This window comes from Danio rerio, chromosome 12 (genome assembly GCF_052040795.2).
Source record: "Danio rerio strain M-AB ecotype USA chromosome 12, GRCz13ab, whole genome shotgun sequence".
Taxonomy (NCBI): Eukaryota; Metazoa; Chordata; class Actinopteri; order Cypriniformes; family Danionidae; genus Danio; species Danio rerio.
Window position 1 is genome coordinate 26325215 of NC_141032.1, and position 144179 is coordinate 26469393.

At 36.0% G+C, this 144179-nt stretch overlaps 4 protein-coding genes and 1 long non-coding RNA gene across 11 annotated transcripts in view; 3 read left to right on the forward strand and 2 right to left on the reverse strand.

Moving 5' to 3' along the window:
• The window catches only part of LOC147841400 (uncharacterized), a 9226-nt gene extending 3083 nt beyond the window's left edge, over positions 1–6143 (reverse strand). For 2 of the 6 annotated variants that reach the window (XM_087276326.1, XM_087276328.1), the window contains exons 1-4: positions 5427–6101; positions 2973–3110; positions 2235–2683; positions 1785–2175 (exon numbers count right to left, since the gene is read on the reverse strand). In XM_087276326.1, the coding sequence (XP_087132452.1) occupies positions 5461–5988 (528 nt within the window). In that variant the 5' untranslated portion in view covers positions 5989–6101 and the 3' untranslated portion in view covers positions 1785–2175; positions 2235–2683; positions 2973–3110; positions 5427–5460. Of the gene's footprint in view, positions 1–1784; positions 2689–2972; positions 3111–5426 lie in introns of all 6 variants that reach the window. The other 4 variants (XM_087276330.1, XM_087276331.1, XM_087276329.1 and 1 more) reach the window with 4 other exon arrangements.
• A 5061-nt stretch (positions 6144–11204) lies between these two features.
• psme4b (proteasome activator subunit 4b) lies at positions 11205–73018 on the forward strand. 2 transcript variants are annotated; one of them, XM_087275100.1, is made up of 47 exons: positions 11205–11717; positions 15576–15716; positions 16516–16632; positions 20432–20485; positions 24638–24682; positions 25123–25272; positions 25685–25748; positions 25838–25912; positions 27370–27492; positions 27591–27683; positions 30698–30963; positions 34865–35051; positions 35196–35285; positions 37910–37974; positions 38131–38281; positions 40440–40538; positions 40618–40687; positions 40784–40851; positions 42668–42883; positions 43491–43648; positions 43735–43830; positions 44475–44530; positions 44685–44741; positions 44831–44886; positions 46414–46512; positions 46591–46653; positions 46864–46959; positions 47048–47179; positions 47271–47480; positions 50274–50410; positions 50494–50547; positions 50632–50761; positions 53653–53734; positions 53864–54017; positions 54110–54176; positions 54672–54797; positions 56506–56658; positions 56734–56838; positions 58242–58333; positions 58422–58553; positions 61098–61392; positions 61482–61610; positions 63561–63716; positions 63803–63965; positions 65813–65946; positions 66063–66201; positions 71532–72833. In XM_087275100.1, exons 1-46 carry the CDS (start codon positions 11521–11523, stop codon positions 66195–66197), a joined length of 5538 nt encoding a protein of 1845 aa, XP_087131226.1. In that variant the 5' UTR covers positions 11205–11520; the 3' UTR covers positions 66198–66201; positions 71532–72833.
• A 2921-nt stretch (positions 73019–75939) lies between these two features.
• chac2 (ChaC, cation transport regulator homolog 2 (E. coli)) lies at positions 75940–80296 on the reverse strand. Its single transcript, NM_001029957.1, is given in 3 exon segments — positions 75940–77346; positions 79611–79646; positions 79778–80296. Coding segments are annotated over 3 exon segments (549 nt in total). The 5' UTR covers positions 79913–80296; the 3' UTR covers positions 75940–76968.
• A 623-nt stretch (positions 80297–80919) lies between these two features.
• Positions 80920–97079, forward strand: asb3 (ankyrin repeat and SOCS box containing 3). The gene is given in 9 exon segments (NM_199874.1): positions 80920–81281; positions 83684–83842; positions 83929–84041; positions 87480–87612; positions 90453–90630; positions 90777–90992; positions 92761–93030; positions 93159–93292; positions 96843–97079. Coding segments are annotated over 9 exon segments (1560 nt in total). The 5' UTR covers positions 80920–81082; the 3' UTR covers positions 97001–97079.
• A 3079-nt stretch (positions 97080–100158) lies between these two features.
• Positions 100159–113818, forward strand: LOC141376803 (uncharacterized). Its single transcript, XR_015504147.1, has 3 exons — positions 100159–100342; positions 105626–106314; positions 111513–113818. It is a non-coding gene; the product is annotated as an uncharacterized LOC141376803 (long non-coding RNA).
• Positions 113819–144179: the final 30361 nt, after the last annotated feature.

Below are 144179 nucleotides of genomic sequence, written 5' to 3' on the forward strand. Positions count from 1 at the left end.
CTGTGAACTGTTTGCTTGTGAAATGCTCAGTTTTTTCACTTCCACTTACTTTACGTCCTGTAAATAGCAAATGCGCTTATGGCGTGACGTAGCTGGCTCTTAAAGGGAATGGGAGATGAGACGCTGATTGGTTTATTCTCAAAACACACCTATAACTCATTAAGAAATAAAATTAACCCTTTTGGACCTTGCGCCACGGCACAAAGCAGATTTTCCCGTCCTTAACTAGCAAATATGGATTCTGATACGTCCTGAAAGCGTTTGCGCCCTGCGCTTTCCGTTTTGCACATGTACCGCAAAATAGAGCCCTATTTATTTATTTTCCTCTCTGATTCCGGCTCTTCTTCATCTGACAGACTGGTCATTCTTTGGGTTAAAACTGTAAATAATCCCCACAGACCTTAGTGCTGTATTCGACACAATCAAGTAAAACTAGTAATGAGGTGCAGCTTCTGTCAGCAGCCAAAAGTTAATCGTTGGTTATTTACAGTAACGCAGTTTCTGTAGTATGATGAGGCCTGAACCCTGACTGAAACACTACAAAATCAAATTTTTTAGACATAAATGGAAGATTTGAAATGGGCCTATAGTTAGCTAAAATGCTGGCATCCAGTTGTGGTTTCTTAATAATAGGCTTAATAACAGCTATAGCTTGAAAGGGTTTGGAATATGGGCTAAAGTTAAAGAAGAGTTGAGACGTTATGAAGAGGTTCTCCTACTACAGGTAGCAACTCTCTTAGTGAGTTTGTTGGAATTGGCTCTAACATACATGTAGCTGGTTTAGACATATTTATAATTTATCAAGCTCTTCCTGTCCTATGATTTTGAAGCACTGTAGATTATTTTGATCTAGTGGAATGTTTAATTGGCAGTTTATTCTGCTGTGGTGACCCCTGATATATAAGTGACTAAGCCGAAGGTGAAATGAATGAATGAATGAATGTTTAATGAATCTGAACTATAAGATGGTGCAGAAAGTTTAACATCTTCTATTTTCTGTCTGAATCCTTCTTTTTTTAAGTCATCACTACTAATTTGTGGTGGGAAATTTGTTCTGACAAAGACCGATTATTTGTCAGTTTAGCAAAGCTGTTAAATAAAAATCTAGGATTGTTATGGTTATTCTCTATTAGTTTGTGAAGGTGCTCAGCCCTGGCGGATTTTAGAGCCTTCCTATAGCTGGACATACTTTGTACGCAATTCTAAAGACCTCTAATAGTTTGTTTTTTCCAGTTATGTTCAAGGGTACGAGTTGCTGTTTTGAGAGTGCGAGTATGACGGTTATACCATGATGTAGTTTTATTCTCTCTAGCCTTTTTTTAATTTGATAAGTGCCACAGTATTTAGTGTGTTAATGAAGATAGCATCCATGCTGCTAGTTACTACATCAAGGTCACTTGTGTTTGCGGGTGCACTTAGAAATAGAGAAAGATCAGGAAAGTTATTCAAAAATTTGTCTTTAGTGGACGGAACGATAGTTCTACCAGGGCGATATATCTGTGCAGATTTGCTCATTTCAGGTAAACACAGCTTATATATTAAGAGGTAGTGATCTGTTACATCATTACTTTGTGGTGTAATGTTTACATCAATGACCTCAATTCCATGAGACAAAATTAGATCTAGTGTATTCTTATTAGATGTTTTCTTGAATACATAGTAAATTTACTTCTTAATCTAAAAGTATGAGGAACAGACACAGTTTCTATAGGGTGAGACACATTTCTGGGATTTTAGTGGGACAAGCAAAAGTCTATATGGCTGAAATGTGAATTTTCACTCACAAGTCAAACAGAACGAAGCATCCTGGAGATGTTGTCAGACAGGAGTTCAGCTCCAGCTCTGCGAGAGTGCAGACCATCTGCACGGAAAAGCCGAGGACGCTCCCAGAAAACATTCCAAATATTAGCAAAGAGCAGCTTCTGTTCATCACACCATGTTAACAGCCATTCATTCAGAGCAAAAGGTCTACTGAACCTTACATTTTCTCAGCGGTGAGTAGGAAGAGTTGCAGAAATGATGATCTGTGTAGCTGGTTGAAGTGCATCAGACCATCTCGGTCAGGCTCCAAAAGTCCCTCTTCAGGATCTTCGTCTGCTGCAGCCTGGTGTCGTTCATCCCCACGTGCAGGACGACAGTTTCAATGTTCTCGCCAGCACTCAGGATATCGGATACCTTAGCAGAAACATCCTTAGCACAAGCAATAGAAAAGCAGTGATTGCGTACATTATTACCCTTAGTGGATGCAGCACAGAGATGTCGCAACGATTGAATGACAGAGGATTGCGACGTCGTGTCCTGTCTCACAGACATGGGGGGAAACGGTTCTCTGTGAGAATCTCAAACACTGGAGGTGGCGGTGGAGGAGAGACCCTGCCCTGAGTCCTGGCTCGTGTCTACCACTGCTGCACCCAGGGGCTGCGGTGGCCTGGTACTGAAGTGAACAACACCTGGGCGTGCCGTGTCCCTGATAAACTGGGCCTGGACAGAGAAACACACGGGGCTGAGGTGGAAGAAGTGTTGAGATTGTATCGCACACTTACGTCAGATGAGCGAGCAGCAGCCTGAGAGACGTCAAGCAAGGTTCGTTGTTCTCGAAGCTGTACTAGTTTCATCTCGAGGTCACAGATCTGTGCTTCCACTGCCTCCAGCTCCAGCTCCAACCCCTCCACCGATGCTTCTCCTGCACTTAAAGAAAAACACACAAGTGACATTGTACAGGGTGAAGAGCCAAGACAGTAAGTGAAAGAAGCTAATAACTTTAGTTGGCTAGTGATGCTATCAGGCTAAAGCAAGAATCTCTGGAATCTCATTTGTTTGTAATATAAATTAAATTAAACAAGGAAAATAGTAATGAATATGGATTTATTTTATGATAAAAATGGAAATTAATAACCTACACGACAGAGCTAAAAACACTGGCAATGAGGCACTGTAACAACAAGAATCAGTGACAGTGAATGAGGAGCCACCTGGTGCTGCATCAGTGTTGAGTTGAGTGCAGGTGAGTAGAGATCCAGTATCTGGACTGCAGGTGCTCCACAAACTCAGCAGCAGCAGCAGGGCTTCCAAAAGTACTGCTCTCCACTTCCTGTCTGAGGAACTTCTTCCTGCGCACAAGAGCATTTGTGTTGCTGTAGAATTCAGCAGAACTATTTTGGGAGTATCATAACTAAAACCTTAATATGTGTAATAAAAAATAATATCTTTTTAACTTTTATTTAATGTTTAAAATGCAAATCCAATTACATTCACTTTATTTGGTAAACAAAGCAAGTCTCTCATATATTATATCTACTAAAAGACAAAAAATATTACTTTACAAAGTGCACTGTACATAGTTCAGATGAATATTTTTAAATTAGTCAATAATATTACTGTAATTATTTTAAAAACTGAATAAATACAGATTTACACACTTTTACTCGAGTAAATAAACAGAATTAATGATGGGCTAAAAGTCTGCGGAAATCTGCAGAAAATCTGAGGAAAAAAATCTGCGAAATTCTGCGACCGCAGATTCCGTGTGGGCCTAGTAAAAACTAATAGTAGCAGTAATATAGTAATAATAATATCAAGGTCAATAATAATTCTTAAATGAAAACTCTGAACTCAGATCTTCTGCTCATGGCCACTCAGAGATTTGAGAATGTTGTAAATTAGGTCAAAATTTCCTTTTGTATTTAAAAATGAAAAAAGTACTGAGAATTGTGTAAAACATTACCTTAAAGGCCACATGAGATCTTGTGTGTTTCTACTTTCTGAATGACTCTGAATGTTTTAAACAGTCCAGACAGCGCTTTACTTCATTGTTGAATGATTCAGTTGTTTGACCAAATCGTCTCACTCAATAGACATTATGACCACCTACTGGAAGATTTACATTCTGATTTTCAGGATTATTTTCATTTTAAAAATCTGAATTTCATATTAAAATGCAAAAAAGTGCAATAAACTTTTGTTTAATAAAGGGATAATTCACACACACAAAATCATTTTGTCATCATTTACACACTTTTGTGCCGTTTAAATCTGTATGAATTTCTTTGTATTGTAGATTATTTTTGTAAATGTTTACTTGCTTCTTTTCACATTTATTACAATAATGAACTGAAGTCTTCTTTCGGTGGTCATTTCTGAGTCAATTTTATATCATTAAACATGGAATTTTCTCAATAATTTGCATCAATTCAATTCAGGATGACCAATAATAACTGTTCAGTGGTCACTAATTTTTATTTTACCACAGGGCCATGAGTGTTACATGTTTGATGATATAATCCATTAATTTCATTCATGTGTTTTAGTAAAAGTAGACTTGCCTATTTCAAAACATTGAAAAAGTATATTTTTTCCAAAAATTTAAAATATTCTTTAAATTAAGGTAAATAATTTTTTACCAGTAGTTATTTAATTAGTAAGATTTTTTTTCTTATTTATTGTCTGTGTGTGTGTGTGTGTGTGTGTGTGTGTGTGTGTGTGTGTGTGTGTGTGTGTGTGTGTGTGTGTGTGTGTGTGTCTGTGTGTGTGTGTGTGTATGTGTGTGTGTGTATGTGTATACGTGTATATGTGTGTGTGTGTGTGTGTGTGTATGTTTATGTGTGTGTGTGTGTGTGTGTGTGTGTGTGTGTGTGTGTGTGTGTGTGTGTGTGTGTGTGTGTGTGTGTGTGTGTCTGTGTGTGTGTGTGTGTATGTGTGTGTGTGTGTGTGTGTGTATGTTTATGTGTGTGTGTGTGTGTGTGTGTGTGTGTGTGTGTGTGTGTGTCTGTGTGTGTGTGTGTGTATGTGTGTGTGTGTATGTGTATGTGTGTATATGTGTGTGTGTGTGTGTGTGTGTGTGTGTATGTTTATGTGTGTGTGTGTGTGTGTGTGTGTGTGTGTGTGTGTGTGTGTGTGTGAGTATGAGAGAGAGAGAGTGTGAGAGAGAGAGAGAGTGTGAGAGAGATTTTGAAGTTGACATCTTCTGTCTGGAGCATCAGGCCATCTTCTGCTGTCCAGAATCAGGTGGTTTGTCTTGGTCGGGCATCTCAGCTGAGACCTGTCCACTATGGGTGACCCTACCGGTAGCTGTGAAGTACCAGTGGCGTAGCTCTCAGCATCACTGATGCACACAAGCCCTCACAGCACGTCAAGCTGCAAACCGTGTGAGGGACCCTAACCTACCCTAACCCAACAGCCAACACTAACAACCCTAACAACCACTAATGATCCAAAAACCACTCAGAGGAGACCAGCAACACGCAAGAAAACGCCAAGAAAACCTTGCTAAACGCATGTCAACGTCCAAAAGAACCCAAGAGCCGAATCAACAGCACCGACAATCACCAAAACATCCAGCAATGTGATGAAAGCATGAATGAAAAGTCCTTTTGAATGCATTGCAAACTTATTCTATAACTATATACAATATATACATATGTACATACGTGCCCTTGATCCTCCATCTGGCACTAGGGTGGCTCAGTGCCTGGCCTTCTTTCTTCTGGGCTCCTTTGGCAGCGGCTCTTTACTGATGTCTACCTTGATATGGGGAGCGAGGCTGGACCCAGACCTGATCTCTGTGATGACCACACGTCCGTCAGGCATCTCTGTCTCCAGCAGTGCAGGCCGGTCCAGCTTCTCCCACAGCCGCTGCTTGATCTCCAAGCCTTGCTGTAGGCTGTATCTGCTACGGCGCCGCTTCTTCATGGTGGAGTCCATCACGCAGCGGTAGATGTGCTGGTACTCCTGCACACTCCGGCCGTGGATGGACAGCGGCTCCTCCTGCCGACACTCACCCACTGTGGAGACTGAGGCTGCGGGGCGCAGGACAGGAAGGACAGCCGCGTTCCTCAGGTGTTTGTCCTCCAGAGAAGTGTCCGACACGCAGCTGGAGGTGTCCGGCCTGGCCGCCGCTGCTGGCTCCTCACGGGAAGAGACGCGCTCCAGCAGGAAGCCCTTCAGGTGAGCAGGGACAGCTCTTCTTCTTGAGCGCCTCAGCGTCATCATGAACAGCTTCAAAACAATTTCCAAAAGTAGACAAACTGATGAAATTCGCCAAAAGGAGATTTGATAAGAGTTTTGAAGCGCGATCGAGACAGTTGTGTGGATGTTTAAGCCAACTCAAGTTGCCGTGGTGACAGAATGACGAGCGTCTTTTAAATGTACACAATAAGTGAAATCCGCATTAAGTCAATTAGAGCAGCACGAGCTGTATGTTTGTACAGTGCACTTAATTCAGTAATTAATTTGGTATTAAATACAGAAAAGATGATTATTTATAATAATAGAGGGCCTATATCTAAATAAATAAATATTATCCCCGTTTTTGTTTATTATGATGTTTTTACTTTTGAACTTTGAACTTGATAATCGTCATATGTTTCATACATTTACACAAAAAAGTTTTATTAAACAGATATTCCCGAAAATAACAGTTTGGTCACCAAACATGTTTAGGAATGATAATACATTTAAATTATTATTTTTATTATTTTTATTTAATTAATTTTTTATTGAGTAAAAACAAAATAAATGCTTTATATGATAGACATAGTAAAAGACCTCCCGCTATTTTCTTTAAACTTTTGTAACATGAAAAAAAATTACAAAATTATGAGTAATAAAATAATGATAGATAGCATGACTTAATAATAATAATAATAATAATAATAGGCCTAATAATAATAATATAAGATATTCCCAATATTAAGAGTTTGATCACCGAACATATTTAGGAATGATAATATATTTAAATGATTATTTAAATGATTTTTATTATTTTCATTTTATTTATTCTATTTATTTTTACTGCGTGTTTGTACAGTGCTGTTTTTTATTTGGCAATAAATACAGAAAATATCTTAAGAATGATTAGGTATAATAATAGAAGGCCTATTTACCTAAATAAATATTGTCTTCGTTTTTCTTATATTTTTAAACTTGAAAATTGTCATATTACGTTTCATAACATTTATTAAACAGAGGAATGATAATATATATAAAAAAAACTAATTTAAAAAATGTTTAAAAATGTTTGTTTAAAAAGTTCCAGTTTTGGCTTTGATAGTGACTTATCTAATGAATATCTACACATATTATAAAGCATCCCCTAACAAATATTAATTTAAAAGAGAGATCTGTGAGGGGTGTATGCTCAGCACGTCGCCTATATTATCGTAACACACAACAATGTTAAATGTTATAAATCCATTTATGAACCAGCAGAGGACGCTAGCTTTCCACAAGTAGGCCTTATGTGTGTGATCAGTATTGCATCATAGCCCCTCTGTCACACTGAATCACGCTGAAAATAAAACACCATATCTTCCTATGATAATCATTTTATTCTTCAACAAACATTTCTATATACAACCTTGCTTTACATCAAACATATTTACAATGATGCTTGAATACAATTGCATTTTAATTTCACCTAAAAACCTTGATGGCAAATTAGTCTTTCCTGTATTTGACACTGTTATTACTATATGAAGAATGCTCATCATCAATAATTGTTTTTTAAAGACCACCGCCTTAAGTCCACTACTGGGACAGCAGGAATGGTCGCAGTGAAGGATCAAAAGAGATTTACAAGTCACATGATCTAATCAAAGGCAAGGCTAAAAATGTTGTATGGCCAAGGAGCCGCTTCCTGTCTGTCAAAGTGAGGATTGAGGGCATATTTACATCTAAGAAAACAACTGTGATCCAAGCCCACAAGTATTGTATGCTAGCATTAGCCATAGCTGCATCCATTTTTAAGGGATAGTTGCTTGCTTTTTCTCCAGTAAGACATTAAAATGATTTTTGTAGACAAAGCCATGATGTAAAAGTTATGGTCAATTATTACTGAGAGTTTGAAAGTCAAAAAATAAATAAATTAAAATCAGCCAAAAATGCATATAGCTCTTGATAGCTAATAGGCCTACACTCACTTCTGTTTGTTCCAACTAGCTACCAATTTAAAATGAGCTGAACAACACAATATTGACTTTTTGGGGGGGACAAACAAATTGTTTTATGTTCAGTCTTAAACTTATAAAATTTCTTCATAAGTCTTCATAAGACTGTAGTTTATAATCAGCATATTTGTTTAATAAAAAAAATGCCCTTATGAATCACCTATGACCACGATTTCAGCTAAAAATCTTCTTTAAAGTTCCACTGAACAATAATAAAAAAGTGACCTGCGTATCAAATCTAGTTTTGTAACACATTTCATCATGTTTCATAGGAAGAACAGCACAAAAATCAAATAATTATTCTTATATGTGTTGAACTAGTAATTTTAGGTGCTTTATTCTCCATTACCACTAACACACCACCATTTATTTCAGAGACTGACACAGGGTCTGGTTAATCCTGGATCTCATTAACAAGACCCATGATCAGAGCAGACAAATCTGCTTTACCCGGAATGCAAAAACCCTCCTGTCAAAAGACCTGATTGGCTGAATGCTGAAAGGTCACCACATCTGATTGGCTGGATGTCCTGTAGTGCGTTTCCTATTGGTTAGAAAATATCTGGGTAGGCAATAAATGACCTTGAGGAATCTGTTGTACAAGAGTCCATGAAAAATAGTCATGCTTTTATTTTCTCTCCTCATTTGTAGGGTTTACCTGCAGGTTTCCCTCAGTATTAAATGTGTTTGAGTAACTAGAAATTGCTTAGAGCTGAACACGAAACGCAACCTGAGTATAACTGAATTAGCTGGAGGCCTGTTGAGGTAAAGAAAGCATAGATCTTTGCACAACTGAAGGCTCATTCAGAGGCTGGAGTAAAACGAGAAGGGTTGACTGCACACATTGCTCCGCTCTTTTTCTGTCGTGACACTGGGTCAAGTGGATAGTGGTGCACTGGGTCAGTACACAAGGAAAGAAGCAAAGCGGATTGAAGTTATCTCGTTAGTATCATTGCCTTGGGTAAACCGTTTAAACAAAGTGAAGGGCCCAATATACAAACAAAGCTTGTGACTTGTGGATGTTCTTCTCAGCATTGGTTTGGTTAAAGAACATGTTCAGTTTAACAGCAAGAAAAGGAAGTTTTTTTTTTTTTTATCAAATAAGCTGTGATGCATTTAAAACTCACATATATAATATCCTCTCACTGTGCTCAGCAAATATGAGTACACCCCATTTTGAAAATTTATTTTTTCTAATTCTCATTGAATATTGTTATTATATTTTGTCGCATTTGAACAAAACAGGTTTATTAAACAGATATATTAATTAAAATAACATTTTTGTCTACTAACATCTTTTGAAGCGGAAATATAATACTTAAAATTATTACAAAAATCAAACATGGAGAGTCTAAACATCCGTTTGTATGAGGAATTACATTCTTCTGTCATTCATTCACATCTGCAGCTGAAGTCAGCACAGTAGAAACCGTTGCTTAAAAACATAATGTCACTTTAGAGATAGTATTTGAATGATTCTCTTGCGTAAAGCCTAAAGTAATGAGGACCAACAGCCTCTGGTCTGAGAACCAGAGAGAACTGTTGGATAAACTCTAATATAAATGGTGGATAATGAGATTCCTCCCAATGTTTAAAAGCACTTTGAGTGTCCAGAAAGGGGCTATATAAATGTAACGACTTATTGATTATTATTCTAAAATTGTATAGCATGCTATAGAAAATATTAAATAAAATAATTTGATCTGTGAGTACTCATATATGCTGAGCACTGTATACCATGGGCTTCAAACATAAATGCAGCTATATGTTTTGTTACAATAAATAAAAAGAAATTAAATTGTAAAACAAATTATAAATTATAAAAGAAAGAAATAATCTGTGAAACATAAATAAATAAGAAGTGGGTGTTTATGAAATTACATTGACAGGAAATTGCACATACAAATATAAAAATGCAAAAAAAGTGGTAAATAAAATGTATTACATCTAAAAAACAGTTTAAAAAGGAAAATATAAAGCAGGTGTGCAATTCTAAATTCACAGATTAGGAAGAAACTATATTTAATTTACATTACATTCATCAAAGTAAAGAAAACAAAATAATAATAATAAAATAAGCAAAATTTCACATTGTGTTTTTTACTTGGAGCTACTTCCTAAAGTTGCAGCTATTTATTTATTTTAAAAAATATTGACATAGTTATTGGCGACACGGTGGTGCAGTAGGTAGTGCTGTCGCCTCACAGCTAAAAGGTTGCTGGTTCAAGCCTCGGCTGGGTCAGTTGAAGTTTCTTTGTGGAGTTTGCATGTTCTCCCTGCATTCACATGGGTTTCCTCTGGGTGCTCCGGTTTCACCCACAGTCCAAAGACATGCGCTATAGGTGAATTGGATAGGCTAAATTGTCTTTAGTGTATGTGTGTGAATGAGAGTGTATGGATGTTTCCTAGAGATGGGTTGCAGCTGGAACGGCATCCACTGCATATAACATGTGCTGGATAAGTTGGCGGTTCATTCTGCTGTGGCGGCCCTGGATTAATAAAGAGACTAAACCGAAAAGAAAATGAATGAATGAATAACATAATATTATTACCTGCAGAATGAATCGCCCACTGAAGCTAAGCAGTGCTGCACCTGGTCAGTACCTGGAAGGGAGACCAAATTGGAAAGCTAGGTTGCTGCTGGAAGTGGTGTTACTGAAGCCAGCAGGGGTTGCTCAACCTGGGGTCTGTGTAGGTCCTAACTCCTCAGTATAGTGAAGGGGACTCTATATTGCTCAGTGTGTGCCGTCTTTTCGGATGAGATGTTTAACTGAGGTCCCAACTCTCTGTGGTTGTTAAAAATTCCAGGGTGTCATTTGAAAATATTTGCGGTTTAACCACGTCATCCTGGCCAAATTTGCCCACTGGCCTCTGTCCATCTTGGCCTCCCAACCCTACCGATATCATAACTGGCTTAATCACACTGTGTGTGGAGCAATATGGCTGCCCTCACGTCCTTCAGGTGGATGCTGCACACTGGTGGTAAATGAGGAGATTCCTTTGCAAAATGTGTGAATCACTTTGTGTCCAGAAAAGCGCTAAATAAATTTAAGGATATATTATTATTATATTGACATTATTAAGTGTATTTGTTTTCTATGTATTTTCTTTATATAAAAAGATACGATTATTTTAAAAAAGAAAAACTTTATACTTCCATTTTATTTCATTTCAATTTCATTTTTGTGCTCTGTGTTCAGATGACCGCCAGTAGGGGGCGCGCCGCTCAAGGCTCATTGTTGCGCTCGCCGGTGTGTGAGCATACTGAGCTTGTGCGTATGTGAGTGTGTCTGTCCGTGTGACTCGTAATATGTGTCAAGAGAGTGAGAGGAGACTTCTCTATGTAGGTGACTGAAGCTAATGTGTTTAACACCAGAGGTCAGAAAGACCGAGATCTGTCGAAGTAACAAGTTTTATCCTGAATCCCGCTCCACAATAACGGCACTTATGCGAAAGTAACGGATTTGTGAATAAAGAAAACAAAGATTTTTGTCAAGGGAACTTCTTGTCAAGAGAGGGGAAGGAAATAAGCCGGACACGTCAGAAGAGGATATTTATTGTTTTGGGAAACCGTAATATGAAAAAGGAGCAGGCCGAGATATTAGGTTTTGTCCCCCAGAAAGAGATCGTCTACAACAAACTTCTCCCGTACGCAGATCAACTAGACCGCGAATCCAATGACATTTTGGCCCAGATTAAAGGCAACTTGGGTCGGGCTGTCCAGCTCCGTGAGTTATGGCCCGGAGTTTTATTTTGGACACGGAAACTCTCCACGTAAGTACATGCATAACTATAAAATGTATTTTTTGAGGAGTCTGTTTTATTAATGAACAACAGAGACCGCTCGGGTAGCCTGTAGCCGCTAGCTCGCGAGCTAAATGCTAAGCGCTACCTGAGTCACTCAGCTGTCCTTGCTCATATGTAAACACCCCATGTCTGTCTGTCAGTACTCCATAATGGCCTTTTATAATATTAAAACGAAATATCACTATGCTTGTGTTAACCAGTGTTCCTTCAGTGACTAGAATATAATAAATGTGGGGCTGCTGTAAGATAATTTCCAAGCTAATCTGCTAACGTAGGCTAACATTAGTGCTGGATAAGCAGCTGCCACATGCATCACTGCAACTAGTGGTTAGACATGGAGTCCTTAAAAAGACAGTTTATATGGAGAAGACTGCTTAAATATAGTAAAACATATAGTACAATATTTTACGTCATTAAGATTAAGTAATTCATTTTGATGGTACTAGTCAGTCATATTGAATAACAGACACTTGCATTGTGGGCTTTATTTGTGGCTAGTTTATTTTAAGATATCTTTTATATGTACTGTGTTTTATGATTCATAATTTTATAACATGTATAAATATGAAGTGTATTACCTAAAGTGGTGCTAATACCAGGACAGGGGTAGTGTTTCAATGAAGTTTGTGTAGTAAATCAAACATTGACAGTGTCTGTTTTAAAGAGCAGTATGGTTTGCAAGCCCACTTTCTTATCCATTTGGCCTGTTACCTCATCGCCAGATTAAATTCAAGGCCATGCAGAAGTGTTTCCTGAGGGTATTAGCAGCGGATGTTATGTAGAATTGGATGGAGTCTGCAGTTCAGTGGAAGTGTAAGCCATTCAAGGCAATTCAGTGAGCAAGCCAGTGGTCAGTGTGTGATTCAGACTGTTGACTTTCTTCAGACTAATTCATTAATGCTTTAAAAATATTCATTGAGGGTTTGTGATATTTATTACCTGTGACAGTCCTTTAAACTGAGTTCTGGAGAAATCTTTAAACAAAATAAAAAAAGAATAATAATCATTTTAATGAATAAAAAAGTCAATCAGGAAATTACATTGTAGTTTTAAAACTTACTAAAATGTAATTTTTTTTTATTTTTTGAAAACAAAAGAAGATATTTTGAAAGTTATTTTAGTTGCGCAGCAAGGGTTAAATATTATTATGAAAGTCAATTTTGTGTTCAACAAACGAAAACTCAAGTTAGTTTTGAACAAGTGAAGGATGATTTAATTATGACAGATTTCATTTTTGTGTGAACTATCCCTTTAGGAATAGTTTTGCTTTGGTATAAATGAAACAAGTAAATAAAAACTATTAATATAATTAACATGTTGTTAAACGTAACTCAAAGCAAATAAATATCTTAGACCCATTTATTTTATTAATGGTAATATATTATTAATATTTAAGTCATCTAAAATATTAAAAACTCCTATTTGATGATAAAACTGTGATTGTCGTTTTATGCTGACATAATGGAGTATTATGTCACTCCAAAAGAAAAGGTCTAATCCAAAAGCAGTCACATTATTTGAAGGCAGTTGGAATGAATGTATAATTAAAAGTTATTACAGTAAAAAGAAAATTCTTGGGTGTAGTTATTTTATTTCCTTAATATCTGAATGACAGCAATTGTGGTTTTTGTTTTATAAACAGTAGCTCAACGCCTACAATTGTTTTTTATATTGTTTATTTTTTTGGTTTCAATTATGGAAATGGTTCTGAATAAAGTTGGAGCAGAACATTTGTGTGTCATTGATCATTGAGCAACCTTTCATTTCTGAATGAGTTGATTGAGCCATTGGTTCAGTGATGATCAGTTCAAGACAGTTGCTGCATCACTCACACTGTATTGTTTTTGGTAAAGGACACTTTCGTCTGTGTGGCAGTAGAATTGACTCTTTTGGGATGTTATGCAGCAATTGTGTTTGTAACAAGCCATCCTGATGCTTTGTCACTTTTTTTCATAGGTTAACAGCTAACTTTGTCCACATTTCTTGTTATTATATATTACTACTATATTAAATATGTAGTATGTATGTAATTTGCTATTCACTTTGTCATTCATGAGAGCTAATGCATAATTATGCATTCAAAGGTTAGTCGTAAAAATTCCTTCTTCATAAAATTCCTCAAAGTTTTTGAAGATGAAATATAACATGGCTAACATTAAATATTTTTATATTTTGAATTAAATTTTATTGAATATTTAAACTTTCCTAACTGTTAGTTTTGTTTTGTTTTGTCTTGTGTATCCACCATGGTTTTATATTATTATTATTATTATTATTATTATTATCTTTTTACACATTTTATATCTGTACAGTCTGAATCAAACCCAGGCCCATCTTGCCTTAGTTTTGAAACAATATCAACCATTAGAATTTGGGAAAACTAATTAAAAAGCTTAAATTTAAAATGTATTTATCCTGACTGGCCTAAACGAACATACTTATGGAGCATTCTCAACAAAATGTAGTTTAATCATCAATTAAATAACATGTTAGAACATGTCAAATTTTTGGAATTTTTTTTTTTTTTACAAAATCTATGAATCAGAAACTATTTATACCATTGGTAACAATAGATGTTTATTGTGCAGCTAATTCTTAAAATAATTTCTCAGGACTGGAGTAATTATACTGAAATGTCAGCATTATCATCACATCAGTAAATTACAGTACATTTTAAAGTCAGTTACAAACAAAAAAGTAAAAAGATGTATTTGTATATATTTTTAAGTCTTACTTTTATTAGCCTTTCTACATATTTGAATAGTAAACTAAAGTTGTTTATATATGCCTACAATTTAGAAGAATTTTAAAAGCTCTCTTATGTAATCTATTTTGAGAAGCTGTTTGTGATCTGCTAGCCTGACTCAGCTTTAGTCAGACTCACCACTGCCTTCCTGCTTACATGTTTAGTGATAAGGTCAGAATCGCTCCTTCAAATAACTGATAATGACCGTATGTACGTCCCTCCTAAAAGTTCACATTTCTGAAAATTCACAGTAATATTTTCTATTGTAGGGTGATTACTTCGAAACTTTTAATTTTGCAGTTGGGTCAGATATGAAAAGGTATTTCCAGCAACAAAAATAAGTGCAAAGCAGTTTTAAGTTTAGATCATTTTTAACATTAAAATATGTCGTGTTTGTTTATTTTTGAACACATTCACTATGACTGTTATTTTTTTTATGGAAGACACTTACTAATTTAAATAAAAATGAAAATGTATTAAGTTTAACACCTGTTTGAACTTAAAAAACTGTTGTCATCTGTTCAGTGATACTCCAGTTCAGTGTAATGAATGGTACTTTAAAATAGAAAATTTAAAAACTGTTGAAGGTGGCCATCGTGCACTTGCTCTATACATCATCATTCTGTGTTACTTGGCACACTATGAAAATGTGAAATTACCTATAGCAATAAAGTAGCACCAAACAGTCCTCAAGAGTGCCATTTGATTATGACTGGAACTTTGGAGCGACTCCTAGGTTTATATGATTTTAAAATGACTTTTTGATCCTGTTGAAGGACTAAGAAGTTACATGGTTGGGACAAAAGTCCTCCCTTAGTTCAAGATAAAGGAAAACCAAGACTTATAACAGCCAACTTTGACTATTAAAACTGAAATGGTCAAATTTAAGTATGGACCATTACACTAAATTTCCAGAGCATTATTTATCTTTTTTGCAAAAACTATTTGAGTGATTGAAATAAACTTTGCCTTTAATGTCTTCTGTGTATGTAAAATCCATTTTGCAACATTTATTAGATGATATGTAAACTGTTTGTCATGTTTCTCTCTTATTGCTGTGATATTTTTCACCTTTAAAGGTACCTTCGGCTGTACGGGAGGAAGTTCAGCAAAGAGGACCATGTGCTCTTTATCAAGCTGCTGTACGAGCTGGTCACCATCCCCAAGCTGGAGATCAGCATGATGCAGAGCTTTGCACGACTCCTCGTCAACTTGCTGAAGTACGCAAAAGTCTGACATCAACAATCACCAGACCACTGTCAAATATTTGAGAACGGCACAGCTGATTTGTTGTCGGTCATTTACAGTTTTTATTTATATTATTTACTTGTGTAACACTTTAAAATAATGGTCCATTAGTTAATTTTAGTTCATGTATTTAATAACTTGAACAAAGTGATACATTTATTATGGTATTTATTCATGTTTGTTAACTTTAGTTAATGTTAAGTTAAATAACGTTAGTTCATGTTAACTCACAGTGCATTAACTCCTGTTAACAAGCTCGACTTTGGATTTTAATAATGAGTAGGTAATGTTCAACTATGATTAATAAATGCTTTACAATTGAACGAGGTAAAGTCATTTTTTAATGATTGAATAATACATTATTTTTATTGTTAGGGCACATTTCCACCAAAGTGTTTTTGTTCAGGTGAAAATGCCAGCATTCTTCTAAAAAATCTAAGCTGTGAGCACTTCTTAAACTTTCAAGGCTGGTTTACACCAAGCCGATGCCCAAAAAACTCGCACCTACGAATCCCACCTGTGTTGTCGATGGCTTGTGTCCTAACCCTGAATAGTAAAAAAAAAAAAAAAAAAAACGCAGATCGATCAGCTTATATTAGCGCCTTGCTATGCTTCATGCATTATTTAAAACACTTCCTTTGCCAACAACAGAAAAAAAACGATTCAAGGGAGAAAACACTGAGCTATTGTTGTTTTTATAATAAAATTAGAATTTATTTTTTTGTTTTAACATTTTTTAACTTTTATATAATACACTTTTTTTATTTGCAGGAAAAAGGAACTGCTGTCCCGGGATGACTTGGAGTTGCCTTGGAGACCTTTATACGATCTCTATGAGAGTATCCTGTACTCCAAAACCGAGCATCTTGGTCTTAACTGGTTCCCAAAGTAGGCCTCTTTTTCTATTTACATTTTATTCACCGAGTCTAGTATATTGTGAGCCAGGGCAACAACAAGCATAATGTTTTACTGTTGCCTAATGTTTCTGTATACGTTTTTTATAGCATGATAGCTTATTGTTAGGCAAGGTCCATATGAAATGTTCCCACTCCATTCACTTAGAATGGCCATCATTCAATTCCTTTCAACTTTCAGGATGCTCTTTGAAGTCTGTCTGCTAAAAAAAGCTAGTTTTTTTGATTATTCTTTAGACAATATTTAAAGCGATAGTTCACCCAAACAGGAAAGAATCGATGCTTATTTACTGACACTTAGGTCATCGAAGATGTAGATGACTTTTCTTTCAGTAGAACATTAAAGAAGATTTTTTAGTGACTCATAAAAGGCAAACAGTGGTTCCTGGTACTTTAAGAGTGAACAAACATATGCAGGCAAAACAAAATTAACACTTATCACTCATGATGACACATTAAGATATTATGAAGTGAAATTAGCATTATATACTAGAGCCGAAGATCTTTGCCCGAACCGACCGGACCCGACAGATTCGGGTGGGTTCTGCATAATTTCTATAATTTTAGACAGGGACGGGCCAGGCTTGGGCTTGCGCAGTAAATGAACAGTCATGTGATGCTTTTCAATTAGCGCGAGAAAGTAATTAAATTGTGTGTTACAACATTAAATTCCATCCCTGCAAAGGTGAAACAAATGATGCAGGCGAAGTCAAAAAGAGCGAATTTTGACTGTGGTCAGGCCAGCCACCTGTTTAAAAAGAACGGTCATTCTAGCCGACAAGGGATTTTGGCGGTCGCACATACACTGCGTATTACAATAGAGCGCTAAACAGCAATGTACAGCAGGCTGACAGGGAAGATGACGAGGTCACTCGCTACATTGAAACTGCTGTCATGGTAAATTAAATGGATGTTCTTGGCTGGTAAAAGATGAACAAACAATCCTACCCAAAATATGCATCCCGGCCAGCGGCAGCAGTGAAAAGTTGTTCAGTGCTGCTCAGTGATCGCAGAACTGTGCTAAAGCAAAGTCCCTTTAAGACAAGTAATTTCACTCGGTGGCCCTCTTTAAAATGCCTCTCAGGCAGTATGCTCGGGCATTCTGTTTGAATAGGGAAAGATCAAATTCTCCAAAACTGCCTACCAAGCTTACGGTTGAATTTCATATTTGGAATCACCAATAAAATTAAACAACAACCGTCTCTTTAGTTTCATTTCTAAACGTCTGAATTACACAAAATCTGCAGAAACTCACACCTAGTGTGAGCCCCTCTCCCGGAGTATCGTCAGTCTGTAGCGATTGATGATTGGCTCCTGTACTAGAAGGTGGGCTTTTGGCTTCTGGACTAGAAGGCGGGGCTTCATTTGCCATATTAGCCCCTTTCACACAGTGATACCGGTAAATATCTGGAAAATTTCCGGAACGACTTTACCGGTATATTCAAAAAAGCGCTGTTCACACAGGCGAGGACGTTACGAAAATTTTCCGGAAAAGAGCATTCACACATCCATTCCAAAATACGGGTAAATTCTGACATCATTCACCACAAATGAGCTTTAAACGGCTGCGCTTGTATTTGTAAACATTTGACTAAATTAAAAACTCTGTGGATGATCAATATTGTGAACAACTTTCGCAGGATCACTTTCGCATGTCGAGATGTTCATAATATGTGCGTGTGCAGGCGCTCACAGGCTGTTTCACAGGCACACGCAAAGCTTGAAGGTAAACAAACAGCGGCTTATCATAAGCATCTCATCAGTGATTATTTACACAGTTGGCATTAAGAAGAACATATAAACGTGATCTAACTAACTTCTAGCAGCTAAATGTGTCCGGAAAAATATTCAAAGGCTTTTATTCTCACAAACCGCGCGGACGTAAATGCGTCTGACTGTTGTGATTGGCTAAAGCAGACGTCTCACGTCAGCACGTTTTAGACGTGCACGCGCTTATTACGGCAATCTTCCTTCTGCATTCACACAGCGCAGCATTCCGGCAAATTGCCGGTAATGTTACAACTTCTCTTTCTGGAAAATAGCCAGAACGAATTTACCGGTATTTTCAAAAAGGACCTGTTCACACATACAACCTTTCCGGAAAATTGCCGGCAATTTTCCGGAAAGGTTTGTATGTGTGAAAGGGGCTATTGACATTATGCTCTTTCCCATTGAAAACTATATATTGCTTGTGTATTCTAGAGTCTTTATCTAAAGCCATCTACAGTGAATTTAATAATTTTCCTCCATAAAACACATAGCCCAATCTTGGGGAGTAAAGGATTTTCAAATTATAACTAAATATTTAATAAATAAAAAAATCATAATGCAGACAAAGTAGTCCAATATAGGCTAATGAAGGCATTATTCTGTAAATATTTAGCTTCACCGTCACCTTAATGCCAGATTGTGAAGAGAAGTGGCGAAACAAATCCTACAGAGCCTGAATCTTAATTTTATTATTGCCAAATAACATCATAATTTATAATTTATTTTAATTTAATTTGTTAAGAAAGACTTATTTTTTTGGTGTGTTGGCCAATTTAAAGATGTACCTAGGCCTTTTAGAGTGTTGAGATGTTATGAAGTTACAGAGGACTCACAGAGGACTGGGTTCGGGCTTTTAAAAAACTGTCAATCAAAATATAATTGTCTGGCTTTTTTTTTTTTAAGCTCTATTATATACATTATTACCTTTAATTCAGAGCTATCATTGCAGCTTTTCAATTGGGCTTCCTGGTAAATAATGATGTGTGGGCTCAAACTCAAACTTTAGAGTGAGAATATGTTTATTGTATTGTTCATCAAAATTGTGCATATTTTTATTTAACCTAAACTAGGAATGCACCGAATTGAAAATTATAGACAGACACCAGAAATAGTTGATTCAGTTTCAGTTTTTTCAAAGTGTAAGCAAAAATGCTTTGTACTCATTTTTTTAATTATCTTCTTAAATACCATTAAGTAATGTTGTAAGACATTTAACAAAATATCTTAAATTGATAAAAAAAAAACAAGCCAATAAAATAAAAATATTTATTTATTACTATCTATACTTTTATTGATATATTGATATATTGATATATTTTACCAGTGTTTCCATGACAGCAAAACAGTGAGATGAACTTAATTTATATGTGCAGATTTTGCTTTTAAGAGAGCATGTGTGGTTCTTGCATAGATAAGTATACGTGTACATGAGCAGAATATCCACATATCACATATATGGCATCCACATAAACTGAAACAGTTTCTGTGCATTCCTAGCTTAAGGCTGTAAACAAACAACTTCATCTCTGTGCCTACATTATTATATGACAGACTGTTTGTCCAGACTGTCAGACTCAGGAAAGTTTGATTACCATGTTAAAGTGCTTTTAATTATTTATTTACGAACCACAATTTCAACTAAAAATCTTCTTGGTGTTCTAATGAAAAAAACCCACTGTCTTCAATATCTTGAGAATAAATAAATTGACCGCAAAATGTCAAGAAAGAGTTTTTTATGGTGAACACATGGCACATGGTTCTGTGTTATGCGCAACAAGACAAAGTTATGAGGAAGCAAATAAAATCTCAGTGCCTGAATTGGGTTATGAATAAAATTAATTTTAAATCATTTTACATTTCAGTTGGGTCCTTTGCTGATTCTTGTACTCATTTAGCATACCAAGCATTCTTAGAAGAATCTGTTAATCAATTACAAATGTAAGGTATATGTTATTGCTTTATCTAGCATCTGGCTTACGCATTTTTCCTTTTCTCACATTCAGTTATCGAGCAGAAGCCTCAACTAAACAAAAAATGCTTAATATTGTGCGCAAGCGGTAAGCATAGCCCGTGTTTTATTTGTTGCACTCTTTTTCCAAGGGCAGCCGTTCATGCTTAACTGCATGTGGCCAAAAATTAAAATAAAATCAGCAATTTAAATGACAAATCAGCTTACATCTGCATTTGTATTCATAATCTTTGTTCTTGTTGTAGCTTAGTCGTATCCACTTAATAACATGCTTCACAAACAGATCAGGAAATGGTGCTCCTTTCAAACTTTCTAATATTTCATCTTTTCTGTCAAACACAATTCCTGGTCACTCGAGAGGTGTCGACTAAATTGGTTTGTTTGGGTGAAATATCTGGCAACAAAGCTTTTATAAACAAATGTTCTCCAGCACACCTCCTCCAGGAATAGGACAAACCCATTTCTTTGTTTTCATCCTTTTAACCCTAGAACCTTTTGATTGCTCTTAATAGTAAGCTAGCAGTTTATATTACAAATATAAAGGAACATGTGCCAAAAGCATTGCAAGCCAGTCATATTATACAAATAACATCTCATTAATATTAATATTTTCCATAAGGAAATAACAGTTTAGAGATTACTTGTACACTTTAAAGATTGATGTTTCAGCATCTATATCTCAATGTGCGCTTTCCCAATAGTCACATCGCAAAGATTCGCAATGGCCAATCTAGAATTGTATTTGATCACTGTATTTATATGGACTTTATATTATTTATGCAAAAAACATTTCTTTGATTTTATTTATTTATTTCTTTTAATTAATTTTTTTATTTAAAAAAATATCTTCATTTTTTTATTATATATTTAAAATTTAAATTAATAAAAATTTTTTGGTCTTGTTTCAAGTCCAAATATCTACATTTCATAGCGAAAACAAGATTCTTTTACTTACCTCACTGGCCAATAATTTCGTTAAAAACAAGCAACAATTTCTTAAGTTTCACTTACTATTCTGACGGTGAAAGCTAAACAACATTTTTACTGGGTCTACTTTTTTTGATATTTGAATTGGAAACAAGACAAACATCTTTATTTTGTATTGTAATTATAAAATTTCTGTACCGATCTCAGACTGTTAGACTCCCTAGAAAACTGTCAAATAATGCCATCCAAACCATCTTCTGTAACTGTATTCATATTGCAATACTTATCTCAGAAAAATAAAATATCGCAAAATCAGATTTTTCCAATATTTTGCAGCCATAGAGTAAAGCAATCGTCATTTCCTGGTTAACTGGTGCCAAATATCAAAAGTAAAAATTGAATTTTTTGTGGTAGAAGAAGCTTTGTGAATCTTTTCTTTAATAAACGACTTGCGCCTCAGAAGCCAAATGCAGACACACAATGAACGCGTGGTGGTGTTTGAAGACAATTTGTCTTGACAATTCTGGAGGTAATTAATGATATAATAACAATATTACTGAAATGAAGGCGTTTTGGAATGACCAAAACAACATTTTAGATGTTTTACATTGTGCTCAGCCCACTAATTTGTCCATTCAAACATTTTCATCATCACATGATCTCTACACATTACCTTTTTTAATGCGCATTCGGTAAAACCTTTTCCATCGTAGCTTATGTGCATTATTTTCAATAAAATAATAATAATAATTTTGTCCCACTCAGTTATGCGCATACGTTGTTTAAACGCATTAAAAAATTTTTGCGTCTTGGCATGTCCATCAGCCATTTTTTTAATGCGCATATCCAAAATGCACATAAAAATAGGTGGATGGAAACATAGCTATTGACTCCTGTGTACTTTTTATAAATATTTATATAGACAAACATTTGTAAAATGTATTTATTATTTTGTAAAGAATAAATAAATAAAAGTTGAGTTGTTTGGGTGTTTTAATCAATCAAAAAGCTTGATGAAATAATTAAATTGAATTAAATAAATTAATATCTCATTTTTTAAATGAACTGTTTCTGTAAACTTACAATGCTTTTGGTAAACTCAGCACAATTTGATATCGGCCATGTTTCTTTTGCATTAGACTGTATATACTGTATGTGGGTCAGATCAGCTTGGCTCACTGCTTTTAGAGGACAAGGTCACCGTACTTTTGCCAATTTTCCTCTTGGGTTCTGGTATCATTGTGTTCTATTTTAATCTTGGCCAAACTGACTGTGCTGAATGCGGTTGGTGTTTGTTTACACTTTCACTGAGAGGAAAACCAACAGCTGCCGTGTCTCACTAACGTTCACTGGCAGTGTATTTTTAGAAGCAGGGATGTACAGACAACATATTTTAATAATCAACTAGTCAGTAGATTGTTGGAACAACTAGATGGCTAGTCAATCTTAATAGGATAGACATTATTTACACATCGTCATGACGCTCCAGGGTTAGCGTTATGATTCTGTGCAACACAAGAAAATATTTTGAAGAGCATCGTGAATCATGCTATGACAAAAACAATTTTAGGATGTTTCTGAAATTATCTCCTTTTATATTTTTTGTTCTCTATTTCTCAGTAGAAAAAAAAAGTTGGTTATGCTTTTGAAAAATATATGGAAAAAAAACGCTATAGAGGCTGAATTTGATTATTTTTTAGAACTATAGCATTCAATTACTAATAGACTTTTAGGTTCCAGTAGAAATTTCTAAGAGGAACAAATGGTAGGTTTCTAAGAGGAATAAATGCATTCATATTTATTATTTTCTAACATTAATAAAATAGCAGACTCAATTACATCAGAACAGAATGTAGGCTGAAAAATAATAAGTTTAAACACAAACCCTTTTTAAAAGTTTTAAAACAACCCTTGTGGTGCTCAAATGGCAAATTTCATCTTAAAGTCTGTGGATTTTTGCAGAATGATTTTGGGAGTATCACAACTTAAAACTTAACATATAAAATAAAAAATAAAAAGTTTTTAACTTTTATGTAATATTTGTGGGATGCTCTGATCAATCAGCCGGAGATCGGAATAAGCCGATAATCACATTTCACGGCACAAACGGTACTCATTGATCTGGCCGATCTCATGTACCGATCGCAAGTGTTTGTTTACGAGTTTACAACACACTCTGAGGAAGATGCACGTGCGCACCCGTGTGATGCATCAGCAGCGCTACAACGCATGAGCAATGTTTCCAAATTGCATTTTTAGTAATTTTTTTTACCATTTTTTTTTTCATTTAATTTACCTATTATTAATATTTTTTGTAAAGCTGCTTCTGACTATTACATCTATGCAACATCCTTAATTTATTATTTTAGGTAAGGCAATATCTCATACTTAAAGGGTAATTGTACTTATGCAATGGCGAAGTTATATAAAGCTTGAAGAATCAGAATCGGTACTCGATATCGGCCAATTACCATGACAGGGAATCTGTACTCGCTATTGGCTGCAAAAATCCTGATCGGAGCATCCCTAGTTTACAGTGCAAATCCAAATAGATCCAGTTATTTGGTAAACAAAGAAAGGCTCTGATATATACTAAAATGCAGAAAATATTACTTTACACACTGAATTGTAAATAAATCATATGAGCATTTTATCTTAGTCAATAACATTGCTGAAATTATTTTAAAAACTGAAATAATTTAATTTACACACATTTACACAAGTAAATAAATAGTCTCAAAGATGGGCTAAAAATCTGCAGATTTCTGTGAGGGCAGATTTCATTTGGGCCTAGTAATCATTTAGTATATGTATATAATATATTTTGTATGATAACATATGTTTTTGTGTATTTTAACAAGTACAGTTTAGAATGGTTTATGATTGACGATAGAATAGTATTTCACAAGTATTTTGACATTGTTTAAAAAACGTTATGAAACATGCATTCATAATGCTTTCAGTGTGTGGAAAATCACTTTTGTCCAATTCAATTCATGCCGACAAAATTGGGATCAGTTCGGAGCAGCTTCCTGATTTGAATGGGCTGTTAATAGTGTGACCACATTTCTCTAAATAAGTTTTTTCTTTTATTAAAAAAGTACACAAGGAGAGCCTGATAACCTGGCATGTTGCTGTCATGTGCTCAGGTGCCTCTGGTGTTGGGAAACTGTCATTCACTCTTTCACAAAACGCACTGTAGTTGGTTTTCTGCTTTGCACGTGGTCTAATCGCATCTTTTTGCTTCAGCCTGAGATGCGCCTGCACTTTCACATTAACACACATGATTTTTCTCTGTCTCTCTCCCCTTCAGCTCCGTGGAGAACGTGTTGAAGACGCTAGTCAAAAGCTGCAGAGTGTAAGTGCTCTTTCAATCCTCTGTCATTCACTAATGTGCCTATAAATGTTCAACCCCTTTCACAAAGGAATTGCACATTGTGTTAATCAGCTTTCCGTCGAGCTGGTGAAAGAATCATGTAATCAGGCCGTTGTTAGACAAGCCCACAGCTTTCACACTGAGCCGATTACAGCTCTCTTAACACATTATACTGTCGACCCGTTTTATTCATATAACAACCTCTTTTCATCATTTCGCAAGAGCTCACATAACAAATAAACAACCGTGGAGCTGAGGAAATGACATGTGATTTTGCTATCAGAATGTCACATAATGTGTGTGTGTGTATGTGTGTGTGTGTGTGTGTGTGTGTGTGTGTGTGTGTGTGTGTGTGTGTGTGTGTGTGTGTGTGTGTGTGTGTGTGTGTGTGTGTGTGTGTGTGTGTGTGTGTGTGTGTATAGATATTTTCCTGAATCGGCCACACAGGAGATGCTGGATGAGTGGCGACCATTACTATGTCCGTTTGATGTCACTATGCAGAAGGCCATTGGCTACTTTGAGCTCTTCTTGCCCACCATTATGCCCCCTGAACAGCACGACAAAGGCTTCAAGTATGTACAACTAGCAGTGAAATAAGTGTTGCACTCAAATGAGAAATGGCTCGATAGTGATTAAAGGATAGTTCACTCCAAAACTAAAATTTACTCCGTATTTACTCTGTCTCTAATAGCTCCTTTTATAAGTTTCATATTTTTTTGTTGAACACTAAAGAAGATATTTTGAAGAAAGCTGAAAACCACTGACTTCCATTGTAGGAAAAACAAATACCATGGAAGTCAATAGTTACAGGTTTTCAGCATCTTTCAAATATATTCTTTTGTGTTTAACAGAATATAGAGAGGTTTGAATCAAGTAAAGGGTGAGTAAATGATGACAGAATTTTCATTTTTGGGTGAACTATTACTTTAAGTGCAAGCAACAAGTGTGAGTCGGGTTAATAGAGGATTTGTATGTGTGTTTTAGGTTATGGTTTGATGAAATGATGAATCTCTGGGTCTCAGTGCAAAACCTGCCTGCTTGGGAGGGTGTAAGTACATCTCATTTGTCAGTTCATTTGTTAAGTGCTAAATGCTGTGTGTCACCATTGGCTTTCTGTGCTCTCGTTTGATCTTGCAGAATCTAGTGAATCTCTTCGCACGCCTGGCTAATGACAACATTGGTTATGTGAACTGGGATCCATATATTCCCAAGGTACTGTCCTGCTGCTGTGAGAGTTTTGACCCTCTGAATGCATTCAATCTCTGTATACTTTTGCATTCTTATTATGTTTGAACTCATTACTTTTTCAATTATTTTGAAATGATAAAAAAGGCCTTCTATTCTGTGAATATTTTAACCGTAATCGTTCTGCATTTATTCTTTTTATTAATAAATTGTGGATTAATTTCTTTCAGGTATCAAATTACTTATGATTGGGGCCAGACAGAATCTGTGGACGTTTTTTTACTATTTCTGTAGAGAATTGTGTAAAATATCAGCAGATTTATGCAGAATAATTTTAAGAGTATCATAGCTAAACTTAATAAATAAAATAAAAAAATACCTGTTTAGCTTTTATTAAATCTCTACAGTGCAAGTTCAGTTAAATCTACTTATTTAGTAAACAAAGCAAGTCTCTCTGATTGTGTTATATCTCTTAAAAGACTTCTCTTTTCCCAAGTATAAATAGGAATAGGCTACATATTGTGTTCATCCAGTACTGCATAGAGAGGAAGGAGAGTTCCGCTTATTATCAAAGAGATGCCCTGGATTATCCCCAAATGCAAAGATCATTTCAAGAAATCAGTGCAATTTTGATTTTCTGTGATACTTCACACATTAACGTATGTAAACAAATCCTTAACAGAGACTGGCTGTACCTACAGACATTATAATAGGAGGTGGCCACGTGTCAAAGCAACAGACCGAAAGCGGATCATGCTTTCTATTATAATGTCTATGAGCAGTATATCAAATGTATGGACACACACACACACCAAGCAGCAGCAGAGGAGAGGTGTGCCAGTCACTGAATTCAGCATATAGGGGTTCTCAAATGTCCGCCTCATTATTTCTTGATATTATGCACTGTGTTTGTCATAAAGTTATCTGTAGCTCAAATGACAGCATTCTGTATTTAGCTTTTCACTTGTATTGTGGCTCTGAACTATCAAAACACATCTCAAAGGGCTTTTTTGGATGTGAAAAAGCGTAAAAAAACCCAGTTAGTTTTTTAATTTTATGATGGACAAAAGTTTCACAGGCAGTGTGTTTGTACAATTCACACAACGTGAGGTCGAATTAATTTTTTTAACCGGCGAAAATTACGGACAAACATTTTGGGTTTGGTATGCAACAACCTTAAAGGTGTTTCATATTTACCCTGGTTAATGTGTAATGTTTAAAACCAGAAAAAATAGGATAAAACCTTTTTTATTCTATGCTATATTAACAATGTAATTGTACATAATAAAAAAATAAATAAATGTGTATTTGGACAAATACCTCTTCATGCATTAAGATATTGTCTTTTAAAGCATTGTAAAGGTCTTTATTTTCATTTTTGACCAATTGCATTCATCATTCTGAATAACATCATACATGTTTTCTAAAAGAAATGATGATGCTAAATGTCTGAATTTATTCTGATATTTTCTGTCTTGCTTCAGATCTTCACCAGAATCCTGCGTAGCTTTAATCTGCCAGTTGGCACCAGCCAGATGGTAGTTCCTAGATACTTGACTAACTCCTACGACATTGGTCATGTGGTACTTTGGATTTCCTCCATGCTGGTAAGTTTCATGAGTCACATATCTATAAAAAGGCTAATTAATAAAAGGTTTGTTTATTCACAGATCATTTTTATAGTGTTGCTTATGGCTTTTTTCAGGGTGGCCCTCAGAACCAGTCCCAAAAGCAGCTTAATGGGCTCTTCAGTAGTATAGCATCCTTCTATCACCCCTCAAACAACGGACGCTGGCTGGTAAGATGTTCTCTATTTTAGGGTAAACAACAAGAACAATATGATGCAAATGGAAATCTCGTCCTCCCACGTTCTAGAGCTGCCTACCTGCGCTGTGTTGTCATCTGAGCTTCATGTTTGCGATATGCATTGACAGATGGTTCTCTGACAGAGCGAGGACACTTCAAATTCCAGCTATTGAAACCCTGCTAACAACCTTTCAGTTTCCATCTTAGACATGCATAATTTTCACACTCTAATGATACTAAGTGCCATAAACTACAATTCGGATGGTTTTTAAAGTTAATTATTTAACTCTGCATTTTTTTCTTTAAAACAAACTTATTTGGGATCATTGATATCAAAAGAAAGCATAACTAATCATCTGCGCCTGTTTGTTACATTACATTTCACAAAAAAAACAAAAAAAAACAAACAAACAAACAAAAAAAAAAAAATATATATATATATTTTTAACATTGATTCTTTTTGGCCAAAATAAACCTGTTTACATGCTGAAGATGACGGTGTTTAATGTAAATGCCCAAACATTGAGAAAAAAATTGTCAAAATGTATCGAAATGTACCACTTAACTAATAATTATCATTTTAACCTGACACAAAATGAATTTACAACAGGGAAAATAAGTACTGAACAAGTCACCATTTTTCTTAAAAAACATATTTCTAAGGGTGCTTTAAGTTATGCATGATAAAATGAAATTATGCAGGGAAAAAGTATTGAACACATGAAGAAAAGGAGGTGTAGAAAGGCAGTGAAAGCCTAGACAGCAGCTGAAATCTCTCAGTAGTTATTCAGCAACCCTCTGCCCTTCCTCAGTGTAAATCAATATTTGCTGCTGCAGTCTAACATTTACATCATCAGAATGATGAAGATGAAACTAGAGGGGACATTTCAGCAAGACAATGATCGAAAACACAGCCAAGGAGACTCTCAATTGCTTTCAGAAAAAGAAAATCAAGCTGTGGAATGGCCCAGCCAATCACCTGACTTGAATCCAATATAAAATATAATTTTGAAGATTTGATTGGCGAGACACACAGAACAGTCAAGATTTTTACACTGTTGAAGTATGTGTAAAACTCACACCTGAGAAATTCATGTGACTTCATTCTCCATATGAGAGGTGTCTAACCTGCCATCACCAAAAAAGCCTTTTATATAAAGTATTAAATAAATTTCAGTGGTTCAGTACTTTTAAACAACTGATTTTTTATTTATTTATTTATTTTGTATTATGTTTGTATTATTTGGGTTTTTACCAAAATCTGGTTAATTTTTATGTCAACAGTTTTTTTTTTTTTTATTCCCAGGAAAAAAACATGACACGTTCAATGCTTATTCCCCTGCTGAATCTATTTATTTTCTTTTTGCTAAGGGGAAGGAATTTCATCACCATGTTTAGTTCACATATAAAGGAAAATTCTGTTATTATTATTCTGCCTACATGTTGTTCCAAATCATCCAAACCTTTATTCATCTTTGAAACTCAAATTAAGATATTTAAAATGATATTTAATAGCTCTGTAATCCTCCATCGACAGCAATGGTCCTGACTCATTCAAAGTCAGAACAGTTACCAAAAAACATCTTCAAAACATTCCATGGGCTCTATTTTGACGGTCCATGCGCAGAGCAGAAAACGCAGGGCGCAAATGCTTTCAGGGCGTGTCAGGATGCGTTTTTGCTAATATAAGGACGGGAAATCTGCCTTGCGCTGTGGCGCATGGTCTAAAAGGGTTGAGTTTATTTTCTTAATGAGTTATAGGTGTGTTTTGAAAATAAACCAATCAGAGTCTCATCTCCCATTTCCTTTAAGAGTCAGCTGCGTCGCACCAAGAGCGCATTCGCTATTTACAGGACGCAAAGTAAGTCTAAGTGGAAAAAATGAGCATTTCACAAGCAAACAGTTAACAGTTAACAGTTTTTTAACAGAAAACTGTTAAACAGAGCATCTACTGCGTGAGAATGAGAGATAATAGAACTACTTTCACATTCGCTCTTGGATAGGGAAACCTTTACGCACAGACATCAATTAGTCTATAAATAAATACTTTTGTTTAAGCGCAAATATTTGTTTCAAAACTATTTCTAAATTCAGTTCTAATTTCCAGCAAATGAATAATAATAACAAAATGTGCTCAAAAACCTGAGTTATATCCTAAAACACATGCCGTACCCCATATGGTCTAAAACCTGACAGGTGGGCAAATCTAAGCTTGTTTTTAATAAAACAAATATAAATATGGATATAATAAATAATACTGCTAATAATAATAACATTATACAAAAGCAAATTGTTATGAATGAACTGAAAAGCCTCCCGAGATGAAGACATAAAAGCAGTGATTTTTCATATTTATGTAGGCTAGAAAATAATATGTTTTGCAATATTTTAGTCCTTTATATTTATATCCTATATCTATTCTTATTATATCCTATATATATCCTTAATATTTTAATTTTTTATATGTAAAGATATTTGCCTATTGCTCTCTTGTGCGTATTAAGCAGTGCGTAAGCGAGGTTTAGAACGGGTTAGTTTTGGTCTAATGAAAAATCTAATATATTTTCTCAAAATAGCAACGTGCCAGCGGTCTGCCTCAGAACGCCTTCCTTTTTAGACCAGAACGCCTATGGGCGCACAAATGAGCGCTAATGCATTTGTTATTTAAACAGCGTAGCGCAACGCCTCAAAACGACTCTTGCGCCAAGATGAAACTACCAAAAGACTATTGTGCCGCGCCTTGTGCCACACTGCGCCGGATGTATGATAGGGCCCCATATGTCTGTGCCATGTCAGTGGTTTAACTGGAATAATGTAAAGTACAAGAATAATTTTGTGTGCACATAAGACAAAAATAAGACAAACTGTGAGATATCACTAGGGATAATGGGAATCGATTTTTATCCATATATTGTGATAGAAAACCTCATGACTGAAAATCTTAATGATTTTGAGAGATTTGATCAGTGTCAATCATATTTAAATATTGCTTCTATTTTGTCACAGATGAAACTGATGAAGCTCCTTCAGCGTCTTCCTGCCAGTATAGTTCGACGACTGCATCGGGAGCGTTATAAGAAACCCTGCTGGATCACCCCTGTTCCCAGCACTCACAAACTCACAGACCAGGACGTGACCGACTTTGTGGAGAGCATGAAGCAGCCGGTTCTGATGGCCATGTTCAGCAAGACGGGCAGCATGGATGCAGCTCAGGCCCTGCAGAACCTGGCACTCATGAGACCAGAGCTGGTCATCCCACCTGTGCTAGAGAAGTAAGTGTGTGGAGCTGCCTCACATTTTTAAAAGCAAGTAGTTCTGATCTCTTATGATAATGTAAAATTAAATTTGAAATATGCAATTTACGTTTAAAAATAAAACAATTAATATCCTATTTAAACCTGTATTTAGCATTATCCACTTTTGATTCTCAAAAAAAATGTAAGACTAGTTAGATGGGGCCACATTTACATAAAAATATGTACACAAAAAGGCAAAACTGGCAAATATCACATATTTGTCAGGGCTCGAAATTGCGACTGTTTTGGTCGTATATGCGCCCAAAATTGTATCTATCTCAAAAAATATTTGGGAGCATATGTGCGAGTGCATAAAATAAATGTTGTGCGACCAGTTTTCACAGCAAAATGTTCACCACATGTGCGGAATTGGAAGGCATTCACACATTAAGCATCTTTGCACCTAAAAACACCAAACGCAGCACTCAGGAATAGTTTAAAACTGCAGTAAACAAAGCATGCAATGCTTGCCCCGCCTTTAAGCTCTTCTTATTGGCCCACTGTGCTATAACATAACATGAATGGTTTGGTTAATATCAGCTGTCAATCACTCGGTTCCGATGACAGGGAGCTACAGCCACGAAAACGCAAAGATCTGGATCTGAGAGAATGTAAACAACAGACAGATTTAGTTTTAGAAACCACCTAAAGTTACAACTAATGACACATCTGATTAGTGATCATGTAATGAATGTCAGTCCAGCATTTACACTTTTCGAAGAGTGGATGAAAGACTTCCAATGTTTAAAGTCCGCTATGATAATGACTAAAGCATTAACCGTAAAGCCGGTGGGACGGAGGTTTCAGGTAACAGTGTTTGCCACTGAATCTACACATTTTAGATGTTCTAACGTTATTTAGTCCTTCATTTAATCATCACGATGCTGTCAATCATGCGACTGATACGTTATTCACCATTACTAAAGAGGATACATTCACTGAGATGAAGCATATTACAGCTCATGAAAAGACAGTTACTGCTATTAAGATGATGTATGCAAATAATAAGTTATAAGTCAATATCATCTGTGCAATATCAGACAGCACCCGTGAGAACAACACAGTGATTATTGTTAATTCGGTTGATGTCATTTACGTCAAGCAATGCGTGCAGGGCCGGTGAGTGCATGCAGAGTTTTGTTTATTTGTTAGCTGTGATTAGAGTGTTAATATATAATAGAATTTGCTAAAATAAAACGTGTATTAACGGTGCTCATAATTGTTGGTGGGTGCGACTAAATTTTGTCTGCTTTGCTTAAAGTTTTGAAGTTAGGAGCACCGGTGCTACTAAGAACAAAGGTTAATTCCGAGCCCTGTTTGTTAACCTAGGGGTTAAAGGGATAGTTTACTTGAAAGAATTAAAAAAAAGTTAAAGTACTCGTCCACAGGTCATTCAGGATGTAGGTAATTATTATTATTTTTTTCACTAGAACATTAAAGAAGATTTTGACCTGAATGTGTGATCCTTGATGATTCATACAATGGCAGTGAACGGATAAGTTTTTTAGATAAAAAATAAAGGCATACAAACAAGTGCAAATCAATAGCCACGACTTCTGATGACACATTAAGGTTTTGTAAAGCAAAATGATCGGTCTGTGTAAAGTAATTAAATGTTATTCACAGGGTTCCCACACTTATTGAAAGTACTTGAATTTTAGGCATATGTATTCAAGTCCTAGAAAGTACTTAAAACAAACATGGGTTATTGTCAGTGCTTGAATTAAATGTGAAATGAGATTTGTTTATTGTGGTATTTCAACTATTGTACTGTGATGCTGTCATAAACAGAATGGAAAAAATGGAAAATTCTTAATTTACAAATCTTCAATTTAAATCCTGTACAAGAACTATGACAACACACATTTTATCAAAGTTTCAGAAACCACATTTGACTATTGCTTGTATTGAATTAAACACATTTTCTTAGAGTTCTTTGAAGATGACATGAAAACATGAACATGAAAAGTTTTGCACATTTTTTTTTTAAATGAAAATAAACATTCAAAACGTCATCATTATTAGCACATTTTTTTATGTAAATATTAAGCGTAGGTGGCATGGGGGCTCAGTGGTTAACACTGCCACATCTCAGCCAGTTCCAACTGGGCCAGTTGTCATTTCTGTGTGTAGTTTGCATGTTCTCCCTTTGTTCATGTGGGTTTCCTCTGGGTACTATTGTTTCCCCTTACAGTTCAAAGACATGCGGTACAGGTGAAATGGATTAACTAAATTGGCCCGTGTGTGTGTGTGTGTGTGTGTGTGTGTGTGTGTGTGTGTGTGTGTGTGTGTGTGTGTGTGTGTGTGTGTGTGTGTCACTGTGAGAGTAAATGGGTGTTTTGTGTTATTGGGTTGCAGCTGGAAAGACATCTGCTGCATAAAACATATGCCGGAATATTTAGCGGTTCATTATGCTGTGGTGACCCCTGATAAATAAGGGGCTAAGCCAAAGGAAAATTATTGAATGAATATTAAGTTTAAGTGAAATGTTAAGAAAACACATGTGGGGGGTGCAAATTGCAAATTTGAAAAGTCATTAATAAAAATGCTTTTATTAATCAAACTGCATATAATTGATGTAATTTGAAAGTTCTTTAATCTGCTGTTCATTAAAGAGTGGGAACCCTGTATTTTACAATATTATTAGCTTTATTTCACATGTGCACCTGTAGTCTGGTTGCTTTTAATGACAAAGGCATGAGAGTTGACGGACTACAAAGACTACAACTAGACTACAATCAGACAAGTTCCATATGTGTTAAATAGCTGTTTAAACAATGGCTTATGTTAAATAGCTGATTGAAAGTAACATTTTTTTTTTTTTTTTTTTTTTTACAGTTATTCAAATTTAGTTTTTGTATAAAGTCTTAACCATGTAAATTCTGACATGAAATAGCAGTCAGAAATTTTATTTTACCTTTAGACAAATATGATAAGAAAATTTTTATGGTTTTTCGTTGACTAATGTAGTGTAATATAGGGAAATAATGAGCTTATATTTTTATTTTTAGGCTCAAACTTAGCTAAATATGATTTTTTTTGCATACAGAAAACAGAAGATAAAACTTTGATTGCTTGTAATGTAAATAAGTGAGTTCTTAGAAATAACAGTAAAAGGTTGCTTGCAAGAAAAGCTTTTAAATATACATTATAATGATGTTATTTCCTAATATTATTTATTCATAAGATTATATCAAATAAGTTTTTTAATAAGATGTGAGGAGCAAAACATACACATAAATAATTGTAATTAACATTAACTAATATATCATATTTAATTCATAAAAAATGCATAAAAACAAAAAGAAAAAGGAAAGGTATTAACCAGTAAAACATACCAGAGTAACTATTAGTTCATTCTGCTATGGTGACCCCTGATAAATAAAGGTAAGGCAAGGCAAGGCAAGTTTATTTATATAGCACATTTCATACACAATGGCAATTCAAAGTGCTTTACATAAACAAGAATAAAAGAAACAAGTAAAATAAAAATAAAAACAAATAATAAAAATGCGTCAAAACAAAACAGAAAAACAGGTAAAATGTGATATAAAAGAATGAAGAAGAAGAGTGAATAAAGGAATATCTAAAAGGAGTGAGTTAAAAGGCTTGTAGATGTTTACATACTATGGTTTTTTTCAGCAAATGTTTGATCATGTTGATGATTGAGTAGGATTTTTAAACCTTAAAACTTTACCGTATGCCATATAGTACCTTCCTTTATTCACTTTCAGGGTTTTCAAATCCAGTCTTTGTAAATAGACTCTGTAAGCAGTCATCTTGGAATTAAGTGTTAAAGCAGGAGCTGGTCTGTTTGTAAAGGAAGAACCAACTAAAAGCCACTGTGTATAATGTGTGACTCTGCTTCCCCCTGCAGGACGTATCCTGCTATGGAGACACTGACAGAGCCACACCAGCTTACTGCCACTCTCAGCTGCATGATTGGCATGGCTCGCAGTCTTCTCAGCGGCGGCCGACATTATCCTGAAGGCCCTGCGCACGTCCTGCCTCTGCTTATGAGAGCACTGCCTGGAGTCGACCCTAATGACTTCAGCAAATGCATGGTGGGTTAAACTGTGAATTACACACATAAAGAGCTAATAAATATAGAGAAATAAGAAATAAATCAAATTATGACAACTTAGAAATTATTTTCTTCTAATTTAATACTCTGTTTGACCGCTATTTTTTATTTTTATTGATTTTAGATCACGTTCCAGTTCATTGCTACTTTCACTACTTTAGTGCCTTTAGTGGACTGTTCATCAGCCCTCCACGACAAGAATGACTTGACAGAGGTAAAAACCTGAAATGATATGTTGATGTATATGTTAATGTGTGTACATATGTACAGTTGAAGTCAGAATTATTAGCTCCCCTGTATATTTTTTCCTCAATTTCTGTTTATTGCAAAGATTTTTTCAACACATTTCTAAACACAATCGATTTAACAACTCATTTCTAATAGCTGATCTCTTTTATCCTTGCCATGATGACAGTAATATTTTACTATATATTTTTTAAAATCCTAGAATTAGTATTCGTCATGGAATTTCTATTCTTGCAAACAGCATTTTAAGTTTTGCAGCAACCCACACACCATATACAATCCTATCTAGCCCCAACAAAACAATCCACAAATATAACAAGCATTATCTGGAAAAAAAAAAAAAAGAAATAAAATAAATAAAAATTAAAGTGCGATTTTAATGCTTAACTAAATTTATTAGGCTTATTAAGCTAATTAAGACTAAATTAAGTTAGGGCAATTAGGCAAATCATTGTATAGTGGTTTGTTCTGTAGACAACTGAAAAAAAATGCTTAAGGATTATATTATTATGCAATTAGTATTGACCTTTAAATGGTCTTAAAAAAATTAAAAACTCCTTTTATTCTAGCTGAAATAAAACAAATAGACTCTTTTCACTTTTCTGCGTTTGTCAGTAGTGGAAGGCATCATAGCTGGGTAAACTTAGAGCGCAGTGAATGGGAGAATACAATGAATAATTTTTTACAACAATATTTGAGGAAATAATAGAAGCAAAACTCTGCGATGGTGTTATCAAGACTTTCAGGAAAAAATTGTGTGAGACTGATAACGACAGCCAGAGGAGAGAATAACATCAAATTTACTGTCCTGTCCCCTAGACACTGCATTAAAAACAGCATAACCAGTCATTTTTTCGTGATTTGATGCAAAGATGATATAATACATCCATAAATGTTCATACTAAAAAAAAAATCTAAATATTAAAAACTTTTAAGGATTTAAGATTATGATGACCGTTAAACGCGTTAAACGTCTTGTGAAAAGGGTCAATAAGACTTTTTTCAGAGGAAAAAAATATTGTAGGACGTACTGTGAACAACTCCTGCTCTGTTAAACATATTTTGGGAAATATTTCACAGTATTGGCAATTTGTATTTGGCCAGCACACACAGGGCTCAACAATAAGGACTGACTGCTGGCCCGGGGCCAGCGTGCAAGACCTTCCGGACAGTATACAGAATGGTTACTGGTCCTATAGGGGCCAGTGCTGCCTTGTCACTAAAGTTAATTTGGCTGCGACTGTTTGTCAATTGCGTGCTTTTATCCCCAGACGTTTGTTTTGGAACCTTTCTCGTTTGCCCATCAAGAGCGGTTCGTGGCATATGTGAATTCTGCAATCGTGCTCGAGTCCGCACCAAATCAATCGGTCTGAGATCGCCAGAATGAGGTGGTCTTGGCTCGATTGAGCGGATCAATTGTAGTGAAACAAAACAATTTACTGAACCAGGCTATATCACAGTGTATTATGGTTGCGTAATAGCCATATATACAGCTATATGAAGAGGGAATGATGAGTAGGGCAGGGTGTCATTTTTACCGGCAAATGTGCATTTCAGTCTAATATAAAAGTGAAAAAATGCTGTTTATCCGTTGACCGAAAAAAAAAAAACTTACCGAAATTACCATTTGATAATTATTCCATATTTTAATCTTATATTTTGTATTAGACCATTTGTTTTGCTCATTTGTTTTCTTCATTTCGACACCTCGAAAGAAAGATCAACATTGCTTCATGATCTGACTGCAGTTCCCCTGCATGATCCCCTGCATTCTTAGTCTTCATCTTAAAAAAAACTCAAAGGCCATAATTGATTAAAACGTAGGCTAATATGATTATTACCTTCATGGATCAAGCAAAAACAAGAAGTGAAATGCATTTTAAATCTAGGTTTACAAATAAATGAAAAATAAAAATATTGACAGTATTATAGACTGATGTAATGAGCCGGTTTCTAAAATTAGGCATTTTGGTGGGTTCGCTTTAATTAATCTAATCAGTATTGTATTTGAATTAAATCATTTTTAAATTGTCAGTTGTATTTAAAGAAAAGTTATGCTGAATAAGTAAATGGCTAACTTCTTTTTTTGGTGGGGCAAGAGAAAATTTTGGCAGGGCAAGTATAAAAAATCCCTAGCGCTGAACCCTGACACATCATAATAATTTCTAAAAATTCCAGTGTTAATAAATTCCATTTGTAATTTGGTTTCTCTAAATTAAACAAAACACTTGCATTATAAACACATTTTTAGTTTCTCTTATTTTGCTACAAATTTAAAAAATGTAACGTAATTAATTTGTAAAATGTAAGTATTCAGAATAAAATAAGGACTAAAAAATAGGAGTGGTCTTCAATGTAAACAACATTTATTATAAACGTTAGACCTCAACAAATGTATTTAAAGCCAAGCAAACATGGGTGATGGTCTAAAAAAAACTCATGTGTCTCTCTAATTTGGCACCAATACAAATGTGTGTGCAGGATGTTCAATATACACGTCATTCATTTGGAAATGAAGCCACTCTGTGGGTCAGATGATAAAAAAGGCAGCTTATTCTGTATTTGTTTATAAACTTTTTTTTCTTCTTGTAGATGGAGAGAGAGTTGTGTTCAGCTTCTGCAGAGTTTGAAGACTTTGTTTTGCAGTTTATGGACAGGTGAGTCATTTTGTGTGTGGTGTGTGTGTGTGTGGTGTGTGTGGTGTGTGTGGTGTGTGTGGTGTGTGTGTGTGTGTGTGTGTGTTTGTGTGTGTTTTTTTAAAAAAAGTATAAGCTTTATTTTTGTGGCTTATGCCCTGTTTTGTATGCCTGTAGGTGTTTTGCATTGATTGACAGCAGTACACTGGAGCAGACGCGCGAAGAGACAGAGACAGAGAAAATGACTCATTTAGAAAGTCTGGTAGAGCTGGGCCTTTCTTCTACCTTCAGCACCATTCTGACACAGTGCTCCATGGAGATATTCAAGGTTTTAATAGCATTTTAATGCTTTGTTTAGTTGAAATACTGCTAGTTCTTGTAACCTAATAATTGGGCTCGTTTTCTTTCCTCATACATTTTGAAATGCAATCATAAATGTTTTTTTTTTTGCCCATCAAATTTGACAGCGTGTTGCACAGAATGATAGTATTTGTGTGTAGTCACCATGTTTCAAGTTGTTTTGACTTTCAGTAGATAATTTTGCTGCACTCTCTATAAAAGGGATAGTTCTCTCAAAAATGAACATTCTCTCATAATTTAATCATTCTTGGCTTTTTCCAAAACAGTTTGAGTTGTTTTGATCTGTTGAACAAAAAAAAGCTATTCTGAAGAATGTTGGAAATTGGTAGTTTTTTCTTTTCCAACTATGAATCTTAGTGGTTTCTGGTTTCCAACATTCTTCAGGCTATCTTCTTTTGTGTTCAACAGAACAACAAAAACACAAGAAAAAACCTAACTGTTTTGCAGCAAGTCAAGTGTAAGCTATTTCACCTACTGTACCTTCAGCACCATTCTGACACAGTGCTCCTTTGAGACATTCAAGGTTTTGGTAGCATTTTACTTGCTTATTTAATTGGCTCGTTTTCTTTCCTCATAAATTTTGAAATGCATTTATAAATGGTTTAAAAACAACTCAGTTGTTGTGCCAATCAAATCTGATAGTGTTTTTGCAGAAAGATTAAGCATTGTGACTACACACAAATACAAAGTTTTTTGACTTATCATATATAATTTTGCTGTACTTATATTTTCCATTAAAGGGTTAGTTCACTCGAAAATTAAAATTCTCTCATAATGAAATTCATCTCATTACTCTTGACTGATTTCATTCCATTTTGATCTGTTGAAAAAAAACACAGAAGCTATTCTGAAGAATGCTGGAAATCAATAACCATTGCTTTTCCTACTGTGGATCTCAGTGGTTGCATGCTGGTTTCCAGAATTCTTCTGGATATCTTCTTTTTTGTGTTCAACAGTAAATTCAATAAAAATCTCTTACTGTTTTGGAGCAATTCAAGTGTAAGTATTTTTTTAAATGGAAGAATCAGTGAATCATAATTGTCATTTTTTGGGTAAACTATATTTTTTAATTCAACAACAATGCACTGAATCCAAAAAGGCAATAAAGATATTCATTGGCTGCATTTACACTGCATGGTTCAGCTGACTCAATTCAGATTATTATTATTTTTTTTTTACAATAAGAGACTCAGGCTATGTTCATATGTAAAAATGTATCCAAAAATAATCGGATCCTTGTCTGCAGTGTAAGCAGGTAGAACAGATTTTCACCTGTCGATGCAAGTTGCACATCATTAATAACTATAATGAATGATATCAACCAACAGGTATTTAAACAAGCATCGTAACCACCTGGTTGACCTTTTATCCATTGGCTATCATTATTATTTTAATAGCTTATTACTATTTATCAGAGATGTGTCCGTATATTATCCAATGCAAGCATGAGTCAAAAAGTATTTTTAAGGAGTGCACCTTAAAGGATTGAGCACATTAACGAGAGAGAAACATCCAATACATAAACAATATAAGCTAATAAAAACTGTTGCGTACATCAAGTGCATAAATCACTCCATGGACCTTACATTAAGATGCCTACTATTTTAAAAAAGCCTAGATTAAAAGAAGATGGCCAAATGAGAACTTTTCTGTCAAAAACTAAAGTAAAATAAATTATCAAAAGAGTTAAATAAAATTAAACCCTGTGAACAGATTAAGTACAGGAATGAAGACTCCTTCTTTATGAGCTGTCAGTCAGCACCCACTCTTTTTTTTTTTTCCTGGTCATTGCGTCTTTGTCATGTGCAGTGTAAATGCAGACAATCGAATACAGGTAACTTTTAAAAGACGACTCAAGCCTGTCAAAAAAAACTGAATTGACCATCAGGATCTGCAGTGTGAATGCAGCCATCATGTAGCTAACCATATTTCAGCACTTTCAAAAATACTAAGCAACATAAAAGCATTTATCATTGATGGCAATAAGATATAACTATAATTATTCATTTCTTGAGCATCAAATCACATTCATTTCTTAAGGATTATATTAGATGTATTTCTGTAGGATCTTCTCTCAGTAAGGTGTGTGTGTGTGGGTGACTCATATGAGGTGTTATTACCTATAGGTGGCTCTCGAAAAAGTCTTCAACTTCGCCACCACCAACATCTTTGAGACTCGTGTCGCAGGCAGAATGGTGGCAGACATGTGCAGAGCGGCTTCTAAGGTAGTGTCTTTTCCCATTGCATGCAAGCAAACATGACTCCGAGACCGCATTGATTCAACTGTCCTCTGCTTTGTTTCAGTGTCACCCTGCTGAGTCTCTCAGGCTGTTTGTACCGCACTGCTGTAACGCCATTACTCATCTAACTGCCAGTGCGTACAAGAAAATAAAACCACATTCTGTGCCATACTGAGAGCATGTCAGCATCCTCACTTGAGTTTTTTTGGTTGTGTTTTTTGTTTTTTTAGATGAAGATGTTTCAAATGAGGAAGAACTGGATAAAGAACTGCTCTGGAACCTACAGCTTCTGTCTGAGGTGAAAAGACCACTGTATTATAATGCATATGAAATATTTGAAAAGCTGCATCACAGAATCATGTTAATTAGGCATTGTTACCCATCATAGCCTTTGTCCTGACTTTGGGACTGTTCTGTATAGTAGGCATTATTATATACCTTGTACCGTGATTCTTTGGAGTCAGCATCATATGTATTATTCATGAATGTGCAGATAATTCAATCCTTTAATGCACTGCAAATTACAATGATAAGCTTTTCATTCAACCGTGAAAATTATTGATCTAAAAAATGCATGCTGTGTGTTTTATGCTTATTAGATTATAAAGTCATCAGTTTAGCAACAGACTTAAAGAAATAGTTCAGCCAAAATAAAAAATCCTGTCATCATTTACTTGCCCTCATGTCATTCAAAACCTTCATGACTTATATTTGTTCTGCATAATGTTAAAAATATGAACGTTGTTAATCAAATTGTTTAGGTTTCATAGTGCAGTGCGGATTGCCCAGGTATATTAACGGCCACCCAAGTATATTTGGTGGTGACACATGAATAATACTATTATTATCTTCCTTTTACACTTTTTTTTGTATCCATCTAATTGAGCCAAAAATTCGCCATTGATTAACCAGTGGAAAATCTTCTCTCGCTTTGTTTCCTATTGTTGGTTCTGTGTGCACAATCTGTCACTCACACAGACAATCTCATGTGCTCTACAGAGACACACCTTTTCCACCAAAATGTGTCCGACCACAGTTTCTAAATCTCCTAAAATGTCCGCAATTTGGATTTTACTTAAGCTGCTTTGCTTTGGCAATACTGTAAATGTCAAGCCAATAAAGCAACCTTAGAGAGAGAGAGAGAGAGCAGTCTTTACCTATCAGTGGGTGCACATGGCTCCTAAATGGCACAAAAGTAAAAGGATTTCTTTTATTTCAACAGCTTTTTTTTGTTTTTTAAATGACTTTAATCCATTGAAAAGAAAATTGAGAACACATGAGATTTGTGGAGTCATTGCAACAAATAACCATAACAGAGTGAAACATTATCACTTACATGTGTTATAAAGACATTTAAAAAAAGTGTAAAGCTTCCAGGCACAATAACATAAAAGATTATTAACTTTAATGTAGAAAAAATGCACTGAATGCAATGAAGACTACACAGTGTTTTTTTACATTGCAATATTAAATTTCTTTATCTGAATACTGTTTGATTCTCTGGAAAACCATAAAGATATGTTTATTTTATTTTTTCTTTGCTCGATTGTAATTATTCTTGCAATTTTATTTATTTATTTATTTATTTATTATTATATATATATTTTTAAACATGATTCACACCTTACAAAATCACCACAACCAATCTAAATAAATTATTTTTCTTCATTCACAAATATGGATATTCAAACAATTTGGTAAAATTGTATTCATATCGCAATATATATCGCAAAAAATAACGCAATGTCAGATTTTTCCAATATAGTGCAGCTTTTATATTATATTATATTATATTATATTATATTATATTATATTATATTATATTATATTATATTATATTATATTATATTATATTACATTATATTACATTTTAAATTTTGCAGAAGAAAAAAAACAAGCACCATGGAGTGATAATGAGAAAATCATGGTATAAAATTTGGATGGACTTTATACGTTTATACAGTTTTTATTCTATAGTGTATTTATTCCTGTAGAAGCATTAATGGAGTCACTACCTCCAAACAGGTTCAAATCAGTCACCTTACAAGCCATCTGTTAGACACTAACACTCATTACTGTGTCTCACACTGCCAACGCCTCTCGCTAATCTTCAGGTGACTCGCGTGGATGGGGAAAAGCTGCTCCCGTACCGCACACAGCTGGTGCAGATTTTACAGCTGACCCTGCGCTTGCGTTGTAAGCAAGGCTACAGTCTGGCCTGCAACCTACTACATCATGTCCTGCGTTCCACAGCACTCATCTACCCCACAGACTACTGCAGTGTCCCTGGTGGCTTCAGCAGGCCCCTGCAAGAGTACTTGCCCATTAAGGTACTGCGACTTTTCTTTGGTCTCATTTTTACCTGTTATTAAAATGTGTTTTTGTCAATCTAATCACAAATAATATAAACAAGGTCTTAACAATTTAAGCTTGTCCACTTTCAACCACTTCATGGTAGTTGAATATTCATTAGATTGAACTGTCTTCATATTGTTAATGCTCACATGATAAAAATACTTTCAAATAGACACTAAAAATCACCCACTTTTAGCTAAGTGACCTTACATGAGGTCATTATAGGATGTGTTGTGGTAAAAAAGGGCTGTTTATGGCATGTATTGCTGCATTGTACCAAAACATGGCATGCAATTGATATCTAAATCAATTTAGTTCCTTTGATGTCCTGTTTGCATGTAATGCAAATAACATGGGCTTGTTTATTCAGTAGTATTCATACATCCTGCTTCATTTAAAAGTGACATATAGTGTGGCACAATAAGAGGAAAGTAATATCAATGACTTCTGAACATATGTAGTCATAATTCATCTTGACTAGCATGCCAATACCAGGTTAAACAGGACCTTAGTGAATACAATGGAGCAATATCCTGTGATCCTATGGATTCTCTTTTCTTTCATGCATAATTTGTTTCGCAGGATTGGGGCCGTCCAGGGGACCTTTGGAATCTGGAGATTCAGTGGCACGTACCCAGCACAGAGGAGACCGCTTTTGTGTTCTACGTTCTGGACCTTCTGCTGCAGCCAGAGCTACAGCGCCTGCAAAGATATGCACAGGGAGAGCAAGAAATGAGCAGGTCTGAATTTTTAAACTTCATGTTTTTGGTGATTGTTTTACCAGTGTTGTTTTTCTAAAGCTGATATCACTCTGCATTTTAAACAGAGATGATGTTCTTCAGAGTCTGTGTATTGTCCAACACTGTCTACTGGGTGCTGGAAGTATGCTTCCACCTCTTGATGGGTCTACAGTCACTGGCCTGTAAGTCCTAAAACCATTACAGCTTTTATTTTTAGCAAAGCCACATTAAATTGATCAGAAAAGACAGTAAAGACAATGATGTTAACAACATTTTGTTTAAAACAAATGCTGTTTTTCTAAACTTTCTGAACATCAGTAGATCCCAGAAAAACATATAATCTAGCCACATCATCAACAAAATTCATTGGAAGCAGCACAACAAATCACAATGCAGAAAGAGTGATCGATCCAAAACAAAATGTCTCCTCAAAGAAAATCTTTGATTGATTTGACCTCTTTAAATAGTCAATTGTTTAAATGCTTAATAAGTTCTGTTTCAAAATAAATGTAATAAACTGACAAGTCAAGTTTCTCTTCATGCGTGTAGGTTTGTTGTTAAATGCCAGTGTTAAACGCTCAGGACTAAATATATAATTTTTTAAAAGCCAACTGAACCGAGAGCATCAAATTAGAAGTTTGAACATGTCCTTAAATTGATTTCAATAATCATCAGTCGGAAACAGTACATTTATCATTTAATAGTGTTTTTACTGTATTTTTGATCAATTAAATGCAGTTTGATCAAATAAAACTGACCTTTAAACTTTTGATAAATGGTGCTTCAGTATGAAAGTTTATTTTCTTCTTAATTCTCTTCTGTGCAGTGTGCCCAGCATGGTTAATTTGGAGGAAACAAAGCTGTACATCGGTGTTGACTATGGTAAGCCACAACTGAAAAAGTCAAACTATATTTATGAAGCCCATTTCAAGTTGTTGTGATGAATGTTCAAGTAGAGACATGGGTAGTGTATCATGATGATAGAGATTAGGATATCAGCCTCACAGCCCATAAGACATTGCTGATTTTTCCACAGATCAGTCCAGAGAAAACTACCGTGAGGCTGTCTGCAAAGTGATGAGACAGTTGCTTCGTAAGTGCTCCTCATTTATTGCATCTAACTTCACACACTTTCATTCTTTATACAGTCACCCCAATGCATCTTTTAATTCTTTTCTGTAGATTATATTCTGGAGCACTCAGAGGATGACACCAAATCCCTATTTGCCATTATCAAGGTAAATGTACGCAGTTGATATTTGAGCAAAATAAATTGCATCTATTGCCAATTAATCATATAGCAGTTGAGGGAGGGATATAAGGGAAAAAGTACATCCAGGTGGTTATTAATGCATAATAAAACCAGACTGGCTTAACAGGAATTTGTCTTGTTGAAGAGCTTTATTCTGCAGAAACAACCACCCAGATTAACTTTATCCTGCTTATTACACAGCTACTTCCCACAAAACTTAAGAATTAGACACAAAACATTGTGTAAGCCATAATAGTTTTATAGTTGTAGTTTTTATAGTTCATTTTCTATTTAAATGCAAAGCTGACAGAAATGAAAACAGCTGAATGGAACATACACTAACTAACCTATGTTGTAACCAGTGCTTAATTTGTAAGTGAATAATTCCCAGAACAAAACCAGGAAATTAAAGTTACCGGGACCAATGTCCACCAAACAATTTCAGTTTTCTCGGAACATGACGTCAATAAACTGTGATAGGGCTAAAAAAAGAGCATCACATTTCTGAATGGTCTTTAATTATTTTGTGCTATATAACGTTATAGGTCAGTCTTGGATAATAAAAACATGTAGCTACAAACATATATTTGTATGAACAATTACTATTCAGTTCACTTTTATATGCCAAGTGAAAAAATAATATTTAAATGACTCACTTTGTCTAATCTTTAAGAAGAGCACACAGTTACCTCTTCTGGCCTGTTTTCTGGCTGACTTGAGATTGTTTTGCTTCTGTCCCCTGCTATCCTGATCTATTCATGCAGTTTTGTCTTCTCGAGCTCTCGTTTGATCATGATCATTATCAGATTTACTCGTTGTTTTAAAATATGACAATATGTTTGACTGCCTCTTTAGCATTTTGAAAATACAAATATTATTTAGGTTGGCCCTTATGCCATGGTTTATTTTCACTGCTCACTGCACACAAAACAATAATGAAAGTGATTCTGAACACAAGAAAGCAGATTGGCTGAAAATATTGTTGAGGGCCAATAGTTAAACGTGACTTTTGCTTTTACTCGCACATGGTGAATACTGTCGTGTGTGTGTGTGCGCAAAATCCACACAGCCTACGCTTGCACCGGCTTGCATTCATTTACATTCTTTCTCTCTCACACACATACACACATAGGTATTCACCACCCACAATTTAATGACAGATCCATTAAAAAAATACTGGAACACAAAACACAAATATCTGACATTTTCTGGAACAGGATCTGGCAAGATCCGGCTTAAATTAAGCACTGGTTGTAACTTTTTTCAATGACATGATGGCACCAAACAGTCAAAAACAGAAATGACAGACAAGCATTTTGTAAATATGGATCACTATCAGTTAAGATAATTCAAAGCACTCAGATGAGCCTGTGTTATTAGTTTAAGTGGTTGTTATCTGTGAATAACATGCCTTTGAATCTTGTGACTGACCAATCAGATTCAAACATACCAGAGATACAGTTTATAATAGCTATTAAACTTTTTAGGTCTTACATTTGTTTGTCTTTCTCAGATCATCAGTGACTTGATGCATTTCAAAGGTTCCCACAAACATGAGTTTGACTCTCGCTGGAAGAGTTTTACTCTAGTGAAGAAGTCGATGGAAAATAGGGTGGGTAGTTGGACTTGAGAAATCTCCTGTGGCATTTTATTTTTGTAATTGTTTCATGAACCTTGTTATTCTTTCCAGCTTCATGGGAAGAAACAGCACATCCGAGCTCTTCTGATTGACAGAGTTCTTCTTCAGCATGAGGTAGAAGCCAATTCAAATACCTAGCACAAAAGCTTTTGTGATCGCACAAAATAGATATGCGATAATAGGGAGATGGTAGGAGAAGTTTGCAGCCAAAATAGTACAAAAGTGTGTTAAAAGAACTTTCTGTTGATCAGCAAATCTGCTGCATTTTGCCAGCCAGTGTGGTTCATACTGCAACCTAACAAAAAGGTTCCATCATTTTTTTAGATGAGAAAGTTGTTGGTCGAGGGGTGTGAATACAAGACTGTTCATCAGGACCTTTTGAGGGATCTTTTGCGTCTTTCTACCAGCACTTACAGCCAGGTCTGATTCTACATCCAACAATTTGTTTATTAAAGTTATCCCATTGATTTTATGAATATTTCTGAAAGACTTTTTTTGGCCCTCACAGGTTCGCAGCAAAGCCCAAAATGTTTTATTTACAGCTTTGGGGACCTATAACTTCTGCTGCAGAGATATTACTCCACGTGTACTGGAGTTTTTGGAGCCCACACGCACTGATGTCACACAGCAACAGTTTAAGGTCTGTAATCTAGAAATTTCTTCATGTTTTATCAATAGATCCTATTGTATTTATTTGACTTAGTAATAGTTTTTATTCTGTTGTGCTTTAGGGGGCGCTGTATTGCTTGCTTGGAAACCATTGTGGAGTGTGCCTTGCTAACCTGCATGACTGGGACTGCATTGCTCAGACGTGGCCGGCCATTGTACGCTCAGGCCTCAGCTCTGCCATGTCCCTAGAGAAGCCCTCCATTGTCAGACTCTTCGACGACCTTGCAGACAAAGTTCACCGTCAGTACGAGACCATCGGCATCGATTTTACTGTGAGCAGATTCACCAGTTTTGTATTTTAACTTGGGAATAGTGCCACTACGTTGTGCCATTAATATTTTTGAACGAGAAATTAAAACTGAATAATGAACTTTAAATTTACTCATCCCAATGTTGTTTAAAAAAGTATTAGAGATTCAGATAAATAGAAAACATTTTTTTGCAAAAGGATGATAGTGTTTTGGCAACTTTTATTCTGACATTTATTTGAAAACCAGATTTCTAGTTTGTACTTCTATACCATGTACTTCTAAATTGAAACTACATTGATACTGTTTTATAGATTGTTTTTTTTTTTATGTTTAATTAAATAGTCTTGATAGGTTGGGGCGATTTCCTTTAACACAGAGATTGTAATTTCTAATTTGCTTAACCTTTTTTGTTTTATTGTTGAGCTACAAAAGAGCAAACTAAAATTAAATGTTGTAAATCAATCAGATTTTTTAAAATGTAAATATGGTCACTCAACATGTAGAGGACTATGCAGAAGACGAGTAAATCAAGGCAAAAACTAGTGTAATTCTGTTACAAAGTAGATTGTTTTGTTTTCACTGTAATAAGATTATTATAAAATTTTAAAAAATAACATAAAATAATGTATTAGTTAATATAAAGCAATGTTTTCTAGTCATTTTTAAATATTATCAAATAAATTAAAAAATTAGCCATGGCAACTATATTTACCTTCAGCCCACTAGCCTCAATCACATTTGGTTTTTGGCCCTTCATAAAAAAAGTTTTGACACCCTTGTGCCAGAGAAAAGGAATATTAAATGACAAAACAGTGAGTGTGGCTTGTTTTTTCTACTGCGAGCTGAATGGATGCAGTAAAGTTGGCATTTCATTCAGAAAAACGGGGAAAAGGGTTTGGGTAGAGTTATTACAACCTAACAGACCTTCTCACCATTTCTGTTTGTTGTCAAAACTGACAGCTGGAGCAGCGTAATTAAATATGTTAGCCACAGCTATTTGCTAAGATCTACACTATTGGTCAAACGTTTGCGGTCAATTTTTTTTTTTTTAAGAAAATTATTCTGTTCATCAAGGCGGCATTTATTAACTGTAAAAAAAAAAAGTTAAATTGTTAAATACTCATTTATTAAATATTTATTCATTACTTAATGTATTGTTGGAATATTAAATCAATTCAATGCATGTTTAATAAAAAAAGTTCAGGAGAGTGTTTTCTTCAATGTCAAAAATATTAGTTATTTATTGGATACAAATGAATAATTCGATTCACAGAATTCTGGTATCCTCAATGCAATGCAAAAGTTACATTCAGGAGGGGTGCAACAACTTTTATTTCCTGACTCAAGCTTTTATAAGCAGCTGATATTGACAGGTGGAGTTTAGTGAAAATTTGTCATTTGTCAATCATTCCCCACTACTCCATTGGCCGCACCCATACATACATCCTCTTTTTCTACTAATTCTCTGCACAACGTCAAAAGCACAAGACTTCTCAACTGCAAATTTTCTGTTCATTTTCAACCCATCTCTGCTCACAGGAAGTTTCACTGCAGAGCTCAAGTTAATTTTAGACAATCAGGCCTTTGCATTTCTATCAGCTTCATCTACTTCAGCAAAAATGCTTCATTAGTATGCAAGGCATATCACACTCAAGAAGAAGTTTGGATGGTATACATCACCTAAAGCAATACAACTACAATTGTATAATGAAAAGAAAAAGAGACAAAAATAATAAAACATGTATTCCTTTATACAACAGTATGTAGTTTGAAGTAAAATTTTTACTCCAGTCATTATTGCTTTTATTACTATTACAATTAAATAATAATAATAATAATAACAATAACAATAATAATTAATATTAGAGTGATTTCTGAAGGATCCTGTGACTGAAGACTGGAGTAATGAAGCTAAAAATTCATCATTAAAATCACTGGAAAAAAATATTAAATTAAATAATAAACTACTTTTGAACAGTTATTTTATAGTGCAATAACATTTCACAATTTTACAATTTTTACTGTATTTTTGATTAAATAAATGCAGCCTTGGTGAGCAGGAGAAGCTTATTTTAAAACATTTAAAAATCCTACTGACTTCAAACTTAAGACTGGTAGTGTATGTAATCTGAAAGTTTAACTGAAAAAATAACAGGAAAGGCATTTCTGGATTTTAATTAAAGATTAGAAGGGCAATCATTTTTTTCTTTATGACATGCACTGATGAATTGTTCACCACAAAACTAGCAATTTGAGCTAAGAAAATCATATAGTTTGTTTTGATTTCTTGGGGACTTTAAGAATTTGCTTTTGTGCTTTTTTTAAGAACGTACAAATGAATTGCTGCATTAATAAAGTTTAATAAATTTGTGGTCAATAAACAATTATTTATTTATTTATTTATTTTTATTTTTTTACCAAAGCATATTGTATATACCCAGAACAATTGTAATATTACATGTCTTGCATAATATTATTCTGTTGTGTTCTACTATTCTATATTGAATTATTTTTAATTGTTTTTTCAACCAAAAAAAAAGGTACAAAAACATAATGACAGAATTTTTGTTTGGGTCAACTAACCCCTAACCCCTTTATGTGTCCACAATTATTATTTGTTCCTTGAAATCCTGTTATTTTAGTAGTGTTTATTTTTTTATGAGGGTGAAATATTTCAAGGCAAAGTAAGGTAATTTCTGTGTGAGCTGAAATTCATATTTAGTGTAGCTGCCAAAAAACAATGGACCTTTTTTGACTGCCATGTGTAGAATGGCAGTGCTGTAAAACTCGGTTTCTCCTTGGATGAATCTGTAGGTACCTGAGAATGCAGTTTTTCTAGGCCGGAGCATCACCAATTCAAGCCAACCCACTCCACACATGGGTACTCCAGAAGACCAGGAGTTGCAGCAGGGACTGGCAGTTCAACAAGCTAAAAACCGCGAGGCAGAGCAGTAAGTGCCACACACAAACACACTCTCAACATTTACGTCTCATTTAACATGGTGTGGTGAATTTGTGCTGTTTGCTTTTCCAGGAAATATGAAAAGCTTGTAAAAGATCTGTTGGAATGTCTAGATGACAGGGACCTGTAAGTGTCACACTGATTGTTTTCACTAAAACTGAACTTTTGAAAGCATCACTCATTTGTGATTATTCTGATTTGTGTCATCAGACCTTGGAAATTTGAGCACATTGCTATCGGTTTCCTGTCTCTACTGCTGAGAGATGACTATCCGCTCCCAGCTCCTGCTGTATTCTTCTTTGTACAAAGCCTAAACCACGATGCACTTGTTGTTCGCAAGGTTGGTGGAATGCTAATGTTTTGGAAGTTTTATAGGGCGCACAGTGATGTGGTGTTCCTCTGTGATATTTGTTTCTCTAAAATAGCGATGCTAGTGACTCACGACCCCCCACTATTTTCGGAGGGGGTTAAAAATGTACAAATGTTGTGCACTGAAAGTCCATTGTTGGTTTAATTTTGGAGACTGCCACTCAGATATCATCCTCCACATTCAGTCGTGACCTGTACTTATTATTAATGTACATGAGTGCAGAAAAGATGAAAAATTTAACATGATTCTGTAAAATTGATTTGATGCAACTGACACTGTTGCAGTGTCGTTAATCTAATATAATCACCCTAGGGGTCGCAATAACTTTTTTTTAATATCTCTAACTGGCAGCTACTATGTTATATATTTAAAATCTGGCAATTCTAAAAGCTTTATCAAAATTAGTAGTATTATTAAATATATTATTATTATGTTTGTATTTTTATTTATATTTTATATATTGTGCGACCCTATTAAATATAATAAACAGTAGCGCAGCGGACAGGCACGCACCGCGGGGGGGCCCCGCTTGATTAGGGGGTCGTTGTGATTTTCAATAATTGAAAATCCAGGAACCGCAATAATCAAACTCTTGGGAACAACTGTGGTCGGAACCAAAGTTCACAGGTCTGTGTTCTCTGAACTCCTCTCAAGCGGTGGTCTACTTCATTCTGATTGCTTGCCGCCGAACTGCGTCATAGCCAATGAAGACGCGCCGCTGTTTCTCACCGCCGGTTCTCGTTAAAAAAATGAATGACTTCTGGCTACTTTGACGCTCTTGCCGCTTTTGGTTTGTGATCGCTCCTCAGTTTGTGAAGGATTCCCCGCATTGTCGCTCCACCCCGCCTCCTTTCCCCGCTCCTCAATTTGTGACATAGATATATACACTAGATATCGCATAGGGACCCTGAGCATGCGTCTATAGCGCTGCCACAGTGGTACAGTGCTCCCAGGACAAATGTCATTCAACCGCACTAGACAAGACAGTATTATTACGTGAAGATACGGGACTTTAGCGCTGTCTACGAGTCTAGTAACGAGCAAACAAAGAAAACAAAGCACAAAGGCAGAACATTTCATAGGTAAGATTAAGTTTTTTACGTTTTTGTATGTTCTGAAATTTGTGCTAAACAGGTAGCGTTATTGATGATAATACAGTCACTTACTGCATTCACCATAAGGCAAAGTAGCTCCAATTCGCACTAAATACTCGGCTTATGCTAGTTTTGTTGAATAAAATCAGCAAACAATGCAAAAGAATATGACAACGAGATGCTGTGATGCCAGAAACTTGTATTATTGTCGGCTAGTGAACGAGTCGTTCATAACGGAGATTCATTCACAAACAAATCGCTCCCTCCGTCAGTATGAGAAGTGAAAGCAGGAGAGGAGGTGTGTTTCAGGACACGGATTAGATAAAATTTAACAGGGAGGTTGGATAGTACATTTCTGTACACCCAAACACAAGCTTTTTGTCAGGAATGCCTGTGCGATCACTGATCCATCAATGTAGAAAAGTGATGTAAAATTATAATTTTCGTAATTAAAAAAAATTGCATACTAACATCCAGGAAAACTCCCGATCATAGATATATGTGTATATCTCTGCCCTTATTACCCCTGTTTAAATTAAGTATTTAGATGTGTTGTATAATGTAATTTGTTTTAAAAGTGCTGCATTTTCAGTGTCACAATTTAATTTCTTCTTTTTCTCTTAATATACTAATATTGGAGTTTTTGATCTAATTAGGTTATAATTAGACTGCATAAAAGAGGGTATTGGAGTGTTGATAGGAGCCAGGCTACTTTTTTTGAGTGAAGCATGATGCATTTATTTATATATTTATTTATTAATTTATTTATTTTTTCAGCAGAGTAAACTTCAATAGAACAGGTCTTGAAATTAGTTTGTTAGTCTATTTCCGTAAAGTTTTTTTTTGTCTTTTTTTAAATATTTCCCAAAGGATGTTTTACAGAGCAAGGAAATTTTTAAAGTATGTCTGATAATATATTTTTTTCTGGAGAAAGTCTTAGTTGTTTTATTTCGGCTAGAATAAAAGTGGTTTTTAATTTTTTGAACACCATTGTAAGAACAAAATTATTAGCTCCTTTAAGCTATATATATATATATATATATATATATATATATATATATATATATATATATATATTTTTTTTTTTTTTTTTTTTGACTGTCTACAGAACAAACCATCATTATACAATAACTTGCCTAATTAACCTAACCTGCCTAGTTAACCTAATTAGCCTAGTTAAGCATTTAAATGTCACTTTAAGCTGTATAGAAGTGTCTTGAAAAATGTCTAGTAAAAAATTATTTACTGTCATCATGGCAAAGATGAAATAAATCATTTATTAGAATTGAGCTATTAAAACTATTATGTTTATATATATATATATATATATATATATATATATATATATATATATATATATATATATATATATATATATATATATATATATATAAAATAAAATTCTGGCTTTTGTATTGTTAACTAGTTTTGATGTCTGCATCATTTGTGTGCATCTTTTAACTTTTAATTTTCATATGTATGTAAAGCGCTTCAATGTGTGCTACTTTTAAAGGTGCTACAGAAGTAATGTTTATTATTAATAAAGCACAGTATATAAATACATGCCTTTTACATGCCTTTATGGTCACTTTTGGTCAATTTAAAGCATCTTTCCTGAATATAAATTACTTAATTTTCAAAAACAAAAATAATTTACTGACTTAAAGCCTTTGAATGGTAATATGTGCACACAAATCGTGTTTAAAAGTATATTTAAAAACTCTGTATGTGTTAATGCTTTTTTTCCCAATGCTCACGAATATATAGATGGCGATAGCTGCAGTTGCAGGCATACTGAAACAGCTGAAGAGACCACGCAAGAAAATACCAGTTAATCCCTGTGATATAAGTGAGTAAACATTACTTTGCATTCAAATAAATACTATTAAATGTGGAGACCATTCAATTACTCCTCACATCCATCTGTTGGTCCATCTGTAAAGTTTCAGAAGCTAATTACACTTGTGATGCGGTGCAGGTGGGGTAACTGAGCCGGAGGAGCTGGAGGCAGGAGACCGGCCAGGGAACGACTGGCTGCAGTACCACAGTGAAAGCCTGCCGAACTCCCAGCAGGACTGGGATGCTTTCTGCTTTGTAGAAAAAACCCACTGGGGCTACTACTCTTGGCCAAAGTAAACACTCTACGCCTTTGATCACTGTACTATTCAATTTAACTCTGTGCCAGCAGATTTTAGAACACACTCTTTTGTTTCTCTGCTTACAGGAAGTTGATGGTGTATGCTCCAGCAGCAGAGCAGCCCAAAGATCTCGCTCCTGACACCATGAGTGAGGTATACTTCAACAGATCTTAACTGTTCTTGCTCAAAGGGATGAAATGAATCCTTGACTTGTTCCAAACCAGTTTAAGTTTTACGTGCTGTTGAACTCGAAAGAAGATATTTTGAAGAATGTTGAAAATCAGTAACCATTGACATCGATAGTATAAATACAAATACTGATGCCAGAATTTTTAAGTTGTGATGTAATAGTGTTTCCGGGTCCAATCCTTTACTCATTTGAATTTAAACAATTTTGTGGCCTTTTTTTGTCATATCATTACACAAAGCCAATATTTTATAAAAAATTATGGTGTAGCTTTGAGTCTGGACGTGGTTCAAGGATGATTTACAGTCTTCAATAGTATTATGGCACATTGAGCACATTTTAGTACCATTTGTTGTTTGCATTTGGCATCTGATAGTGTTTTGAACAAAGAAACTGTGAAAAGTGACGTCAGACAAACATGTTTTTAATGAACTAATTTAGTATTTATTTATTTGTTTCAGAGGGAAGCTATCATCAATGACCATTTCACAGACCCCACGTTCATCAACCAGCTCATCAAGTTCCTGTCCCTTGAGGACCGAAAGGGCAAAGACAAGTTCAATCCTCGTCGCTTTTGTCTCTTTAAGGTACAAACAGCATGAGACGTTACTCATTGTCGGATTTTAATGTGCTGTTTGTGAGTAGGTTCGGAATGAAATAAGCAAAACAGAGATTAAACTGTGCTGAAACTGAGACAATCTTGTCAAGTTGAATAGCTATTTACATTTAATAATTTGGCAGACACTTTAAATAGAATTTCAAATGAGCACAGCAGAATTAGCCAAAATAGATTGTATAAGTAATACATAAACTATATATAAATATGACCATTTCCAGAAAGCCTAATATACAAAGTAGATAGAATAATGAATCAAGTGATGATGTTAGATTTTAAATGGCATAGTAAATAGAAAAGAGATTGTTAGTGTTAGAAGATCAATTTAGATTGAATGAAGAATAGATAAATGAGAGGTAACTTAATTGTTTTATGTTTAAGCCGCTTAAATTCACAATAGCAATTAAGTTAACTTAATCGATTTGTGCTGGGACAGGAATAATGTGGAATCCAGCATTTTTTACTCTTAAACTGCTGTGTTCTCATGGCTGTTGTTAGAGTTGTCAGTTAACTGTCAGTTTAGATGTTCAAAGGAAAATGCAAAGTGCACATTTACATACTGATTTAAATGGTGCTCTTATCACTTTGGGCTTTGTTTGCTAACTAGCAACTAAAGGCAGATTCACCCTACTTTGACTGAATCCTTGGCATTTCTTATTTATTTGATTCTAAAGATCTGAGTGATCTGTTAGGTTTGTATTTAGTGAGCATATCTGTAATGTATTGAGGCCATTTAGTGATTTATAGACAAGTAGTAATACTTTAAAATCTATTCTGAATGTAACTGGGAGCCAATGTAAAGACCTGAGGACAGGTGTGATGTGCTCTGATTTTCTGGTTCTGGTTAGAATCCTGGCAGCAGCCTTTTGGATGTGCTGCAATTGTCTTTTTGGAAAGGTCAGTGAGGAGTCCATTATAGTAATCCACTCTGCTGCTGGTAAAAGCATGAACAAGTTTTTTTAAGTCTTGACTGGAGACAAAGCATCTAATTCTTGCAATGTTTTGAGATGATAGTATGCTAGTTTACTTATTGATTTGACATGACTACTGAAACTCAGATCTGACTCCAAAATAACACCAAGATTTTTGATCTAAAGTGTTACCAAAAACTTTGTTGCTATAATGGCACATGTAGTCCACAGTATTTATTCAAGTGTAAACCAAATAGCATAATAGAGATTGTTTATTCACTCTCCAATGTGCTTTGGTACAGTTTTGTTTGTGATCTAATTATTGTGGAATTGTGATTAATGAATTGCGATGCATATTAGCCAGTGTTTGTCATCAACGTTTGCTTACAGTGTCCTGTGCAGCAGGGTAAATTCATAATTCAGAAGCACACAGAGCGCATAAGACATTCCCCTGCCTTCTATTTTTGGCTTCTCGGGAGACGGAACGTGTTCACAATTTAGCATTTACTGAATCATTATCATCCTGTTTATGTTCACTGATTTCAGCATTTTTGTTGCCGTTTCCCCTGCTGTAATTCCCAAACGACACATGGCACAGAATAGGAGAATGCATTCAATAAATGATTTGTGCAGAGCAGTAAATACGATTGTGCTCCCAGCCACATCTACCTCTGCATTTTAACCAGCTCATAAAGCTGCCTCGCTCACCTGCTGTACAAATATATTACAAAATACAGATGGCTTGCTTTTCTCGTTCATCGCCCACAGGGACTTTTCCGGAACTACAGTGATGCCTTCCTGCCAGTTTTAAAGCCTCATATGGAGCGGCTGGCAAACGACTCTCATGAGAGCACCCAGCGCTGTGTGGCTGAGATCATCGCAGGCCTGATTAGAGGCAGCAAACACTGGAGCTTTGGAAAGGTGAGTGCTGGTGCCTGTGTGAGGGATGGGAGCCACTGAAATGTTTATTGTCATTCATGTCTTTCTCACACATAGGTGGAAGCGTTATGGGCATTCCTCATTCCTCTGATGCGAACAGCGCTGTCTAATATTACTGTGGAGACCTACGCTGACTGGGGTACCTGCGTGGCAACTGCTTGTGTACGTCAATTTGTTAAAACTCATGTCACATAGTAATGTTTCATAAACAAACTTCTAATTTAGTATTGACAATCATTCTATTATCCAATCAGCTTAAACAAAACCCCTATAAATAGTCAAGCACGTTCTATGTTTTCTCTTGACTTCCCTCCACCACCCCAACTCCACACTTTTGGAGGGGTGCATTCTGGAGCTGGACTAGACACTGGGCTAGATCCCTATCTCCCTCTCTTTCCTAAAGGGGGGATAACACGAGTTAGGGTGTTTTTCCGAGCTCAGAGCCCTCTCTTTGACAGCACGCCAAATATGCATGTTTTATTCAGTCAATATCTGTGAGTGTGAACTCATGAATTTCACTACCTTAATGGTTATTTGAAACCAACCATAAATGGCCATTTCAAAATGCGCATTTTCCAGGAACAATTTCTGTAAGTAGAACTAACCAATATGCTTTCCACTTTGTATGGAATATACACATTTCAGTAATAACGGCAGACTAATTACCTCAGACAAACACAGCGCATCCAAACACTGCAGCAATGTTTGTTCATTTGTCATCCTCTGAAAAACCTGTTGATGGTCGTCTAGGTATGAGAGACGACATAGAAAATGCGCTCACGCTTGTCACTTCAGGTCAGAATAACAACACATGTGAAAATGATAGCCGCAGTGAGGAGATTGTAAATAAAAAAGGGATGTAAGGATGTCGCCAGAGTGGCTTTTTGGTTTCTTTTCTTGTGCATCCCAGCCACTAGCTCCCCATCTGAAAGATGTTTTCGCATAGGGGTAATGTAGTCATTCAACTTCACAATTTGTAATGTTGCAGTATGTATTTGAATTATGATTTGCAGTCAGTTTCCTTTATTGTTCAAGAGGCTTTAGCTCAAACTAACAAATGGTTTTGTGCTGGCGTTTGAGCAGGGTGCACACCAGCTGCTTTCCGCATGCACATCTGACATTTTGTACACATTAGACTGAGGTCTGATATTTTATGGGGATTGTATTTTGCTTTTTGCAAGTATTTAATGATTTCGTTCTGAGAAATATTTATTCATTCATTCATTTTCCTTAGACTTAGTTTCTATTTCGGAGGTCGTCACAGCAGAATGAACCACATCTGAGAAATATGTTGAATTATTCAAAAGACGTGCAACTTATTGTCTCTATATAATTAATAAGCATCAGTGTCATCCATTTAAGCCATTAAGGCTTTTTGACCACATCATTACTGATGAGCCAATATCTTTCATTTAATCCAATATTGGCTGATAGATATCCATGACTGATACATCTGTGCATCCCTACTTTTTTTTTAAATAAACAATTTCCCCAAAAATATTGACATATTATTGTGTCAATATTGCATGCCCCTGTTTAAAAGCTGTTGATATTTGTATTTTCAGGAGAGCCGAGATCCACGAAAGCTCCACTGGCTTCTAGAAATGCTGATGGAGTGTCCTCTCAGCGGGGAAGGAGGATCATTTGTAGATGCCTGGTAAGTGTATATTAGGTTTTGTTTTATGGACAGATTCTGACACCCTACTTTCGATGCATACACTGATAGTCTCTATCTTTCTCTTTAGTCACCTGTATGTACTTCAGGGTGGTTTGGCACAACAGGAGTGGAGGGTCCCAGAGCTGTTGCACAGATTGCTGAGCTACCTGGAGCCCAAGCTCACTCAGGTTTATAAGAATGTGAGAGAGCGTATCGGCAGGTGGGTCTGCATTTGTGGTCAGGGCACTCACTAGACACTTTTACACTGTTAGACCAGGGGTTACAACAGGCCCGGTCAATAGCCTGGGAGCTCAAGCCATGAGGCCAAAATCATGATGCACTCACACTTGTTATTTGTTTAAGAAATGGATTCTGAAATTTTCTAAATGCTTCGTTATTCTCACTTGAGCTGATTCTGTGCATAGTTTACTAATGAGATTTTTAAAGTTTCACTGCTGTTATTCCTTCAGTCAAAGCAGTAGAGGGCGCTAACATAATTTATTTAATGAAACGTTAAATTTAATCAAAACAAATGTGGAACTGGATGCTGACTCAGGGGAAGTTCCAATGAGCCCCGATCATGTCCCAGAATGCCCGCTATCCAAATTTTTTTTTTTCATGTGACTACTGCTTTTCTAATTATGGTTTTTACTTCTGGTTTGTGGAAACTGTTTGAAAGAATTTTTTTTAATCATGCTACAGATCTACGTATATAATGCAAATTTAGTGAGGTACATTTGATTTTGTGCTTAACTTTTATCATAAATAAAAAATAATATTTAATAATGTTAAAGTAGTTTAATGTAACATTAGTATCACAAACATAAATGCGAGCAAAGCTCTTGAGTTCAATGTTTGGATTATTTCCTCTTTGCATTTCCTACATCAGTGGTTGCCAAAGTGTGGGTTGTAGGACAATAAGAGGGGGGTAATTTTCAAAAATCCCAATTCTTTAAATTATTAGGAGGCCATATTTGATCTAAAATAGTAGATAATAGTTACATTAAAAAACAACATGCAAAAAAAGCCATCAGCCTTTTTATTTTTTTTTCTATTTTATTAATTAATTTATTATTTGACCCCTGGGGTGATTAAATTACTTTAAAGACACAGCAATAGCATCAGATGCAGCACATTCATTTTATAGCACCAGGTTGAAGCCAAGTTATGGCACTTATGTACATAAAAAAAATAAATACAGGCTACAACTAAACATGGAGGAGGGCCTCTGAGTGGCATTCTCCAAAATTTACTGATGAATACAGTTGGGCATATTGGTATGTGTACGCTGTTGTGTGCATAGTTTATATAAGCAACATTACACTCGTCGCAGTGTGATATGGCTGTATATCAGCACTGGTGCATTGCTTTAGTGTCCCACCAGTGCCAATATACAGCCATATCGTACTGCTTTGAGTGTGATATTGCATTTATACAACAGTTTGATGCCATAATCGTGTATATAAAAAAGAAAGTCAAACATTGAGTCTAAAAATACTTTTGTATGAGGAACTACTTTCTTCCTTTTAATTCACATCTGCAGCCTATGTCAGAACAGCAAAAACCGTTGCTACTTCACCAATGCCACTTTAGAGCTAGTGTTTGAATGATTCTCTAGCGTAATGTCTAAAGTGATGACAAAACAGGTGACATTTTAACATTATAAAGCTGAAGGGCATGAAATGCCATCCCTCTACAGAGGTTTCCAAGTATTTCCCTGATGCAATTGTGAGATCACAATTTTAACCCCCAAAAAAGCCAAAGCAACGCAATGTGTTTGCGATAAGGAAAAACTCCAAACACATGCGGGCATTTCTTCTTTCTTTCTGTTCACTGAACTAGTCTGCAGTTACGAAAACAGGAGACTCATTAGAAACAAAGAGAGAGATCGACTTAGAATGTCACTTACAAGTTTATTAATGTTTTGATCAGCTGTAGTTAGAAATTACACAGTTTTTTTCTTCTAGGGGCTTATTATGCAATCTCTGTCGCCATCTTGTAGATTGACAACGTCAACCGTCTTTGCTCTGCTCAGCTTTTAAATTTTAAATATTTAAAATAGGCACTATCCTTATAAATAAACTGCACAGTTGCAATCAAAACAACTACATTCTCGACTAAAAAAGCATCAAAAGTACATTATGCTGTCCAACAGCTGCAATATTTGTCAAACTGTCATGAGTTTATTGATTCGCTGTCACTCTATGTGGGTGTAGTAATACACAAGGGTGAGGAGGCTGTACGAGTTCTGATATTGTAGAATATTGTGCGGCTATCAGCCAATCAAATTCGAGAACCAGACAGAACTGTTGTATAAATATTTATAACCACTTCAGAGAATATTTGAGGTCGCGAGTCACTGGCATTGGTAATTTGGGGGTCACAGGCTGAAAAGCCCCTGCCCTACATTACAGTAATATTCAACACTTCACTAATTTTACCCCATAGAGACTTGTTTTGAATTATATTTTGGGTTATTCACGGTCTGCTGAAAGTAATTGAGTTAGTTAATTCTAATAAGTTGTCTTTAAATATTCAGTGGATGGACTGTTATGAAAATAAAGCCACTTCATTGTACCCAGAATAAAGTAAAATAAAAAAGCTGTACTAATTGTTTAACACATTGTTACTCTAATAGTTCACGCAAAGCATCATGGGGGCATAGGAAACATTGGATTGGACAAACAGTTTAAACGTGGCTACTATAATCCAAAAATACACCAGCACTCGCTTTCATCCTCTTGTCGTGATTAATTCCTTTCAGCGTATTGACATACATCTTCATGATTGATGTGGCTCTGCCCTACACTCTGCCCACTAAATCCCCACACATCGCCGAGTTCACCGAGCGGATCCTGTCTCAGCTGAAACCCCTGATCGAAGGTGACGAGGAGATCCAAAACCACGTGGTGGAGGAGAATGGAGTTGGTGAGCAGGACGAAAGGACCCAGGCCATCAAACTGCTGAAAACAGTGTTGAAGTGGCTGATGGCCAGTGCGGGACGCTCGTTCTCCACTCCAGTCCCTCAGCAACTCCAGCTGCTGCCGCTGCTCTTTAAGGTCTCGTGTGCTTCTGTGTCTCATCTTTTATCCATTTGTGCGGAGTGCTCTTAAGTGGATTGCTGACTTGTTTTTCTCTCTGTCTGCAGATCGCGCCTGTTGAAAATGATGACAGCTATGATGAGCTGAAGAGAGACGCCAAGACATGTCTATCTCTTATGTCTCAGGGGCTTCTGTATCCTGAGCAGATCCCGATGGTACTCGCTGTGCTACATGAGGTGAGGATTCAGCCACGCCAGACTTAACCTCTGAAGGCTAAAATTGACCTTGGTTCATTTATTATTTAATCAATGTTATTGCTTTTGTAAGATGCTATCGGTGGGAGAGAAAGGTAAACAAAAATAGTTTTTGAAATAAAGTAAAATCTGTTAAAAATATATATATTATAATAAATAAAATATCAAACAGAAATGATAAATACTGAATAAAATCTGTGCTAAGATATTTTTGGTGTAACTAAATGTACACCACCTGACAAAAGTCTTGTTGCCTATTCAAGATTTAGGAACAACAAACAATAACTTAACTTCTAGTCAATCATTTGGTATCAGAAGTGGCTTATATGAAAGGCAAAGGCCTCTAAATTACGCTCATTTGACCAAAATAAAATACGATTATGCATTGATTCTTAATGATTTAATTAGAACAGTAAGGTTTGCTTAGACAAAAGTCTTGTCACTTAACAAAAGTTTGTCCAGTTAGAATATAAGGTCATTGTGCAGTGGAAAAAGAACTAATATTGTGTTTGAATCCCATGAGCTTGGAGGACTGCATCCATGCATCTCTGCAATGACCCAAATAGCTTATTAATAAAGTCATCTGGAATGGCAAAGAAAGCATTCTTGCAGGACTTCCAGAGTTCATCAAGAGTCTTTGGACTCATCTTCAATGCTTCCTCCTCCATCATACCTCAGACATGCTCAATAATGTTTATGTCTGGTGACTGGGCTGGCCAATCCCTGGAGCACCTTGACCTTCTTTGCTTTTAGGAACCTTGATGTGGAGGCTGAAGTATGAGGAGCGCTATCCTGCTGAAGAACTTGCCCTCTCCTTTGGTTTGTAATGTAACATGCAGGACAAATGTCTTGATACTTCAGGCTGTTAATGTTGCCATCCACTCTACAGATCTCTCGCATGCCCTCATACTGAATGTAACCCCAAACCATGATTTTGTCTTCACCAAACTTACTGATTTCAGTGAGAATCTTGGGTCCATGCCGGTTCAAATAGATCTTCTGCAGTGTTTGTGATGATTGGGATGCAGTCCAACAGATTATTCATTTGAAAAATCTACCTTCTGCCACTTTTCCAATTGATCAACTAGAAGTCGAGTTATTATTTGCTGCTCTTACAACTGGGATTGACGACAAGATTAAGCTATTTATAAAAATATGAATAAAAATGGCAACATAGCAGAAGCATATAACATAATTACACTTGAAATTCATAATTAACAATTTACTGAATTAAATGAAAACTGCGAATATATTAAATTTCCTCTTTCCCAGTACTGGGTTGAAGCTGGTAGGGCATCCGCTTTGTAAAACATAATGCTGGATAAGTTGTCAGTTCATTCCACTGTGGTTACCCCTGATGAATAAAGGGACTAAGCTGAAGGAAAATTAATTAATGAATGATTGAATTAAATTTGCTCTAAAACTATTAATATTACAAACATATATTGCTATTAAAAATAGTAATTGAAATAAAGCTAAAATTGCCTTATCAACAAACCAAAACAGTTTCTAATAAGGTAATAAAATAAGAGAAATAATTCTCCTATTTTTTCATCTATTAAGAGAAAATTTGACAAAAAGCAGAACATGAACCTACATTGTAAACTGGAAATATAAAAATAAATATTAATATTAAAAAATTGTTGACAGTAATTTAAGTAATTTAAACTAATATTATAGTAAGAATAATATGAATGTAAAAAATACATTTTGTGATATCAGTATTATTATATTAACTAAAATAATAAGTTATTACTACCATTATTGTTTCTGTAATACTCATCTTGTATGCAGATAATAATTTAAATTGTAGAAAATAATTATTAATTGTCCAAAATAATTAATTGTCTTATTTATTACCAACCAACACGTATCACCTTGTCCTTATTTCTACAGTTGTGAAACCATAAGCTTCTTTTTCTACATTTACAGATTGCCGGTAGCAGCTCTTGGCATGCCAGATACTCAGTGTTAACGTATCTCCAGACAATGGTGTTTTATAATCTGTTCACCATCCTGAGCAGCGAGCAGTGTGTTCAAGGCGTCAGAGCTCTGGTCATCAGGCTCCTGGAGGACGAGCAGCTGGAGGTACATCTGGGCCACAATCATTTATTTATTCGCTTTCATGCACCCTTTTCATTAAAGCTTCATCTCTGTGCGTGTCTCTGCTGTAGGTGAGAGAAATGGCTGCCACCACACTTAGCGGCTTCCTGCAGTGCAATTTTTTGGCAATGGATTCCTCCATGCAGACCCACTTTGAGGCTCTATGCAAAACCAGATTGCCCAAAAAGAGGAAAAGAGATGTGGGTTCTGTGATGGACACCATTCCTTCTGTTGGTATGATCACACTTTAATCAAACGCAGTGCTGTGCTCTGTGGACCGGAGAAGTAGGGCAGTAGAAACATTCCAAAAATTCAACAGCAAATGTCATTTAAGTTCAAGTTTAATACCAGCTCTTTTAAATTATCCTGTCATAAAAAGGTACAAAAAGAGGTTCATATTTTTAAGGATGTTTGTATGTGCATATTTTGTGGTTAATAAACAAAAATATTCAATGTACTGTCACACTGACTTTTAATTTCAGCCAGCCATCCTCAGCCCTTCCAGTGAACTGACTTTCCTTTTTAAAATTGCAGTGTTTAAGGTCTGATTTCTTTTAAAAATCAGTGTTCCTTACTGCCTGATTGATGTATAATATAAAGTGGGCCTCAGACCGGAAAAGAAGCACTGCATTAAATTCCATCCCTGCCATGTCTTTAAAATATGCCAGTTTATTTTACTTCAGTATTTTCGATGGAGTTTCTGCGCTCTCCTGCTGATGCTGACAGTGCTAGCGGTTACACGGCCTTTAATCTTGTTTTACGCTTAAACAACTGATTGAATGCTTTAGTTTATTTAACTGAATGTATTGTAATTAAATTACAACATCGATACTGTAAAAGGACCCTTATGAAATTGAAAATAGTCACATAAATCTTTCACCGAAAGTTTGTCATTGGCTGAAAAACACTAGCTGTGTGCATATAGCCCATTAAATGATTTTGATATTTGTACTGGACATTAAAAAAACAACATTAAATAAAATAATTTAATCAAATTATTTATTTATGTATTTATTTATTTATTTATTTATTTACAGGGACATTTGGATACTTTAAAAAGAAAAAAAAACATTAGCAAATCAAAAAAAAAAATTTCCTGGGTATTTTAAAATTTTGTCAGGTGTATGTTATTTTAAGGACTTAAAAGCTTTAATAATTATTAAATGATATTTACAAGATGAAAATAAGCCCACAAAAATAACATAAATCCTATTAAAATATTCCAATGCCTTGCAGATTTTAGCTCCAACTTGCTTCAACACTTTCCGGTAAATTCCTAGTTTACAAATAAGGGTGAACTCACACTATGCAATCCGAACCGTGCCCAGGCGCGTTTCCTGGTTTGTTTGACAATTGAGAGTGCTCCGAATTGGGGTTGAGCGAGGTTTAGTTGGCCGACCATGGCCTGGTTGGAAGAGGTGTGCCAGAGCCCAGTTTGATTGGGCTTTGGTACGGTACGCTTGTAGTGTGAGTGCAAATCGTGCCTGAACCTGAAACTGAAGACGCAATGTCACTTTTAAGGGACTGTTTCATATGGATTTATTAATCATTCTTACTTTTCAATAAACGCACTGTCGTAGTTTATTAAAGATGCAAACCCCTCACTGCACGTCAGCTGCACCTTCAGTAAACCTCCTAATACCTACGGCACAATGACTTTATGATCATTTATGAGCATCAAAAGTTGTGGATCCGTTCGGCAAAATATTTGACTGTGTGTTACTACATCCTAAATGACTAAAACGATATAACTAAAGCAATCTGCACTGTGCTGAGTGAGAGTGCTTCTCTTCCTGCTTAGGTTCAGAAGGTAAAGATGCAGTGTAAGTGCAGGCCATCAGGGAAGAGGGGAGGGGGGACAGTCGCACTTGGGTACGGTTCAAAGCAAACGTGCCTAGTGAGAGTACGCCCTAAGAGCTTGAATAGGTGGTTCAGGTGTGTCTAATTGGGTTTAACTGAACTCTGGGTAATTGGGTTAGCTTAACTCTGTTGGACACCAGAGATCTATAGGGATGTTGAGATAGATATATTGAAAAAATAATAATAATAACAATAAAAAAAACATGCTTCTCTGTCTTCAGATCTAGTACGGCGTCACGCAGGAGTGCTGGGTCTCAGCGCTTGCATCTTATCCAGTCCGTATGATGTCCCAACCTGGATGCCTCAGCTCCTCATGGACCTCAGCGCACACCTCAATGACACGCAGCCCATTGAGGTACAGGGCTCGTCACAGCAAACACAATTGCTTTCTGTCTCCTCCTTGTGCTCTATGCTCACAGGGCCCATTAAATCTAACAAAAATCAATACAAGCCTCTCTCCGTCTGATTTAGATGACCGTGAAAAAGACTCTGTCTAATTTCCGCCGCACTCATCACGACAACTGGCTGGAGCACAAACAGCAGTTCACGGACGACCAGCTCGTGGTGCTCACAGACCTTCTGGTGTCTCCCTGCTACTATGCATAGACAGGTACGTTAAAAAAGACACTTTTTTTTGAATGTGTCATGACATGGATTGTTTAATGTTCCTTATACACACTCAAAAACATATTCAAAAGATTTTTCAGCATTACTTTGCCTGTGCATCGATCTAAACTACTGTAACTCTCACTCATTCAGGAAAGAATGAGTTGGGAACCACAAAGCATTCAATAGCTTAAATAAAAAAAAAATACAACAACAAAAATGCAGGCCTAACCTTGGTTGAAATGCTATACTTCGTTTGGACTTTGGGTAGTGGACTTGAATAGACTTTATATGGGCTATATGCACACAATAAACATCCGGTTAAAGGTTAATGTGACATTCTCAATTTCATAAGGGTCCTTTTACTGCATTATTGTGATAATGTTATTAACATACAATCAGTTAAATTAACTTAAGCTTTCATTTAGTTGTTCAAGGGTAAAACAAGATAAAAGACCATGTAAACGCTTGCACTATCAGTTGCTGCAAGCTAGCCCAAAAACTCCATTAAAAATACTGGGGTAAAATAAATGTTCATATTTTAAAGACATGGTTGGGAAAATTGAATGCAGTGCTTCTTGTCCAGTCGGATACCCACTGTATATCTTTTAGGGAGTGAAGATCACTGATCTTTAAAGAAAAAAAAATCTTAAACATGCTGATTTTGTAAAGACAAGACAGTTCACCGGAAGTGCTTGGCAGGGGCGCCTCCAAGGGGTGGCCAGGGGTGGCCACGGCCACCCCTCGGTAAACTCTGGCCACCTCTGTGGCCACCCCTTTGGCCACCCCAATATAATTTTGCGGTTGACATTATTGATTTAAATGAACTTATAAATTCCCAATATTTAGATAAATAAATAAATACATAAATAAATAAAATGCAGTCACTAAATTATTGTTGGTGTTACTGACGTAGCTCTCCCCCTCTGGTTCAATGCTGGTGAAAGCAAACTGACGCATGCGCGCGGAAAACCATTCCCGCGCGCCTCACGCACTCCTGTGTGAATCCCGGTTGGTTGTTTGCATGCACGCCGACATAATAGGCACCGCTCATGCGCCGTGAAACGGAGTAAAAGCCTTTTGTGCAGAGGTGTCGGCACGCAGCGAGTTTTGAAAGTGATGATGATGATGTTACTTTCACTAAGCATGCCTTTAAAGCAGAAAGGAGGGATAATGAGTCAGGGAGGTAAGACTTCATAACATGATTTCTCAGCCATGATCTGGTCTAAGACCACAGATAATTCTATAATACATTTTTTGTATTCTTTAGAATTGTCATAATTAATTTTCATGCAAAAGGTTTCTTAAGTGATGTTGGCATATCACTCCAGTTGTTGTTTTCCAGTAATATTTAGGACTGATTTCTGTTGTTTATTTAGAATAATAATTATATATTAATATTAATTGTATTTATTTAGAATAAATATAAATAAATTGTTATATTTATTGAATAACAAATCTAACAATTCAGGAGGGGTGGGGGTGTATAGGGTGGTTCGCCCAGGGTGTCATTTAAACTAGAACCACCACTACCCTCCCCGATCGTCCTTGACAGCACGCACACACCTTCAATAGACAGCAATGGCTATTTAATATTTACCTTAAGCTACAGTATATCAATAGAAGAAGCTGCATTAATAAAATGGTTCAAAAAGCAATATGGATAAATAATATTATTAGGTATAGTGAGTGTGTATAGTAATGCCTTTTGTTCAGTTTGTTCATTTGTTTGGGTAATTAATAAACTCATTATTCTTTCATTCATTTTCTTTTCGGCTTAGTCCCTTTATTAATCCAGGGTCGCCACAGCAGAATGAACCGCCAACTTATCCAGCACATTTTTACACAGCGGATGCCCTTCCAGCTGCAACCCATCACTGGGAATAATAAACTCATTAATCTTCATTAATTTTAGACATGGCATATCTCGTATGATGTACAATAAAGGCACGTAAAAAAAGAAGTCATTTATACAGTATATGAAAAGTGTTTTTAAACTAAACATAGATTTTTATTTGGTTTGCACATGTACTTGCTGAATTATTTCAAAGAATAAATTGCAATATTTCAAATAGAATTAATTAAATGAATAAAACTACATTATTTCATTTACCAGAAATAAAAATATAACATTACACTGAATTCATTATTTTTTTTTGTGTGCCACCCCAAGATTTGGTGCGGCCTCTTCTGGCCACCCCTAAGAAAATTTTCTGGGGGCGCCACTGGTGCTTGGGCTGGCTGACTGAAATTTAAAAGTCTGTGTGCAAAGTCTGTGTACCCCATTGGTCCTCACTGGACAGGACAGTGAAAAGTAGGCATGGGCTGGTTTGAGATTGTGACTGTATGATAACCATGGACAAAAATATCATGGTATCATGTAATTACTCTAAAAATGTGTCCTTTTTAAATGTCTGGGTAAAAAAAAAAATTTTCCTACATTGCACACAAAATATTTTAATTTAAGAAACATTTAAAATATTTTGAAACAGAAGCTTTTGTTGTGGAGGGTCCTTTTTGCTGGAGATACTGTTGCTCTAAAAAACTAAATAAAACAGTCACAAAAAAGTAAAAAAAACTGTGCATATACCATAGGAACCACATATAACAGAAAATTCTAGCAGTTTTAAAACCTTGACTTTTCTAAACTGATGTAAATCGGTTACCGTTCCATGCCTATTTGTGACCTCAGAAAACGTTTTTTCATAATTCTGAAGGCTGATTAATTATTAGTGAGATATGTTTGAACTCTGTCATGGACTACATCTAAATAGATCATGTTCAACTGGTAAATAAAACATTTATCATTATCAAGTCTATTGTATTCCCGGGGACTTTTAATTTTGAATAAACCAGCACATGCATTTCCGGTGAACTGTTACGCCATTATAAACCTGCTACATTTAGGGGCTGTTTTGTTTTTTAAATTAATGTTCTTTACTTCACCTTATTTTTAAGTTGGACAAGAAGCACTGCAACAAATTCATTAAGAAACACTTTTCCATGCCTTGTCTTTAAAAATATGGACATTTTCAATTAAAATTTGTATTTACAAACCAAGCATTTTTTTTTATACTATTGGTGATTTAACTGCCACAATTTTGCTTTTTATCAGTCATTTATCAGAATGGATTTGTATGCATGTTGGACATACATTCTTCTGAACAATTTTGGCTCCAGGATAACACATGATTACTTTTGAGAAGTTTAAATAAAACCTCCATGTGAACCTAATGGAAGAGTAAAATTTCTCTGTTGTCAGCAGTAGCTCACGAGGCAGTTTAATGTAGGAAAATATCTATCCAGGATAGTATCGTGATATTCTTCACAACAATGTTATATTGATACAGTCACTCATATTGATATACAGTGGTCCCTCATTATTCACAGGATTTACATCCTAAAAATAAACCACAATAGACAAAATTATTTTTTACAATTATTATAGATGTTTTAAGGCTGTCAAACCCTACAAAAAACATTTGATCTTCATTTATTTATTACATAGTGGCGCCCTACAGCCACGTAACTTCAACCTTCCTTTACCATGCCCAGAAGTTCAACTTTTTGTGCGATGGTTAGCATCTTCCTGTCTTTTGGGTGCTACTACAGGTGCCTTTGACTGTGCAGAACATTTCGTCGACATTGTGGGGAGAACTTGCCAACATACAGTACAGCACTTCAGAGTCACACTAATAGCGTTAGAAGATTTATGTAAATTTGGCAAGCTGAACGCATTCTGTACTATACAGAACACATGGCACGAAGGAGATCAATTGACAATGGTCTACAGGCAGTCAGCATGCAGAACACAATGCACTGTTAAAAAAAAGCATGTCAAATTGCACAAAAAAATCTGCGAAACTGAGAGGCCATGAAAAGTGAACTGTGTTATAGCAAGAACCACTGTATCACCAATATTTTAAAATACTGTTTGGTTGCATAATAAAACTTTTAAATTCAATTAAAACTTCAAAAATTTTCAGTTCACTAACTGTAATTTTGTGGGGGATGAGTCACCTTTAGCATGCAGTAAGTTAGGAAAATAAATATGATTTTATTACAGAAAGATGCATACAACATTTAAGTGAAGTTTTACAAACTAATTTCGAGAGGAGCACGTGATATGATATGATAGTGCACTGCTTGCCACTCATCAGTAATCAGTAATAATCCAATCAGAATAATCCTAGCTTAATATAAATGGATCACTTTCTCCGTATTGCTCTATCTTCTTTTTGGAAGAATCCCCCCTTCCACCCAATCGCCTCCTTTTTCTCCCCTTCTAAAGGGGGAGCGATCGAGACCTACCTGATCTTTGATCCCCTGATATGCTTCTAGACCAGGCGGGAGCCCTGGGCTCAAATATCTCCTAGCTCAGGGTTCTCTCTCGGGACAGCATGCCAAACCTGCTATAAATGCAATGCATATCTAAGTGGGAACTCTTGAAAACTGGTTTTCAGTAAAGAGTTTGTCAGTGTGTGCTCGACTATGCCATTTTTTCACTGCACTAATAAATTAAAAGTGTAAAACTGAAAAATGTTTCTGTTTAGTTTAAAGGAAAGGGTAATCAATTGCAGTATGTTTAAAAATCAATATTTTCAATAATATTTTAACATGAAGAGTCTGGTGATTCCCAGCCTTAATTTTAAGTTGTGGAAAAATGCTCCTTGATCAAAGCCTATTTGAAGTCATGAGTAGGTCACTTGGAAGCTGCGCATGCAGAAATCAGCAGATCTTTAGCCCATCATTCAGACAATTTATTTACTTGTGTAAATGTGTGTAAATTTATATTTATTCAGTTTTTAAATTGATTTCAGTAACATAATTGACTAATATGAAAGTGTTTATTTGATTTATTTAAAGTACAGTTTGTACAGTAATATTTTCTGTTTTCAGTAAATAAAATTCTGTTTTCAAATAAGTGGATCTAGATGGATTTGCATTAAAGAAAAGTTAAAATTGTATTTTTATTATTTATCAGGTTTTTAGTTATGATACTTCCAAAATCATTCTGCACAAATCCACAGATTTTTTTCCAAAATTCTCCACAGAAATAGCAAAAAAATGTCTGCAGATTCTGTCTGGCCCTGGTCATGACCCCTTCCAGTAAATTTAGGTATAGTTTCGTGGCAAATGAATCCTGTGATGCCTAATAAATGCTATTTTATTTAGCTGCTCTCTAGGTATCACGACAGCCATAGACTTTCCTCACAGATTTTGACCGTTCTAATCTTATATTCTGTTCTGTTGCCATAGTAACTCATTAAAGAAAGAGAAAGCTGCTTAATTGCATGATCATGACCTGAGAATATATATATTTTTTCATTTCAGGTTTTGACAGCGTTTCTGCAGGTTTTAGTTTCCTTTTTTTATTTTATATTCAAATCTTATGCATTCACGAGGACATGATGGAAGGACACAGACGCTCATGAAGTCGAACCCAAGAGCGCATGATCAGAAGAGGGCAGGAGGCAACAGAGATAGGCATGAAGATGTCGAGAACACAAGACCTGAGGCGAGCAATTTAACCACCTAGAAATACACTCTGTACGTACTGTTTGTATGTATATATCTAGCCCATATTTTTGCATTTTTGAAACTATACTTAATATTTAAGGTTTACCAGTGCAGGGATGTACGGCCTGCAGTCTGTAATATTATTGTACAGATAGTTTTTTTTTTTGGTTTTTGGGGGGAGGGGGTCCTCTCAAAACTGGGGTGTTGAATTGTGTGATGAAGGACAGATTGCCTAAGGATCGCCACATAAATCCAACTCAAAGCCCCCATCATGCTCTCTGATGTGAGTTTTTAATGTTCTGAGCACTCGACGATCGCTCAACGACTGAATCCATTAAATTTAGACTTTGTTGCATTTAACTGGAATATTTTCAGCGTGTAGCTTAACATTTTACATCTAGCAGCATGCGATTCTCAATCAAGTTTTTTTTTTTGCCATAAAAGCATTTTTGGATAGATCAAAATGTTTATTCATCGGATCGATAACTTGACGAACAATAAATTTGGGCTGAGTTCTCATTATTTATCATCACATGAGGACGCAAGTCTGAGTACTGTGACGTTATTGTGGTATGTGTGTGTGTGTGAAAATAGCTGTGACGTTGTCTTGTAGCTCCGCTCACATGCCATCATGACAGGGTTTTCTTTGTGTCCTCTGTGTATTTATATGTGTATGTATGCATTTATGTACTGTACATATGCATTTATCTATGCATAAGCGACTGACATGTCTTCTCTTGAGAACTGCTTGAAGAGAATTAGAACGTAAAGCGAGTTTGTGGATGGCGGTGGATTCGTGCGCGTGATGGCGTGATTGTGCATGTTTGTAGTTTGGATCCTATTTTAAGCCGTTTCTTATTGGCATGTGACAGAATCCAGGTTTGTCTTTCCCTATTCCATCCTCTGAATCCCTTTAGATTGAATCGCACACAGCGCCAGGGCAGGGCTTCGGGTCGTTATTATTACCATGGTTAGTTCTGTTTTACATTCGGGAGTGTACATAATAGGAACATTAGCTTAGTGCCAAAACTGCAGTGATTTCTCTCTATTTTTTTAGATGTTTGCTTTGTTTTACTCTCAAGGCCAATAAATGTATTGTTTTTAACAAATTAAAAATGCAAGGACTCGTTTTTTTTCTCTCTACAATCTTGCTGTTTATCTGGAAAGTATAGTTTTATGAATGCATACAGTATGGTTGTGAATTCAACAAACATCGAGTTCACATAATGGACACAACAACAGATGAGTGGAGTTGTAATAGTTCTGACAAAGAATCCATAATAAATGAATACAAAGTCAAACCTTTGCTTGGGTAAATTTCACAAATCCCATTTTGTTGTGTGTGTGTGTGTGTGTGTGTGTGTGTGTGTGTGTGCGTGCGTGCGTGCGTGCGTGCGTGCGTGCGTGTGTGTGTGTGTGCGTGTGCGCGCCAGTTATTATTTTTTTTAATTAACAAAAAAGGAAGACTTTTATCTTTTAGGAAAAAAGATCTAAAAACGTGTGCATGTACAGTTGAAGTCAGAATAGCCCTACTCTATTAGCCCCCCTTTATATATTTTTTCAATTTATGTTTAACGGAAAAATTTTTTAACACATTTCTAAACTCAATAGTTTTAATAACTAATTTCTAATAACTGATTTCTTTTATCTCTGCCATGATGACAGCAGGTGATATTTCACTAGATATTTTTCAAGACACCAGTATTCAGTTTAAATTGGCATTTAAATGTGTAATTAGGTTGGTTAGGCAAGTTGTACAATTAGGCAAGTCATTGTATATCAGTGGTTTGTTCTGTAGACTATCAAAAACAAAAATAGCTTAAAAGGGCTAATAATATTGACCTTAAAATGTTTTTTTATTTTTATTATTAAATAAAACTGCTTTTATTCTAGCTGAAATAAAACAAATGAGACTTTTCTCCAATAGAAAAAAATATTTCAGCACTGTTAACAATTTCCAGTGGTATTTACAGTAAACTTACTGGCAGAAGTTTGCCAGTTACTTACTATAAATCAATTACAGGAAAAATACTGTATTTACATTTACAGCGCGTTTTATTGCTGTATATATATTTACATAAACATAAAATATTGACAAAATATAGTCATTTTCACAATGCAACTCTAAAATACAGTACCATAAAGTTGTGTGTTTCCCAAAACCGTCATTAGCCAACTAAGATCGCAAGTTTTGTCGTTATAAACAGTGTTTATTTGGCGTTTGCCAAATCCATCATTCCAACAAACATTCCCAAACAGCATTACAAACTTCTACACTTCCTTTAGAGCTGTAGTTAGAAAGAAGAGCTCCTGGCTGTGTTCTATTCCCAGTTATTCCCCCTATGCCCTATTCCTTTCAAGCGTTCCATCATTTAAACTTTTAGAAAATAAACACATTAATCTCTCTTAGGTGTCATTTGCCTTCAAAGTATTTTTTTACAGTTTCGTTTTAGCGAACTTAATATTGACAATTGTGCTCCCTTCGCAGTGCACTTTGAAAACATTTATGCTATTTTGACCGCAGCCGTTGCTCATCATGAAAGCTATAGGTGACCTAATATTTGAAAGCGGAATTTACTTTACATCTCCAAAGCTTTTGAAAACAAAAACATATATAGCATACGTTAATGCTTTTTATTTATAGTAGGTTACTTATTAAGAAATGTATCTGTAGCCTACTGTATATGACATGGACCTGCTGGTTAGAACATTTCTGCAGTGGTTTGAATGTCAAAGTTGTAAAAGTAGACTATAAAAAAAAACAATATCCTACTTAATAGTAATAAAATAATAATAATTATTATTACTTTTCTTCATAAATAGCCTACTGTAAATTACAATCATAAAAATGTATATGATTTATATATGAGATTAGAATACGTGTTAGCTAAGTGGTTTTTATGTTTTAGCGATATGGAATATTTTTAATAATATTTGTAAAGGAAACATAGGCCCTAAATGTGCCATTTACAAAGTCCTATATTTCAGTTAATATAGAAAATGAATGCATGTTTTTACCAAAACTAATATAGTTTTTTTTTTTTTTTAAGTGCGTGCGTGTAAAACAATATAATTGTATTCAAACAATGTTGTCCATTTTCATTAAAGGTTCATTAAATTATTAAATTCTTGCTCAAAGCATCATTATAGACTTTTTACGTTATTACTAACGTGGTTCAAATGATGGATCCACGACAGAAACTACGGTTTTGGGGAAACACTCGTCACTTCATCGTTTATTTCCCAAACAATGCATCGTCCTATGATAGTTCAGCCATGAGTTATGTCAATGTTTGGCAAACGCACTCCTGCATAGCTGTCCTGCAGTAAAATATAGTGCATTTTACAGTTAAATGCTGTATAATTTACAAAAATCGTTAACAGTGAGGAAATACTGTGAAAAATGTCTTGCTCTGTTAAACATCATTTGGGAAATATTAAAAAAAGGGGGAAAAACCTCAGGAGGGCTAGTCATTTTGACTTCAACTTTATGTAAATATCTCACCTCACATTAATAATGGGGTCACAAATTCAGTTAATAGCAAATTATAAATATTTGGGTGATGTTGGACAATAAACTTAAGTGGGATGTGTGAACTGACTGTAAAAGGAAAAAGCTTCACCATAGAATGTACTTCTTAAAGAAACGACTGTCTTTTTATGTTGACAACACATTGTTGACCATGTTTTAAAGTGCTTTTATTGAAAGTATTGCAACATTCTGTGTGATCCGTTTGTATGGACTTGCTTCTGAGGCCTAGAATAGGTCACTGGGAAACGTGGTAACAACAGTCAGTATTGGAAATAAAACTAAAGAGCATTGATAGTATATAAAGAATGAGTACTAAAAAAGGCTATCATGATGAATGATGAGAGACATACTTTATCATACACCTTCAAATTGTTACCATCAAGTCTTCAATATTGTGTTCCCAAATGTGTTAGAAATAGGACTTAATTATTATTTATACCTTAACCAATTAAGTTTTTAAATTCCTTCTCTCTCAGTAGTAGTTGAGAGCCAGTAGACTGGATATTTATTTAGAGTTAGGGGTACCATGTTTTTGAATGATTTATTTATATAAATGCATGTGAGTGTATGCTGCAAATGAAATTTCCCTACTGGGACAAATAAAGACAACTAACTACAAAAATATAGCTCTGAAAAAAGTAAGGGACCACTTCAGGGTTATTATCAGTTTTCTTGATTTGCTGTTAAAAGTTTTTTTTTTTTTTTTGGAGGGGAGAAAAATGTTCATTTGTTGTTTTTTTTACTGATAACTTGTAATGATAATATTAATAAGCCTACTATTATTTATTTTACAGAAAATGTAGGTAGTTAAATGGATGAAAAGATGGACGGAGAGAGAGGTTTTGATGGACGTTTGCTTTTTTGCATAGCAAAAAATAACCAAAATTACAAAAAAAAAAAAAAGAGGAAAAAGTGGATTGGATGGGAAAATATTAAATTTGTACTCAATAATAAAAAATAAAAAAATTCTCTGTTTATTTTGTCTATTCAGTTAATTATTTATTTATTGCATGTGTTTTTGGTGGATAAAATGTGACCTAACCATGTTTATGTTCCAGCGATTCACCTCGCATGACTTATTTTAAAGTATGGAACTTCATAAATAAACTGAAAATGGCTTTGTAGCATATTCAAGTATCCGGAGCAAAATAAAACCGACCTCAGAATATTAAAAATTCTATTATTTACATGTTCATGGACGTACCCACAACTTTCATGTGGTATATACTGAAATCTGTTTTAGCGTCTCATTATTTAACAAGACAAATAAACTGAAAACATCAAATCAAGTGCTTATTAGAATGTTTGGTCCCATTTCATATCAAGTGTCCCTAAAAGTGACATAACTACATAGTACAAAACATGTATGATGAATTTGAGGTGATTATATAAGTAAGGTAAAGGATGTTTTGTAGTATAGGTAAGTCTGAGGGTATAGATAAAGGTTTAAAGTCAACAGTGTAATTGTTAATGTTATTACACTCCGCTACCTCTTTTAAATACAAATACACAATAAGTGCATTGTACCAAATTATTAATTCAAATGTAACTACATAATAACTAGGGCCACTTAATATAAAGAGAGACCAAATACTCAGTAAAGAGACTACTGTATATTAAACAACTATTTTGTAGCGTATCTCCTGCTCATCCAATGCTTTTCCAGCTGATCTTTTTCAGTAAACAGATTCCTGAGCTCTTCAGAAGACGCTTGGTAGATCAGTCCATGTCCTCCTGCTCCTGCAGCTGCTTCACCAGACGCTCCAGAGAGAACAGGTGATCATCTAGATCTTCAGGTACTAGTTGTCGGAGGGCATCTGCCAGCTCAAACAGGTAATCTGTATTCTTGCCACTGGGCCCTACAGACTTGACTATCTGCTGAGCAATTGTCTCCAGTGGCGCAGGGCCAAGGTAATTTGGGTTGTCGCAGGAGCCGATGTAGAGCAATGTGTCTTGCATTGGCTGCTGTTGTTCATCTTTGGGATGGAATGTAACCGTGATCACGCCGTAGCCTCCTTTTTCACGGTAGTCTAGATACTCTTTCACTTCCTGTTCTTGGCCTGATGGCAACTTGTAAGCAACGCCCCACACACAGCCCTACAGGTAAGTAGAGAGTGAACCAACAGGAAGAAGAAAAGGGTTTATTCACTTTTGCTTGTGTAGTTCTTGTTTGTATGTAGGAGAAATGTCTGCTGGGATGTCTTAATGGAAATAATATTGATTTTATATTGTTAATTGATATCACAATTAGTCGTATGACATGTCTAATGAGTGTGGGACAAATGAGATGAAATATGTTTCTAGATGAATGAGTGTTTCAACATCAGATGTTGATTATCAAAACAAATTTTTTTGCAAGATGATGTTTTTTTTTTTTTTTTAAATCAAATTCAATTAAAAACAAGACTTGAAAAAATGACATTCTTAAAAAGTTTACATTTACAAGTAAAAATATATTTATAAACCTTTTTGGTGAAATTTTAGAAAAGCTAGTGTATGTTTCATGTTAATTATGCTTGATTTATTTAAAATTAATGGTGGGAAAATGGATTTAACATAACGTGTGAGTATTAAGAAACAATCTAAAGCCATAAAAATATTGTAATTATGAAATCATATTGTTTAAAACTGGCTTAATTTCATGTAAGGTTACTTAGCCTGTTTTTAGTTCACTTATAAAAAAATTATAAATTTTACAGTAAATATTACCTATCTAATATAACATAAATTTAAATTAGTTTAAAACCATCAGTTTGGGTCACAAATGTGATTTTAATTATCATAAACTATAATAGTGACTAAAAAGTTGACTAACGCATTGCATATTACGCATACTATTATAAGCAATTTTAGGATTGCCTACAGAAGTGTAATATTTACAACTAACTAAACCTTAAGTGAGGTTAACGGTGTTACTCATTATTATTTTAAACTTTATAACAGTGAATCATGAACTTAATTATAAAAGTGTGAATTTATATGAAAGGTAAATTGAGTGTAATATATTTGTTTATAAAATTTGATGATATATAGCTCGATAGATGTACAGTTGAAGTCAGAATTATTAGCCCTCCCTGTTTATTCCACAATTTCTGTTTAGCGGAGAGATTTTTTCAACACATTTCTACACATAATAGTTTTAATAACTCATTTCTAATAACTCATTTATTTTATCTTTGCCATGATGACAGTAAATAATATTTGACTAGATATTTTTCAAGACACTTCTATACAGCTTAAAGTGAAATTTAAAGGCTTAACTAGGTTAATTTGGTTAACTAGGCAGGTAAGGTTAATTAGGCATGTTATTGTATAACAGTGGTGTGTTCTGCAGACTATCAAAAAATATATATAGCTTAAAGGGGCTAATAATTATTTTTTTTTAAATTAAAAACTGCTTTTATTCTGGTCGAAATAAATCAAATAGGACTCTCTCCAAAAGAAAAAAATATTATCAGACATACTGTGAAAATTTCCTTGGGAATTAAAAAAAAGAAAGAAAAAAAAATAACATATTATATGTAAGATATTAGTTTGATATATGATAAATAGTTTGTTATATGTATATGAAAGGTAAATTTAGTTTATAATATATGATATATAGTTTATGATAGATGTAAATTAAAGGTAAATTTAGTGTAAGATTAATTTATGATATATAGTTTGATATGTACATGAAATAAATCGTAAGATATTAGTTTATGATTTATAGTTTATGATACATGTATATGAAAGGTAAATTTAGTTTATGATATAGTTTGATATGTATATAAACGGTAAATTTAGTGTAAGATATTAGTTTATGATATATTATATATAGATTATGATATGTATATGTAACAGTGTAAGATTAGTTTATGATATAGTTTATGATATATGATTATTTCGTGTATGATAGATACATACTGTATGAAAGGTAAATTTTGTTTATGATATAGTTTGATATGTATATGAATATATATATATATATATATATATATATATATATATATATATATATATATATATATATGTATATGAAATTTAGTGTAAGATATTAGTTTATGATATATTATATATAGATTATGATATGTATATGTAACTGTAAGATTAGTTTATGATATAGTTTATGATATATGATTATTTCGTGTATGATAGATACATACTGTATGAAAGGTAAATTTTGTTTATGATATATGATCATATAGTTTATGATATAATTTATGATAGATGTATATGAAAGGTAAATTTAGCGTAATATATTGGTTTACATCTTATTTAATATCCCACGAGTTCGTGCTATACAGTATACATAAATATCACCATTGTATTGGCTTTAGCCGTATAAATCGAGCAGTATTTAGTAGGTTGACAGTCATTACCTCAGGATCCTCTATTAATGTCACCACTCGGCCAGGCTGAAATACAATCAATAAGACATAAAAGTGTTAATCGGACTCTGTTAAGTGCTCTGTCACCCTGAAAGGTCGCTATGACTGAACACCTGCGGACTGTTGATCAACCCGGAGGACTTTAATGTCGAAATTACCTTTCCAGGAACTCCTCGATGATCCGTACTTCCCTGCCAGAACCGGCGACTGAAGCCTTTGACGAAGCCCACTCGTTTGTCCTCGTACGGAAAGTCAACTTTCCAAATCAAAGAGCCGTAGCCGAAAACCCACATGTTTGCTGCCGATGTCACGTCAAGTTAGCTTACAGTGTGTCAGAACACATGCTCGGCTTATATACGTTAGCGACGGATGGCGGTTTGTTTATCGGGCCCGTGTACCACTGACGGGTCTGGTTAGGTTAGTTGACACGGTTGGCATAGGTGTGGACTAAACACGGAGATTAGTACCAATGAGGAATACAAAAGAAAGACATAATGTTACTTGCCGTGGGCAGATGCGTCTTTCATCACGTTCAGTCTAAACGTCATTTGATGGGATGTTATCATTTACAAGCTGTTAATCTTGTTTATGTATGGTTTCGGTACAAAAATAAATAAATAAATGTTGACATCTGTACGTCAGTTAGTTTGAGGTTTAAGGTCGGTAATGGATCAAAAGAAATATTTTAAAATAAAAGCCCTTTTACTGGGTTAAAAATTATCCCCTTAGTAAAATGACTATGGTAACCAGAATAAATGTAAACAGTGTGTATCCTTTTTTACAGTATTAAAACTAATAAATAAACAAATAGCTTTGACATTAACGGGTTGAGGTCGTTTTATCTAAATTAATTTGCGGAGTTGAGCTTATATCGAAACTATTCTATAACTTAGTTCTTATTTAAGGGTTATGAGTTATGAACCATTTTTGTCATATTTGTTTTTATTTGTTCCAGCTATACTTTATGTAATAATGAAGAATGAAGGAGTATGCCCTACAAATAAGTGTTTCAAATATATAAATACACATATATACATATATATCGTGTTTTAAAATATGGAGTGGTTGTAGTCTAGTTGGTGGATCGATTCATTAATGTAAAAAATGTAATAAAACATTAAATTTACATTTTATATTGTTCATTTTCCCACATGTTTATGGGCGGAACATAAAATCAAACACGTTTGTTCTAGCCGGAGCCCTAAATCAGCCAATCAGAAAACGGCGTCACCGGAAATGTCCGTTATATTTTTCGGATACTGAAACTAATGTTACACCTTTTTTAATCATTCAGTTGTTTACAGATGCTTTAGCACAGCAGTATAATATCTCTTTATTGTATCGTGCATGTCTTATTAGTTTCGCAGCTGTTAAGTCATTATTTTACAATCAAGGCAGGCTTATTTTACAATCATTTGCCAAGCTGATCATAGTTGGTGATGCACAGAATGTTGTTCTAAAGTATGGACTTCACCGAGTGTTATGCAGACTCTTGCTCAGCCGTTGCGCTGGCCGCCCGGGACGGGAAGAGTCGCCGAGTTCAGAAGCTGATCCGGAGAGGCTTTGCTGTGGACGTGAAAGATAACCGGGGCTGGAACGCTCTGCATGAGGCTGCGGCGGCTGGAACAGCGGGGTGTGTTCGGCTTCTGATCCCCGCTGCTGGTAACGGTTTAATTCAGTAACGTTACCGTTAACTCTAAACTTTTAGAGCAGGGGTGCTTAAACTCGGTCCTGGAGGGCTGGTGTTTTTGATATTTTAGTTCCAACACTAATCCAACACACCTGAACCACCTGCTAATCAAGAGGGGACAGTTCACTTAGAAATAGAAATTCTGACATTGTTTTCTCGCCCGCATTTCAATGACCATATGTAACGTACTGTATGACTTACTGACCGACTTTAGTCAAACACGAGAAACAAATACCACGACAGTGAGTTTCTTAACAAAGTAAAAATAAATGTGGACTGGGTCTAAAGTGAGACGAAGTACACACTTGTGTGTCGTATTTTAAGTATAAAGATGCAAAGTGATTTTTTTTATCTTTAAAGTTTATAAACTTTTTATCTTCAACACTTGGATCAGATAGATGTTTTATATTATGTAATATAATGTAATATATTAGCACTGATTTTCCCAACAACATTTAAATATTTATATTACTATATTATTACTACGTTTATTTATTTTAATTTTTTTAACTCAGTCCCTTAATTAATCAGGGATCGCCTTAGCGGAATGAACCGCCAGTGTGTGTTTTACAAAGTGGATGCCCTTCCAGCTTAAACCTAGTACTAGGAAACACCCACACACTCTCACATGTACACACATACACTATGGCCAATTTACTTTATTCAATTCACCTATGCCACATATCTTTGGACTGGGAGAAACCCACGCGAGCACAGGGAGAACATGCAAACTCCACACAGAAATGCCAACTGACTCAGTCGGGTGCTCAAACTAGCGACATTCTTGCTGTGAAGCGACAGTGCTTACGACTGAGCCACCATGCTGCCATTATAACTGCAACTTTAAATAAATTAAACCAACTATATATTTTATAATATAATATCTATATTTGCTCAGCATAAATGAGTTGCACTTCCTTTTGAAAATTTATATTTTTGACCATATTTTCAGTGAATAGCACCTATACATTGTGGTGCATTTAAACAAAGCAGGTTTATTAAACAGTTCTATTCATTAAAATAAGAGTTTGGTCAACTAACATCTTTAGGAATTGAATGATAATACATTTAAATTTAAATAAGTCATTGCAAAAAATATTCTGAATTGCAAAGTGTTATATTTTTTATGTGTCTCTTAGTTAGATCTTTCTTTTTTCCAGTTTTGTCTTTGGTACTGACAAATCTAATGTAATTACTCATATAATATTGTTTAACAATCTCATGAAAATATCAATTTAAAAGAGAGAGGTGTGCTTATTTATTTAGAGAACTGTAAATATTTTATCTCTAAATATCTACATCTTTCTATAGATTTTGTTTATTTTTTGCATTTATTTTAACTTGATGTTTTAGTAAAATTGTAGATTTTCTACTAAATTAAAATTCAAATTATAGTTTGGATGGTTTGTAATTCTAATCTGTTTTATCGAGCCAATTTTTTTTTTTTTTTTTTTTCCAATACTAAAATAGCTGCAATGAAAATAATTTAAATAAAAAGTCCCAAAACAAAAAGTCTAAAAATCACAAATTAAAAAAAAAAAAAATCTAGGGTTAATTTTAAACTATGAACAGGCTTACAGTATTTAAAAAATATATATAAAAGATCAAAACATACTTGACTAACTTAAAAATATGAATGTAATCTGTAAAAGTATATTAGTATTAATAAAAAAGGGGTGATGACAGGTCATTTCTATGTATACGTAAATCAACAAAACAATATCTAAATGTAGTGTAACATGAATATGTTTTGGGAGCTTATGTTAAAGCTTGACAGCCCTTTAACATCATTCACATTCATTCTGTTGAAAATTGGTTCTACAGATGAAAGAATTTTGTCAAATAAATAAATCCAAATATTTTATGATAGAATGATGGGCAAATGATAACAGAATTGACATTCCAGGTAAAATATCACACTTGTAAAATTCTGGATCTAATGTGGGCAGCATGGTGGCTCAGTAGTTAGCACTGTCGCCTCACAGCCAGAAGGTTGCTGGTTTGAGTCCTGGCTGGACCAGCTGGCATTTCTGTATGGAGTTTGCATGTTCTCCTCGTGTTCGTGTGAATTTTCTCTGGGTGCTCCTGCTCCGGTTTCCCCATGGTCCAAAGACATGTGCTTTAGGTGAATTGACTAAACTAAATTGGCCATAGTGTGTGTGTGTGCATGGGTGTTTCCCAATACTGCGTTGCAGCTGGAAGGGCATCCACTGTGTAAAGCATATGCTGGAATAGTTGGCGATTTAATTCCGTCGTGGTGATCTCTGAAATAGAGACTATACCAAATGAAAATGAACGAATGAATATAAATGCTGTTTATCAAAAATGCTGCTTTTGACTGTAATGTGCACCTAATTGTTTCTCTCTATTTCAGTCAATTGCGAAGACTACGTCAACACTTTGACACACAACTCAGAGACTCCTCTATACTTTGCTGCGAAATATGGACACCTCCGGGCAGTGAAGTGGCTTATCAAAGCTGGTGCAGACATTAACAGGAAGACCAATGATCTCTCCTGTCCCCTCTATGCTGGTAAAAATGCTAAACAGTCTACAATCTCAGCATGTATGTTTCCTGTTTTGAGTCTTGCTATACATTGCTTTGCTTTTTGTTCCAAGCTGTAGATGGTGGACATAAAGATGTGATTGAGCTGTTGGTGAGAAATGGAGCAGAAGTCAATGGGACTTACTCTTTGTCAGGCTGGTCTTGCCTCCATCAAGCTGTTTACAAGGTTACTACCTAAACTCCTGATTTATGAAGCTTTAGGAACTTTTGCAGAAGCACTGCTTGCTTAATAATTTTGTGTTTTTTCTTACTTTTATATGTAAGGTCTGATCAGTTAATTATTATAAAAGACAACAATCAGATTACTTTTTATTATCCCCTTTCTTTGCACGTATACCTCTATCAATGTTTTATACCTCAAAAAGTTTAATTAAACATCAAAAAGTTGAAGCCCCAGGCCTTATTTCCTCTTTTAAAGGTCCTGTGAAATGCTTTGAAAAGTTCAGTTTTAGTCTCTGCTTGAAGTAATTATCAGAGGTTTGCCAATAGCTATGTTTTCTATCCACCTATTTTTATGCTCACTTTGGATATGGTAGATGGAAACGCCAAGATGCGCATCAATTTTGAAAATGTGCATAAAGACATATGCGCATAACAGCAGGATAAACTTTTTATTCGATAGGAAAAGATGCACACGAACTATGATGGATACTCTTTTACTGAACAAATTCCAGAATGTAATTTAACCAGCAGGCTGAACACCCTGTAAAACATCTGAAATGTTGTTTTAGTCATTGTAAAATGCCTTAAATGTTTCAGTATTAGTGTTATTATATTATTAATCCCCTCCAGAATCAAGAAAAAAAAAAAAAGTTTTAACTTTTTATATTTGGCGCCAGTTAATCAGGAAGTGATAAGTGAGTGGATTCCTTCATTGCCATTTGCACTTCGTTATGTAAACGAGTGAAGTTTACATGGACATTTTCTCGATTTTGACACGGAGCTAGTGTAATTCATATGTTCAGTACATCACCTATATTTCCTATGATGCAATGCGATTGTGAAGCAATAACAGTGTAGATCCCAAGACGTGAGGGAATTCCATTTAAACCCACTCAGATGTAGTGCTAGTAATGGACACCAGTGTAACGTAATCAATGACATACACATGAGTGAACGAGACGGAGGGAACTTACAGAGGGAAGGGCATAGAAAATTGTAAGGCCCTGCCCACACAAACATGTTTTTTTTTTTTCCAAAACCGCACTTTTTCCTATTTGGTTTAGCTGTTTGTTCATTTCAAAAATGAAGTATTAGGTGACTGAAACCAGTACTTTTTAAAAACTTTGTCCTGGGTCAAGATTTTTCAAAACTCTGGGTACAATGTGGTCGGATGGACATTACAACTTCTCGTCATGACGTAAACGTGAACATTGTTTTCTCTTGTCCGATTGGCCAACACAACTGGGTGCACATTAAGGGCCCTTTCATATACCCGGCGCAAGACGCGACGCAATAATTGTTTGCTAGTTTCAGCTTGGTGCAAGAGTCGTTTTGACATTTTGAGCCACGCTGTTTAAATAGCAAATGCATTTGCGCTCATATGTACGCCCATAGGCGTTTTGGTCTAAAAAGGAAGGCGTGTTGAGGCACATTGCTGGCATGTTGCTATTATGAGAAACTGTAATAGATTTTTCAATAGACCAGAACAAAGCCGGTCTATTGTCCAGCACAGAGCGCGTTAGTTGTGCGCCTCGCTTACACACTGCTTAATGCACACAAGATGTAGAGCAATATGCAAATGTCTTTACATATAAAAAGGAATAGAATTTTAAGGATATAATAAGAATATTTATAGGATATAAATATAAAGGATTAAAATATTACAAAACATTATTTTCTAGCCTACATAAATATAAAAACCATACTTTCATGCCTACCTTATCTCGGGGGGCTTTTTCAGTTTATTCATGACAATTTGCTTTTGTTTAATGTTATCATGATTAGCAGTATTATTTTTTATATCCATATATATATTTGTTTTATTAAAAACAAGCTTAGATTTGCCCACCTGTCAGGTTTCAGACCATATTGGGCACAGCATATGTGTTTGGATATAACTTAGTTTTTTGAGCACACTTCGTTATTATTGTTCATTTATTCGTTTGCTGGAAATTAGAGCTGAATTTAGAAATAGTTTTGAAACAAATCTTTACGCTTAACAAACTAAATTAATTATTTATAGGCTAATTGATGTTTGTGCGTACAAGGTTTCCCTATCCACGAGAGCAAATGTGAAAGTAGATAATGAGAGGCCTTCTCTCTCATGCTCTGTTTAACTGTTTTCTTGCTAGTGAAACGCTCAGTTTTTCCACTTACAAAGTCATCATTTAAATAGCAAATGCGCTATGGTGAGACGCAACTGGCGCTTAAAAGGAATGGGAGATGAGACTCCTCAAACACACCTGTAACTCATTAAGAAAATAAGCTCAACACTTTTAGACCATGCGCCATGGCGCAAAGTGGATTTTTCTATCCTGATATTAGCAAAAGTGGATTCTGACACGCCCTGAATGCGTTTGCGCCCTGTGCTTTGCACTGCGCATGAATCGTCAAAATAGAGCCCTAAAGGTTCAAGACAACTGGATAGTTTTGAGCTTTTGTCAGCTAATTTAAAAAAATTAATTTTGGGTCATGATCAAAATCTGTGATGTATCGCTCATCTGCTAGTCCAGTGATGACTTATCGGTTTCTCATTATTATTTATAGCTGAAATTTCTTATCCTACAAGATTTGTATGTTTATATCTTCTAAGTGTGAATGTTTTCACTGTTTTAGAGCAAACTAGTTATCCTTAAGACTTACATGCTGATACTAGCATCTAAAAATCTTTATTTAAGGGTGCTTTCACACCTGTGAATCGATTCAGTTGTTCCGAAACAGAGATTACAATTGTTACATTGTTGCTCTTTGCTCTTGGAGCGGTTCGCTTTCACACTGCAAAGTTTCTAATCGGACCAAAAGAGCTAAAACAAGTCACTTGCGAGTAAACTCTCCTTACATTGGTCAGAGTGTCAGGGTTTATTTTGCAGCGTCCCGCTCAGCTGTCAAGAGAGGTGGTGGTTTGGGGGTGATTGACAGGGTGCGCGCGCATGTCTGAGGAGAGATGCGGTGGGGAGGGGTGAGAAGGGTGCGCGACGATGCCTATTTGAGGACCGGGAGGGAGACGCGAGATTACCGGGAGATCATCACTCGTTTGCGGGCATCCGGAGACTCGCAAAACTTCCCGCCATACTCATAATTCTCTTTTCATATAGTCGTAAGCCTATTACATATCCATAAAACACTGTGATATAACCGCGCTCGGATCGGATCGCTTTTTCAGTGCAGTCGAACCGCTCCAGGGTTTGTTTCAATCGAGCCGAGACCACCTCATTCAAGCGATCTCGGAGCGATTACTTTGGCGCGGAACAGAGCGCGATTACCCTGTTCACATATGCCAAACGAACCGCACTAACTAGGCAAACGAGACACTTTCCGAAACAAAAGTGTAGGTGTGAAAGCACCCTTAATTTCATGGGACCTTTAAATCCAACATCTGAGACAGTTATCAAAATCTTTCATTAAGAATTCAATGAAATAAGTGTGCAAATATCATATGCAGGGCCATATTGAGATTGTGCGGTACCTGGTGAGCTTGTGCACTCTGGAGGCTGTGGATGACTATGGGATCACACCATTATTCGTTGCTGCACAATATGGACATCACCAATGCTTGGATATTCTTGCAAATGCTGGTAAGGAGACTTTTTTTTTTAATGATTAACCTTGTGTGAACTGGATCTAACCAGTCATATGCTTCTGTTTTTCTACATTACATATCTTGGCCAATGTTCAGTGTTTGGTCTTGCAACATGAGAGCTACTGTATCACTGCTGTATCCACAGCACTGTTTACAGTGACCTGTTTTTCAGAGGCAGATAAGCAGGTTGGTTTTTGGGTCGTTGACATGCCACTCTCTTTTTATGTAATAATTTATTAGGAAAATGCATAATTTTTTTGCATAATTACTTAGACATCTATGGTGAACATGCTTGCCACTTTTAGGAGGAAAGACTTAAAGTAAACATTCTTAATATGATTTTAAAGCAAAAAAAGCATTCTGAAATTATATTATGGAAGAAAGCATGTTATGTAGTTTGAGCATCTCTATGCTTATTAATATTTGAAGAACTTTTGTCTGCAGATGCACGTCTAATCAAATTATATCATAGTGAAGACTCCTTTTAGCCCCTTGTGGCTGTGTGTCAAGGTCAATGTCTCTCAAAGTATCAGAGAAGTTTGTCCTTGCCACAAGGCAAGGTTAGAGTGTTGTAAGATGTTATGTAGCAAAGAGGTTGCTCCTTTTATCTAGCAAGGATCCATGAGTAAAATTTAATGTTTGATATTAAATTTTAATGTGACAATTGATATATTTTTGTTTCAAGCAGATGAATACGCATTTTATCGATCAGATTAAACTTTAATTAATTTATCATTTTTTCCACACATGCAACACAACGTTTACAGCATTGACGATGAGATGAAATATTGTGCACCAAATTGGCATGCTGAAACAGTCGTGTAACAGCGAAGTCTAGTGTTAGGATGCTCAATAATCTTTTTTAATATACATACAAAGATATGATTGAAGAAATAATATTAGAATAGGGCAATATTTCAATATTGAATAGAAATAATATTTCAGTTTTAATAATTTTGATTAAAGAAATGCAGACTTGATTGACATAAGAAACATTTTTTTTTATTAAAGTACTGAATTTATCCTGTGTGAAAATAGATGTTACAATTTTATTTTTATTTTAAAGTAATAATTAAGATTACACTGTTGGCTGAAAGTGTAAGGAAATTTACGTTTTTCTTTTACATGACCTTTAGATTCTAAAATAGTTTAAAGTTGATAATTTATAAATTACAGAGGAAATAAAAAACTTCATACACCGTTAACATGCTCTCATGTTCATGAACCAAACCAAACCACCTATTTGGTGGATTACTTAGAAATACCCAATAATGTGGCATCTATGTAACCTTATGTATATTTCTACATTAGTTCTAAGACTTTTGCATAAACTATACTGAGCATTGTTGGAATCTTATTTGTAACATTTTAAATGGCTATTTAAGGGTTAGTTCACCCACAATTTAAAAATTTTGTTCATTTGTTAGTTTGTATTATAAATATGAACAAATGTTTTATGGGATTGGAACAAAATGTGGGTAAGTAATTAATAAAAATAAACATTTTGGTTTGACTAACCCTTTAAAGAGCCCCTATTTTGCATTATAAAACAGGTCTTAAAAACAGGCTGATTTGCATGAAAGTTGAAAAAACACTTTCATTGTCTTATAATATGCATTTATTTTTACCTTATTATCCCAACGACTCCCATATGATTCTTTTAGCGATTCATTTGTTCCCAAACCCCTCCTTTGCACAAAGATAATTTGTGCTGATTAGTCCGATGACCCAGTCTGTTGTGATTAGTTGACTGCTTTTAGCGTGAGACATAGAAAAACGTCCACCATGGCTATGAAGTAGCACACAGAGTATGTGAGAACCCAATGCAGGAATGTAATAAAACAATGCAATTAAACACCAGCATATTACTCTATTCTTAACCCTAACCCCAAGTAACCATGTGAGGAACAGCGGATGGTGGGTATAACAAAGGCAACCGGATCGCAAGTTCAGAAACGCATTTAAATCGGTGAAGGAAGAAGCATGTGTCACATTTTTAACATGACTTTGGATGCAATTTGTGAACAACCCCACAAAGATTTAACCTGAGAGATACAGTACAAGCACTGATCTATAATAATAAAAGATCCGAACCCAACATGATTCATTTATTCGACTCTTGAGTCTACTATTTCGTTAAAGAATCAAGTTTTAAACACGGTTTTCAGATTTACACATTGCATGGACGGTCATTTTCAAAAACCCATAATAGGGGATCTTTAAATCAGGGGTGTACAAACTCTGTCCTGGATAGTTTAGCTCCAGCCAAGCACAGTCAAGCACACCTGAACCAGCTAATTAAGGTCTTACAAGATAAACTAGAAACTTCCAGACAGGTTTGTTGAAGAAAGTTGTAGCTAAACTCAGCCGGACACTGGCCCACCAGGAAAAAGTTTGGACACCCCTGCTTTAAATAAAGAAAGCTTGCTGTCACATTCTGCTTGTTATGTAGCATAGAACAATCAATGTTTCCCTCTATTCATTTAAATAGAGAAAGCTCTCAATATCTGCAATAGTTGTTTACGAGCACCGCTTAGTCATATCACACATTTAAAGCCAATTATTTTAGTGTGTTCACTACAGTTCCTAGTCCTGCTGCATCTCAAACGCAAATATTTTACCAACATCATTAAACAATGAATCACTGTCTGACCATCTGTGATTTAGCATAGATATAAACATCACGGGTATTATTTTGAATAGTATTACAGCACACATATATTAGCATAATTTATTGTTCACTTTTGACATTTAGTAGTGTTTGGACCCAGAAACCAGTGACTTCAGACTTAACAAGTGGATATAAACCTTAAGCACAGATTGTCATTGCCACAGGGGCAAATGTGAACTGCCAGGCAAACGATCTGGCCACACCTCTGCTCATTGCTGCTCAGGAGGGCCACGAACAGTGTGTGGAGTGTTTACTGGCCCATGGAGCTGACCCGAACCTGTACTGCAATGAGTACTGCTGGCAGCTCCCCATTCTCGCCGCGGCTCAGTTCAATCGATTGAGGTACAGCAACTTCATCAGCATGATAATAAATGCATCTTAAATCCAACCTTTTACAGTTTTTAAATGAAGATGTTGAAAGCATAACTGTGGCTTTCATGAAGTAAATTTAGCATTTATCTGGCTGCTCTTTTCTTGTCGTTCTCTAGTATTTTAGAGAAGCTGATTCCAGTAACAAAGCGAGAATGTGACCGGGGTGAAGGAAAGGTCAGTCCGGTTTATTTGGCAGTACTTGGTGGACACGCAGACAGCCTTCGGGCCTTGCTACAGAAAGGCTACAGTCCAGATGCCCAGAGCTGTCCGCAGTTTGGCTACAGCTGCCCTTTGGAGATGGCACTGTGGACATGGCTTGATGCCTCTTGGAAGTATGACACAGATGTACACTAATGTCAAGCTTTTCATAAAAACATCTTTTGCTTCTTTTATGTTCCTAATATTATCCTTTTCACACATAATTTGTAAATACTTTTGCTGACCCTTCTGTTTGAGTTTGTTTATTGTAAATGTTATTTAGAACACACCCCTTTAAAGCACAGGTGGCAAATGCAGTTCCTGGAGGGCGCAGCTACACACCGTTTAGTTCCAATCTTCTTTAACACAGTTATGCTGTGATCACACTACAGTTTGAGCATGCAACATTCTGTCGTACGGTGCTACGAAAAAGGGGGACACTAAACAAGATGATAATTTGCGTTAAAGCTAAACTGCAGAGCTGTGGCCTGGCAGGAACTGGTTTTGAAAGTTTTCATGCCACCACATCATGTTCATCACATGACATACCGCTGCCTCAGTTATATGTGTGTGTGTGTGCGCGTGTGCGTGCGTGTGTGTGTGTGTTTTTAATTTTTCCCCTCTGCAAATATTGACAAATATCCTAATAGCATTGTAATTTATCTGTAATTTTTATTCTCAAATATGTGTAAGAACATTTATTCAATGTTTAAATAGCTTAATAATGAACTTTACTTGATCTATGATTGCTGATGAGGACTAAAATGTTTATCTATGCTGCAGAGACGATTAGAGCTGCTGGATTTACAACATGTTAATTAATCATTTTCATTCAAAATGCATGAAAGTAATTGGTGGTTTAACTGGAAGAGGAATAGAGTAAATGTTCTAGTAACAAACACTATGTTTAATATAAACCAATATTTACAGTTATTGTATTAAATACAAAACTGAAAGGTAAAACAAAAGAACAAATACATACTCCACTAATTGTCTTTGTAAAAGACGTACAGGCAAAAATTAAAAAACAAAACAAAATAGAGAATTAAATGTCCAATTATGCTTAAAAATAATAATTTTTGCTGTCTCGTAGACATCACTGAGTATTCTTCTAACCATAAATATTATGTTTCGCTAGTACTCATGTGTAATTGAATGTCTGAAATCTAAAATAAATGTTATTTTAAAATGCTGATAAATTGTCATAAAACAACATTTGAATTTAGCGGTTATTGACACACGTGGACTGAACATAATCACACCGGTGTGATCGTATACATGAAATAGTTAAAGTGACGATTTGCTCAAAAATACAATTTTCTTCTTAATTTACTCATACTCAAGTGGTTAGTGCTGTCACGATACTGGAATTCGATACCAATTAGTACTGAAATTTTAAAATCCCCCATTTCCTGCTAACATTTGAGCACTGTTGAGTAACTACAGATACAATGACACTCTCGTATGTCAGCTCTTAAACAGACCAGGTGATCATTGTTGCTTTAAAACACTCCAGTGTCCCTGTATCTGTAGTCACACTAATCAAACTGTGGTAAGTTCGGTGAACTGATGACCTTGACGGCCAATCACAGCCATATCTGTTGAGCACATGAGCTAAATTGCAAATCCGCGCGGTGTAAGAACGTGTACAACAGTACTTAAATGTTAGCGGGAAATGGACGTTTTTAAGATTACAGTAATTGTTACCGAATTCCGGTATCGTAACAACACTCATGAATTTATTTCTTCAATACAAAACAATTTATTCTTAAGATTGTTGGAAAAATGCAGCCATTGACATCCACATCCACTGGACCAAAAAATACTATAGATGTCAGTGGCTTCCTGTATGTGTCAAAATAACCCACTGCATAATGATAAAGGCTTTTTTTCTTGTCCCAGTTTAAACAGCGAGTGTCACCAAGCTCAAGAGATCACTCTGATTCTGCTGGCCGCAGGCGCTCATGTGAACACGTCCATCTACGGCTTCACTTTACAAGGCCATGTACCAGAGCACCTGCCCTTAATCCTAAAGCATGCTGGTCTACCTCAGGGTGACCGACTGCGAGAACTGATCGACAGAGCCCTAACTGAGGTGAAAGATGCCTCTTTCTGGCTCCCCCTGCTGCTAAAAGCGGGACTCGATCCCATGCTACTCCTCCAGGACAAACTGTAAGCAACACATTATTGTGGTTGTTGTGTTCTTATTTTAATCATTCAGCTTTGAATAAATGATGGTGCTTTATTAACGTCAGTGTTAAGCTCTTCACTTCTGCCTGTTTTGCTCTAATTGGATGCAGGCTTGAGGAAGCGGGGAACGACGCGCTTAATTTCTTTTTGGAGTTTGTTAATTGGAAGACTCTGCCATCAGAAATGCTTCAGATTCTCGCTCACCGGCGAGCCGAGGGCACCTGGACACCACGTAAACATTTCGGTATGACATTATTGTATGTTTGAGTGGGTGTGTTTACATGAGCATCAGTAATATAGTTATTTATCTTATTATAGAAAATACAGAATTATGATTTAAAGGGCACCTATGATGAAAATCTACTTTTGTGAGCTGTTTGGACAGAACTGTGTAGGTATAGGATGTCCTCTGTCATATTGGAGTGATAGAAGCCCAATCAGTGTCTTTTTTTTTTTTATTTACTGAGTAAATACACTAAAATAGTATCTAAATCCCAGTCATTTTGAGGCCCACCGCAACGTGACATAGGAGTGCGGTTTTCTCAACCCACCGAATTGATTGACAGGGGCCATTTTTCTATAATAACATGTATACACGTCCACAAAACATTTTTTTGTAAATAAACTGGGGTTAAGACATATGTTTAAACTCTCTGTGATCACCTGCACCTCAATAATTAATTCTATAAGTTTAAAACGTTTTTAAAACAGCATATTTTTAATAGAGTAAAATCACTGTGATTCTTAACCGCTATTATCATCATGGCTGCATGGTGTCAGTAAAAGCACATATATGTGTTTTTGTGTGTACTACAAATGGCATTTGGGTGTTACTCATCATTTCAGAAAGGCTTGAATAAACCACCAGAGATAAATAAAATAAACTTACTTGGCATTTTTGACTAGTTACCTTATTTTAGCTTCATCCAAGTCTGTCTCTCACTGACAGCTGTTTATCTGACATAATGCATGAGAAGCAGACATGCATGTCTGAGCGGTGGGTGGGGAGAAGCAGCTCATTTGGATTTAAAGCCACAGGCTACAAAAACAGCTACTGTGCCCCCCAGACATCAAAATAGATTTTACATTATATAATAAATAATCTGATGGGTATTTTGAGCTGATACTTTACAGACACAATCTGGAGACACCAAAGTCTTATCTTACATCTTGTAAAAGAGGTAAAATAGGTGCCCTTTAAGGTGTTTGCATAGTGGAAATTTGGAATAAATTTTTGGAGTATTCATGTTTTAGTATGTTGTAGTACATGAATCAATTAATGGCACACATCATTATGTCCCAATATGATGCCATCAAACACTTTTACTCTAATTTTACAAAATGATATGGTAGATTATTAACCAGAGTTTTGTCTTAGGGTGCTTTCACACCTATACTTTTGTTTCGTAACGTGTCTCGTTTGCCCAGTTAGCGCGGTTCATTTGGCATATGTGAACAGGGCAATCGTGCTCTGTTCCGCTCCAAAGTAATCGCTCCGAGACCGCATGAGTGAGGTGGTCTCGGCTCGATTGAAACGAACCCTGGAGAGGTTCGATTGCAGTGAGAAAGCGATCCGATCCGAGCGCGGTTATCACAGTGTTTTATGGATATGTAATAGGCTTACGGCTATATGAAGAGAGAATTATGAGTATGGCGGGAAGTTTTGCGAGTCTCCGGATGCCCGCAAACGAGTGATGATCTCCCGGTAATCTCGCGTCTCCCTCCCGGTCCTCAAATAGGTATTGTTGCGCACCCTTCTCACCCCTCCCCACCGCGTCTCTCCTCAGACATGCGCGCACACCCTGTCAATCACCCCCAAACCACCACCTCTCTTGACAGCTGAGCGGGACGCTGCAAAATAAACCCTGACACTCTGACCAATGTAAGGAGAGTTTACTCACACGTGACTTGTTTTAGCTCTTTTGGTCCGATTAGAAACTTTGCAGTGTGAAAGCGAACCGCTCCAAGAGCAAAGAGCACCAATGTAACAATTGTAATCTCTGTTTCGGAACAACTGAATCGATTCACAGGTGTGAAAGCACCCTTAATCGTGTTAACATGTAAACACACTGAATGTCCAGAACAACATGTTTGTGCGTTTTTGGTATTTATTGTATATTTGCAATTATTTTAGAGACCAAATATAGCAGTGTAGTAATTAATGGATTTGATTTAGTCAGCTTCAGTAAACTTGTAAATAAATATAAATATAAATATATATGTGTGTGTGTGTGTGTGTGTGTGTGTGTGTGTGTGTGTGTGTGTGTGTGTGTGTGTGTGTGTGTGTGTGTATACACACTGTGTGTACCTATAGTGTTAGATCACACTCTTCACGCCAGATAAGTAATGATGATAAAGAAAGAGCAGGGTTTATTGAATAATCTTAGTTGCATATGTTCAGAATAAATCCAACAAGTGTCATCATGCCACAAGCAATGGCAATGGAAAATTACTGCTTCACAACCATGTCCAGAGACAATACAGACGTTGCAATGGAGACATTCTCTTATCTCTTACTCATGATAACAAGTGTTGCTTGAATCCACACAGTCATAAGATTATATTAATTTGGAAAAAATAAAATCATATTGAAGCAATAATGGTCATAATAACATAAAAACATAATAATAATTATAAATAATAATAATAATCAAATCATTATTTATCAAAATTATTTAATGATAATTATATAAATTATTCATGAACATATGATTAAATAAAATAATTAAAAATAAATTAATATAAACATATGAACATAAAACACAACACAAATAAATGTTTTTTTTTTTTTAAATACACACAAATTTGCTACAAGGATTGTCAGATCCTTAGTTAGATTCTTTAATTGTAAAAATATATAATATTATAAAATAGATGAATTAAAGATGAGATTTCCTTAATCTAACATCATTATACAGTTGAAGTCAGAATTATTAGCCCCCCTTTTCCCTATTTCCCAAAGATGTTTAACAGTGCAAGGGAATTTTCACAGTATGTCTAATAATATTCTTTCTTCTGGAGAAAGTCTTATTTTTTATTTTGGCTAGAATAAAAGCAGTTTTTATTTTATTTTTTTAAAACTTTTTAAGGTAAAAATTATTAGCCCCTTGAAGCTATATATTTTTTGATGGTCTACAGAACAAACCATCGTTATACAATAACTTGCCTAATTACCCTACCCTTCCTGGTTGACTTGGTTAAGCCTTTAAATGTCACTCTAAGCTGAATACTAGTGTCTTGAAAAATGTCTAGTAAAATATTATGTACTGTCATCATGGCAAAGATAAAATAAACCAGTTATTAGAAATGAGATATTAAAACTATTATGTTTAGAAATGTGTTAAAAAATCTTCTCTCCCTTAAACAGAAATTGGGGATAATTCTGACTTGAACTGTACATTATAATTGGAAAAAAAATATGTTCATTATTCCTGTCACAGTCTTCTGAATTCATATGTTTCTAGCATGATAGTTTGCTGCTTAAAATACAGTCTTTAATGTTTATCAATGGTAAAAACATTTATACTGTTTGATGTTTTTATGCAAACTTCAGTTGTTCGGTTGGTTGTTATCCTGATGGATGGAAAATTCAGAAGCAATAATGTGAAAAAATAGTAACAGAGAAATTGTACTGTCAGTTTTGATCAAGTTAATGCACCCTGCTTAACAAAAGAATCAGTGTCATTTTTGAAAAGTTACATAACTGTATTTTCCGGGCTTACTGGATTCTAAAGATGTCTGATCTGACATGATAAATGGCCACACCTCAGCAACCTTTTCTTTCTGCATTCCAGAATCAGTCCCTGTCCTTGCGCATCTGTGCCGCCTGGCAGTGCGGGCACACGTGGGCAGCGATACTCTGTCTAAACCCTCCTTCATCCAGCAGCTGCCCATTCCCTCTCTGCTTCAAGACTACCTTCATTTCAGCGACGTCTCAGGCCTGCTTACGTAACTGTTCTCCATGGCTAATTAAGCTATCTCCACCGCAGTATCTTGTACATAATGTTAATAAAATTTTAATGACCGCTCAATGAAGCCAGACCCTGACACTTTTCATTACCTTGATATTTAAAAAATGTGGGAGGACAAATGGAGAATTCCAGCAATTTATCTCCAGCTCTTCGTTCCCCTCTTCCACAGCTGGCCTTCATACTGAGTTGGTGTTGAAATTCACCTCTGCTCCGTGTCTTTGGTCTGCCTCGTTATCTTCTCTCTCCTCTCTGTCTGCCTCCAAGGTCACTCAGCCTCAAAGACGCACACTCTCCTCGAATGTTAATTGCTAACACAGTCACACTCATTCAGAGACGCTACTATCTGCCTTTAGTCATACTATTTCTTTAACATTTTATGCTACCTTCAGAAGCTTGCTTTTAATTTAAAGGGGTGCTTGGTTATTACTTTAGTTTGTGTCTAATATTGCAGTTTTGAGCATAAACAACATCTGCAAATTTTCCAATACAAAGGGAGATGTTGTTGTTACATAATTCACATTTTGATGCCAACAAATGGCTGGTAGGGGCTACAGAAAATCTCTTCTTGAGTTTACAACACCACCAAACATAGAATGTGCGTGGTGTTTCTGGTTTTCTTGCGTTACAGTTTGGTAGTGTACAGTGTGGTACTCTTGTATTTCCATTTCTACTGTCAGAAGTGCCAGAATAGCGAACTGGACCATACACTTTTTGGGACCATTTCATTAGGGTACCTATTGGAACAGTTTGGCATCAAATGAGAAGAGCGATTTCAGAAACAAGCGGCAATCTTCTGCTCTTTCTTGTGAAGCAAATATGGAAGTGACTGAAACTGCAATTCTCAGACTGGCCACTTGAGGCTGGCTCCAAAAGGGAGTAAATCCCATGGACTCCTAAGTTAAAATGCCCATTTTTACAGCAGAAAAAAAGTGTTTTCAGCCTGGTATAAAATTGTTTTTTTTATGCATATATCTAATATTAATTATCATGTCAGCTGTGAGGGGGACAATGCTTTATATATTTATATTTTTTTAATTTTGACATTTTGTTTAATTGATCTTAAGCCTTAAAATCCTGCATAGTTAAAGGCATGCTGCCTTCTCTCATTTGCGTATTTAAAATAATGAACTTGAGATGTGATCAACCCCTACGGCTTTCTTCTTCAAGCCAGACTGATATTGATCACAACTTTCTGGCATACTTTTTGGCATACTACCAAGTAAGTGTACTGTTGGCAGTGCAAAGGCAAATTGCTCAGATTGACCTGTACCGAATCATGCTGTACGGTACTGTACTGTACCTTAATGTTCAGTGAAAAGGCATTAGACAATCAAAATGCTCAGTTATGAGGCATTAGACAATTAGAAAACACTTGGCCAGCTGACCAATCATGGCCCATGATATATTTCTGAGGGAGAGGCTTCGTATTTACCTTATAAGCACAATCTATAATCTTCGAAAATAGTTGATGGACAACACCGTAAAAATGCAGTTTTTAACTTTTCACAATATAATACTTTGGTGATATTCTTCAACACATTTCCTTCAAAAAAGATTTAATCACAATGTCCTCAGCTATTTTTGTATTTAAAAAAGGCTTGATGGCAAAAAGCGTATACATTTTGAAAATCCATAAAAACTTGCATGCAAAACTGAGTAGGATAAACTTTTTATGCGATAAGAAAAGATAAATTTACAGAATAATTTGCAGCATGCACATCAAAGTAGTCATGAGATTTTGTTTTAACGGATCGGGATGAAAATAGACAAGACGGAACAGCATTAATTAATTAAAGGACAAACCACACTGCACAACATCTGAAATGTGGCTTTGTTCATTTATAGTCTTCATCTTCTGAAGTAATTTATTGTATAAGAAAAAATCCCACAGTGGCTTCTCTTACAGCAGGAAATATTCATCTTTTTGATATTTGTCTCCAGTTAATCAGAAAGTGATGGTATTTTTCTCTTTGACTCTTTGGTTGGAAACAAAATGTGATATTCCAGTTTTGTGGAAAAACAATTGCATCTTTGTTTGGAAACAAAGCAGCTGGCTCGAATGTCAGGACTCTATAGAGACTTTTATGTTCTTTTAAACATGTAACAACAGAACATTTGTAATGGCAGGATGTCCGTTTGGTCTTAAAATGTCTTAAATTTCAAAAACTAAATTTTAGGCTTTAAAAAAAAATCTTAAATTTTTATCAGGTTTTAATTTTCCTCTTTCCAAGTAAAGATACCCAATCTGGCAAACACTAAATCACCAAGAATCCATCTGATCCATCTTTTAAATTAGTTTTTTTATGGCAGAGATACAATTTACAACAGCTGTTAGACATTTTTACAGCAAATTCTCCAAATTAAATTCTCTAATCAGGGAAAGAAAATCAAAGCAGCACATCCCTTTACATGATCTTTTATTAATAGTTTTTAACAGAAGTAACTTGGCCATTAGAAAAAAAAAATCTTAGTGTTTAGCCCTGTATAAGTCTAAATTTAATTCATAATGGTCTTAAAAGGGTCTTAAAATGTCCCAAATTTGACTTGAAACCTGCAGAAACCCTGAATGGTTTTCTGGAGCATATATTATACATTGTTGACGAGTAATTAGAATGGCAGACTGCTCAAACTTGCAGCATTGTGGGTGGAAATATGCAGATGAATGGGCAGTAAAATTAATAAGATTCTTCCTATGTCATGGGAGGAAAATCTGAGCAGCTCACTTTTTTTTTTTTTTTTTCTTTCCACAACCTGCCGAGAAAAGCTTAAACAGTTACTGGCTTGGTAGACCCAGGAGCCCGATTATAACAGAAACAAAAAAGTCGGGGTGTTGTATGATATGTCCTTTTCAAAATCATCTGTACTGCTTATGCATGATGCTCTCAATCTATCGCTGCTTTCAGAATAGAGTATTACCTTTATGATCAGGCAGTGACTCTGTTCCATGCAGGAATCATTGTTTTGCTATTTCATTTTTTCCTGAAACTTATCCTTTCAAATTGTGTGCAACATTAATTACGTAAAGACCAACTGATGTGTACAATATTGCATTGCACACAAACAAAATGCAGTTATATAACATCAAGGTGGTTATTTCTGAACTGCTGCTTGTTAAATCTTTTATATTGTGTTCAACCAGCAGGGGGAGAACATGGATAACCCAGAGCAAAGGCAGCCAGTGTCTTCCGTCATGTAAGAGGGGAGCCATTTCTGCTTCTCCCTCCCTGATATTCTGAATCGAGAGCAAAGCGAAGGCTGTGTCTCAGCAACTCTGCGCTTGTTCTAGACAATCAGGCCAGCTCTCTGTGGGAGACACTGCAAAGGCAAGGCATCAGTAATCATGTGCATTAAGCTTTTCTTGTGCTGCAGGTAAAGCTCAGGTCCAACAGTTCGCCTTTGATTAGCAATCAGGCTTTTGAAATGCAGCCAAAGGACTGACTGACTTTCTGTCGTTCTGTCACAGTCTTCAGTTCTTTTCTATGAAAGTTAGAAGACTAGAAATATGTATTGTGTGTGTCTGTGTGTGTATGGGAGATTTATATATTTTATATACATGCATGCATACATAAATTTGTGCCAATATTTGCGTTTCTAAATGTATGCATTTATGTGAGTGTATATATATATATATATATATATATATATATATATATATATATATATATATATATATATATATATATATATATATATATATATATATGTATATATATATATATTTATGTATATATATATATATATATATATATATATATATATATATATATATATATATATATATATATATATATATATGTATATATATATATATATTTATATATATACACATATACACACACACACATATTTTATGTATGTATATGTATCATGTATGTCTGTATCTTTATACAACAGTTCTGTCTGGTTCTTAAATCTGATTGGCTGATAGCCGTGCAATATTTGTATAGCTTCCTCACCCTTCTGTATTACTCCGCCCACATATGAGTAACAGCAGATCAGTAAACTCAATACAGTTTAACAAATATTGAAGCTGTTAGACAACATGATATACTTTTGAGGCTGTTTAGATTGCAACTATGCAATTTATTTATAAAGATAGAGCCTATTTGAAACATTTTTATCCAACAGCCTGTCAAACAGAGCAGAACATAGATGAGATTAGTAATGGTTTCTGCTGTTCTGACGTCAGCTGCAGATGTGAATGAATGGTGGAAGAAAGTATTTTCCCCATGAAAAGGATTTTAAGACTCTGTGTTTGATTTTCTTTTTTATATACATGATTATGCCATTGAACTGTTGTATAAATGCTATATCACACTCGTAGCAGTGCAATATGGCTGTATATCATCACTGGTGGGACACTAAGGCAACACACGCCTCCCACCAGTGCCGATATACAGCCATATCGCACTGTTACACATGTGATATTGCTCATATATATGCATATACAGTGTTAAGCATAAATGGTTGTACTCAAAATTACACATTTTAAATATGTGTTTTTATCAATTTCTTCATGAATATAAGCAATATATTGTGGTGCATTTGAACAAAACAGCTTTATTAAACAAATATATTAATTCAAACAATATTTTAATCACTAAACATCTTTAGAAATATTTAAATTTAATGGAAGTATTGCAAAAACTACAAAATGTTCATTTTTGTTTCTCTTGATTTGTCTTTTGTTTTTTTACATTTTTATTTCGTATTTTCCCTAACATGTAGATTTGAGTGTACTTATTTTTGGACTGTTATATTAAATTGTTTTGTTAAATAAGCTCCAGATTTGGCTTTAGTAATGAGTAAACTAATATATATGCACAACAATAAAAATGTATAGCACCCTATAGAATATATTAACTTAAAAGATAGATTTGAAAGGGGTGTGTGTGTTTGTGTGTGTGTGTGTGTGTATATATATATATATATTTTTTTTTATTCATTATGCACAGTACATGTTGTTTGCAACTACATTTTTACATTATTATTTCAAACTAGCTTTTAAAACCAGCAAATGATGTGTTGTTATATATGTATATATGTGGGTGTCATATTTACAAATGTGGTGTCACATTTTTAGACTAATGTAGATCTGAATGCACTCTTGTTACTTTGTCATTATTTATTATAATATTCTACATGCTGTTTACACTGTAATTGAACAGAAATGTTCAGAAACAGCTTCCAATAACCCCTTTGATTTGTCTCCCCTAATTAAAATGTGACAGCAGCACAGAGGAGCGACGACTAGAATAGAGCACGTACATAATTGATGCAACATAATCTAAAATGTATCAGTCCTGAAATGTGCTGCGCGTTCTATAAAAAGCCAGTGTGACGTGCAGCCCTGAGCGAGTCCAGCCGGCTGAATTGCTGAACAGCCTCCACCCTCACGCTGTGAATTTTGTTCATTCCAGAGTGGCTTTCAGCTTTTCTGGTAAAAATCACAGTCGTCACAGTCTCTTTATTTAACCACATGATGTTTTGTATGTCTGTATGGTGTTTCAGAAGTGTGCATTCCAATATATATATATATATATATATATATATATATATATATATATATATATATATATAAACAGTTCCAGAAAAGCCAAATAGTAAGGTGTCTGATTGATTGTGGCTGTGTTGACAATTAAAACGTGATTAAAATTTTAGTCATTGTTTTGGAAAAAAATAATTATAGCATTTTTGTAAATATTTTTAAGAGTTGGCAGCGGATGCCCTTCCAGCGACCCGTCTCTGGGAAACATCCACACACACATTTACACACACACACACACTCATACACTTCGGACAATTTAGCCTACCCAATTCACCTATACCGCATGTCTTTGGGCTGTAACCGGAGGAAACCCACGCAAAGGCAGGGAGAACATGGAAATTCCACACAGAAACGCCAACTGAGGCGAGGTTTGACCCAGCGACCTTCTTGTTGTGAGGCGATAGCACTACTACTGCCTCGCCCCATATATATATATATATATATATATATATATATATATATATATATATATATATATACATACACACACACACACATATATATATATATATATACATATATATATATACATATATATATATATATATATATATATATATATATATATATATATATATATATATATATATATATATATCACATGAGTAGCAGTGCAATGTTGCTGTATATTGGTACTGATGGGAGGCATGCTTTTGTGTCCCACCAATGACGATGCACAGTCATATCGCACTGCTACGAGTGTGATATTGCGTTTATACAACAGTTTGACAGCATAATTGTGTACATAAAAAAGAAAACCAAATACAGAGTCTCAAAACTACTTTCTTCTGCCATTCATTCACATCTGCAGCTGACGTTAGAACAGCAGAAACCTTTAGCAATTCAACAGCGTCACTTTACAGCTAGTGTTTGAATGATTCGCTAGTGTAAGTAAGTTATGACAAAACAGGTGATTTTGCTCACATTTTAAGATTATAAAGCTGAACAGCATGAAATGCCATCAGTCTAGAGACATTTCTCTGTTGCTATTGTGATATAACTATAATTAACCCCAAAAAATCCAATGGCAATGCAAACACTACCAGATTACTGTTGTAAAACAGTAGGCATTTACAACACATGCAGGCATTTCTTCTTTCCTTCTTTCCTTCTTTCTTTCTTTCTTTCTTTCTTTCTAGTCTGCAGTAACGAAAACAGGAGACTCATTAGAAACAAACAGATGGCCATCCAAAAAGTAACTCGGGCTTATGCAAAGAGTGGGCAACACAAAATGCATACATTCCTAATATGCGAGTCCCATCTAACACTCAAAACACAATAATTACTAAATACAGATATAAATACAGCACTACAACATACAAAAGAGAGATCGACTTAGAATGTCACTTAAAAGTTTTTTAATGATTTGATCAGCTGTTGTTAGAAATTACGAGTTTTTCTCTAACTGTATTCACACCGAAAGCGGCGAGAGCATCGCCAGCAACAATAGGCAGCAAGGAGCTACGCTGCGCCTCTTCACTGGTGTGGGCGTCGAGGAAAGTTGAAATCAAGTCAACTTTATGGTAATGAGCTATGACGCAGTTCAGCGGCAAGCAATCATAATGTCCACCACCTGAGAGTAGTCCAGAGAACACAGTCCTGTAAACTTTGCTTTCCACCATAGTTGTTCCCAAAGAGTTAGATTTCTTGTGATCGCCAGATTTCCAATTATTTACAATGTTTTCTTACATCAAAAACGTTACTGGTAAGTTTCTGATGTTATATATTTTTTTCTTTAAAAAAGTGGAAAATTTCCTAGTACAACAATACAAAACAGTAATGGTGCTTCTGAATATTTCAGACATATGGACACAGTATTGCCAACATAGCATAGCCCCTCCTCCACCTCAGAGCACTTGCAGGCGGCCCAGTCAGTCTTTCTACAGCAGTCTCTCCCACTTGCAGCCAGACCACTCCTCTACGCACCAACAACAAATGATTTAGCACCGGTAGTGTGAAAGTATTTCCATTGTACAGTCAAACCAATATGCTTCTGCTTATTTTAACAATTTAATTTTTCTATTTATTCTTTTCTAGTTCACCATCACAGATATTTTAGTGACAGTTTTGGAACTTCTTTGAGAGATTACTGCAAATTAACTACACATCTATATTATACTGTATTCAAACAGCAATAAATTTAGTTAAGTTGACAATCGCAGTGCAAATATAAATACCCCTTTTTAACCACAGGCTAATAAACAAACAAACGGTATAACGTGATGATGTCAGTAATATGCAAATTGACATATGACATAATCTAGCAACTTTTAGCGACTTTTCATTGAAAATAGTTGGCAACGTGAACACGTTGCGTGTGTGGCTTTGCTCCACAGATACAATAACTTAATCTTCCACAGTTAAATGAATTTGACAAAAGGTGCGCAACATTTTCACGCTAGATAGCTTGTTTTTATGCGGGAATCTAAGGGATTAGCTGATATGCTGCAACGGCTCCTATAAATACGAGATCAATGTAGCAAATTTTGACGCTCTCGCTGCCGGAGCGTTATCGCCAGGGCGGCCAGAGTGAACTTAGACTCATTCGCCACCTTCGTTGTGGATGGACAACGTCAACCATATTTGCTCTGCTCTGTATGACAATCTGATGGACATAACTATTTAAAATAGGCGCTATCCTTATAAATAAACTGCTTGGTTGCAATCTAAACAACTACACTCTCACCCGAAAAAAGCCTCAAAAATACATTGTGTTGTCCAACAGCTGCAATATTTGGCAAAGTTTATTGATCTGCTGTCACTCACTATGTAGGCGGAGTAATACAGAAGGGTAAGAAGGCTGTACAAATATTGCACGGCTATCAGACAGATTCGAGAACCAGACAGATCTGTTGTGTTTTTGTGTGTGTGTGTGTGTGTGTGTGTGTGTGTGTGTGTGTGTGTGTGTGTATATATACACATACATACATAAACACACACAAACACATAGGATTTATAGGATTCTCCACGTGTTAATTTTACGCAGTTGATTATGACTCTCTATAATAAATGCATCTAATATGTTTTTCTATCTATGAATGAGCTCTTTTTTCCAAAGGATTTAGTGTAAGATCTAGCTCTGATCATCGCCTCATTGTGTTATTCTCACCATGGACCTGAATCATGAAGACACAGTTGCCTGGCGACCTGCTGATGGGAAATATCTGCTAAAATATTACCAGGGGAGTTGTTTTTTTTTTCTCTTCTTCTCTAGAGCACCTCATACAAGGCGTATACGTGCTAATACTGTACAGATCTCAATCAGCGAGGACCAAAAGCATTAAGTCTGCTTTGCCTCAGCATATTACATCACCTGTTGGGAATGGTCCAGCTTTGTTGCTGTACGGATGATTTATTTTCGTCAGTATGATTAGATAATTCTTGCCTTTTTGATGGAAGAGTACCGGATCTTATTGCATTTGTGCAGTCTGTTACCCACTGCTAACACACTCCAAGGAAATAAACAAGGGTGATGGGCTTCTGTTTGCTTTCACTGAACATGAGATTAATGTGTTTTTCCAAGTCAATTTGTTGTTTTATCTTCCAGGTCCTACATGTCTCATCTCATTGATTTTACTCTTTGCCACCTCACAAACAGGTCATTATGTATTCGTTTGCTTGTGTTGGTGTCAGTGTGTTTGTTTTGTCAGGAGTAATCTGGACAGAGGAAATGGGCCATTTCATTTGGACATTTGTTTCTGGGAATAGAAGAGGAAGAAGAACTGCCGCATTGATGTTGCTGTTTTGGTGGGTGGAGATGTTTTTTCAGTGATTGCAATGTTTTTGGTAAAGGAAGAGTTTGCAAAGAATTGGAAATGTTTTATTTTTTTACTTACCTATTCTAGTCTTACCACAGCTTTATTTCTTCTCGAACAAATAAGGAGACACTGGGTGGAATGCTCATGCTGCACTTTTTAAAATATATTTTTTTACATTTGACAATACTGTTATTTTTGACTCATTGATGATAAGTGGTGGTGGCATGGTGGCTCAGTGGTTAGCACTGTTGCCTCACAGCAAGCAGGTCACTGGTTCGAGTTCCAGCTGAGCCAGTTTGCATATCTGTATGGAGTTTGCATGTTCTCCCTGTGCTTGCGTGTGTTTCCTCCGGGTCAGGGTTGGATGATTTGGCAATTTGTCATTGTACGATGTCTAATATGAAACATATACGATAGTGTATTAGTTATTTATGAATAATAAATAGGCTACCATTTCAATTACCTGTCGCGCATGGTCTTTCTTTTACCAATAAATAAATATATAAATAAATAAAGATAAGTTACACACAAACTACCACCTGTCAATCACTTTTCCTGCAGGACTCTGGCATCAATATGCAGAGTGATCTGTGTCGTTATAATGGCGTCGACAAACTTTGTGGGTAAAAAAGGTGCACAACCAACAGTATCTGAGGTTTTTGCTTAAATTACTAAGTACAAGTGTGAAAGCGAAAGATTGAAGCAGTGTATTGACGCTGTGACACATTAACTGATAAATTGAAAAGACAGAAGAGTTGTTATAATAATAATAATAATAATATAATATGACAATAATATATTTCTAGGTTTTTATTAGTTGTCCCAAAATTTTCTGGGGCCTTAAGCGGCTGCTTTTTTCGCTTATTGGTTAAATCTGCCCCTGTGAGTGTGTGTGAAGGCGTGAGTGTATGGGTGTTTACCAGTACTGGGTTGCAGCTGGAAGGGCATCCACTGCATAAAACGTGCTGGAACAGTTGGCGGTTCATTCCACTGTGGCAACCCCAGATAAATAAGCGACTAAACATAAAAACGAATGAATGGATGAATGATGATGATAAGTGGCTGCCTAAAAACTGGTTCATGAAACCTCCAAGGATCCTTTTTAATGTAAATTCTCCTATTTTACCAATAAATACCAATTCTCATCTGCTTTTGTTTGATTTAGACTTGAAGATGATAAAAGACATAGTTGACCCAAAAATGAAAATCTGCTCGTCATTTGCTCACCCTCAAGATGTTCCAAACTTGTATGAGTGCCTTTTTCTTTTTAATTGAAAAATACTTTGAGGGATATTAGTAACCGTACAGTTTGAGGATGCCTCCGAATTCCATCTAAGCGAGGAAGTCAGATGTTTAAATGCCAAATATCTTCAAAAAATCCTTGTTTGTGTAAAGCAGAAGAAAAACAGATACTTTTGCTGAGTTTTGCTGAGATACTTACTCTTTATTCTCTTTGTGACCAAGTTTGAACAAACACGTGTGATAAAAATACAAAAATCGAATAACAAAAACGATGTAAATGTGGGTATAAAAATTGTATTTTACAAAAGATCTGAACGATTTGTTGGTATAGCAATGTGGTGTGTAATTTTCATTCATTTTACTTCAGCTTAGTCCCTTTATTAATCAGGGGTCGCCACAGCGGAATGGACCACCAACTAATCCAGCATATGTTTTACACAGCAGATGTCCTTCCAGCTGCAACCCAGTACTTGAAAACACCCATACACACTCATTCAAACACTTACACTACGGCCAATTTAGTTTATTCAATTTACCTATACCCATGTCTTTGGACTGTGGGGGAAACCAACGCAAACACGGGAGAATATGCAAACTCCACACAAAAATGCCAACTGACTTAGCCGGGACTCGAACCTTTCTTAATTTTAACTAAATCCACAAACATCCATTGTCATGATCTTTGGAATGACTTAATGTGAGAGGGGGAAAATTATTTGCTTAACACCAGTTCATGGAAACTGTTAATGTTAAGTTAATGTTACTTGGCATATGATTTTTTCACAAAAGTTTATAGTTACACTATAAAACATAGCCTGTGCCCTGTGCACAATATACTTTTTATTTGGTCAAGAACTCACACATGCATATAGACTGAACACATATTTGGGTTACACTTTATTGTAAGGTTCATTAGTTAATACATTTACTAACATGAACTAATCATAAACAACACTTGTACAGCATTTATTAATCATAATTGAACATTTACTAATGCATTATTAACATCCACGTCTGTGCTTGTTAACATTAGTTAATGCACCGTGAGTTAAAATGAATTAACAATGAACAACTGTATTTTCATTAACTAACGTTTACTAACATAAATACATACTGTAGTAAATGTATTGTTCATTGTTTGTTCATGTTAGTAAATGTATTAATTAACATTAACTAATAAACCTCATTGTAAAGTGTGACCCATATTTGTAAGCGCATGACATCACCTATTCTCACAAGTTTGGCCTTATTTTTATTTTTTTTAAATTTGAAACCAATATTTTACAGTTTGCAATTGTAGGCTCTTTTGTTTTTTGCAAATCCACCAAAAGCCAATGTGTATGCTTTTCAAGATCTCAAGTTTCTCTTATGAGTGCCATTCGCGCCTGTTGTTCTGGCCGCTGTCAACTAATTGACCCACTCTCCTCCTTCCCTAAAGTTCTGCTCACACTGTGAGATTTCAGTCACGATTTTGTCATCTGAAACAGTTTTGTGAAATCCTAAAAGATTCCTGATCAATTTGATCGTTGGTTTGACATGTTCTCAGACAGCCGCTTAGTGCTCGTTGCAATCAGAAGCAATAGGAGCACCAAGTCTAATGACGCAATCCATGCGACAGTTCCAATGACCATGGGGAAATGTCAAAACAGTGTTTTTCTTTCTGTTTTTTTTTTTATTGAGACACGCCTTGTGCAAAATTGCCACTACAGATTTACATTTTGCTGTGAGGAATCATTTCAGAATGCAGGATGGTGAAAGTGTCACAGATAGATGGCATCAAACTCCAGGGGAGTTTTCTCCCGTGTTTGGCGTGTCTTCATTTTTGTTCAGTCTGACATTATGGCAGCTGAGATCTTAAAGTGTGGCATAGCAGCCATGTTCGTGCAGTCTGACATGCTGCAATCGTTCAGGATTCTAAAAAAAATCTCACAGCATGAGCTGGCCTTAATCCCAACCGATAGTGTTTTTCAAAAGCACAGAGTGACCTGCCTAACTACTTTCCCAAACCCAAGTGACAGTGTTTTCAAATGCAATCCAGAAAAAGATCGTGGCAGCCAGATTTTTACCATGTTTTTAGATTTTACCACATTCTCATTCAATTAAATTAGTTTTTTGGCTTTTGTTTTTTTGTTTTTTTTTACCTGCTTTCTGGAACTGTTCTTCACCAGACTCAAACACCAGCGTTGCAGTTAACTGCCGACGTATGTGGCGAGCTACTAAAAAACTGGTAAAAGCAGAAAAGCCGTCCGCACTGAGGTAATCGTCATGCCGTCCTATAGCGTTGGTTTTAAAGGGCCATAAAACCCCCCACTTTTGGTTCAGGTCTACCTCTGAATTTTTTCAAGAGATGCATCATAATGGTCGTGGAGCTCCGCGAGCAAAAGGCAGAAGTGGGTGTGGCCAGCAGGGGAGAAGGAGGGGAGCGAACAACTGTTGTCAGTCGGCTCACAAAATGAGACACAAACTGTGAGGAGACGCATGATTTTATAGTTTACCAAGTCAAAGTGCAAAGAAATAAACAGTAATTTAATGCCCTGCTACATTTGTTATTTGTAATTTCATATATAATCACACAACCACAATTTAAATATCATTATAAAGATAATCGTGTTCATATAAAAACTATAAATGAGGACTTTACCCTCAATCCCCGGGTCTGAAAACCGAGTTAGTGCAGCAGGTCTCTTGCCCTGTCTATTTTAACCATTAGCTCTGTTGGTAATCTGGAGGATTTAGGCAAACACAGCAGCACGGTGATGTGTCTAAATGTGAACGAACTCCTGTTAAAAGACAACGTCCGCCAATTCTCGTACTGCTCTCCCAACAAAAATGCTTGCTGCAAACTAACAGCTTTACTGTATCGGTCCTGACAGCATCGCGGGGAAAAACATGCAACAAACCCTGTGGATCATGGAAACAAACACATACGACCCTTCATGAACAGCTAAATACCGTGTGCTGTAGATCTGTGGATGCGGTCTCACCCATTCATCAACATAGGGTCTCACAGCTTGGCACTGGCAGGTCTGTCTTGCCTTTGGAAAGCACGTGCAGTCATGAATAATTAAGAAGCCGGCTTTTCTCAGAAGATAAGAAAACCGGCGCGTCATCTTTGCACTAGCAGTTTTGTGATACATCGATTTTGATTCCGCCCCAAAAATCATTTTAAACCCAGAAGATGAAATTAGCTGACAAAAGCTTAAAATTATCCAGTTTTCCCCACAATTAAAGCTAACAGGTGCTAACATTGTCGTAACTGATGGTAAACACACACAAATCTGTTAAAATCTCAAAAAAAGTACCCGAGGGTTTCGTGAACCTTTGAAGACGACAATGTCCAGAAATGTATATAGGGCTACGTTTTCAGAATGAACCCATGTTGCAACTTTCATTAGTGTGAGCATCTAAAATGCAAAAATCGTTTCCATTTTTAGCTAAAAGCATTGTGTAAAAGACTCTTTCACTCATTCATTTTCTTGTCAGCTTAGTCCCTTTATTAATCCGGGGTTGCCACAGCGGAAAGAACTGGCAACTCATCCTGCACATTTTCACGCAGCGGATGCCCTTCCAGCCGCAACCCATCTCTGGGAAACATCCACTCTCTCGCACACACACACACACACTACGGACAATTTAGCCTTCCCAATTCACCTCTACATGTCTTTGGACTGTGGGGGAAACCGGAGGAAACCCACGCAAATGCAGGGAGAACATGCAAACTCCACACAGAAACGCCAACTGAGCCAAGGTTCGAACCAGCGACTCAGCGACCTTCTTACTGTGAGGCGACAGCACTATCTACTGCGCTACTGCATCTCCATAAAAGACTCTTTAAAAAAGAAATCTTCATGGTAACTCTTCCATATGTGACCTTTAATATAGGATATTTGTTTGTGTTTGTGTTTGTGTGTGTGTGTGTGTGTGTGTGTGTGTTGTCCTCACCAGAGCAGATTAGCAGAAATAATTGGTGTGGATCGGTACTTTCATCACATGGGTGTTCCAGGTGTGAAACAGTCGCTGATTGTGTGAAGAAGTTGCTGATTGAGAGAAATCTGAACCTCCCTGGTGAGGTAACGTCCGTTTAAATAATGACTGCAGTCAATCACTTAGACATTGTGTTAATCAGTGAGGTACAGAGCCCAGCAGAAGAGAAGATGGAGGAGATTATACTTCAGTAGAGAGAGAGAGAGAGGGAGTCCGGCAGAATAATCCTCCACGGTCATATACTCTCCATCCAGCCAGCCGTGTTTATCTAGCTATTTTGTGTGTTATTGTCTTTGCATGACTACATCAGGCTTATCAGACACTCGGAAATAAAATTTTTAATTAACCTATATTAAAAGAAGGCCACTCTTCTTAATGAGTTCCCTGAATAATTAAACAGGCAAAGCGTCGGATTTTCACACTATGCAAGCTTTTGTTTGCTGGGAATATCCAGAGTCACTCGACACCTGCAGTGACCCCGCTGAAACGATACGCTTCCCCAGGCAAAGAATCGGCTTTAACCTCGTATGTTTGAACAGTTGGTCGTTTCTTATCAAGCTTATTTTCAGCAACTTGCGAGTTCATATGAAATGACCCCTCTGGCAGCGTCCACACCAGTAGATTTAACTGAGTCACAGACCCGTCAGTTCCCCAGCCGGACGAGCATAAGTGCAATCTGACGAAAGCGCATCACAGAAGGTTACAGTGACAGCCGCGGTGGAGGAAAAAAAGACAAGTGTTAGATCATTTAAATGCTAATTATCCATTTTCAATCCCTCATAAACTTTAACTGCAAGCCTTTGAGATTTGAACAAAAATAACATCTTGAGAAAGAACATCCCCTTGGGAGGTGAAATCCTTTTCACTTTTTTTAAACTACACAAAGTATTACTCAGAAGAAGAAATTAACATGACTTACCATTTCAAACCATCAGAGTGTGAGTTTCTCTCATTTCCAATCTGCGCAGGTAGCTATTTATGCCACAGGCATCCTTCTCCTTGGTATTTTACATTGTATTCATTTATGAAGTAGCTCAATTTGAGATAATCACAAGTCTTTTATTAACCACACAGGAAAATGTGAAACGCAATAATCTAAACCTCACAAATTCAGCCATTGTCCAGCTTACAGTATTGCTTTCTACATAAATGTTTTCATTTCCTGACCTCCTCCTCCTCTGCATGAACTGATTTTTTCTAATGCTGTCTAAACTTGCATACATTTTCTATTTTTGACCTTGTAATTTGTGTTACAACTGTTTTGTATGGTAGATAGCAGGCTACATGAACATGGATATTCATTAACTGAATATAATGGAAAATAAATAAGATCTAAACAGAACACAATTTCACAAGCACAAACAGGTTTAAAACATTAAAGTTAAATCCCATATTTAAGCATCAACCCAACTATTTTACTGCTCTGTATTACTGTACATTGGTGAAATTAAAAACTAAATGGATATCCAAAATACACAAAGAAGATGAGAAGGATATGTGAATCTTAAGTGTGGCCATTTAACTTTTAACAAAAAGAAAATCCAACACTCAAACTAAGCCACAGACAACAATGTAAAAGATTTACAAACAGATTGAACTGAACCAAACCATATAAGACACAGGTGATCACAAGTGGTGACCACTGGAACAAATATAAGATACAGGGGAAACAGGAACAAGCAAACAACAAAAAAATAAAAATTAAACTAAGCAATAATAAAGTTGGCAACATATTACAAAAGAACTAAGTTAGCAGAACCCTGCATGAGCATGTATCATGGCCATAAATAAACTGCTGTTGCCCCAGCTTCTCACAACTCACTTAATTCTAATGATTGGTTTATGCTTTATTTTTTTATAATGGGTAAATATAAATTTTTTAAACAGAATTTTGAGATTTACTAACCTTAACAGCTTTGTTTGCTAATTAAAAAAAACACTAAATCTAATAAGGGAACGAATAATTAAATCATTTGCACAATTTACTTAAAATGATCACATTTGTTAATTATGTGCACAGTGTACCTAACACATTAGCAAAACATTGAGGGTAGTAATTGTTAATTCATAGTTAAGATATAAATATTTTTGTCTTGCATGTTATAGTCTCCATGCTGTATAAATGATCTTGGTATGGTGGCTGAGAGAGCTTAATGTGCTGCAATTTAAGAAAACACTTGCGCTTACAAAAAATGCCAGCATATTGAAAAAAGATTTTCACCCGTTTGACAGCACACATGCTGCAAATCCTCACAACACAAACACATAAAAAAAAAATTAAAAAAAAAACGCTGCATTTTCACACAATGCAAATGAATTGATAAAACGCGCTGCATTTTTTGACAACATTTTTATTCAATGTTTCAAGGAGACCCTAAAATGTGACAGACCTGGCTATTTAGATTTAGTTATTTAGGCTAATGAATACTAAAGACAAAGCAATCAGGATATTAAAATAAACAAACAAAACACTCACCTTTCAAAGACCACCTACAACATCACTGAGCAATAAGCAGCATCCAAAATCACATACTTCCATACTATAGTACGCTAAAAACATCGGAATTCATAGAATTTGAAAAACAGTATGCGAGAGAAGTACCATGACCTACTACTTTCGACGAGATTCTGAAATGCGCATTGGATGGTGAAGTCTAGATAGAATATGGCCGGCCGGAAGTGCAATATGCGCATCAATATAGCAGCATTATTTATGACACTGTATAACAAAAATTCATATTTTTACAGTACTGTGACAGTTGGGTTTAGGGTTAGGGTAGGGGTAGACATTAAAATATACAAGTTGTTGGGTAATTTAACAGATAACATAAATAATACTTGGTACAACTGCTGTTTTTATGTTACTGTGACAATTGGGTTTAGGGTTGGAACGGTGGTAGACGTTAATAAAATACAATTACTGGGAAATTTAATAAATAATATAAATAATTTTTGCAACCATATCTGATATAGGAACAACCACATTGGATGGATGCTACACTATCCCATGATGCACTATGAGAGAATTCATAAATGGCAGTAAAACGATGCAACTGATGCGGGTAGGTCACGTGATGATGACAAAATGGCGGATGTAGTATGTCCGAGTTCTATTTATACTACTCTCATTCATACTGTACAGAACATAATTTTTTAACGGCTGAGTAGTACGTTTAAATTCAAATGCAGTGCATACTGAGTAGTAGGCGATTTCGGACCCAGCAATAGTCACTGCAAAACAGCATCTGTCATGTTTTTTGATCCCCTTGAAACATTTCTGTTTTTCTGTTCTATTTGCAAGTTTTGTGGAATTGTTTGTGTTGTGGGAAAATGCAGTGCGTTTTAATCAATTGTTTGTGTTGTGGGAAAATGCAGTGAGTTTTCATCAATTGTTTGCGTTGTGGGAAAATGCAGTATGTTTACATAAATTGTTTGTGTTGTGGGAAAATGCAGCACATTTTGTTAATTTGTGTTGTGGAAAAATGCGGCACGTTTTATTAATTTGTGTTGTGGAAAAATGCAGCACGTTTTATTAATTTGTTTGTGTTGTAAGAAAATGCAGCGCAGAAATGACAGACTTCTCCACTCATATGGTTTACGTCAAAATAAATCACACGCTCACATTCAGATCCATTCAATCAGCAAACAAATAGCAGAACCTACTAGTTTCCATTTCTTCTGACTCACTTGTTAGCACATCACAGGACAGAAGAGATGATCTGTCACTACTTCTGACTTTAAAAGGTGTCTCTTCTGACTTCTAGAGTTTGTGAGCTCAGGATATGACGTTTATTTGAATATTTACCCTTTTATTGCTGTCTGATCTATTGGGAGTAAAGCGAAGCAAGTGATGCGGGTAGGGCGTGAGATGATGACAAAATGGCGGATGTAGTATGTCCGAGTTCTATTTATACTACTCTCATTTATGCTGTATAAAACATACTTTTTTTAAACGGCTGAGTAGTACGTTTTAATTCAAATGCAGTACTGCAAAGCAGCATCTGTCATGTTTTTGGGTCCCCTTGAAACATTTCGTTCTTTGTTCTGTTCTTTTTGCTAGTTTTGTGGGATTGTTTGCATTGTGGGAAAATCCAGTGTGTTTTCGTAAATTGTTTGCATATTCATAAATTGTTTGCGTGGGAAAATGCAGCACATTTTGTTAATTCGTGTAGTTGGAAACTGCAGCAAGTTTTATTGTTTGTTTGAGTTGTGAGAAAATGCAGCACATTTTCGTAAATTGTTTGCATTGTGGGATAAAGCTGCACGTTTTCGTAAATTGTTTGCATTGTGGGTAAATGCAGTGCGTTTTCGTAAATTGTTTGCATTGTGGTATAAAGCTGCGCGTTTTCATAAATTGTTTGCATTGTGGGTAAATGCAGTGCGTTTTCATAAATTGTTTGCATTGTGGGCTAAAGCTGCATGTTTTCGTAAATTGTTTGCATTGTGGGTAAATGCAGTGCGTTTTCGTAAATTGTTTGCATTGTGGTATAAAGCTGCGCGTTTTCATAAATTGTTTGCATTGTGGGTAAATGCAGTGCGTTTTCATCAATTGTTTGCATTGTGGGCTAAAGCTGCATGTTTTCGTAAATTGTTTGCATTGTTGGTAAATGCAGTGCGTTTTCGTAAATTGTTTGCATTGTGGGTGAATGCAGTGCATTTTCCGTAAATTGTTTTCGTTGTGGGAAAATGCAGCTCGTTTTGTTAATTTGTTTATGTTGTTGGAAAAATGCTGCACGTTTTATTAATTTTTTTTGTGTTGTAGAAAAATGCAGTGCATTTAATTAATTTGTGTTGTGTTGTGGGAAAATGCAGCACATTTAAAAAAAAATGTGTAAGCGTTGTGGGGATTTGCAGCATTTGCTGGTGTTTTTTGTAATTGCATGTGTTTTCTTAAATTCTAATTTAATTCTATTTTATTGTGTTTTCTTAATTTCGCAAATTAAATTAAAGTTCTCTGAGCCACTGTATCTTTGGCATAAGAAAATATTTATTGTTTAGATTTTATTTTGTATAATGCCGACGATTAAATTACTTTTATTAATTGAGTAGCTTATATTATAATGAAACTATGTGGCTGTTTTTTTTTTTTTTCAAAAAAACAAACAAACACAATGACCATGCTTCTTGAATTTCAGAATATTTTGAAATTAAGAAATTTCCAGTGAAATGACAGACTTCTCCACTCATATGGTTTACTTCAAAATAAATCACACGCTCACATTCAGATCCATTCAATCAGCAAACAAATAGCAGAACCACCCTACTAGTTTCCATTTCTTCTGACTCACTTATTAGCACATCACAGGACAGAAGAAATTATCTGTCACTACTTTTGACTTTAAAAGGTATCTCTTCTGATTTCTAGAGTTTGTGGGCTCAGGATTTGAAGTTTATTTGAATATTTACCCTTTTATTGCTGTCTGATCTATTGCAAACATCTCATGAATTTGCCGTAAGCACATCCAAGCTTAAGCAATTTACCCATTTGACTGTCGATCGCTGTGCTACATGTAAAAATATGACTCCCATCAGTTTTAATTACATGTGTGGGTGAATGATAGTTTTAATTGTCTTGTGTGCGTTCTAATCAATAATGCCGATAAAAGACTGATGGGTGACATACATGAACTGTGTACGAGAAATCTCCAGTCTGACAGGCCATCAATCAAGCAGTTGCCACTAGATGTCACAGTGCAATCATCCATCTTTCATTGTTGTTGCTGACAACATCGACCATTAAGATATAATAGACCTTATGATGTCAGTCTCATTCCATTTCTGTCCACGTATGACTTCTGTTGTGAGCTGCATTACAATTATCGTAGGCTCTAATAAATCTTTTATACCCTCTTCTGACGCACATGGAAACATACAAGGTACCAGAGTTAATTTACTTTTACATTAAGTATTTGTTTTTTGGAAGTATTTATCAGAGGGAGTATTTATAATTACTGTGACTTTTGATTTTTTTTTTTTAAATATTTGTTTAATATATTTGTTTATCCAAAAATGAAAATTCTGCCATCATTTACTCACTTATATAAAACCTATTTGAGTTTTTTTTTTTCTGTTGAGCACAAATGAAGATATTTCAGCTGGCTGCTATTGAAGTCAATGAGTGCCTGCTGCAGCATTCTTCAAAGTATCTTGTTTTGTGTTCAATAGAAGAAACTCAAAAAGGTTTGTAACCACATGAGAGAGATTAAATTTGAAAGGTTGGTTCGGGTTTAATGTACCCATGTGTGAAGTTAAAAGCTTATGACACGAGACTCAATCTGTGATCTGAGGTCAATCAATCAGTTATAACTGTTAGCAATAAATGTTATCAACAAACTTTTTAAATCTAGCTCAGTGGGATGCATGAATTTACACAACTGCATAATGTAAATATATAGCCTACTACAGGATACATATACTGTAAAGTGTAAAATGATAAAAACAGAAACATTGGTTGGGCTGCAGTATGACTAAATTATTATTTTCACTTTCATTTTGTTTATATTGTTCATGTAAATTTGACTTTGGAATGGGAATTAATTCCGGGGTTGGAAGAGGTAATAATATTCTATGTATTACAAAAATAGTATATAGGTCTAACATGTCTAATATAATAAATTAAATTTGTTAAATATTGAGCGTCTTACACTTACATTATTACACACACACACACACACACACACACACACACACAGTTGATGTCAGAATTATTAGCCCTACTTTAATTTTGTTTTTCTTTTTTAAATATTTCCCAAATAATGTTTAACAGTATGTCTGATAATATTTTTTTCTTCTGGAGAAAGTCTCATTTGTTTCATTTTGGCTCGAATAAAAGCAGTTTAAATTTTTTAAAAAACATTTTAAGGTCACAATTTTGTAGCCCCTTTAACCTGTATATTTTATCAATAATCTACAGAACAAACCATTGTTATACAATAGCTTGCCTAATTACCCTAACCTGCCTAGATTAAATAATATATATGTGGATATATATATATATATATATATATATATATATATATATATATATATATATATATATATATATATATATATATATAAATCAGGGCTGCACAATATTGGAAATAATTGATATATATATATTCAGGGCCACTGCTGGCCAAAAGAGTGCCCTATGCGAAATTTTACTGTGGTGCCCCCACAGAGGAACAAAATCACACAAACATATGTATTTAAACATGTATTTATTTATTTATATTCATGAATATGCATTTAAACACTCAAAGTTGTACTTAAACATTAAATTATTTACATTACAGAATAGTAGCTTTCTTAAAAAATAAACACTGACATGTCTTCTGCAGAAGCATTCCTTATTTCAAACATTTACAAAAGGTAAGGAATAAAACCCTCTCTGTACCTGTAGAGATGGTAGGTCCTCAGGGCTGCATCCTGTCTGCACTTGTGCAGCTGCTGGGGCAGTGCTGGTCAGGCCACTTCATTTTCTTTTGTGACAAAATTCAGCATTGAACCTCCGTGTAAAATACAGAAGAAATTAGACACTAAAAGAAAAACTCATGACAGACTATTAAAACAATGGGCTAGTCAAGCACTTTTCATAATGTGTCTAAACTACAACTTACATGAGGATTTAACCTGCACTATCTACGGCAACAAGGCTGACCCTTGGTTTCAGAATAAATCCAAGACATTTGTAGGTTTTTAAGAATTATTGAGTGTATTTTTAAACAAAAACTTTGTTGTCATTCAGAAAAAAATAATAATTAATGAATACATGCAATAAAAATGGTTTATGGCCTGTGGTTTACAGTAAATTGACTCATTTTATATTATTGATCTTTTAAAAATCACAGAATGAGTTTTGTTATTTTATATAGTAATGTACAAAAATGAAAAACTGGCTTATTAAAAACACATTAATCCACTGATGTAAAGACTAAAGAGACTTTACTGTCATTGCAGTGATACAAGCATAATTACAGCAGCAATAATAAATCGTCACCTTAGAATTATAAGGTTCTATCTGACATTGTTGTCAAAATTGAGTTATTGACATATTCTTATTAAATGACAGCTTATTTACAATATGGGATGTTTTTTATAAATTGTCTACATTTTAGGACTTTCTTTGTAAAAAAACAAACATTACACACACACACTGTTTGCTATGGAATGCAAAAACTTTAAAGCTCAATATCTCAAAATCATTCAGAACGCAGATAAAACCTTATAATTCCAAGGTGATGAAATAAATAAAATAGACAAAACAATAAAGAATGATAACTGCAGAGAATTATTTATGTATAATTATATAACATAATAACTATATAATAATAAATAACAGATACAGTGAAATAATTGTGCAGTGCATGTGTATGTAGCTGGTGTGCCAACAGAATTGTAAAGTATTGCACAAGTTAATATTAATAATTGAGTTTGTGTATTTATCAACAACATGGGAAAGAGGGGCGAACGCAGAAAGTCGGAGAACATGTCCTGTCATAGTTTAAAGCACAATATGAACGTGAACAACAACACATAAGGCAGATCGATGCAGTTGTGGCGAAGTTTAAACGTTAGCCTCACTAATTTACTTATTAATTTACAATCAAAAACATGTTTTCCAGATTAATGGAAGTTACCTGAAAGTGATGCACGGGATTCATCTTATTCTTTTTTCCACTTTTCTTTAATTTGCATCAATTATAATTACATGCTACTAGCAGCCGCAAAGATAAGTGGACCGGGCCGCGCCGCGCACACGGAGAAAATGACATTACATGTTTGTTTTTGCGTCCTTCATAAAATTATTTAAAATGTATTTAACAACTTATTATTAATATACATTTTATTTAGACTTAGCTTATGTATATATTAGTTAATAAATCTAAAAAAAGTTTTGAGCAGCCGAGATGGTGCCCCTTTCCAGAGTTGAGGCCCTACGCAGCCTGCGTACTTTACGTATAGGGAGCGGCTGTACTGCAACCCAGAAACCTCAGGCCAGAGAAAGGCTTGAACCCAGAGGACTCAAGGGAGCAAGACTCCTGAGCACAGCTCAGACATTCACATCTCTGATACCTTCTTTTCTTTTTTTTCCATTGAGAGTCTAGTTAAGTGAGTGCGTTGCAAACCAGTAGTCATCACAACTGGACGTTGCTGACTCAAACTTGAAACGACCGACTCCACCCCACTCCAAGCCTCGCGAGAACAAAAGAACATCCAGCCAGCCACGTGCTCAACAAAGGGAGCTTCTCCACATCACGGAGGAACGCAAGTACACTTCCATCTAAACTGGTGTAAATATTGCAACCCTAAAGAGACCCTAGAAGGGTTACATTGATTATGTTTGGTTTGCTTTGTTTGCTCTTACAAAATCCGAGGTTTTCTATCATCACATTCTCTCAACCTCTTACTTTACTTTCTTTACTCTTCTGTACACTTGTATGAATGTGTGTTTGCATTAGGTCTTAGTTTCTGTTAGATTAGTCAATAAAGTTTAACTTTGTATAAAGAAAGGTGCCTGTGCATATTTATGAATCTAATTTCGTAAACTTCGATCGTTTTACCTTGCTTAATCATAAATGTGTTTTTTTTTACAGCAATAGCCATAAGGTGCGTTCGACTTCATGCAGCGCTGCGCAGATCGATCGAAATCTGTCTTAAAGCGGTGCATTCTGGTTAGAAATCTTGTCCGGATTGATGCTGCGCCGACGCCACGTGACTGTCACATGTGGCATCAAAGTACCGCGACAGCGCTCCGAGATCAGACGGCAAACTCAGACCATGCAGCTTCTGAAGAGCGACTGCAGGAGCTTTGATGACGACACCGATATTACACGATTGGCCGAGTTCACCACATGACAACAAACACGTGTATTTCGGGTTTATAATTGGACAAATTCCGATTCAAAAGTTTCAAAACAAACAATTCACTTTTCACATCCTCTCTATCCTCTACACATTTTGCTTATTAAAAGACTACAAATATTTTACTGCAGTATCATCTTTTGTTAAATAATCTGGTTATAAAGGTTAGCTTGTTTGCACAGGTTTATTTTTTAACTTTTTTATACAGACTATTTACTGCATTCATCTCCATGAACGATTTAAATGATATATTTTAGTGTATATTTTAGTGAATAACCTAAATATGAACTCAAATAAGTCTTACAGACTTGAAATAAGAAAATCATCATCATTGATCCTGCCCCCCTAAAGCTCTCTTAACAAATTAAAGTAAAGAACTATTTTATTAAATAATTATAAAATGGCTTTATTATTATAATATAAATATATATTTTATTTTCTGTCTAGCAGTTTAAAGGCTACCTGCTGTTTCTGGGAAACTTCTACATAGCTCACTTATTTTACCTTTTGCTCTTTTGAACACAATCTTTTTGGATTAAAATGCTTTTTTGAAAATTCATTCATCATCCAAAATAATGTCATTTATTAAGACCTAATCAAAACACCTTGTTTTGCTTTTTACATGGGAAATTTTTATATCTATAAATGGACATATATGTAAACCCTTTTTTAGCAGATTCAAACAAGAAGTATTAGCCTAAAGATTGATGTTTAACTCCTAGAATTTATGTTTATTGCTTTGTATTTAATAGACCTGTTCGTTTTTATGTTTATATTAACCTCTCATTTCCTCTTATTTCTCTCATGCATTTGTTATATATTTTATTCATAATTCTCTCTTATTGTTTAAAAAGGAACTACAGTTTGAAGAGCCTGTATTCTGTTTTATTTGTAAATGTTTTGTTGTTATAAATAAAAATAACAAAAAAATATGATGACGCCATGTGATCGGTCATCATGACTGCAGCAACTTTGAGTCCCGAAGTGTCCAGCTGTCCGTCTTGACGGCTCCGTTTTCAACTCCGCCCCGCCTGCGCTCGGCTAATCTCGTTGATCACCGGCTGCAGCTGAGCTTCATGTCGAACGCACCTATAATAAAGTCAACTGTCTGTTCGAACGATCGCTGGATGATTCGTTTGTTCGGATTTAAAGAGTCGATTCATTTGAAGCCCCGTTCAAGTGAATCTTCTTCCCTTTGAGCTAATCCGCTACATATAATGGTGCAGAAGATTTACGAGCAGTTGAATATAGATTATAATTCGCTACAATATTATGGTGGAGAATGTGCGGGAAGATTAGCCTTGAGCTAATTCGCTGCATTATTGTGAATATAACAATTTCACCAGATGACTTGATTAGCAACATTTGAAAACAACTCTTTACTTTTTTTATATTGATTGGGATGATTTTATAGACCAGACAATCTGCATAATTTTACTTGTATTTCTTTGCTCAATTTAAAGGCATAACTTTATTATTAAGGTAATTAGGCAAGTTATAGTCATTGCTACAGTAATAGTCATTGTATAATGTGGTTTGTTCCATGAAGAGTCCAAAAAATATTGCTTAAAAGGGGCTAATAATACTGACCTTGAATTGTTTTTTTTTTTTTTCAAAACTGCTTTTTTTTCTATCTGCAGAAGAAAAAGTATGTTCAGACATACTATGAAAAATTCCTTGCTCTGTTAATCATTTGGGAAATATTTCAAAAAGAAAAAAAAAATCAAAGAAGGGCTAATAATTTTGACCAACTGTATATAATAAATTTATAGAAATATGAATATATGTAAATATTTTTTGAGAATAAACGTCCAAGTGTGCATTTAAATATACATAGTAAATCTACACAGATATGGACAAATATTATGTAAACACAAACTTTTATTTTGTTTGCGATGTTACAATTAATAAACAACACAAAAATTATGAACATTCATGATGGTGCAGTATCGGCCCCATTTTGTGAACGGGCAATTTGATGCATGACAAAAATATTGATACTGTATATTTGACATTTTCCTCAATTTTTTTCTTCTTCATTTCACTTTAAAAATCTAATTCACAATAGATTTAGCTGAACAGTGAGTGCTGCATTTTTTTGTCCCGCTATCTTGAATTTGTTGGTAATTTTTGTTCATTTCTGAAACATTTTTTGCCCCAAGCCACATTAATTTCCAGCACCGCATGATACACGAGGGTTTTTATTACTCTCTGTAAAACACACAGGTAATAACCCTGAGGGAATGTCGCATATGAGCGTATTGTGTAAATAGTGGCCCTTGTCTTTTGTCTTGGGTTAGTGTGATTTCCTCAGCCGCGGTCCTTCTGGGTGAACAGCAATTCACAGAGCTGTTCCTTGGGACTGCGCAGAGCTTTGCCTGATTGAGACTAGCCTCAGGAGGAAACCCATTGCTAAAGTGTGACTGCAGCCTTCTCAAGGTCCTCTAAAAGTCAAAGGCAGAAAATCAACTTGGCTCCAAGCAAGCCGTTCACAGACTCGGAGCGGGGCTCTGATGAAAGTGAGACGCTTTGAAAGGCCGTTAAAGAAAGCAAAAAAAAAAAAAAAGAAGAAGATATAAAAAAAAAAACGCCAGCTCTGCATCCTGCATCCACACTTTAAACTGCGAAAAGATCTAAATCCTGCCTTTGGCCTCCAATGTAACAAATGTTATCTTGGTAATTGTATTTGCTGTATTCCTTGCTTAATGTTTTATCACTGATTCTAAATGTCATCGTCTTGGGCTTGTTGCCATGGTGACATTCCCTCCAGAAGTCAGCTCAGCCCCTCCATACAAACACCTTTGAAGCAATTACTTTCATCCTGCAAGAGAAGAGTGGGCCATTTTCAACTATGGCACATTTAACCAGTCTTTGATGCTTTGCACTCTGGGAAATGTGGTTTCTTGTGGCCTTGCTTACGATGTTTTCTATCACCTTGGGGCTTTTAAAGAGATAGTTCACCCAAAAAGAAAAAATCTGTCAACAATTACTCACCCAATGTCACACAAACACAAATTAAGATATTTTGGATTAAATCTGACAGCTCCTTGATCCTCCATGGATCCTCCAATAATGGTCCAGACTTATTTAAAGTCTAAAAAATAATTTTTTAAACAGTGAATGTGTATTCCACTTATACAAGGATACATTTGTGCACACATAAAACAAAAATACTAACCTTATTTAACAGCTTCTCCTCAGGAACAGTGAACTAACCCTTTAAGGCATCATATTATGCTAAAATGACATGCAAAAGAGCAGGGGTCACCAATCTCTGTCCTGGAGGGCCGGTGTCACTGCAGGGTTTAGCTCCAACTTGCCTCAACACACCTGCCTGGATGTTTCAAGTATACCTAGTAAGACCTTGATAAGCTTGTTCAGGTGTGTTTGATCAGGGTTGGAGTTAAAATCTGCAGGACACCGGCCCTCCAGGAACTAGTTTGGTGACCCCTGAATAAGAGCTTCAAACAGTTGTGTGGTTTTAACCAGCTTTTTCAATGGTAAAAATGTATTACTTTTATTTTTATAATCACTTTATAAAAATAGTATTTAGTTTTGTTTTTAAATCTGCCACTATGCTGACACATAGGCATTTGTAGCTCCGCCCTCTTTTTAACAGATGGCTGAGCAGAAGCTCTTTTGAATTTAAAGCGACAGTCACCAAAATGGCACAATTATCAAATCCTAAAAGGCAGCTTCAAAAAGTTACAAAACAAATCTGTCTTCAAATGCACACTCTAGAGAGAGAGACATCTAATCTTACATCTTGTTGAAAGGTGCATAATGGGTCCCCTTTAAGATATCTTTGTTTTGAAAAGTTGAGAAATTTTAACTTAATCATAAATGATAATTATTTAGAAGTAACAGGCCATTTCTCTCTCTCTCCTCATTGTTTGACCCTCTTCATTGGAAAACACTTTTAGAGTGGTGGATTGCAGACTGTATTAAGCGTGTATAGACTGCCATGACAGTGGCTGAATAGTTTGTGCATTTTGAAATTTTACAAAGTTCAAAAGGACAGCTTTGTTCTCATTTAAGAGTTAAAAACCTTAAAATGTTGAGTTCATAACAAGCAACTGATATAAATATTCTTACTATTAATTAAATAGAATTAAATTTAAATTAAATTAAATATAAATATAATTAAATATAAATAGTGTAAATAGTGCTTTCACACACACACACACAAGCAAAAAAAAAAACTCTAAAAAGAATAAATGCACTTTGAATACTCGGATGATGCACTTATTTAGCCGATAAAACTAAGTAAGAAATGTTGGACACTTCACACTCTCAACAGCCACTGCTTTGCTCATGTAGCACAAGGAGCAGAGCTTTCGGTACGGTTCGGTGTGCTTTTATGGCCGTTTCCACTGTCAAAAGGAGTACCGAACCGTACCAAACAAAACAAGAGAAAGGGTACTAAAAGGTGGAGCTACACGCACAGCTGAACATTGATTGGTTACAGAGATACGTCATGAGCTTGTGGAGCAAGCCAGAATGAAAACAAAGGAACCACCATGTTTTAAATAGACAGCCGAGACATTACACCGAAATACTATATGCATATATGTGAGCTAAAACAAACCTTGTCGTTGTCTTGATGTACAGTCATAAAGCTAAGAAGAACAAAATCTGCCATGTCCTGTTGTTGTTTTACGAGGCCGTCTAAAAGTGCGAGCAGTTTTCACTTTCTCCAGGGAGCTCGCGATTGCGTCTATATTTTATATAACTGTGGAGAGGTAAGCATGATCGAATACCCAATAAAGGGGGAGAGCATGCTCAGAGCCCGGCGGCTAATCAGCAGGCCAATCCGAAATAATAAGCAACACCTGTTTATTCTAGTGATTGGACCGGAGAGACACCCGTCTTAAGGAGAACGGGAGGAACAGTCGGGAGAGAGAGAGCTGAATGACGGCCACATAGTGGGAGCTGTGCAGTACAGTTGTGACTTAAGCAAAATAAAATCTGTTACTTACCTCAACGCCGACCCTGTCTTCTTCTTCCCACACAAAGAACATTTGTTACAGTGGTGCCGAAATCCGGGGAAGAAGAAGAGACCTCGCCGCTAAGATGACCACTCCGTCAACCAGTCCATTTGCAGAAGTGATCCAGGCGCTCGCGGTCCTCCACCGTGAACAGCACCAGGAGATCCTGGACATACGAGCTGAGCAGGAGGAGCGCTTTAAGGTCCTGGTGGAGGCCCAGCGCGAGGACCGCGAGCTCGTCCGGAGCATGCTGAAGCAGGGGATCCAGCCCGGAGCAACATCAGCCACCCACCCTCCCATCACACTACACAAAATGGGGCCGCAAGATGACCCGGAAGTCTTCTTAGACTTGTTTGAGAAGATGGCAGGAGCGTGTGGGTGGCCCCGGGCCGATTGGCCGGTGAGAGTCATCCCGCTGCTGTCGGGCGAAGCCCAGACCGCCGCACAGCAGCTACCGGCCGAGGATCTCCTGAATTATGCGCACCTGAAACGAGCCATACTTCAGCGGGCCGGCCGCAATCCGGAGGAACAACGCCAGCGCTTCCGGTCGCTGAAGCTGGAGGAAAGCGGTCGGCCCTTCATATTCGCCCAGCAGCTCCGTGACGCCTGCCGCAGATGGCTGGTGCAGGATGACCGGACCATCGATCAGATCGTCGACGCTGTGGTACTGGAACAGTTCATCGCCCGCCTTCCCTCCCGAACATCGGAGTGGGTCCAGTGCCACCGACCAGACGATCTGGAAACGGCCATCCAGCTGGCGGAGGATCACCTGGTAGCGAGGTCCAGGGTTGGCGAAGTAACCTCTCTCTCTCTCTCTCCCCCTGTCCCTCCTCTTTCTCTCTCTCCTCCTATCCCCAGGCCCAGATCGAGGGGACCGCCCATACCGACTCCCAGGAGGCGGATCCCAGGCCCGGAGCCCCAGCGCAGCACGCATCGCTGGGGCACCTATCGGGATAGAGAAGGGGAGGCACGTGGCATGGGCGGGCCTACAGCGATGACGGGTCTCTCTCCGGCCCAATCAGTTGGTCCTGCTGCCCTCGGGGGTATAACGGGAAGGTCTGGGCCGGCATGTTGGCATTGCGGGGGGGCGGATCATGCACCAGAGAACTGCTCCGTGATGGAGGTGGGTGCATTGGTCCGCCTGCCCGATGTGCCAGCAGTCGCCCCCGGTCGCGACGGGCTATACCGCATACCTGTGAGTATTAAAGGGGGTACATATCAAGCTTTGGTGGATTCGGGGTGTAATCAGACCTCCATCCACCAAAGCTTGCTTCAAGACCCGGCTTTGGATATGAGCCGCACGGTAAGGGTAAGGTGTGTACACGGGGATGTAATTCACTATCCGCTAACAGCAATAGACATTCAATTTCGAGGGAAAAAGCATAGAGTGGAGGTAGCGGTTAACCCGCACCTCAAACACCCGCTAATTCTGGGAACTAATTGGCCTGGATTCAATAGATTATTGGGAGTTTTATGTGCGGGTGCTTCTTGGAAGAAGAAATCGTCGGATAGGGGACGTGTCGCTCAGCTGGGGGAATCCCAAGCAGTGACGTCACGCGCTGACTCAGGGGAAGGGCTGGGAATTTCCCGGTGTAAAGACTTTCCCCTGGAGCAGTCGCGTGATGATACACTAAAACATGCACTCGAAAGAGTGCAAGTTATTGATGGGAAAATCCTCCAGCCTGATCGACCCCTCTCCTATCCGTATTTTGCGGTTATTAATGATAGGGTGTATCGAGTGACCCAAGACACTCAGACAAAAGAAGATACAACCCAGTTATTAGTACCAAAGAGCCGCCGGGAAATGCTTTTTCAGGCGGCTCATTCTAATCCTATGGCCGGACATTTAGGTCAGGCGGCCACACTAAATCGCCTCATGACCCGGCCGGGCATTCACGGTGACGTCAGCAGATGGTGCGCTGCGTGCAGTGAATATCAGCTGGTAAATCCGCCGGCCACCCCAAAAGCGCCGTTGCGCCCTTTACCAATTATGGAGATCCCCTTCAAGAGAATTGGTATGGATCTCATCGGGCAATTAGAGCGATCCGCACGCGGGCATCGGTTTGCATTAGTTCTGGTGGATTATGCAACCCGATACCCGGAAGCAGTCGCGCTCCGTAATATCTCAGCAAAGAGCGTTGCGGAGGCGCTGTTTCGCATCATCTCCCGTGTGGGAATCCCCAAGGAGATTCTCACTGATCAAGGCACCGCGTTCATGTCACGCACAATGCGCGAGCTTTATGGATTATTGGGCATTAAATCTATTCGCACAAGCGTCTATCACCCACAAACAGACGGGCTGGTGGAAAGATTTAATCGCACGCTTAAATCAATGATCCGTAAATTCGTTCACGAGGACGCGAAAAATTGGGATAAGTGGTTGGAGCCCTTATTATTCGCTGTGCGGGAGGTTCCCCAAGCCTCCACGGGGTTTTCCCCCTTCGAGCTTCTCTACGGCAGACAACCCAGAGGGGTTTTGGATGTTGTTAGAGAGGCTTGGGAGGACGAGCCTTCTAATAGTAAGAATGAAATTCAATATATCCTGGACCTTAGAGCAAAACTCCACACACTGGGGCGGCTCTCTACAGAGAATTTGCTTAAGGCTCAGGATGACCAACGCAGGCGATATGATAAGGGCACTAAACTCCGTAAATTTTCACAGGGAGATAAAGTACTTGTACTGCTACCCACTTCCAGCTCTAAATTACTCGCCAAGTGGCAAGGGCCGTTTGTGGTCACACGACGAGTCAGTGATCTCGATTACGAGGTGGTTCGTTCGGACAGGGCTGACTCGCGTCAGATTTATCACATTAATCTGCTTAAGCAGTGGAGGGAGCCGGAGGACGTGGCGCTGGCTACGCTTGTTACTAACGAGGATGACCTGGGGCCGGAGAGCTCTGGCCGTGAACGGCCGAGCGCTCTGGTCACCGGGGGCGATCATCTCTCAGCGAGCCAGCTCCTCGACATCCGGCACCTCCAACGTGAATACTCTGACGTGTTTTCGCCCCTGCCCGGTCGTACCAACCTGATTCAGCACCATATCGAGACCGAACCGGGTGTGGTCGTTAGGACCCGGCCGTATCGCCTGCCTGAACACAAGAAAAAAGTGATTCAGGAAGAATTGAATAATATGCTGAAAATGGGAGTAGTAGAAGAATCCCACAGCGACTGGGCCAGCCCGATTGTCTTGGTACCCAAGACGGACGGCTCGGTCCGGTTCTGTGTGGATTATCGCAAGGTGAATGCTGTGTCGAAATTCGACGCTTATCCAATGCCGCGTATTGACGAGTTGCTCGACTGGTTAGGTGCTGCTCGATATTACTCGACATTGGATTTAACGAAGGGCTATTGGCAGATCCCCTTATCTCCAATATCCCGCGAAAAAACAGCCTTCACTACGCCGTTTGGATTGCACCAATTTGTGACGCTTCCGTTCGGGCTGTTCGGGGCGCCGGCGACGTTCCAGCGCCTGATGGACAAAATACTCGGCCCTCACGCAGCATATGCCGCTGCTTATTTAGACGACATCATCATTTACAGTAATGATTGGCAGCGGCATATGCAACATCTGAGGGCGGTATTGTCGGCGCTGAGACGGGCCGGGCTCACGGCCAACCCACGGAAGTGCGCAATTGGGCGAGTGGAGGTAAGGTATCTGGGCTTCCACTTAGGTCACGGGCAGGTGCAGCCCCAAATTGATAAGACTGCAGCCATTGCAACCTGTCCGAGACCCAAGACCAAAAAGGAGGCGAGACAGTTTTTGGGACTGGCAGGATATTATAGGCGGTTTGTCCCTAATTATTCGGCCCTTGTCAGCCCATTGACTGATCTCACTAAAAAGGAGGGACCGGATACCGTCCAATGGTCGGAGCAGTGCCAACAGGCCTTCTCAAAGGTAAAATCTATACTTTGTGGGGGGCCGCTATTGCACGCTCTTGATTTTGTCTGGGGGCGGTTCTCTCCCAGGAGGTGGGGGGGGAGGGCTGCAGGCCGGACGGCTCCTGGCCTGAGGCGGGCGGTGGGGGTATGTGGAGAGGTAAGCATGATCGAATACCCAATAAAGGGGGAGAGCATGCTCAGAGCCCGGCGGCTAATCAGCAGGCCAATCCGAAATAATAAGCAACACCTGTTTATTCTAGTGATTGGACCGGAGAGACACCCGTCTTAAGGAGAACGGGAGGAACAGTCGGGAGAGAGAGAGCTGAATGACGGCCACATAGTGGGAGCTGTGCAGTACAGTTGTGACTTAAGCAAAATAAAATCTGTTACTTACCTCAACGCCGACCCTGTCTTCTTCTTCCCACACAAAGAACATTTGTTACAATAACGAATTTCTTGAGCTTATGATAATAACCTGTGTGTGATTATTGAAGTGTCTCCGTCATCTGATCCATTCAGAAAAGAAAAGGACAAACGCGAGAGTGAATCGTGAACAAAAAAAGGAGAAGCCCGACAAAACACAGGAGCAAATGGTTTCAGCAACCTGAATCCCGAACAAACTGCCATGTTTATCATCGCCTTTGGAATTATTATGAACTTGGAATGACAGAATTACTCTCTAACAGAGCTTACATGTGCTGGTGAAGATTACAGACACAGATGAGAGGTTTGCACTGACTCTGGGCTGTGTTGTGTGTTGTTTTTAAACTCAAATAAGGAAAAAATGTATGCTGTGTGTAGTTTTTTTGTATATGGTAACACATCAGAGACTGTAAGGGTCAGTATGTGTTCATAAATGTAGCATTTATTTATTTATTTTAAATAGTTGCAGACGTTACAGTAAGCAATTTCGCACTGTCATTGATCTGCAGTTATAATAAAATCATGTTCATAGAAAGGTTAGTAATGAACATTTATAAACAAGTATTTGTGTATAAAGCATCTGTTTTGTAAGAAGTGCTTCTCATATGATATTTGAACGACCCGTACAGCTTTACTGTAGACACTTTCTGTCGTTCACCACACCCACCAAAAGGGTACCCTTAGAAGTGGAAACGCAAGTCTGATAAAGGTGTGACCCATACCGACCCGTACCGTACTGTACCAGTGAGTGGAAACGGGTCATAAAAAGTACTTGTGTTTTGTTAAGGGTTCAGGCTTTTTCTCCTCTTTCAGGTGCAGTACAGTGTCTTGTTGTCTTCCGAGTGGTCTTCATGGTTCAGTTTTTTGCACAGACCAACATTTGCCACTTGTTATTTACCTACTGCATGTGTGAATTGGTGGGTGGAGCTAGTGATGTAGAAGCAGACGCTTTTTTCATCTGTGGAGGCGGAATTATAAAAATAGCACATTCACAACCTGTCATATTGGCAGAATGACTACATACACTGTTTTTAGACTAATCAGAACATTTTGAGTTCTGAAACGTACACAGTGTTTTTATAGTACAATGACCTCTCATAAGTTAAAAGATCAAAGGACTTTGATTTTTCAGTTCATATCCCCTTTAAAACTGCATTAAACTGGCAGTGAGGTGAGGAAAAACAGACCTGTTTTCTGTATTTAGCTCTTGGAATATCACTCTGCTTGCTGCTGGATTTTCAAAAGTGTAAATATATAACGTTTGCCAATGGGGCCAGCGCTCTCCGACAGAGATGCTCAAAAGAGGGAGAGAGGAAACAGAACCCTGTAATCATGCCTCATTAAAACAACCTCAACTTGTCGTTCAGAAAAGCCTTGCACAATCAGTTGTCATCATCCATTAAATTATGGCCTTCGTCTGTGCCAGATTTGAATGCTTCTGCCCAGTTGCACTCTCAGCTTTGTCCTCACTTGTCAGCGAGAAGGCCAGAGTTATAATTATGTTACAGCACATTAAGGGTGGTTTAAAAAGAAAAAAAGAGCAGAGATGCATATGTATTAAATATATATGCTGAAATGTAAAATTCATTCTAGACTTGATGTGACAAGTTTGTCAGTTGGAAATAGATTGATTACACAGGAGTTCTTGCAATAGTTTAAACCTCTGGTGTTGTTGAGTCAAAGTGTTGCGCACTTGGACTTGATTTAAATAAAAGCAAAACAGTTTGTTGTCAAAGATAGTAGGTAATTAATGGGAAATACGTAAAATGTCCAAAGTAGCTTATTTGGGGTAATATATCAGCTAAAATACAGGAAAAAAAAACAAAAATTTTAAGTATTATGATGGATTTAGATTATGAGTAGCAACAGCTTTCTCTGTTTTGGTTTGATTGACATCATTAGACATTTTTAGTATCAACTTGTCGCACATTGGCACTTGGTCAGCACCATTTTGGCACAATATATCCATTCAAGGCACAATATATCCATTTACATCATTTTCCATGTGTAGGGTTTCTGCTGCTTTTAATTTCTTTCAAATCTTTGGCATCAGAACAAACTGAAGTGTATCATGGCCAAGAGTTTTTAAAAGACATGCGTGAAATAATGTCAGTCTACACTATTTGACCATGTCAACGTGTAAACAATGACAACAGGTAATTCAATTTTGAGAGTGTATTCGAGACTCTTTTTGTGCATGTGATGTGATTGTATTCTTTATATATATATATATATATATATATATATATATATATATATATATATATATATAATTATTATTATTTATTATTTATTTTTTTTACAGTTCTGTCTGGCTCTTAAATCTGATTGGCTGATAGCAGTGCGATATTTTGCCAGTAACACCACTCGTATCGCCTCTTCACCCTTCCGTATTACTCCACCCACATACAGCAACGAACAGAGGACACTCTGCAGTTTAACAATAGTGTACTTTTGAGGCATTTTTAGTCGAGAATTTAGTTGTTTAGATTGCAACTATGCTGTTTATTAGGATATAAGGATATAAGTATTAGGTATATAAGAATAGTGCCTATTTTAAATATTTATAATTTCTAGGAAACAGCGCATCGGCGGCCATTAACCTGTCTTTGAGAAAAGACGGTTGACGATGTTCATCACCAAGATGGCGACAGAGAAGGCATAATAAGCCCTAAGAGAAAAAACTACGTTATTTCAAACTACAGTTGATCAAATCATTATCAAACAGGTAAATGACTTTCTAAGTCGATCTCTTTTTTTTTGTATGTTGTAGTGCTGTATTTATACCATAGTAATATTGTGATCTCCCGATTGCTACAGAGAAATACTGGGAGATATCTCTGTAGACTGATGGCATTTCATGTCACGTTCAACCTTATAATCTTAAACTGTGAGAAAAGTGACCTGTTTTCTCATCACTTCAGACATTACGCAAGAGAATCATTCAAACATTGCCTCCAAAATGGAGAGAGGTCTGGATGCAGACTGGGTGCAGTGCAATCTGAGCTGCATCCAATGCTTTTTAATGCGCTCACCTAACTTCACCCCTAACCCTACCCAGACAGAGACATCACTCAATTCATTGAGTGCAGTGTGTCTGACATTGCATCGCTGAGTGATGCAATCTCAGCTAGCATCATAAAGGCTGCATCCAGATACTATTGCTAAAATGACAATGGTAAATAAGTTACAGCTTCTGCAGTTCTGACATCATCTGCAGATGTGAATGAACAACAGAAGAAATTAATACCTCTTATAAAAGGGTTTTGACATCTCTCCGTCTTTGATTTTCTTTTTATACACACGATTATGCTGTCGAACTGTTGTATAAAAGCAATATGACACGAGTAGCAGTGCGATGTGGCTGTTTATCATCACTGGTGGGTCACTAAGAACGCCTCCCACAAGTGCAGATATATATCCATATCGCAATGCTACCCATGTGATATTGTTCATATATATATATATATATATATATATATATATATATATATATATATATATATATATATATATATATATATATATATATATATATATGTCAGACATAACTTATAAAATGCAACTAGTCACAGTTATTAAAACCTTAAGTCATCATGTTTATTTGCTAAATGTATTGTTATATATGAGGTTATATCTCCTTATAAAAATGCCTTGAAAAACTACTACCCTAGCAACATCAACAAACTCATTCATTTTCTTTTTGGCTTAGTTCCTTTATTAATCAGGGGTCGCCACAGCAAAATGAATCTCCAACTTATCCTGCACGTGTTTTGCAGCAGATGCCCTTCCAGCTGCAACACAACACTGTGGGAAACATCCACACACTGACTTTGTTTTTATATATTCCACTAGGTGGCAACAGTCTTTGAAATGTAAGAACTATTAATACTGCGCTGTCTGAAAAAATAATAAAAGTGATTTGTTTAGACCACAAACTAGAGTGTGAGTCATAAAATAAATAATATCAGAGGATTAAACTGATGATATCTTATGGTGAATCGTAACTTTTTGTATTAGTGAGTAATTTATATACATTTTTACAATCTCATTTGCATATAAGTACGGTTTACTTATTTCCTAATGTGGGGTACGTTTAGGGGTGAGGTTTGGAGACATGTCTCCTTTTAAAAATCATACATAAAGTTTTATCAATTTTTACGAATTAGCCACTTATCTGAAAATAAGTCAAATATGTCACGTTTCCTTGTAATACTCCATTCCCTTGTTTCCAGATAATTGTGAGTTTCTATCTTCTGTTAAATAAAAAGAATGAATTTTGAAGCATGTTGTAAACTAGCTGTTTACTTGCATAGTATTTTTCATTCATTCAATTTCCTTCGGCTACAGTGCCTTTATTCATCAGGGGTCACCCACAGCGGAATGAACCGCCAACTTATACAGCATATTTTTTAAACAGGGGATGCCCTTCTAGCAGCAACCCAGTACTGGTAAACACCCACACACTCTCACATGCACACTACAGCCAATTTAGTTTATTCAGTTAACTTATACCGCATATTTTTGTTAACTGTGGGGGAGAACGGAGCACCTGGAGTAAACCCACGCGAATATATGGAGGATATGCAAACTCCACACAGAAATGTCAACTGACCCAACCAGGACTCAAACCAGCGACCTTCTTGCTGTGAGGCGACAGTGCTAACCACTGAGCCACCATTTCACCTGCATAGTATTTTTTATTATCATAATGGATATCAATGAACACTGGTTTCCAAAAAACTTCTGTGTGTTTGTGTGTGTGTGTTCCTGATTGAACTATCTTCATGAGAACATTCAGTGCAGTTTCTGGTTGGTGGAAACATTAAAGATGACTTCATTTTTCAACTCAAAATATCCATACAGATACTAATCCTGTATTCAGTAACACGATCTCTTTTGCTTTTTCAATCCCCAGTTTCTCTTCTCTCTCCAGAACAGCTTCAATCTTCTCTGCCGCCGCACAGCAAGTGCGTAGATGGCAAGAGAGGAGTCAAAGCGGTCATGTTACAGGGAAATATCAAAGATCTGAATGCCAAAAAAATGAAAAGAGTTCAGCACCGGCAGAAGCACATGGCATGAATAGCTTCGCTCTTTCCAAGAAAGCCGAGTTTATTAGCTGGCATGTTAAAGAAATAGACCACATTCTGGTTAATGACACATTTTTCTGTGCTGCACGAGTTTCCAAATTCATTGTTATAATTCACAAACTCACCGAGAGTGCATTAATGACAAGTCCAAAATAAAATGGTTCCCACTCATGAGTCTCTCTGACTTCACACATGACTCAGAACTACTCAAACTGTTAGTAATATAAAATGTCAATGCTCAAATACATTAATAAGAAAAAAAAAGCTTTTTTTAAACATGCAAGTGTGAAAAGTTAACAAAATACTTGCAATAAAACACAAAAGACCCAAAGCCGCAGGTATTGGCACATTCTTTTGAAATCTGAGCATAATGCAATAACTCTTAAGCATATAAAACATATACTTAAGTTTATATATATAAAACACACTCTAATATTTTCTATTAAATTTTGCCATGTGTTCTTGAAGTGAGCCTAAGTCGGAACATCTGACTGGTTTAAAATCTATTTATTTGACCTTTTCTTTAATTCTTTATCTTAAGAGTTGTTTTCTAGTGAAGTACATCAATTCATCCCATGTTAAATGTTAGTACAATGTCTGATATAATATTATATTAAAAAAATATAATTAAAAAAAGGTAAATGAAAAAATAAATAAATAAATGTTTGGTTCATAGATAATGCATATAGGTTTGCTCATTAAATTTTGCATAAAGTATGTGAATTATCTGAATATTTTGATTCTTTTTATGAAAGTCAAAATATGTGTAAAATAATGTTCTATTAGCAGTAAAATAATGTTCCATTGGCTGTACTAATTAAAAAAATATATGAAAGGATAAGTGGCCATGCTAAATTTGATATTTTCAATTATTTAAAAAAATGCTTAAGGATTAGTGGCAAAGTACTAAGAGTTTAGATGACAATTAATTCATTAGAGCTGTAGTGTGATCCTTTAGTAGAGGCTTTAATATTTAATTGAATGATTGTTGTTATATATGCAACGTCTAAAAAAGTAAAATCTATGAACAAACTAACAAACATACAAAAAACACATAAAAAGACATTCAAATGGTATTGTTCTAATGCTTGAAAATTAATTAATACATTTTTCTTATTTTAAAAACGTAATAATATTTGTAAAACGCCTTCAAAAGGCCTTCATAATTATTTGAATGTTTATTTAATAAACATCCATGTACAGGCCGTAAAGTCACGACCTTGTATAAACGCTGCCCTCTGGCTTTTCGGAGGAATTAACTACATTTAGTGGCGTTGTATTTGTTTAACATCCATGATTATCAAATGGAATAATTTAGTGGTAAATAATCATAATGGACTACTCGTTTGGTATAAGCCCCAGTGGACGCTGTTTACAGAAGCCTGGCCTGACAAGTGAACAGGATTTGAAAGGTATGTGCGTTACAATACTTTCTTAATGTTGACAATACGTTTGGATTTGTTTGTTTGGTGAGTTGGGAGTTTATTTCGTATCGTGCAATATTGACGCCAAACAATTGTAAGCTTTCAATATATAACACTATGTATGTATGTGTGTGTGTGTGTGTGTGTGTGTGTGTGTGTGTGTGTGTGTGCGTGCGTAAAACAGGTGTGTGCTGAATCAGTCACGATCTTCACGCATAAGGAGGTTAAGAACTGATTCATTATAACGACGTAGTATAATAAAGTACACACTACGCGAACACAAAATATAACTATGAAAACAATACACTTTCTAAACGTGAACAATCCATGTAAGTTATACGATAAGGGTAGTTCACTCAAAACATTGTTTACTCACCCTTTACTTGTTTCAAACTTGTTCTTCTGGTGAACAATGTTAAGCTAACGTTAGTGGAAACCTTTGACTTCCATGCTATTTGTTTATCGTAAATCAATCTTTCTTCAAAGTTTCTTCTTTTGTGTTCAACAAACTAAAGAAACTCAGAGAAAACTTCTCCATGATATTATACAAAAAGGTCCACCAATCAGATATGCATAGCATACATATGGAAACATTTTGTAGAAAACCTGAAAAATACATACTAACATGTTTTCAGCCTTTTTAATTTGATTGTGTCATTTGCATTGCTTCATGGTTAAGCACACAATTTTCTTATACTGACCTTTGCTTCAAATCAATGTCAATATGTTATGTTGTTGCTTGTTTTTTTGCAGAATGGTTTGGGTCATGTCATATAAACCTTTAGACGTTGATAAATCTATAGTTAGATGTCTCACTAGTGCCATTTTCTATGATATGTGAGCCATCCACTGTATCGGAATGGTTGAAACCAGTCCTTGACACATCCGAGAGCAACTTGAAGCAATATGTTTACATGAACACCAATAATGCAATTTTAATACGATTAGGACAATACTTAAGAATTATCTTGTAAACAGCGATTTTTGATTAATTTAATCAGATTAAGGTCATAATCAAACTAAACAGAAATCGAAATAAGACATGTGGAGTATGCCGATTTTAGTCCTATAGTTGAAGTGCAGTACAGACATGTAAACACCTTAATCAAACAATTACCATTGTGTAGGATTTTTGACGCACTTTGCGACAGGATAGTCTACACACACACAGCTGTTTGACACTATTCTCTGCTCCTGCTGAGTCAGTGAAGGACCAAGGACACCTGCAATGATGTTAATCAAATTATGTGCTATAACATGTGAAACGGGATCATGAAAGGAACATTCAAAAAGCAACTCATGTAAACACCCCAATCACATTATTATCTTATTCAGTTAAGGCAAATAGTTTGATTACTGATGTCCATATAAACCAGAGATGCCCAAACTAGGGCCCGCAGGCCAAACCTGGCCTATGTTAACCTTTGATTTGGCCCTCCATCCCATCTGAGGGAGAATGATGGGGAATTTTGAGGGAAATGCCTTTAACAGAGATTGTTATTTCTAATTTAACATAACTTTTGCTTTTTAACTGTTGAGCTACAAAGTAGACAACTTAAAAGAAATGTTTTAATTCAATGCTGTGAATGAATAAAATTTAGATAAATAATTAACAGTCACTTGATTGATAGCAGACATTGCAGAAGACTTCAGCAAGCGAAGGCAAAGTATAGTTTAAGTGTTATAAATGGGATTGTTTGTGTTTTTTATTGTGCGACATTATAAAATGTACAAAATATATAATTATTAATACAATGAAAATATTTTAAATGTTATAAATTTATAGTATTAAATAAATTATATAATAAACTATAATTAATTATAATAATGCAGCATGGTGGCGCAGTGGGTAGCACAATTGCCTCACAGCAAGAAGTTAGCTGGTTCGAACCCCAGTTGGGTCAGTTGGCATTTCTGTGTGGAGTTTGCATGTTCTCCCCATGTTTGCATGGGTTTCCTCCGCGTGCTCCGGTTTTCCCCACAGTCCAAAGACATGCGCTGTAGGTGAATTGGGTAGGCTAAATTATCCATAGTGTATGTGTGTGAAATGAGTGTGTATGGATGTTTCCCAGTGATTGGTTGCAGCTGGAAGGGCATCCACTGCGTAAAACATATGCTGGATAAGTTGGCGGTTCATTCCGCTGTGGCGATCCCAGATTAATAAAGGACTAAGCTGAAAAGAAAATTAATGAAAGAATGAATTATAATAATAAATTAGGAAATTACACTGACAACCTTACAGTTTGGTATATTTACCTCCGTCCCACCACTCTCTATCTATTTTATTTTTTGGCCCTTCAGAAGAAAAAGTTTGGATATTGCTTTTGCTAATACAACATTAATAAGTTACCATAGTTTAAAAACTTGATAAATGAATGTAGTGGTATAATGAAGTGTAGTACATTGTAGATATGGTATTACAAGATGGTGTCTGAATGTGTCTGTTGACTGGTTAAATGTGGAATCTATGGTAAAAAATTAATGTGAAAAAACACTGATGCAACCAGGTGAGTTAGTGTACTAATGCATCTACACTTCACAAAGACTAGATCTTATTAGTGACGGCCACTAGCCACACGAGTAAATGATGGATAATTCTTTCCATTCTTGTTTTTTTACCAGTTGTTTTAGTGATGAAGCATCAGAGATATGTGGTTTTGTTGTGGCAAATTGTTTTTCTTGTCTTTAATAAGGGATGCTGTGTTGCCAAGTTGCTTTAATAACATCTTCTAACTGTTATTACTGTAGCAGTAAGTCTCCCTTGAGCTTCATAGATGGGAAAGAATAGAACACCTCTGAGAATGATGCAATTAAGGGGAAACTTAACTAACAAAATCGAAAGTTTTTTTTATTTATTTTTCTAAACTCAGCACAATGTACCTGCATGCTCTGCTTTATATGGCAAAAATGCATTTCTCCTCAGCTGGAGCGCTTTGTCTCAGTGCCTTTTCCTCCAAGGCCTTAATCATGCATTTGAATGACATCAAAGAAAAAGTGATTCCCAAATATTACCAGCGTAATTCCCATTTTTGGCCAGAGAAATGAGGGGAAACACTGGTAATGACATTTTTAAATCAGGAGACCTGTAGTATATCTCTTTAATTATACTTAAAGAGAGAGTCGAAAGTCCTTAAGGCGCTGGAGAAATCAGCTTTTGTATTACATAATGTGGCAGGGAATGAAAATGAGCACAAGGTGTGAAAATGCCCAGGAGAGCCACTTTGAAATAAAAATTCACATGACAGAGTCTCCTGTGCCTTTGTCAAGGGAATAGTATGCACAAGGTTCTCAGGTGCTGTGTTGCAATCGGGTGCATTGCAATAATGGCAACCCAAAAGTGGGTGCGAGGTGACAGGTGACATGGGTTAAACTTCTGGAGCTTAGAAGGACTGGAAATCTTTGTTTGACTCTAGTACTTGCTCACCTTATAATGACACATAGCTGTCCGTATGATCTATTTTTGGCTGGGATTCCTCATTTTCACATATTTCACATGTGGCTGTTTTCTATCCTCTCTTTTTCATCACTTTATTTTTATTTTCTCATCAGGATTCATTACAAATACAGAAAGTATTTTTTGATTTGGTCACTGTAACTATGTTCGTTTTAATTATGTGAGGAATTTATTTTATTCAGTTTCTTCTTTTGAAGCATTTTTTCCTTCTTCTTAGCCCCTGATTATTAGGGGTCACTACAGCGGAATGAACCACCAACTATTCCGACATATGTTTTACGCAGCGGATGCCCTTCCAGCTGCAACCCAGGACTGGGAAACACCCATACAGACTGAGGGCAATTTAGCATATTCAACTCACTGTTGAAAATATTTTTTACACTGCTCATTTAAACACAGTTTTGGAGTTTTTAGCAAATATAAACAACCCTAATATCATCTATAGCTCCAGTATGAAAATGGCCTTGGAAGCTGGAATAGTGCTAAACGCAGAAAAAACTGAAGAATGATAACATTATTGATGACAAACAAAATAATAACCATTTCTGTGAATTTTTTATTTGTTTTAAATATTTTTCACAAGTCCTGTATAATAATAATTTTAATGGTGAACATATTTAAACATGATAGTTTAATTGAATAATTTTAGTAATATCTAATTTTCTTTTGCGTGATTGCAGTAAACATGTTTGTAGTTGTTTAGTATTGTATTAAGTGTATTAACTTAATTTTTAAGGAGGCTAAGATTATATATATATATATATATATATTTTTTTTTCCAGCCAAACAAATAAACAAACAAAAAACCTTCTCTAGAAGAAAGGAATTGGGAAATAATGGAAAAAAATATCTTGCTCTGATAAACATAATTTGAGTATTATCCTCGCTATTATTAGGCTTAGTTCTTAATTTATGCAGCCTGATCTAACGAAGAAACCTAACTATGTTTTGTCAGTTTAATGGTTAATTTGTAGGAATTCATAGAGTTCCATTGTACGAAAATGTATGCTATGCTTTTAAAAAGGAGGTGTGGCACCCCACCCCACCCCTATACCTAATCGTCATTGGTGGTTAAGAAGTACAATTAAAAAAATATAATCCGTATTTCCTTTTGCTTTTTCCTTGTCAATTAAACGTAGTTCAACTGAGAAAAAAAACTAAAGCAGAGACAACTGTTAACAGAACATTTATTTAACACAGAATTAGAAACCAGACAGGAGGTAAAACAATAATAACGATAAACAAGACAAAGATCAAAACATGGCAGGACAAAGCGGGAAAAATGCTTTGTAATGTTTCACATGTGAAACATGCCTTCCTTTTTCAGTTGAACTATGTTTGTTCTGATGATGTATTATTTCTTAGTACCAATTTCCAAAAGAGTCCGTTCACTCAACCTCAGACATTTTAGGTCAGTGCAACTGATGTTTTCAAAAGTTGAGTATACGTCTGCGCCAACGGTGTAGTGGTTAGTCAGTCGACACATATCTTATCGCTAATAATCTTGTTAACCCAACTAAATGTTTTTTTATTTTTAGTTTTTTATTACTGACAAATAATTTGAGGTCAGTGCAGCTCATGGTTTCAAAAGTTCAAAAGAAAAAGCAAAAAAAAAAAAAAAAAACAGGATTATGTGATTATATGTTGTACTGACTTAAAAATTTTTACAGTTTACGAATGAGATCATACGAATTCATACGAATTAGCCACTAGCTCAAAAAGTTACAAATTGTCACAAGATTGTGTTGGATTTATGAGAGGTTGCCACTGCTGAACGAACTGCCAATTATTCTTTTTTATGTGCCAGATGCCCTTCCAGACACAACCCAGCACTGGGAAACACACTTGTGAAAAAAAAATAATTATAGAAAATTTCAAAGGAGGGCTATTCATTTTGTCATCAATTGTATGGTTAAACTCTACGCAAAATACAGCAACACTGAAAAAACAAACAAAAGGAAATGCACAATAATGTCACGTGTAAAAAAAAAGACATTCGAGTTAAAGTAGAACTTTTAGTTTAGTAAAATTAAACACCTGCCAGAAATGTTACTAAACCTACAAGAGTAGTCTTCTATTTGTTAATGTTTGGGCTTAGTAAAGGGGTGTCATATGGCTGTTTTGACACAGTGGGTGCTATCTACATGCCTGCAGTATGTACATATTTATTCCTATATGAAAGGGGGGCATCTCCACTTCAAAAAAAAAAAAAAAAAAAATTCTGTTGAAAAAGCTTGCGCTAGAATCCTCTCCAGTGCCCACAGGCACAGAGTGAGTAATATTCACAATAATTTCTTGGCACCATGCAGAATTTGACCTAATGTAATAGCAGCTAATGGTATGTTTCCAGCTTGAAGTGCAGTGTTATGTGTACATTCATGTTATTCAAGGTTACTAAGGGTATTTAACTCTGCAGGCAGTGCCTCCGTGCGGAATCAGTTTAATGCTATGCCCTATTTTACTCAACATGATGTGGTTTGCTGATGAAATGTGTACATGTAAGCTAGCGTAAGACCACCGCTGAGAGTCCTTATCATCAGCTGGAGATGCTTATTAAACCTTTACATAGAGAGGCCTTTTAGTGCCTGGCAGTTTGACTAAAACACTGCTAAACAACATGTTCACACCACAGCATGTCACTGTTATTCCCTGTTATTGTGGCAGTCAACCTTCAGGAAATTATGTTGAACATGCATGTGGCAGGATTTAAGATGTATAAGAGCTCAGAGCAGAGCGCAATCTGGATGAGAACAAAGCAGGGTTGTAAATAAAAAATGTAACCTTCACCTGATGGCCTTCAGTTTTTTGTACAGCGGTCTGGTTTCATTTAAAATGTGGCGTTATTAAAATAACTAGCTACTGAGTCGACTGATAGAATTTAGTTGACTATTAAAGGGGAAATTCAGAGTATTTACTTTATTGAGCGCATGTCTTTTGAAAAGGGTTTACATGCTGGCTGTTTATTGAGAAACATTGGCAAATGCATGTTTTAAAGTGATTAGATCTGTCAGATTATTTTATAAGCACTTTGCAATTGTGCATGTAAATGTAGTCATTGAATCAATTCAAGAGATTCATTAGAAATGCTGGTTTACATTCTTTTAGTAAAACAAAGTTTTAACAAAGAAGTTTATCGAATGATTCGTTCAAACTTTCTTTTATAATTATGAAATTGCTTGAAACAATGTCAAGCTTTCTTAAACCCACAATATCTTTGGCCTTGACAATGTATATAGAAATGATGCTGAAATTAATTGTGTAAAGTAGTGAAGTGATATTTGTTAATCATATTTAACATCAGCCAGAGGACAGTTTTAGCAACATAGCAAAAAAAAAAAAAGTAAAATTTGCTAACCAGAATTGAGTGTAACTGGTAGGATTGCATGATACTAAAATGCGTTACCAATCGGCACTGAAATTTTAAAAATGTCCATTTCCTGCTGACATTTGAGCGCTACCGAGCACGTTGCACCAAGGGCAATAAATGATATATTGTTGAATTTTCTTCCGTCTTTGGGTCGTTT

Bases quoted from the DNA above. Each gene is read 5' to 3' on its own strand.
- psme4b (XM_087275100.1), top strand. From the start codon at position 11,521: ATGAAAAAGGAGCAGGCCGAGATATTAGGTTTTGTCCCCCAGAAAGAG. The intron at 15,717-16,515 runs GTACGCAAAAGT...TTTTATTTGCAG, and splicing joins CTCCTCGTCAACTTGCTGAA to GAAAAAGGAACTGCTGTCCC. The intron at 58,334-58,421 runs GTAAGTGTATAT...CTTTCTCTTTAG, and splicing joins GGATCATTTGTAGATGCCTG to TCACCTGTATGTACTTCAGG.